General features: G+C 58.0%; 9 protein-coding genes across 18 annotated transcripts in view; 2 read left to right on the top strand and 7 right to left on the bottom strand.

The window, feature by feature from the left end:
• Positions 1-5,818: 5,818 nt before the first annotated feature.
• Positions 5,819-14,146, bottom strand: RPN1 (ribophorin I). Its single transcript, XM_080606117.1, has 10 exons — positions 13,853-14,146; positions 12,990-13,054; positions 11,150-11,456; positions 10,457-10,666; positions 9,307-9,499; positions 8,874-8,973; positions 8,466-8,604; positions 8,152-8,271; positions 7,418-7,663; positions 5,819-6,423 (listed from the first exon to the last, which is right to left on the bottom strand). Exons 1-10 carry the CDS (start codon positions 14,066-14,068, stop codon positions 6,241-6,243), a joined length of 1,779 nt encoding a protein of 592 aa, XP_080462243.1. The 5' UTR covers positions 14,069-14,146; the 3' UTR covers positions 5,819-6,240.
• Positions 14,147-25,605: 11,459 nt separating this feature from the next.
• On the top strand, positions 25,606-44,519 carry RAB7A (RAB7A, member RAS oncogene family). The gene is made up of 6 exons (XM_080606118.1): positions 25,606-25,761; positions 40,163-40,223; positions 41,104-41,230; positions 42,006-42,224; positions 42,865-42,993; positions 43,182-44,519. The coding sequence occupies exons 2-6, from the start codon at positions 40,171-40,173 to the stop codon at positions 43,275-43,277; spliced, it is 624 nt and encodes a 207-aa protein (XP_080462244.1). The 5' UTR covers positions 25,606-25,761; positions 40,163-40,170; the 3' UTR covers positions 43,278-44,519.
• Positions 44,520-52,151: 7,632 nt separating this feature from the next.
• Positions 52,152-58,139, top strand: H1-10 (H1.10 linker histone). The gene has a single exon (XM_080606143.1). It carries the CDS (start codon positions 52,278-52,280, stop codon positions 52,947-52,949), a length of 672 nt encoding a protein of 223 aa, XP_080462269.1. The 5' UTR covers positions 52,152-52,277; the 3' UTR covers positions 52,950-58,139.
• On the bottom strand, positions 56,555-58,766 carry LOC308200418 (histone H2A type 2-B; the record flags this gene model as incomplete). The annotated part of the gene is made up of 1 exon (XM_080606142.1): positions 56,555-58,766. The coding sequence occupies one exon, from the start codon at positions 58,764-58,766 to the stop codon at positions 58,386-58,388; it is 381 nt and encodes a 126-aa protein (XP_080462268.1). The 3' UTR covers positions 56,555-58,385.
• A 1,521-nt stretch (positions 58,767-60,287) lies between these two features.
• Positions 60,288-65,415, bottom strand: HMCES (5-hydroxymethylcytosine binding, ES cell specific). The gene is made up of 6 exons (XM_080606141.1): positions 65,140-65,415; positions 63,496-63,639; positions 63,209-63,328; positions 62,345-62,514; positions 61,704-61,896; positions 60,288-61,286 (listed from the first exon to the last, which is right to left on the bottom strand). Exons 1-6 carry the CDS (start codon positions 65,320-65,322, stop codon positions 61,080-61,082), a joined length of 1,017 nt encoding a protein of 338 aa, XP_080462267.1. The 5' UTR covers positions 65,323-65,415; the 3' UTR covers positions 60,288-61,079.
• A 321-nt stretch (positions 65,416-65,736) lies between these two features.
• On the bottom strand, positions 65,737-86,639 carry COPG1 (COPI coat complex subunit gamma 1). Of its 2 annotated transcripts, none has more exons than XM_080606129.1 (24): positions 86,414-86,639; positions 82,594-82,646; positions 82,357-82,437; positions 81,521-81,592; positions 80,990-81,069; positions 80,459-80,534; positions 80,230-80,322; positions 78,882-78,968; positions 78,624-78,781; positions 77,882-78,015; positions 77,043-77,110; positions 76,423-76,611; positions 75,858-75,953; positions 74,117-74,360; positions 73,657-73,732; positions 72,610-72,713; positions 72,377-72,502; positions 71,904-71,972; positions 71,388-71,530; positions 70,230-70,401; positions 69,158-69,255; positions 67,696-67,834; positions 66,622-66,720; positions 65,737-66,037 (listed from the first exon to the last, which is right to left on the bottom strand). In XM_080606129.1, exons 1-24 carry the CDS (start codon positions 86,622-86,624, stop codon positions 65,907-65,909), a joined length of 2,799 nt encoding a protein of 932 aa, XP_080462255.1. In that variant the 5' UTR covers positions 86,625-86,639; the 3' UTR covers positions 65,737-65,906. The 2 variants fall into 2 exon arrangements, with proteins under 2 accessions (XP_080462255.1, XP_080462256.1); XM_080606130.1 differs by lacking the exon at positions 86,414-86,639 and adding an exon at positions 85,247-85,391.
• Positions 86,640-86,760: 121 nt separating this feature from the next.
• Positions 86,761-88,622, bottom strand: UCN2 (urocortin 2). Its single transcript, XM_080606144.1, has 2 exons — positions 88,101-88,622; positions 86,761-87,440 (listed from the first exon to the last, which is right to left on the bottom strand). Exons 1-2 carry the CDS (start codon positions 88,101-88,103, stop codon positions 86,979-86,981), a joined length of 465 nt encoding a protein of 154 aa, XP_080462270.1. The 5' UTR covers positions 88,104-88,622; the 3' UTR covers positions 86,761-86,978.
• Positions 88,623-88,819: 197 nt separating this feature from the next.
• Positions 88,820-120,049, bottom strand: COL7A1 (collagen type VII alpha 1 chain). 8 transcript variants are annotated; one of them, XM_080606122.1, is made up of 121 exons: positions 117,498-120,049; positions 115,471-115,552; positions 115,037-115,217; positions 114,801-114,960; positions 114,627-114,720; positions 114,361-114,519; positions 114,028-114,191; positions 113,827-113,956; positions 113,575-113,694; positions 112,915-113,064; positions 112,148-112,267; positions 111,912-112,061; positions 111,695-111,811; positions 111,472-111,621; positions 111,163-111,291; positions 110,903-111,049; positions 110,662-110,787; positions 110,447-110,590; positions 110,238-110,363; positions 110,012-110,158; positions 109,805-109,933; positions 109,585-109,731; positions 109,319-109,438; positions 109,057-109,203; positions 108,842-108,978; positions 108,353-108,479; positions 108,132-108,275; positions 107,876-108,036; positions 107,739-107,780; positions 107,573-107,599; positions 107,424-107,468; positions 107,151-107,243; positions 106,845-106,916; positions 106,478-106,513; positions 106,351-106,404; positions 106,127-106,195; positions 105,930-106,043; positions 105,673-105,699; positions 105,470-105,523; positions 105,313-105,375; positions 105,164-105,223; positions 105,046-105,081; positions 104,853-104,897; positions 104,615-104,650; positions 104,468-104,512; positions 104,325-104,360; positions 104,214-104,249; positions 104,094-104,126; positions 103,862-103,933; positions 103,694-103,753; positions 103,559-103,594; positions 103,304-103,384; positions 103,125-103,160; positions 102,998-103,042; positions 102,836-102,907; positions 102,615-102,659; positions 102,472-102,498; positions 102,357-102,398; positions 102,172-102,252; positions 102,009-102,044; positions 101,878-101,913; positions 101,677-101,757; positions 101,486-101,521; positions 101,206-101,277; positions 101,008-101,052; positions 100,783-100,818; positions 100,602-100,637; positions 100,385-100,489; positions 100,231-100,266; positions 100,082-100,117; positions 99,880-99,918; positions 99,741-99,776; positions 99,509-99,640; positions 99,119-99,328; positions 99,000-99,035; positions 98,774-98,818; positions 98,534-98,605; positions 98,299-98,343; positions 97,988-98,050; positions 97,507-97,551; positions 97,347-97,382; positions 97,180-97,215; positions 96,956-96,991; positions 96,790-96,834; positions 96,547-96,579; positions 96,342-96,404; positions 96,218-96,253; positions 96,034-96,114; positions 95,860-95,928; positions 95,736-95,771; positions 95,613-95,654; positions 95,467-95,511; positions 95,318-95,362; positions 95,161-95,196; positions 95,012-95,071; positions 94,745-94,870; positions 94,552-94,623; positions 94,377-94,412; positions 94,087-94,146; positions 93,911-93,955; positions 93,794-93,829; positions 93,654-93,689; positions 93,516-93,572; positions 93,318-93,389; positions 93,145-93,216; positions 93,025-93,060; positions 92,864-92,944; positions 92,735-92,788; positions 92,503-92,556; positions 92,365-92,427; positions 92,212-92,274; positions 91,903-92,019; positions 91,550-91,627; positions 91,421-91,474; positions 91,178-91,226; positions 91,022-91,069; positions 90,671-90,760; positions 90,309-90,416; positions 90,031-90,144; positions 89,730-89,909; positions 88,820-89,637 (listed from the first exon to the last, which is right to left on the bottom strand). In XM_080606122.1, the coding sequence occupies exons 2-121, from the start codon at positions 115,541-115,543 to the stop codon at positions 89,585-89,587; spliced, it is 9,150 nt and encodes a 3,049-aa protein (XP_080462248.1). In that variant the 5' UTR covers positions 115,544-115,552; positions 117,498-120,049; the 3' UTR covers positions 88,820-89,584. The 8 variants fall into 8 exon arrangements, with proteins under 8 accessions (XP_080462248.1, XP_080462252.1, XP_080462251.1 ...); XM_080606126.1 differs by lacking the exon at positions 117,498-120,049 and adding an exon at positions 116,445-116,595 and having other exon boundaries at positions 95,161-95,179; positions 95,319-95,362; XM_080606125.1 differs by lacking the exon at positions 117,498-120,049 and adding an exon at positions 116,445-116,595 and having other exon boundaries at positions 91,034-91,069.
• An 8,063-nt stretch (positions 120,050-128,112) lies between these two features.
• Positions 128,113-134,498, bottom strand: part of UQCRC1 (ubiquinol-cytochrome c reductase core protein 1) — a 9,136-nt gene continuing 2,750 nt past the window's right edge. For both annotated transcript variants that reach the window (XM_080606139.1, XM_080606140.1), the window contains exons 5-13: positions 133,889-134,087; positions 133,154-133,233; positions 132,938-133,053; positions 132,397-132,540; positions 131,499-131,659; positions 130,403-130,488; positions 129,811-129,899; positions 129,178-129,253; positions 128,113-128,344 (exon numbers count right to left, since the gene is read on the bottom strand). In XM_080606139.1, the coding sequence (XP_080462265.1) occupies positions 128,280-128,344; positions 129,178-129,253; positions 129,811-129,899; positions 130,403-130,488; positions 131,499-131,659; positions 132,397-132,540; positions 132,938-133,053; positions 133,154-133,233; positions 133,889-134,087 (1,016 nt within the window). In that variant the 3' untranslated portion in view covers positions 128,113-128,279. The remainder of the gene's footprint in view (positions 128,345-129,177; positions 129,254-129,810; positions 129,900-130,402; positions 130,489-131,498; positions 131,660-132,396; positions 132,541-132,937; positions 133,054-133,153; positions 133,234-133,888; positions 134,088-134,498) is intronic.

A 134,498-nucleotide genomic window follows, 5' to 3' on the forward strand; every position in this document is an offset into this window, starting at 1 on the left:
GGAGGAGCAAGAGGGGAAAGAAAAAATAAAATTTAAAAAAAAAATAATAAATAGAAGAAAGGAAGATGCCGGCTGCCATCCGTCGGCGGGGCCGGCCCGCGTGGCGGCGTGGCGATGGGTCCCCCAAGCGGCGTGGCGGCGGTGGGCAGCGTGGTGGCAGGACCGGGCGGCCGCCATGGCGGCATGGCCTCCCCGGGCGCTGTCGGCCTCTAGTGGCGGCGGTGGCCGCGTGGTGTCATGGCGGTGCTGCAGGCCCCGTGGGTCCCAGCAGCACCACGGGGCCTTCTGCCTTCCCTCCTGGTGGGGCTGTCTGTTCTGGATGTGGCCTCTGGGTGCTGCCACCTCCAGAACGTCATCCTCCACCAGGACATCATCCTCCACCAGGACATCGTCCTCCACCGTGATACCATCATTCATCATCCATCACCCTCCAGAGGGACGTGGCTCACCCTGCGATGACAAGGGAGCAGGAGCGCCATGCACCTGCCTGTCCCCGTGTAGCACCCAGCAGCACCCAGGCAGGACAGGGTGCCCCAAAGCATCTGCAGTGCCCTCATGGCTGCTGCTCTGGGGCCGCCTGGTGGTGTTGGGCATCCACCGTACTGGGCAGACTGGGAGCTGGTGGTGGGAAGGCAGCGGTGACAGTGCAGGGAAATCTGTCTGTCTGCGGAGCTGCGCAGGGGCCTGTCAGAGCCACCGTGGGGCTGGGGGGCCCACAGCGCTGGCACAAGCATGGTTTCCACTGTGGGAGAGCAGAGAGAGCCCAGGAGAATATGTCCTTGGGGACCCAGAGGTGCAGAAGTGCCAGCTGTCCCTACAGCAGAGCAGTAGACGGTGTGAATTGGTGGCACTGGGGACAGTGGGGACAGCAGTGACCAGCGGGCAGCACAGGCAGCCGTGTGCCACCCCTGCCAGGCAGGCAGCCGTGCTGAGCCAGAGACCCGAAATCATGGCTGCTCGCTTTTGCTGGCAAATCTTGCATTTGTGTGGTTTCCTTTTCCTTCTCCTACGTACTCCTTTTTCCTTCTCTCTTCATGTTGTTCCCTTTCCTGTGGAGGCGAATTTCAGCCCTTCCAACCTTTGGGTTCCAAACTCTGCACAAGAGCAAAACTAATCAGGGAGTCCCAGCAGGGCTCAGCGTTAATTACCCATGAGATGCTAATCTGCTGGAGGGTCTCGAGTGCTCCTTCAGCCGAGCCGTCCTTTTCCTTCTGCTCTGCAATTCCCCTGGCAGATGCCTGCCGACTCCCCACAGCCTACCCAGGCAATTTGTGCTGAACAAGATCACGAGCTAAATTCCTAGCCCAGAAAAGCTCCTGTGCAGAGCAGCAGAGACAGAAAAAAGCCCAGCCCTGCTGCAGCCTCTGTCTGTTTTCAGAGGCAGCAGGAGAACGGGAGTTGTCTTCTCCATCAGCCAGAGCTTCTGCCTGGGATTCCCCATGCCCCCAGGTCCCAGGTTAGATGGCCTGAGTGTAGCTGAAAGAAATAAGACAGGGAATGCTCCTGCCTGGATTCCCTGGTGGCAGTGCCTTCTTGCCTGCCTGGTGCTGGCTGTGATGTTCTAGGAACCTTCCTGGCTCCAGCTCCCCACGCTTGACGTGCAGACAAGCCTGGAAAAAAATAAGGGATATCCTTGGAAAGCAGCAGCTGGAGTTCAGGTGGATCCCGAAACCAGCCAGAAATGGTGCCAGCCAGGTCAGCCTGTCCCTGGCTGGAGGCCTGCTGGACGGGCTCTGGTGGCAGAGGTGACACTGGCTGTGGCAGAGGTGGCAGTGCCGAAGGACACAGTGGTTGCAGGAGGAAAGTAAGCACAGCCTGAGCTACCTGGAGTAGAGACTGAGCTCCCCGATGGCTCTGCTGGTGGGGACGCTGTGGGGCTGCCCTGCAGCAGCTCCTTCCTGGGCTGTCCATCCTCTGTGGGCACCCTGCGACACGCGCCTGGAAGGGGACTGCTTCTCTGCTTGTGGCTGGGGTCTGAGCAGGGAAATCATTTTGAAACCTCTTTGGATGCATTTAAGGTTTTTCCAACCCAGCCACAAGAGAGATTTTGAAGTCTCTGAGATGAGGGAGAAGACAGCAGGAGCTGGACAAGCTGCCAGGACAAGTATCCTGCCAGGATCAGTCACACAGGCAGAGTGCAGGGACATCCCCTCCAGCCCCCTGGTGCCAAGGGATTTGTGTGATGACAAGCAGCACATGAGGGGCACATGATGTGCTGGAGGGGTTTGCAGGGTCACAGGGGCTGAAAGGTCCCCTGCTCATTCACAGACATGGAAGCAAAAACCAGCCTGGCTTTTCCAACCTTAATGTTTTTGATTTCTCAGCAGGACTTGGCAAGGGCTAGCCACTGGGGGGCGAGGACCCTGCGAGCCGCAGCCCTACGTGCAATGGGGCCATTGCAAACCAAATCAGCCCTTTTTCTCCTCCCCCACCCCTTCGGTCGGGGGCTACAACCTTTAAATTTGGAGGAGGTAAACAGCTGCAGCCCTAATTATCCTGTTTGCAGCCATCAGTTGCCGTTTCTCTGACTCTCCTCCAGCCCCCGAGCTCCTGGTAGGTGGTGTGTTTTTCTTCCTCCTCCTTTTATAGTGTATTCTCGAGAGTAAATTTGCAGGCATCCAGAAATTACTCTAGTTTCTAGGTCACTCTGCTGCTGAGTGCTTGTTAAAGGGGTTCCCTGATGTACGTGCTGCTGCAGGCTGTTGTCACAGGTTGTGAAAACTCAGCTGCCCCTCTAGTGGGGCTGCATGCTCTGGGGTACGGGGTGCCTCCTTACTGGGGGTCCCCCAGCAGCCATGGAGGCTGCAGGTACAGAGGAGCAGGTACAAAGCTTGGGGACCTCCTGGGAGGACGCAGCTCACCCTGGGTTGTCACAGCGTGTGTCCCATCCTATTTCATAACCCAGCTGAAAAGTGTGTTGTATTAATGGATGCATCAGTCTGGTTCACCTGGGCTGGGGTGCAGGAGCATAGGGGCAGAGTCTGCCTCCCTGGGGTCTTCTGAACACCTCACAAACCCTCACCGAGCCCCGGAGTGGGGACATCCCGGGCCACCTGCCCTCTGTCACCCTCCCCTACATGTGAGCAGCGCTGGGGCAGTGAATGGGCTCGGTTTGCACAGCGCTGGGGCAGCAGCTGCCCGAGGAGGGCAGCAGAACGGAGCTGCAGGGAGAGGAGAAAAGCATCTCCCCTTGCAGAGGCTGCTTTATTTTCAGCCCCTGGAACTGGGGCAGCTCTCCTTGGGGACCTGAGGCCTTTTATTCTGGGGCTGTCTGCGCTCATCCCTATTTATAGCTGGCATCTCTACAGCCGCAGCCTCCGTTAACAAGCGCGATCTGAAGCTGCCCAGCAGGCACGAGGGCTGAGCTGTGGCGTTGATCAAGAAATCGGGAGAGGGACGGATGGATGCGGAGGCATAACATCCCACCGTGCCCCTTTGATGCGATGGGCACAGTGAGCTCCCTGTACCCAAGGGAGATCGGGCTGCTCGGAAGCCAGGCACAGGGTGATTGGGGCAGGAAAGGCACTGCCTTCCTCCTGTAAGGGGGAAGTGGGAAATTAAGGATGCCTCTGGAATCAGTGGCGTGCTCACTCTCTTCTCCTTCCCCCGGACCTGACTGCCTCACCTCAGATGCAGCAGGCAGTCTCATCTGGCTTCAGGTGTCCCTGGCACCTCCCCAGGTCCAGCGTGTGTTTTGGTATGATGGGTGAATGGGGATTTACTTGGTTTTTAGCTGCTTGTCAGCCCCACCTCTGGCAGGCAGGATGCAAGTTTTGAGGTTCCCAACAGCAGCTGCAGGGGGGTTGGAGAGGCAGGGGATCTAGGTGAGGTGCCTGCTCGCCCATCCTGTTGTGGGGTGAGGTTTGTGGGCATGGGAGGGAGCTGGCACCGGGACAGCACGGTGGGTGCCTGCGCTCAGGCCTGCAGTAAGGCACTCCACTTCTTTGGAAGCTCTGTGGCCTGGAGCAAAGGGCTTTCCTACTGACTGTAAAAAGAGCAAAGCAGCCCAGAAGAGCATGAGTAGTGTAAGGACAGTTCTTACCCAAGATGGCAAGTGACAGGTGCTCTGGCCCCAGCCTGGGAAGATTTACTTTTTCCTTGAGAGGACCTTGAGAGCAGGCCAGGTGCCGGCTCTGGTCTGAAACACCATGCTCCTTGCTCTGGGGGCCCTGCTGGAGGTGCCACAGGGGCTCTTTGACCCCATCACTGTGACCACCACCATGGGATTGCCACCTTGGGGTGGGAACAGAGGGGTCAGGGTGCCTCAGGGGTTCTGTGGGGTCTGGATCTACTTGCTCACCCAGGGAGGATTTTCCTACTGCACCTGAACAACCTGAGGCCACAGAACTTGGGCTGAGGGTGGTGGTGGTGGTCCTAAACCCTCAACAAAAAAAAAAAAAACGATCTGCAAGGATCTGGCTGCCCAAGGTTTGATCAGCATCCGTGGATGCTTTCCAGGCTCCCAGCAATGCCAAAGCCACCTCAGGCTGAGAAGCCCTGAGCCAAACACCCTCCCTGTGCCCCTGTCCCGTGTGCCTGGGGCTCTGGGGCTGGCCCCAGCCTGGGAAAGCCCTGGGGCAGGCAGTGAGGCTCCAGGTAATTAGGGACGAGGAAGCAGGACTTCAAAGTGGGCCGGGTGCAGTCACTGTAGGGGTGGTGAGGCCGCAGGGTTCTCCTTCTCCACGCCTTGGCCCCTTCCTGCCCAACATCTTTTAATGAGGGCAGCAGGTAGGTGCTGTTTAATTGGCACCTTGAAAGCCACCTCCACCCCACAGCTCAAGGCAGGAAAGATGGAGGGACACACACCCCGTTCTGCTCTTTTCTGTCCCTTTCTGTATTGGGATTTCAAACCACTTTGGCACACGATTAAGCCATGCAATTGCAGCAGGGAAGGCCTACATTGCAGTTCATGCAGCCAGCTCAGATTGGATCAGAGGGTGTTTAACTGTGCACTGTAGCAGAGAGGCACAGGAAAAAGTTTCTTACATGACTGAAATTATCAGGGAATTGCACGTGGTTGTAAACCCTTCCTCCCACTCGGAGGTCTGAGCAGAGAAGGGCTTCAGCGATGTCTGATTTGAGAGGCAGAACCTGTTTGAAATGGCTGCAGGACCAGCTGCACCTCCAAGGCTTCTCCTGAGAAGCTTCCCTAAGCAGTGCCCTGCCTTCTAGTTAGCATGAGCGTGTTCTGCTGCAGCAGCTAGAGGCAAGAGCCTTGTTTCTGGGAGGGTGTGATGAAATCCTGGGGCTCTGAAGCAAAGCACAGGATTGATCCTCCTGCTCCTCACTGCGGAGGGAAAGCATTCTGACCGGGAAGCAGGAATGGGCTATAGCCTAATTACTTCTGGTTGCTTCAGGTCTCCTGCATTTCCCTCCTTGTTTAGTAAGTGAGGACAAGAGGATCCACTGATTGAACCTGTATTACCTAGAAGGAAAGACAGGGCTATTTGGGCAGCAGCTGCCAGGGACAACGTCAAGCAGGACAAGTTTGTACTTCGTGTGCTGTCTTCTGCTTCCTCCATCCCCTGTGCTGATAGCAGGGACTGGGGATAAGGGCGGACTGAGAGAACTGCACCGCCTACCCCTCACATAGGACTGAGGTGGTGCAGGACCTGGAAAAGCAATGTGCTTAGTGCATGATGCAAGGGGAATTCTTATGTTGGTCTAGATGAGACAGGCGCAAGGGCTGGTCCTGCTATTTGTGAATCCTACAGAATTCCTTCTAAATAAGCAAAAGACTGCAGAGGGGCAGGGACAGCCAGCTCCTCAGCCTCCCCCCCCACCCCGAGCCCAGCATAAAAAGGCGAGGCAGTGGCGGTTTTATTTCAAAGTAGAACAAAGGTGTCTTTAATTCTTTCTGGAGATGCAACATTTGGATTTGCCATGAGCGTGTCTGTGCTCAGACTAGCTGTTTGTGTGCGTTTAGTCAGGGCACATCTGTACAGGGAAAACTGAAAGCAAGAGACTATTTTATAACCAGGCTGAGTCTGACCTCTGGTCAAGAAACCCTGTTACCCAGCCAAACAGCATGACAGTGTGGTCCCTTGCACAGCAGATGTTGCTGAGCAGATAGCCTCTAGAGAACAAAATGTAAAAATAAAACATACTCGCAGGTATTTTTCACGTCAACTTTTTTCCCTAATTTTGCTGGGATGGAATTTTGGCTCAAAGTGTATCCAGTCCCAGGCTTCTCATCTCCCTTCACACTTCTCCCCTACACCCGACTGCTAAACCGGAGCGTTACAGTGCGTCAAGGATGTTGTCAATTTTGGTGACCAGATCCTGGCGCTTGTTGGAATGCATCTTCTCGTTCTCAATGTAGGTGTCCTTCTTGAGCTTGCCAGCTACCAGCCGCTCGGCTTCAACTGAGGACTTGAGAACAAGCTCCTTGACTTGGCCATCCAGCTTCTGAATCTCACTTACCTTACAGGAGTGAGAAAGGAAAGGAATATGAGAGGAGGAAAAAAAACAACAACAACAAAAAAAACCACGCATCCTTAAGTGAAGCTGCAATAGAAGAGATGATTGAGCTGGAGCAAAAGATGAAGTCAGTGCTAAATGGAAATGTCTCCAGTCCCTGAATATTGCCTCCTGAGCTGCTGCCTCTTTCTGCCATCATGTTATGAGGAACAGCTCATGAATGGATAATTAAGCAGTGCAGATAAAAGCAGCTCTGAGGACCCAGGAGCCATACTGGCAGGAAACAGATGCGATGACTGTTAAAGAGTGCTTAATGATGGATTTTAAAGGCTGTAAGCTAAATCACAACTATGACAGCTGGAAGATGTGCCCCTGCAGTTAATGTTAATGGTGTGTGAGAAGCAGCGCTATTAAAGACAGAGCTACTCCTTGAGATAACAGATTAAGATAGGTGTCTGTTGGTTGAATGGACCTTAGAGATTAAAATGTCCCATGCTTGGGGTTAGGTGGATGTTCCAAGTAAGTGTTGAAATAGAGTGGATGGAGGGAAGGACAGTGGGTGTGCTCACTCTGTCACAGCTTTCAGCATGGTGCAACAAAATACCCCGAGAAGCATCGTGTTACTAAAAATCTGTCAGCACCAAATTCACACATACAAGAAAATAAGAGATTAGGGAGAAGATTTTGGTTTGGCTGCTGTGAGTAGTAGAGTCAGAACTGATAATGTGTTGATAGTTTCTATTTTTGCCCAAGTGTCACTGGCATGAGCTCAGTAACAAGCATCAGGACTTCGTTACAAAAGCATTAACCTGTACCCATGCAGCAGGTTTTAGGGGCTGTTTAAGGAACAGCTGATCTTCACACCCTCTGGCAGGGATCAAGGTACTGAGGGGTAAGGGCCAAGATACAAGCTGCAGAAATTAAACCTTAAATTAAGTTGCCTAGAATATTTAACAGCCAAAAGCAGGAGAACTTAAAAAGAATAACAATATCTTACTTTATCACATAAGTCAGAGCCTTCTGTCTTCAGTTTAGATTGCAGAGCAGCTATTTCATTAGTCAAGGCCTTGTGCTCAGTCTCCAAAGACTTCTTACCACTGTTCAGGGTGGAGATGTCTCGTGACTGCTTGTATTTATTCACTGCTTCATCAAAATGACGGTACAGCCCAAGTCTCTTGTTCACCAGAGTAAGCACTTGCTCTGTGATGCAGGCAACCTTCATCCTAGCTTCAGCAGCTGGATCCTGGAAGAGGACAGAAGAGGAGATCAAAGCAGTCGTATCTTTGATCCGCATCAAGCCATGCCTGCAATCTGCCACACAACTATTACAGAAAGTGCACCCTTTGCAATTAAGTCGACTGACAGCGATTAGGCGAAGGGTACAAGGACTGACTAAGGCAAGCACCTTTCAGAATTCATCCTGGCCCAGCAAATAGCTTGACAAAAGGTAAGTAAAAAAACATTGCAGAAAGAGAATTGCAGATGTCCCTGTTTATCAGAGATAAATTTGTTTTTAGCTGAAGGGCAAAACTCGGATTAGCCAGAGTATACCAAGTCAAGCCCTGCATGAGTATCAGCGCACAGGTGGCATAAAAACTGGGCTCCATTTAAACGCCTAGCAGAGTACCCAATCTGCAGAAATATTCAGGGAGAGTTATTGGCATGAAAAATCTCCAACCAGCAGCTGAGTAACCTATTAACATTCCTAAAGGGTTCTTCCTCATACAGTACCTTAGTGATGGAGAAATCCAGCCTCACATAGACAATCACAGTGAAGAACAAAATGTAAAAGGCTCCAACCACCAACAGAGGTTCCTGCAGCATCAGTATTTTATTGAAGGTGTAATGAACCTAGGAGAGAAGTTCAGAACATTGAGTAGTGATCCACATTACTACAGGGGAGAAATCCTCAGGCAGCAGCAGAACTGGCTGCACGGTTCAGGAGGTTTTTATTTCTGACACCCAACACGGATGTTTTGACCATCATGATGAATACAGAAGAGGCCCAACTGGTCATGCTAACCATGCGGAGAGGCCACACTCACCACTATGTCTTGGATGTGCTGCTCTACCAGGTTGCTCTTGTGTGCCACTATAACAGGGCGTCCAAAAGTGTCCAGGTATGTGTAGTGAAGCTCGTCTGAAGCACGATTGATCTCGTAGGGGCTGTCCACATGGATATTCCTGTGGATAAAGCCAGACAGTCCTGTATGATTCTACACTTTCTGAGATGATGTAACCTAGCACTTGGCTGGCCAACTGTGGCCTCTAGCACAAGGCCAATTATGCGGTTTAAACAACACTCTAAAAGGAAGGAAAGCTGTGTTCCAAGGTCTCCTCTACATGCATAGTCATGATGTTGTTTCGCTGTCTGCAGGCCACTAGAGCAGGCAGGAGAATTGCCACCAACACAGCATCTTCTGCGGTAACAAGGCAGGAGTAATGACACTTACTTGGCACCTTCTGGCAGGACGATCTTGACAGTCAGAGAGTCCGTAACTTGCTCATCGAATACATGGTCAACAAACCTCATTTTCAGAGCATACTGATCACCTAGGAGAATGAAGACCAGAAGGTGGTTACAATTCCTCGAAGAACAAGGGCAATCTTGAAGCTCAGCTCCTAACACAAGCAAAAGCAGAATTTGGATGGATACATCGTGCAGCAGGGGGCACTAGTTCATTCAAACTGTATTTTAACCAGATGTCTACAAGAATCTGAAAGAAGCACAGAAAAGGGGGATGGATTTCCATATTCTAGAACTAACTCCTAGCAACTCTTGTTGCTAAGGTGCAGTGTACCATGGCTCTGAATACTTTACTGTACAGCAACCACCTTTAAACACAGAGAAAAAGGTTTCGCACTCCCTTCCCCTGCAACACCCACCGAGATTGTAGAGGTATTCATAGCTTGGCAGGTTATAGCCGATGATGTAGTGGGTTTTCCATCCCCCAAAAAGCGGGAAGCGGGGACGGATCTCCATCTCTACAGAGTCATCCAGGACAAGGAGGTGGCTGGTGGAGATGTTTCCGATCTCATCTCTGTAATAGACGTCCTGAGCAGCAGCCGGGAGAATGGTCTGTGTGGAGAGAAGCAACAGTCAGTGCACTGACTAGGAGTTACTTCCAATGGAACTGGCAAAAACCAGTAACAGCTGTTAAGTGTCAAGAAAACAGTGCTGCCACATGAGACAACAAAATGGCCATTCAGTTTCACTGAGTGGTGTAAAATTGTGCTATTAAAAGAGATTGGCCACAGAATTGACTGCCAGTACTAAAATCACCTGGCTTCTAAGTGAATGTGGAAAATCAGCACTTTCTCCAGCCCAGTTTCAAATATACCAGACAGCAGGGGATTTCATCTTGCCCACCAGGACAGCAATTCTCCTTTCACTCCAGCCCACTGCTCCTAGATCACTGAGCTTGCTGGCTTTACACTCAGCAAAATGAGATTTCTGTCTGGCTGCACCACGTTAGAGAATTACAACAATCAATCCTGAAGGCCTCAAGCAGCGAGGAAGGTTTTTGGTTCAGATGAAGACACAAATGCTTTTCATATCTGGCTAGTACAGCCACAGCTTTAAGTCGTGTGGAGTGCTTTGTGGGCAAGGAATGAATGGGTGAGTTTCCAACTATTACTGTTCAACATGATATGATGGAAAAGGCAACCCTGAAAATGTGAGGGTAAGGAAAAGGATGAAGGGCCCTTGTACGGTGGAAACAGGAAAGCAGAGCTGTCAATGCAGATCGAGGGGTTTAAAGAGTCCCTGAGACTAGAGAGGTGACAGCATGGAAGAACAATACATGCCCCGGTATATGCAGTTTCTTTGGTCATCAGATGCAGTAAGGCATACAACTTCCTATTTCTACCTCCAAAAGCCACTTTTGGCTTTTTGGTATGATCCTTCTCTGAAAACAACCAGAGCTTTAATATTCCTTTACTACTTGGGTATGGTAGAAGAGGACAACTGTATTTTTTTTTTTAATCTTTAAGAAAGGGGAAGCCATGGTAAAAACAAGTAATGTAAAATGCCAACCTTAAAAGACTTAACAGAAGAGATCCCACTGTCTGGCTGTCTCTGGTAGTCGTATCTGGAGAAGGGCCCTTTCAGCACTGCTCCTGTGTGCTTTAAATCAACTGTCTCTTCAACCGCAATGTTCCCCCAGTGAGACACCTCGATGACTCGGGTCATGCTGGTGATGGTCAGGAATGGACTGTTGTTTTCATAGTGCACCTTCAGAGTGTCCTAACAAGGAGAAAAGGTAACTTATTAGCCCCAAAGTAAGGAGCAACCTCCCCTCCCAACTATGGGTCTCCATGTCCCCAAGAGAAACTTCTTTGACAAACTCTGCAGAGAAGGCTGCGTGGGAAGCCTGGAGCGACCCCAGCCCAATTCACACAGGACGCTAGAGACCATGCTCCCAGGTCACATCCTGCACATCTGGCAGAGCTGTAACAGTGAGGGGGGATAGAAATGCCCTCCTTCCCCCACTGCAAATACACCTCTGGGAGAACCATGCACAAACCACCTTGGTTTGTTCTGTGGACACCAGGGAGTGGTCAGTACTTGAAGCACCTTGTCAGGGAGCATATTCCCAGTCTCAAAATGGGCTGACCCAGACTTATCTGCAGTTCTTACAGCAAAGCCTTCCCATTCTCCAGCCTCTGAGATTCAGATGTTTGCATGATGCTCACTGCAGAGCCACGACCTGTCTGTTCGGACGTTTACCTGGCTGTATGGAGGGATGTCCTTGAAGGGGCCATACTCAATCACGTCTTCTGTGCGGGAAGGGTTGCCCAGCTTGGTGTAACTCTCCACATTCCTGGAGGCCAGTTTGACCCGGGTTGTTTGGGTCTTGGTGAAGTATGGCGAGTAGAAATAGTGATTTCCTTCAAAGACCACAAACTGCTTCTCGCTTTGGGTAATGTGGGTGGGGTAGGGCTGCAGGACATGTGTGAAAACCATTTCAACAGATACACGGACCTTGGCTCCTGGTGCCAGAGGAGATGGCAGCTTCACAGAGAAGAATTTTCCACTAGAAGAGAGAACAGGTAAGTCATGTGAGATCTCCCTGAGAGTACAATCAGATCCAACCCCTGCAAAATCCCCTGTGGATGGGAACTCTGGGATTCTGTATCGCGTATACAGTGTGCGATAGCAGCCACTGTTGTATTTGCTCCTCAGAGGCCTACAGATGTCTTATCAAAGAGGGTGTGTTTATTCTGGATTGAGGAAACAGGACAAGAGGCAACACAGGGTGAACTGTGTTCAGGCACAATTACAGCCTTTGCTTCACAAAGACACCTGGGTCCCATTTTGGAAATGGAATGGTGACATACTTCCCTCCCTACTTCTGCATTTATAAAGCATGTTTCAGCAGGGTTTTTCCATTCTTCTTCCGACGACAAGAACAATCAGAATCAGAGGAAGCATGTGCAAATGTTCAGAAGACAAACCATAAACATCTTAAGCCCAAGTTCCCACAAAATCTGTTTATTCTCAGTTTTTTGCCCACAGGAGCTGAAATTAAGGTACAGCCTGAAAATAAGCATGGTTTTGGACTGAGGTACTACAGAAAACCAGTAAGAATGCACGAGATGGACCAAGGTGATGCAAGCAGAGGATGGACTTCCAAGTCATGCCTGGTGGCCCACAAGCACGATCACATGAAGAAGCCTGGCATGTCTGAGCAAGGTAACTCTGCCGTTACATTAACTCCTTAAAATTCAGCAGCATCATGCTTCCAAGCCACTTTAAAAGGACCTTTTATTTCTCAGCAATCATGGCTCATAAATACATGCCTGCCCAGTCTTACAACATGTGCACAATATCCGAAGCTTGGCAGAGCAGAGCCCCAGGCATAAAGCCAGCATCCTCTGCTCCTGCAGCAGGGACCAGGCCCATGCTGGGCACAGCATTCAGCACACTGGAACTCCCTGATATCACAGACTAAAAGCAGTGCTTTGGGGACACAGCCAAAGAGCACTTCCTCTGTCATCGTCACTGCTGATCATTTGAGGCCCCAGATGGTAGCAATAAGGAAGAGCATGACTGTAGCTATAATGCTTCTCTCACCTGATGTCCCTTAATGAAGGAACAGGACATTATTTAAGGCAGAGAGGACAAGAGATTGAGCACAGCTGAACCCCCCTGAAGGCAGCTGAGCTGCATTTACGAGAGACATTCTGGCCCTTGTAGGGCTTTCTTCTCACTTAGCAGCCTTGGGTGGCTGTGGGAAGCAGGTACATACTGCTTGTGTTTGGCTCAGTGCATAGAGCTAAAGCCATGTACATTACTTCCCAAAGAAAGAGCCTCAGAGGGAGGGGAACGACGACTACTAGGGCCTTTTGGGCTGCAGGAACTGGGCATGGCTGCTCGTGTGAAGTGTGCTCCCTGGCTTTGAAGCACCCTTGGGTGCAGCCTGAGTACAGGTTGATCTTTTCAGAAACAAGAGACTCTAAGGATCTCCAGGTATGCAGGACTACAGAATACTTCTACCCCACCCTGAGGAAGGTGGTGCAACACAGATGCATAACTCCAGGTACTGACCTCAGGGGGTGACACTCACCTTTTGCCCTTAACTTTAGTCTCTCTCACTTCCAAGGTGTTCTCCTCTTCTTCCTCACCCTTTACCTGTTCCAAAACAGATCGATCAGTGTATTGCTGTTTAAAAGAGTCAACATGACCAGGATAACCCCCACATAGCTCCTTTATACTTTTTAAGGGGATACCCCCACAGAAAGTACAAGCTGCTACAAGTGCAAGTGAGTACAAGAGAGCTTGCACGATAAATACTTTTTAATTTTTTATATAGTGCCTTCATAACTATTTTCATTAGTACGATGTGGTGAGACTGCCAGAACTGATGCTGGCGTCTTATAAACTTGTCACATCCCTTGGTCCCCAAGCCAGCGCGGTGACTGTAATTTGTGCAAACGAGCATCTTGGTTAACTGCTTTCTCTACTTCTCTCGTGTGCTTTTTATAGGGACTGAGGACTGAGAAGGCCGTGGGAACCTGATGTGGCCAGCAAGCCAAGAGGCGATCGGTGCAGCCACCTGTGGGATTGTAAGAACGCTTGTATTGAAGTCCCTCGGCGAAGAGGCTGCACAGGGCGCTCCGTGGGCACCCGCTGTGGTGAGCACCGCCCGGTACGACAGAAATGAGCCTCTCACGGCTCCCTCACCCCTCGGTAGCTCCCGGCCTAACCCCCCAGCCCTACTTGTCCCCCCTAACCCCACAAACCCTACAGTTTCAGGGCGCAGGGACGCCGGGGGAGCGGCAGGGGCGGCAGTGCCGACGTGTCCTGTGCGGGCGGCGCCGTGCCGAGCCGTGCGGTGCCGACGTGGCCCTGCGGCCCCGGGGAGCCCCCACAGTCCCCCTGAGACCCCCGTTATCCCCGGCCGCCCTCCGCCCCGCGCCCGCTGCCCACCTGCACGCCCAGGTAGGCCAGGCGGGGCTCCAGGCCGGGCTCCAGCGCCAGCAGGAAGGTGGAGGCGGCGGTGCCGGCCGCGTTGGCCAGGCTGAGCTCGGCCGAGACCTTGGCCAGGTGGGTGCTGAGGTCCAGGGTGCGCCGCGCCTCGTCCAGCTGCAGGTCGGCGGCGGCGGCCGCCAGGCAGAGCAGCAGGCGGCACAGCAGCCCCGCCATGGCCGCCACACGGCGCGGGGAGGGCACAAGATGGCGGCGCCCGCGCTGTACGGGGAGGGCACAAGATGGCGGCGCCCAGTGCGGGTGGGAGGAGGCGCGTGATGGCGGCGCCCAGCGGCGCTTGAGGACCCCCGCCGGGGTAAGGCGGCTGAAGGAGTGCCTGAGTAGAAAGGCGGGGAGGTGAGGGTGGGCTCTGGTTTTTAGCAAAAGATGTGTTTTGTCTGAGATCCAGCAGGGGAGGCTGGAAAATGGCTAAAGGCTCCAAAACCCTTTGTTCTCACCCCATGGGCACGGCCCCTAGCCCCACTGTGCCTCCTGGCAGAACTAACCAGCCACTCATTTGGATGGTTTGTCTTGCTGGCCTAGGGAGCAGATTGATGTTGCTCTGCTAGGTGAGGTTTAACACCAGTGGGTTTTAAGCTGAGTTCAAATCTTCCCCTAAAAATTATCAGAAAGAATTAAATGAAGACAGAGCAGGGTGCCACAGGCAGCCAAGGCACAGTGGCTCACCCTGAACTGACCTGGGCAGAGAGAGATGGAGAGTGGAAAATGTTAGTGGTTTAACACACGACTGAGGAAGGGGGAGCTGACACTTCACTCCCAAACATCTGAAGCAGATAAAAGCGAGGATCGGATGTTGTCTGCCACGGAGCAGGGCTGTAGTCTGCGAGCCCTGTGGGACAACAGACTTTTCATGTTTCCCTAATGTGATCCAGGGCTTGGCCTTTCTTTAATATCTTAATATGAGTCACAAAAATAATCCTCTGAGTTGGTGTGAGATTGCCAAGTATCAGAAGGGGATTTCCTACACGTTGTGAGTTTGCATCTGGAGTCAAAAAGCCCCTTGGCAAAGGCTAAATAAAATGGGGTGTTTCTTTGCGTTATGTTCAAAACAACACCATCTTCTAACTGGCCTTCCCTTTCTGCGCTCTCTGTCCTCCCGAAGTGTGGAAGTCTTCTTGACTTCAGTCTCTCCTAATTTAGGCACTAGACCTGTGAATTTGGCGGCTGGCCCTGTTAGTGTCCTAGTGCAAGTGGGTGGTTTTGTCAACATGTTTTGAATGACATCTTTCCTCAGCACAGCAGGAGTCGGTTGCAGGGATGGGTGTCCAGCTCCTCTGGCTTGTGCTTCCAGCTAGGGAAACGTTCCAGGTCCTTCTGCTCTCCAGGAAAAGCGTGCTTATCTTTGTCATCTTCTCCAAAGAGCCAGGCTTAGGGGCTGCAGGAGCTGGGTAGGCAAGTTAGGGGAGAAACAACTGTAAAACATGGATGGCTGAATCCTGGTTTTAATTTAAGTTTGGCCAGCAATGCTGCATCTGGAGGCTCCCTCTGGTTGTCTGGGTTGGTTTTGCTGTGGAAAGCTCCTCTCCTAGGAACGGCTGTCACTGTCCTTCCTCCAACCCCAGCCTCCATGTCACAGGGAGTAAATGAACTCCAGACTGCGGCTTTAATAACACACACAGCTCCAGCCTTAATTTCCCCTCTCTCCCTCAGGGAAATTTCTTCTGGCAAAGGGAGGGAAAGAAATAAATGCACATTCCCCTTGTGTCTGGAGATAATTGGGCTTCAGTTGTTACATCCAGGGCCAAAGGTTGTTCTCTGATGGATTCAGCCCAGATCCTGGATCTGAGCTCACCAGCAAATGCGACGTTTCAACATCTGACCCATCTCAGACCCTGGCGAGCTCTGAATCAGGCTGTTATATGCTAAACCCGTGTTCAGATCCATTTCTAATTGTGATAATTGAGTCATACTGAGTCTGTATAGTGTCTGTTCCAAGACTTCAGCCCTGCCATGTACTCTAAATTTATCTTTAGGTTGAAAAGCTGTCGCCTTTAGAATTCTTGCTTGTAGGACAAATTTTGCACTGCAGGCCCCTCTCGTTGCTGTCCTGCATGTGCAGTGGATGTTTAAGTTTGCAGAGAGAAGGTGTGAAATGGCATCAGGCTATGGTTACTTGTGCACGGGCTCAGTTAATGTGCTAGCAGAAGGCATCAGAGAAGCAGGCCCCTGGCTGGGTTTGCCGGTTACGGCTGTGAACAGCTCATGGGCTGCGCCGAGCAGGAAGGGAGAGGCTGGTTTTAAACATGAGAAGTCCTGCAGGGCCCTCGCCAGATGCTGCACTCTAATTGTTCCAGGCTGCAGTGCCGGCGTGGCTCCGGCATCCTTTGCCTCTCACACCCTGCCCTGACCCTGTCCTCTTGCCTTGGCTGTGGAGGCAGCATGAGGGAGGTGACCAGACCCCTCTGCCATCCACCCGTGATACCCCAGCCCCAGATGATGTGCTGCAGGGAGAGCGTGTGACCCTCAGGGACAATGAGTATTTGGGAGGGGAATACCCCCAACAGAGCTGGTGCCAGCCAAGCTGTCTGCCAGGGATGAAGGATGAGAGTGGTCTAATAAATGCCTCTGGCAGGATGAGAAATGTACCCAAGGAAAAACCCTACGCTTTTCAGTTTGTAGAGGGCTGATGCCAAACTCAGAGCTGTGTCATCTTGAAGAGCAATTTGTTCTCAAGGAGGAAAGGAGTGGAAGTTATTTTCCTGAAGGAGCATGTTTTCTGTGACCGCAGGAGCACGCTGCAGCCTGTAGCAGCAGGGAACAGGACTTATCCCAGCGTGAGCCTCATAGCAGCAGGGAGTTTACACCAGGCATGTAGGGACCATGGTATAATGGGTTGCTTTCTGAGGAACCCGGGTCAGGAGCAGATGTGAAACAGGGCTGTGCATGGGCCCAGACAGCAGAAGTCATCCTGGCACCACCTGAGCTTGAGGATGTAGTTGTAATACAGATCTGACCATGATCCTAGAAAATAAATAAATAAAACCACAGACATGTGGCTGTTGTGATGACTGGTATAAAACTTGGTGCTTTGGATTTTATTGGTGTTTCACTGTCTAATCCCGTATGTGTAAAATCAAGCCTTCTGTCTGACAGAGGGATGCAGATGGCATTTCGGTCTTGCTGCTATCGGTCCCGGGCCAGTGAGGTTTTGCATTCCCCAGCCACAAGGGTGCATGTAAGATCTGTTTGACTGATGGCAGAGTTTACTTAGCCTTGCTAAGGCCCTTGAAAAACAGCTGGAGAAAAAGAAAAAAAAAAAAGTCTTCCAGTTTCATTATTTTTACAACCTCATTTTACAGCTAGTCAGCACGCGCTGAGCCTCTGCCAAGCAAAACACGCTGTGATTCTTGGTTTGGGCTCGCCTGTGATTTCCATGGGAGCGGAGGGCCTGGAAGGGGGGCTCTGGTGCTCAACTGCTGCACTGTTCATCTGCCTTGGAAGTGTGTCCTGCCTTCTCACAGAGACAGTGCTGAAGGGTCACTGTCTGCTCGAGGGCTGTTCCTCTGGGGTTTCTTGAAGTTAGATCATGGATCTGCAGTGGAGTCTCCCGTAAATGTTTGCCTTTCTTTAAAAGTACATCTTCCTGGATTTAAAAAGAAAACCTGCATTCTTAGCCGGGTTAGAACATGAGACTCAGAGGAAAAAAAAAAATGGGGAAAACTGTCTGCACACAGCAAGTGGAGAAACCAATTGTATGAAGTGTTGGGAAGCACACAGTAAAGCCTGCCAGAGGAAAATGAGAAAGCATCTGTGAGTTTTGTACAGGGGTGAGACAAGTATGCTACAGGTGTTGTGGCAATAGTGCGGAAAAGGTTGCTGCAAGGACTCTTCATGGGCAGGAAAAGAACATTTAACTGTTTTTAAAGCTTACTGGAACTGTAACTGAAATGGCTACAAGCACTGGTGGGTTGCTAGTAGAAGAAATCTGCTACATGTGTACAGATTTTGTTACAGGATCAGAGCATGTTTTGGATAGAGGGAACTGAACTGGCTTAACTGTATCAGAAAATTAGGGTGTGATCGCAGCTGCCACTGAAGTACCTACAGGTACTGTCAGGGCCTGGGTACAGCACCACCTTCAAATCACCCATAAAATGTAATCTGGCCCTTCCACATCACAACCCAGCTCAAAAATACCTCTGGCAGGTTGGTTTCTGCGAAGCCAGAGAAGGCATAAGGAGGACAAGGGTGCGAATCTTGGCTTGAAAAGACAAATGCAGCCTTTCACAGGGACCAAGCAGGGCAGGGAATGGGCATGCTCTGAGGCCAGGGGTCGTGGCTGTGGGGTCCTGGCTGCCGTCTGCAGGCAGCAGTGCTCAAACAGAGGGGCCCTGCGGCTGCGCTGGCCACTTCTTCCCCTCATGGGCCGGGAGATAGCGCTAGTTCCCAGCCCAGAGAGGTGTCATGGAGCTGTGTGTCCCCCCCAGACCCGCAGCGTCCCCCTCCCGGCCCCACACCCCGGGGTGTCCACTCACACCCCCCAGTGTTCCCCTTCCACCACCAGGGGGCGCCCGCGAGCACGGCGCTGGCGGTGCTGGCGCGGTAGCGTAGCAGCGCCCCTTGGTGAATAGCGGGCGCTACGGCGGTGGCGCAGCGTGAGGGGGCACGGAGAGAGGAAGGGGCGAGTGGGGGGGGGGAGCTTTGGGGCTGCCGCCTCCTGCCTCCCCCTGCTGGCACCGCCGGCCCGGGCAGCTCCAGCAGGAGCGATCACGGTTATTAAAAGCGAGGGCCTGGTTCCCTTCCTGCTGAAGTGGCGTCCTGTGGTTATTCGTGAGGGGTAAAAGTCACCCCGGTCTGTAGGGTGCGCGTCACGGGGACCCGCTGCAGGGATCGATGGGTCTCAGTGCACTGTCACGGTGTCATCCCCATCCCGTCCAACGGCGCCTCTTTCTCAGCTTGTTCTTGGAAAGGAGAGCACTTGCAGGTGTATTTACCTTGGAAGCCCATCATTCACACGGAGCGTGCTGAGCGTGGCTTTTGAAGCCTCGGCTTGGCAGGGTCTGCCACAGACGGTGGGAAGCCGAGGATCCTGCTAACAGCACGAGGGGGTCATCTGCAGCTTGGCAGCTCTTGCTGCATCCTGTGTTTCCTGCAGGAGCCTTGTGTTTGCGCAGCGCTTGCTGTGAGGCAGTGCAGATTTCCCACCAGCTTCCTGAATTTTTGGCATCCGCAGTCGGGGACTTCACTGGATCGTGCCCTGCAAACGGGGGGTTGCATTTCTGCAGCAGAGGCAGCCCCGGTCCCACTGCCAGGGTGAATCCAAACCTCTGCCCCACACCTGGTTTTCGGGAACCTCAGGGCAGGTCTGTACGTGGCTGTCTGCGGTGGCCCCTTCACCGGAGACGGTCCCAGTGCCCCCTGCCAGGTGGCTGGCGGTGAGCACAGGCTGCTCCATGTGCGACCAAATGGGGAGCACTAACCCTCTGTGAGCAGCGTTGGTCTGCAGCAATGAATGCAATCGCTCTTTTCTGACTAGAAAAACATCGATGATAAGAGGAAAAAGAAACTTGAGATTAAAGACCATTCCTTGTTATTCCTTTTTTTTTTTCCTGGTGGGTCTCAGGCTCCTCACAGACAGCTCACCTTCTTATCTGCCTGCCCAGAAATGCCTGATATGTTTTTTGTGGTGTTTTTCGCTGAGTGGTAGGTACTGCTCAGGGAACTGATCTACTCAAATGAAAAGGATGCCAAGCAGGGGAGCACGCAGCCCCACACAGGTCACCCAGAAAGCGGACTGAAAGACGGCCTTCGCCTCTGCCCTGCACTCCAGCAGGCCAAGCCCAGTTCTGATGTTGGGGTGGCCCCGATGATGTCTGAAGCAATTTGGCAGAGGGCAGGAGTGCAGATCAGGCAGAGCGGATGTTCCTCAGGCTGGTGTTGAGCTGGTCACTGAAGGAGACAACCCAGAAAGATCCCGTTCATTTAAACGAAGTAAGAGGTGTTGTTTTCAATTTGCCAGAAATTCAGGCAGGGTTCCGGAGCCAGTCCTGAGCACTAGGACGGAATAATTGAAGCTTTACCTCCCACTTATAACCGTTTCAGTTTTAGGTGGTTGTGCTTTGCGGGACATACCTTCAATTTGGTGGCTCAAGGATTTGCAAACAGTGAGTCATAACTCCCTGGGATCAAAATTGCAGCTGCCGGGGCACCAGGCATTGAAAAGTGTTGTCCAAGATAAAGCAAAGCAAACCTCACTGCCCACACACACCCCTTATCCTTCAAGGCTGAGTGTCTTTGCAACACTCTTCAAAAACATGCACACAAAATTATACAGGCTTCTTGTGGTTGTCATTGATACAGAATTTACTTCTTTTAGAGCAGATAAGAGAGGATTGTGAAAATCTGTGATTTGGAAGAGCTGAGGCAGATGGATCTGAAGCTCATATGCAGCACCCTGTGCTTGCAGAGAGGGGGGCTGGATTTTGAGGAGTTGCACTAAGGGATGTGTCCGTGTCCTTCCCAGACAGAGCCCTCTGGGCCTCTGCAGACCAACCCTGTCCCTTCACATCCAGGATGGACCTGCAGGCCCTGGAGAGAGTGCATGCATCCAATTTGGCTCCTACTCATGGAGAGCTTCCCTCTCCGAGCTGCCTTTGGGATGCTTTTCAGCACTGACTCACTGCTACGGAAGAAGCGACCTGCGAGTCACCTGTACCATAAAGTATCCCAGTCACAGTGTTCACGTGGCACTGGGCTCCTGTCCTGTGACACATTCTGGGTACAACAACAGCATGACACGGCCACCTTTGCCACAAAACTGCGTGGCTGCAGAGCTCACGTGGCTGGTCCGCCCCGTCGCACAACACCCCGTGCAGAGAGGAGCAACGGGACACAACCCATGGGTCCTGCAGTGTTCCTGGCACCACCAGCCATCAGCCTGTCCTGCCCTGTGGCTTCAAACCCACTCATGTCATGGGCTGGGAGGTGTCAGGCTCACCAGACCTTCACTGTCATGGCTTCAGAGCCTAGGAATTAACAGCTCGGGGAACCTGCTGCTCTGGTAGCACGCTGCTCTGACAAAAACTCGATTCCTGAAAAAAGGTCAGCCTGAAAAGGCCTGCGCAGTTCTGTGCTGGCTGTGTGCATAGCTCTCTATTTTTATAGAAGTCTTATGGTTTAAAAAATTATTCAGAAACGTCTCTATTTAGAGGGACCCAGATCTAACAAGGTAACTGACTCACTGGCCTCAGGGAAGTTACTTCACCCCCTGGATCATCTTCTTCACTTGAGTACTGAGACCAATCATATGAAATTACCCGGCGTGCTGCCAACGCAGCTGTAAAAATTAATTAGCTGCTATTACAGCACCGGCTCTAAAAGTGGGAAGCTGCTGGTGTTGTCAGAGAACCTCTGTAGCCAGGTTGGCCAGCTGGGAGTCCCACAGGGGCCTCAAGTGATGGTCACTATTTGTGGGACAGTCTCTTGGCATAAATAGGGTATTGGCTCCTTTCTGCCTCTAGACCGAAATCCGGACGACAAAAACACCCCTTTGTTCTGTGAAACTTGAGCTTCTTGTGGGCTTTGGCTTCCACCAGTCCAGGCTCAAGGTAACTATGGTGGTGCCAAAGGGGTAAGCGCAAGGCTGCGTGGTGGCCATTTCACGTGGTGGCCATTTCACACGTGGCCCAGCAGCACGTGGTTGCTTCTCCCTGCCTGCCTTGCCGTGGCCAGTGTAGGCGCTTGTTCAAGAGCATGTCCCCTGCACTCAACGTGCTGTCCGTGACCAGAACACCTCTGCAGGAGGCTGTGACTCAAAGGGAGAACAAGGAAGAGGTTTGGACCCTCAGCTCAGGGAGTGAGCTGGCATTGAAAGTAAGGTCCCAGCATTGCCTCCCGCTGGTTTTGTGACTTGTGATGGAACAAGGGGAAGCCATGAAACGAGTCCAAAGCTGTTTCTTTTAGGTATTTGTCTCCTGTGTTTGGTATGAGAAGACATAACAGAATCTGCCTTTGTGGCACCATAGGCAGGCCCCCACCCGCTGCGTGGGTCTTGGGCTTCAACAGTTACATTTAGACTCTTTATCAGTGCTCTGTGTTTTAAGATGTTCAACCTCCAGCAGCTGCATTTCATCAGCGAGCACAGATGCTTGTAATCCCTCGTGCTATAATCAGTGTCCTGTGCACCTCAGCAGAAGCGTGGATCAGAGATCTGGCACGAGATAACGTGATTGTAGTTGCTTCCTGTGGTTGGTGTCTGGTGATCAAGTCTTGTCCAGAGCTGGTGCTTTACTTTCGTGTGTTGCTGCTGTAAGACTTAGAAATCAGCTGAGTGCAAAGGAGAAAGCGTTAGCAGATTACCAGTGGTATTTGTACTGCAGGCAGGGATTAGAGATGAGGGCAGGCAAAAGACTGCAGCTGTACTCTTACCAGTGGAAATGCATGTGTGGTCATGTAATAGCAGAAGATTTGTAGTGAACAAAATGCCCAAAGAAGCAGGGAGAATCTGGTTTAGACTGGAGTAAAGCAAAGCGTGACAAAGCTCAGAGTACAAAACCAAGATAGAGTGTTTGCTGCATCTTAGTTCCCTTTTTGCTTTTTAATTTTAGTAAGTTGTATCATTATAATGATAATTTGAGGAAGATGGTCTGGAAAGCCAAAGATGGCAAGGGACAAGCACTGCAAAGCTCTTGAGAGGACGGCTTCACACAAGGATCATGGCACAGTCAGTTTTCACTGAGCAGTTACGGCCATCGCTAAGCCAATGTGCACGTTGGGTCCCTGGACCTTTCTGCACGCCCCCCTGAAATCAGCACGCAGCAGGTGTTTTTGTACCCCTGCTATTTCTGCTCACTCTGCCATTTTACAGACTGGGAAGAGTAAGGGAGGATCCCTTTTGGTCCAGTGATGTGTAAAGAGATGGTGTAAGACACACCATGTTTTATTGTCTCTAATTGGATCAGGCAGATTAGTAAATAGAGATTAGATGTCACAAAAGGAACAAACTCAAAGCTGGACACATTCCTACTTCCTGGTTTAGCGGGATGAGTGCATGAAATATGTTAAGGTTTACACAGTGGTAAATGTCTAAAGACTGGTCACTCTAATATGATGGATCTGCTCAGCTCTGTGAAGGTCCCTCAAAGGCAGAGAACTTATTTCTTCTGAGCAACATTAGTGATTGGGAACAATTGGCATTGGAATTCAAACTGATCCATTTTTACGAGGTTTCATTGGGTTCTGATATTATCAAGTGGTCACCATTTGCTTCAGAGGCTACTGCAACTAGCTGTGCTGCTCACTCAGGTTTCACACAAGCCACGTGTTTTTCTGGTGGGGAGGTGTACATAGGTTTGTCTGTATAGCCAGGCAAAACGCAAGAGCCACTGCTCAGTACTTCTATTTGCCACTTTCTTACCACTGTCTTTTCACTTTCAGCCACAGCAAATATAATTGTCATTTGTGCCAAAATACAAGCATCCAGGCTGGATAGCAAGGACCTCTCTGCTGACATCTGTTCTCCCAAGTGCCGGGATTCATATGCTCAGGGCAGCAGGATTTTGCCTTGTCAGTCTGAGAAAATGCAGGATTCCCACAAAGGATCAGAAACTCATCATGAACAGCTATTGCATGACACAGCTGTTGGTCATGCCAAGAAAGCTAGCAAGTGACACAGGAACTCGGTGCGAGGTTATCCTCTGTGTAACAGAAGTATGTATTAGATGGTGCCAGGATTGCTCTGCGCTAGAGAAGGAAGGAGGAAATCTCACCCACAATTTGTGATTGTTTTTTTGTATTGTGCAAAAAGAAAGGAAAAATGAAACTTTTAGGAATGAGAGCAGATGAACACTTTGTAACTCAACATTAATGTCTGCTGGTAACAGCTCAGCACGTGGGTCTTTGTTACAGGAAATAAGGATGGGAAAGTGAGTGGTGGAGCTCTGTCCCACCGGCTGCTGGTGTGCCCATGAGCCCAGGGCCTGCAGTCCTGGGGCTGAGCTGAGTGAGAATCATAAAATCATTTAAGTCGAAAAAGATCTTCAAGATCATCATTCCAACCATCAACCTGACCTACTGAGTGCCGCCACTAAACCATGTCCCTAAGTGCCATATCCACACATCTGTTGACTATCTCCAGGGATGGGGACTCTGCCACTTTCCTGGGCAGCTGGTTCCAATGCTTAACCAGCCTCTCCATGAAGAAATTCTTCTTAATATCTAACCCAAACTTCCCTGGTGCAACTTGAGACTGTTTTCTCAAGTCTTAACACTTGTCACTTGAGAAAAAAGAGACCGACATCCTCCTCGCTGCAACCTCCTTTCAGATAGTTGTAGAGAACAACGAGATCTCCCGTCAGCCTTTTTTCCAGATTAAACAACCCCAATTCCCTCAGTCACTTCTCATAATTCTAGCTCCTTCACCAGCTTGCTCTTCTCTACACATACTCAAGCAACTCCGTATCCTCCTTGTAGTGAGGAGCCTAAAACCAAACACAGTATTTGAGGTGATCTCACCAGTGCTGTCAGAGAAGTTACCATCACAGAATCACTGTCCTTCTCATCCAGAGAAATTATGCACCTTTGGGAGTTTTTTTCTCCATCATTTTACTAAGCAATGCTTTTCCTCTTTGGTCTAGTCCTTGCTTTAACCAGTATTGTGTTCTGCTGCTGCTCTGTGTCTAATGGAGCACCTTAAAATCAGTCATAAACTGGATATCATAAGCTCCTGACTTGTAGGATGGATTGGTAATGGTGACACAGTCCTGCAGATGGGAAAATGAGGGTACAAAACTGGTAACGAACTTGGCAGCATTATGTGAGAGCCCACCTTCTCTTAGTCCGCATTTCCACAGCTATAACAAGCGTCTGTGTCCTGCCTCCCACTTCCCCTGCACGAAGCCAGGTCAGTGCATTCAGCTGGCAGGAACGTTTCCTACACTGCTTTAACTTTTGGCAGGTGTAGTGCCCGAGTGAGGCGGGCAGGGTCGGACAGGAGCCAGCAGCAGCACGAGGACAGGAGAGGCCGGGCTGCCCTTGGAGCTGCGCGGCTGCTGCAGGCTCACAGCCTCTGAGCGGTGGGACACCATAACTACCGCACCCACGTGCTCTGCGACGGACAGACCTCAGAAAGGACTCATTAATACTATTCAGGCTCATTAACGATATTATGAGGCGGCGTGCCATCATTTTATTGATCTCAAAGTGTTTTGCAAGTGTCACTGGGTCGGAGCTCACAGCCTGCCCAAGGCGTGCTCCCATTTTCAGGTGACAGGGAGGTCGTGGTGCTGCTCAGGCGGGCCCACATTTGGCTCACTTTTTCATTAATGCTTGGTTTTATACACCCCTTTTTTGTAAATGCTTGGTTTTATACGTCCCTTTTTCATAAATGCTTGGTTTTACATGCCCCTTTTTTGTAAATGCTTGGGTTTACACATCCCATGGCCAACCAAAGCCATGATAATGGGGTGACAGGGTGGGCACAATGCAGCACCCGGTTCCTGACGGTAAAACAGAGAGGCTGCGACCCCGTAAAACTGTGCATGGCCCCGTGTGCCCGCAGCTCCCGGTGCCGGTCCCCTCCCGGTGCCAGCCCCGAGCCGCCCCCGCCCCCGCCCCGGGCGCCCCCCTCCCGCCCTCGCCACCACAAGATGGCGGCGGCCCGCGGTCACGTGACGCGCAGCCACCACCCTCCTCCTCTCCCTTCTTCCTTCCCCCCCCCCCCGCCGCCTCACCGGGCGGCGTGCTGACGTCAGGGGCGGCGGGCGTGCCCCGTGACCGGAAGTTACCGGAGGGGGAGGCGGAAGTGAAAGCGGGGAGGCGGAGGGGCCCATTAAAGCCGAGCGAGGCGAGCGGCGGGCGGCAGCGAGGCTGAGGGCGGGCGCCGCGGCGGCTCGGGCACCACACGCACCGCGGTGAGGGGCGCCCGGGGGCACCGGGGAGGGCGGGGGGGGAGCCTCGCGGGCCTCTCCCGGTGGCTGTGGGGGGGGGGGCACCGGGGTTGTTTCGGGGGGGGGGGCGCGGCCTTTGTGCTGCCTCCGCCTGGGCCCGGCCTGTGGGGGGGAAGGGAGGATGGGGGGCAGGCGGGTGGTGTCGCTGGGAGCCGGGCCCGGCGCTTCCCCGGGAACAAAGGAACCGGGGGAGCCCCGGGGGCGGGCTCCCGGGGGCGGCGGTGCCGGGGCCTGGCGCGTTTGGGGAGGCTTCGGGGGGAGCCTCTGCTCCGGGGGGGGGTGGGAGGAACCTTGTGGGGAGGGGGGGTGCGTTGTTAGGGGGATGTCGGAGGCGTCCCGGGTGTGGGGAGAGGCCCGGGGGTGCTGGGGGCCGGCGGGTGCTGGGCTCCGGGAGGGGGGTGCTGGGGGCCGGGGGGTGCGGATCTGCCGAGGTGGGGGGGGGCACTGGGGGCCGCTTGTAGGGTGAGCGGGCAGCCCTGGGAGCGGTTAGTGGGGCAAAGCCGGCGGCTGGAAGGCTGGCAGTTATTGCGAAAGGGGCTCTCGGCGTGTGTGAAGCCTGAGTCAGGTCTGAGAGGGGATGGCAGGAGCACTTCTGGCTGCCGGTGGGTAACAAGGTGAATTCAGTGATAGGTATGTTATTAATCTCCAGGCACATGGAGGGTAATAAATATGGAAGTGCCTGATCGTAGCGTTTAAGGTAACTGTGCTTTCTTTCCTGTAAATAGTGGAATTCTTCTAGTAGTAAAACTGCTAAAAAATACTCCCTTAATCCGCAGTAAGAGAGGCAACCTCAGCATCTACATGAGTATGCGTTGCCCAGCGACTCCAAAGTCTTTGAGACAGAGCTGGAATTCTCAGTGCTGTTTCCCAGAAAACTAAAAACACCCGCTGATAAGCAGAGCTGTTGGGATGTGTATCAGCTCTGTATATGTAAACTGAAAACACATGACAGAACAAAGTCCTCCCCACTGTAAGCAATCTATCCGTTGTTTGATAACTGCTAATTTGAAGCTTTAAAGCTCCCAGCACCTGCCACCTCTGGCCTGGGCCTGGGACTCAGCTTTCTGGCGTGGGCCTTGGGCCGGGGTGAAGTTCCCTGTTTGGGGCAGTAGTACCTAGCCAGCTGGGAACAGCGCCTGGCTGGCCGTGGTTTAAAGGCTCTCTTGTGGCTGTTCTGCGTTGAGCTGTGGTGCTACCAGGAGCATATGAGAGAGGCTGCAGCCTTGCCGTGCTTCCAGCAGGGCTGGGCTGCCCGAGTGAACGTACTCTGTTCTTAGCAGCTGTATTTGAGGTTGCAGTGGGTGGAGTCATTTGAATATTTCTTGTTTAATAATCAGGGCTTCATCGCCGTACTTATTCAGGAAGAACAAGTATACTTGTCTCTCCCCCCTCCTTGTGACTTCCAACAGCTGACTGAACACATGACCTGCTCTCCGTGAGCTGTGAGCAGACCCACCATGCCTGGCCTGAGTCAAAGTAGCCCTGAACTGCTGCTCTAAGGGCTGCCCTTCCTTCTGTGTGCTGTTGGGTTAACACTCCTGGCGTAGAAGAGCTGTAAGATGGGGCTAATTTTCCCCGTTAATAGGGGAAACTTTTAACATCCAGTAGCAGTTTCTTGCTCTTAACTGATACAGCCTGAAACAGTGGTTGTATTTCATGCTGCTGCTATGTTAGACTTCCCTCTTGCCTGTGGTGTCATGCAGTGGTCCGTGTCCTGAAATACCCTACAGATAGGGTGAGACTTGTACCTTAGAATGCAAAGGGGCCAAGTTAAATGCCTAAATAACTGTTGCAGTGCCTACACTGCAGGCATCCTTGCCCTTCTGCCAAATCTGGTGGGTCAGAGGCTACTCCGAGCAGCCCAGATAGTCAAGGAAACATCCACACTGTAACCTGGAAGTGAAAACCATACCAGCTCTGCTGTAAGCTCTCTCCTGAGTTCACCTACAGAAGATAATGTTTTCCTTGCTTTGCTACCCAAAATGAGTGCCCGGGGACAGGAGGGTTATCAGGTCGAATTTCTGAGGCATCTTCTTAGAGCTCCTGCTCTGAGACTCCTGACTCGGAAGGTCACGCGAGTTACCTGGCAGAACAAATCTCAGGCAGAGCTTGTCCTTGAGGAAACATGACAATTAGTATCAAACCATCTGTGCAAAACTATTTATAGCTTTGTCTCTAACATGTATGGGATTTTGTCTGACTTCTCTGTGAAAATGAGACTAGTTTATGCAGAACTTAACATTTGGCTGTAAACAAAACTGCCTGTGCTTGATTAGGATGCGCTTCTAAATGCTTCATCCTGAGATCGGTGCCTGGCAAGCCCAGGCTTAGGAACGAAGGCTGTAGGACAGGGCACCGGGATGTTTGCATCCTCTAAACAGGCTGCTGGGTGTCTGGGATCACACACTTGCTGCTGTCCAGCCTGTTACAATAACCGGTGTTTTCAGTAGCTGAACTGATCACTTGACAGGCACAGGACTCTCACCTTGCGTACTGATGTTCCCTAATGTCTTGTGGGCTTCTCGGCTGTGACCTGAACTGCTCTGCAGCCCTTGCTGCTAGGGCCTGCTGGTGCTGAGATCCCCTGCAGAGCTGCAGGGGGCTTGGGGCTTCTTGCCTCGGTGTAAAGGGGTCCGGGCGAGAAGGAATTTCTGTGCTGAATCTGGCTGGGCGCTAGCGTGCCTGTGCCTTGTGCGCTGCGTGTCTGACAGCAATCCAGCATCCCTGATACTGAAATATTTCCTCACGCGGCATTGTTCTGATAATTGCGGTTTAATTGCTTGAGTTGGAGTTCAGTTGGCTTCCCCCTGCAGCCTTCTGAAGCGGTCTCCTGGAGCTGCTGTGTAACAGCCTGCCTTCAGACGGCTGAGTTGTGACACGGGGCTGAGGGTAACAGGCTCGTGTTCCTCGGTAGCGACCCAAACGTGGGCAGTGCATCGCAAACACGGGCTGCGCACTGCGAACTGGATCGGGCCCGGGGAACAGGCTGGGTGACAGCAGCCAGCGTTCCGGCTGTGCTTTACTGAAGGGCTTACTTCCTTTCGAATACGATTCAACTAAAACTTCCAGTCGGGCTCCCAAGGTCAGCGACTCCACTTGCGCTGCTCAGAAATAGCAGGTGGTGCAGGGATACCCCCGTATCACATGGCTGCTTGCTGGCTCGCGGCGTGCTTGTTGCTCTGGCCCTCGGCGTGCCGCTGCGTCCTGCGCTGCGCTGATGTCATTGCTGCTGCCAGCGCCGCTCTGCGAGACCGCTCCTCCTCCTGGGTGCCAGCAGCCAGCGCTCCGTGCGTGAGGGAAGCTGTGTCAACACCGCTGCTGCTAACTCATGGTTGGTGACGGGGAAAGGAGCCGGTCAGGGCCGCAGGAGTGTGTTGGCTTGCAGCTGAGCTCGCAGAGCCCTGGCTTCCTGCACTAGGAAACCTGTTCTTGAGGCCGTGGCCGTTCTCGGAGGCGGTGTGACTTCGGGAGGGGCGTGCTGTTTGAGATGGATTGAAGTGTAAACTTGCGGCGGAGTCCTGTTTGTGCAGCTTAAAGGCACTCGATGCAGTGAGTGCTTTGCTCTCCTGCCCATCTGTAACTACTTAAAATGTCAGCTTCAGGTGGCTTATTATATCTAACTGCACCCGCTTGAGTTTCAAGCAGAAATTCCTGAAGAAATGGAGTAGATCTCTTCTGCATAAAAATCTTTTCTGCAGTGCCTGGGGCTTGACGGCTGGCTCTGCCCCGCAGTGAGTCTGCACAGAACCCTTGGTCTGTGCTGGGCAGCAGCATCTTGAGCGGTAACCTGCTTCGTGCTCGCCTCCTTCAAGTGGACTGAGTCACTTGGCTCTGCAGGTATCTCCTCCTCTTGGCTCCAGACACTGATAATGGTGTCTGAACTACGATCTGGCACGGCGATAACATTGTCTCAAGCATCAGCAGCGAGACAGCTGCAACGAAGCAAGGTATCTCCAGCTCTCATCTTCCCCCTTGCGAGGGGATGCAGTTTACCAGCGCTGCACTCCGAATCACACCCTGCAGGTCCCTTCAGTGAGGCTTTTCCAGTCCTCTGTGGAGGATAAAGAAGTGGTCTGGCAAACTGTTGTTGCAGGAGCTGTGCAAGAGGCGCTAGTGTGTGTGAAGCACGAGCCTGAAACTGAGGCTCCGCAGCAGAAATTCCTTGTTAGGCCCTGACTCAGCTGTCGCGGTGAGCTGCCTGCTGCCCTCGCCGACTGGGACTGAAATACTCGTCCTTCCTGCTCTGCCAACCCTGTTAGCACAGCAAGAGGTGCGGGGCATGTGCAGGATCGGGGCTGTGCACGCTGCTCCAGGCGCAGTTCTTAGATTGCGGTGTCTGGAGGAAGGCACCTCCAGGAGCAGGCTCGGTCCTGAGAACGCAGACCTGCAGCAGCTGCTCAGGAGTAAGGCTCTGTGTTTCTCCGCATCTGCCTGGCTGGGTTTGGGTCTCCTGTGAGCTTTTTCCCTCTCTCCTACTGGGCTCCTGGTGCTGAAGGAGGGTCAATATTTGTGTGGGGTCCAGCAGCCCTTCTGAGGCCCTTCTTTGGCACTCGAAGGCCTGAACCTGTGAAGCTTCCCCTCAGTCACTTGTTTCCTGCCCAGTTTCTAGGAACTGGGGAAAACTACCAGGAGGAGTAGATAAATGAAGCTTGTTTACCACCGGCAAGGTCTCAGAGCTGTGCCTTCGTTGCAAAGGTTATCTAACACCTCCTATTTGTGTTCCTAAAACTGAAAGCACGACAGGAATGCGTAAAATCTCAGCGAGCTGGAGACAAAACTACAAGTTAATCCGAGCGCTTGAAAAATATTGTTGGCTGGAGAAGACCTAACAACTTCACTGCTCCTCGTGGGCCTGGCCAGCCCGCAGTTTTGACTTGCTCAGGCTTCCCTTCTGATGGGAAGCTTCAAACCCAGCAGCGTGCATCTCCCTGGTGTGGGAACGGTGCTGGGCTGTCCCTGTGTGTGTAGGGGCTGCTGGAACCCGTTTGGCTCTCCTGGCTAGGTGGCCGCGTGCCAGCAGCCTGGCAGCCGTGGCCGTACGGACCAGGCTGTATGGGTGCCGTGGCTCGGTTGTATAAGATGTGCCTCGCTCGCTTTGGCAGGGCTCCGCCGAGGAGCCTGCTCTGGTAGAGGCACGGCAACGTGGACCTGTGCTGGTAGAGCTGAACTGCTCTGCGTAGGCAAGGCCCTTAGTCAAGACACATGGCTTGCTGCCTGGTGTCTCCCGGCAGCCAGCAAATGTGCTCAACTCTCCTCCCACATCCTGAGATTGTCTCCCCCAGGGCAGAATAGGGGAAGTTGAGCTTGCTCTGATAAAGGGGGAGGGGAGTTAAAGCAAGCATGCCTGCTCTTGTACCAGCCCGGGCCCTGCGGAGGAGCAGTGTTGACTGGGAACTACCTGAAATCCTGGAGGGCTCACGGGGGGCTGCCTCCCCCTGGAAGGAAGGGGCACAGCAAGATCCCTGGGTGGCAGCGTACCTCGAGCCTGCAGAAGGAGGGCAGCTGAAGATCTCCGGGTGCCTGCTTTCAGCCTGTTAGGGCTCTACGTGTCTCTCCCTGCTCCTGGGAGAAAGATGCCTGCAGCACGAGGCACCTTCACCTTCTGGAGGAGCTCCAGGTGAGGTGGGCTACAGCTTCATGCCTGGAGACATCAGTTCTCGGTGAAGCTGTTGGCTGCAGCTTTTTCCCAGGGCTGTCTTCACTCAGCCCGGGGACTGCTCCTCCTGCAGCCCCTGTTCTCTGCCCGGGTGTCCTGGACCTGGTGCTGTGCTGTTGGCTCCCAAGAGGCCTGCGTGCAGTCCTGCCCTGCGCACAGCCGTAGTCTCAAAGTACCTGCTGCTTGCTGTGGAGGTGATGGAGATCATCCTCAGGCTGCTGAGGAGCAGCATGATCCACCTGGGAAGGCTGCCTTCATCGCCGGGAATGCTGCGTGCTCCCTTCCTCGGGCTCAGGGCATCCCTCACCTGCAGGAGCCTGCGTGTGCTGCTGATGGCTCAGGCTGAGCAGCAGCCTCGGCAAAGTCTTCCTGTAGCTGTCAGACCTTTGCTGCCACTCCTAACCACACGGGAGGTCTGACTGAACGTGGGGAGACATCTGCCTTGGTTCTGTAAGCAAATTGTGCTTGTTTAGCTCCCACTTTCTAACCATGTAATCAGATCAACGTGGTACCTTCGTGAGAGGAGATGCCTAAACCATCAGAGCTCAGTTTCTGTGCTTCACTCCTGGGTTGTGGAGGTGGGGGCTTGTCCTGCCTTGTCTGGCCTTTTCTAGGGCAGTGACAGCTCTGGAGCAACAAACTTCTTCGGTTCCATATCTCGCACCCAGACGCTGCGCAGGCACGGAACAGCTCCCATCTGGGAAGTGCCGGGAGGTGTAGCAGGGCCGTGAATCAGTGAGGCTTGGACCGGAGAACTTGGCTTTGAGAGCTCGGGCTTTGAGCGTGACTAATCATGTGCATCGGTGCCTCCCAGGAATGCTGCGCTCTGCCCTAGCGGAGCTGTGCCTGAGCTGGGACCCCGGCAGGGAGGGCTGACCCCTTCTCGTGCAAGCCCCGTGCTTCCTCTGCAGGCATCACTACTACCAGTGCAAGCAGCTTGGCGTCTGCCCTCCCTGTGTCATCCTGACCCTCCGGCCGAGCCGGCAGCTGATGTGTGCTCTTCTGAGGAGCTCTTGGAGCCCGTGCGCATGGCTGGGGGGAGGCCTGCAGCCTCTAGAGCTGGGCGGTGAGGGTATGTCTGCGTGTAAGTGAGCTTAAACCTTATAGCCAGTGAAAGGAGCAAAAAGCTGCTCTTGCGTTCTAGCTAGGTTTCCTATGGTTTTCCCCAAGCTGTGTCACCACCATTCTGTCTTCAGCACGGAGCTGTCGTAGCCTGTTATTTAGGATCAGGCTGCAGAGTGTGCACAGGCATCGTACCCACCGAGCAGCTAGCTCACAGGCCAGGCCAGTTGCCTTCTTGCCCCAGTGTGGTGCTCCCCCTGACACAGCCAGTGAAGGGAGCTGGGGCTGGCTGGTTCTTCAGCTTGGTCCTAGAGCAGCTGTGCTGGAGGCTGCAGCTCCACCCTCAAAATGAGGGGAATTTACTGCATCTGTAGTCTAAAAAGCTAGTTCCTGTGGGTTCCCGAAACGTGTTTTAATATTGTTTTGATCCCAGCCATGTCAGTGTGCTAGGCAGCATGTGGAGCTGTGGGCTTCCTTCACAAAGGTGAAGCTTCTGATTCTCAGGGGTAGGAAACACTGCAATGTGCCCACACCTGACAGCTTGCCATGTGATGTTTTAAACAAGGTATCAACAAATAAATTGGAGCTGAGGCTCCCAGCTCCTTAAAGAGGTAACTCCTGTCTCCCAGGACTGGCTGGGAGAGGCACCAAGTGGACAGGAGCCTGCTCCTGATGAAAGTGCAGCAGGCAGCCTAGCTGCTTCTCCTGAGCAGGGAACGAGGAGCTGTGCTTGTGCTCTTGGCCAGGCACCAGCAGGAGGGAATATGTTGGTTAGAACAGCAACACAAACGTGTGGGGAGGAAGCAGGTGGGAAGCAGCTCTGAGATGCTACTGATACAGCAGCAAGTGGAGCGTACCCTTCTGGGAAGCTGTCACAGCAATATCTCGCCAGCTGCTTTTGCTGTGGGCTTCGCTTTGGCTGCTTTGTGGTGGGTTGGTGGGGCCTGCAAGCACTGCCGGCTGCACAGGCTGTGGTAGCCCACTGGTCTTGTTCCACAGGAGCTTGTCTTCTAAAGGGCAGCCTGTTTAAAGAAGTTCTTGTGAGCCGTCTGCCTGAACGGCGAGGTGTTCCTGACTGCTGCTCGGGCACAAAGCCAGCACGTGTCCCCACTAAATGTGGGGCTTTCCTTGATGGGTTCTCTCAGCCAGCTGCGGAAGCCGAGCTCTTGGTAGACCCGTCATGGGGGCAGAGCAGGGTAATGGCCTGCCTGTGCAGCCTCAGCTTGCTGGTAAAACCTCCTGTGCTTCTGCATCGGTCCTCAGTGTGAGGCTGCCGGTGCTGCTTCTACTTACAGAGCTCCCCTTCGTGAGGAAAACACCAGCTTGGCAGCTGCCACGGGACTGAGGGGCTTGTTTCTAGCTCCTTCCTTGAAGACAGCTTGGCATCTCTTAAGCCATGGCCATATACAAGTGCCAGCCCCTGCTTGTGGCTCTCCTGTTGCTCTGGTGAGATGCTGGAGGCTGCCTGCCTGACGCCGGGGGAGGTCAGCGTGTGGAACGGCTCCTGCTGTCACCCGCAGCTCCGCGTTAGTGGACACTGCGCAATACCTGCGTGACCAAGTGGGTAGAACCAAGCTGCTGTTAAACCGTATTGACACAACTTGTTCAGCTCCTGCCTGAGGCCCCAGCGTGAGCGGAGACCCTCAAGACCGAGGGTGTCTGGGCCACTTGAGCTCTCTACAAGCCAACTGACCCTGGCCGCTGCTGGCAGCCCCGGGCTGCCTGCCTCACCTTGCCATGAGGCCTTGGGCTTTCGGTGGGGCTGAACAGGAACAAACTTAACGCCTGCTTATGGTAAGTCCCAGCAGGGCTCAGTGTGAGCATGGGGCAGCCCATCTGTGCCAGGCTGGTGTGCTTGGTCCTGTACGAGCAGGATAAACACCCAGGGAGCATCTCACGTGAGGGGATGGAGGTCTGAGCAGGCATGGCCTCCTGAGGTGCCGAACATCCCGGGGAACTTCCTGCTTCTGGGAAGAAACTGGTTCAAGCTGAGCTGGTCCTGAATCATTTTTCTAGCTTCAGCCTCCTTGAAGAAATGCAGAACCATTGGGAGGGGGAATAAAAATAACTCCTTAGTGTAGTACAGAGACTTAATGCTTCGCAGCCTCCCCCATGCGAGAAGAGAGTGAGCAGAGGTAGTGCTGCTGTGTCGGAAATGTGTGGAGCTGTTTTTCAGGACGCTTATCCTGCACCCCAGGACTAAGCTTTTTTTAAGAAGGCTTTTTTGGTACTCAGGGATGGCTCTTCCTCTGCACGGTCTGGTCAGTGTGGTGAGCCCGTGGTGGTGTCCATACCTTCATGGGGTACCGCCTTGTCCAGATTGACTTTTTTATGGTGTGGCCTTTTGCGGAAGGCCCTGTGGTGCCCTGGAGAAGGGAAAGAGTGGAACTCTGTATTTCTCAGTGCTATGAGTTTAGGCCTGCTCAATGTTCACCTACTGCTTTGCCCCTTGTCTGTGTAGTGTTAAGTGCCCCTGGCAGAGGGCACAAGGAGAGCAGTGCGGTCCAACAGCCTTGCTTTGGCTCTGCTGGTTTCTAGTGGAAGGAGCAGCGAACTTCTGATCAAATGTCCCCGTTCTTCTAGCTTCTGCTTGGGGTTGCTTTGCTTTAGCTAAGGTTGTGATTCGAACTGTTTAACAGCAAAGCTGCAATGGTACGGCCTGCTCCAGCAGCTTAGCAGCAGCTTTAAAGCCAGCGTGCAGGGAGCTGTTGTCTTCCTTCCATGGAGGTGAGTGTCCTCCCCTGCCCAAGGCTGGCTACTTCTGTGCCCCCACTGCTCCTGAGCACCTTCAGCAGAAGCAGGCCTGGGATAGGAACATCCTGTCAGGTATAACCTGAGATCTGGTGGGCCACCAGTGCAAGTTCCTGCAGTTCTTTGCCTGTACCAAGCTAATTGATACTGAGGTGCCTGCACTGTCACTTGACACATGTGAATGCCTCTAAGGAGTCCTTAACCATCCGTCTCTGCTTTGAGTTAAACCAGCTGCCTTGATAGAGCAGAAGAAAGGACAACTGTTGTGGCCTTTGAAGCAATGAGGGAAGTCTAATTAGGTTTGGCACGGACTTCCTTTGCTCTTGCATCTGAACAGTTGGTGCTGCAGAGCTTCATCGGACAGTTCTGGATTCTCCCCCCAGCTCAGCTAAGCCAGTAACATGCAGGTCGGATGTGAGGGATTCTCCTGTGCTGCTCCAGCAGGCCAGGTAATAATGTTACTGGGAGTGTGTGCTATACCAGGCTTCGTCTCCTGAGGGTCACCACGCTGCCAATGGCTTGCTTTTTTAGAGGGGCAGGCATTGAACACTGAGCAGGAGGACTTGTCTGCTGTGCTAGAGGCAGCTGTGTCATTCCTTTGGCACCAGTAAGGCCAGGAGGAAGAACGATGCTGACTGGTCTCTGCCAGGAGGCTTCTGACAGCTCCTGCGCAGGGCTGGATGGGTGTGCTGGAGGCTGCTGGGGGCAGTCATGCAGGTGACTTCCCTCCAGGAGACTGCACGGTGTAAAACAAAACTGGTGTCTCGGATCAAATCTTAGCAAGCAGGTTTTTCTTCAAGATTTCTCTGAAGAGGAAGTGTTTGTTCAGAAATGCTCCTGGGACTGGATGGGAGCCCCGTGTGAGCTCGCACACTGCCATCTTAAGGGCTTACGTGACTCTTGCAGGATGCTGCTCTAGAATAATCATACCATAAAGCAAGGCAAGCTGCACATATAGTGCAAAATAGTCTGGGACTTGGACACCACTGACTTGGCTGAGATCAAAACTGGTGATGCTTATGCTGAGCTTGCTGTGTGCAGGAGCAGGGGGAGCCCTGCACAGCCCACATCTCAGGCTGACTCAGTAACTCAGTGTTTCTGGCAGGTGTGTCTGGAGAAACTCCTCATGTGAGCTCACAGCTTCAGGTATTCAAACCTGCCTCGTCTGTTTTCCGAAGCTGTTATGCTGAGTCTCCCTTCGTCTTGCACTAGCAGTGCTCATCAGAAATGAGATCTACGTAGCTTAGAGCAGGAATGTGGGCTCTGTTTCTGGGACACAAGGCAGTAATGAGCCTGACTACTCAATGCTGTGCCATGTGAAAAGCAGCCTGTGTTCCCACGTGAGCAATCCCAAATTGCCTCTGACTCCAGGCAAGCAAATCCTTGAATGCTGAGCCTGGCCCGGGGTCGGTTGTGTGCCCTGCTGTACTGACACAGCGATGGCACCGTAACCGCGATCAGCTGAGGTAGCTCTGGGCTTTCCTGAGCTGCAGTGTGTGGAGGCGTCCTCTGGCTGGAGGATGTTGTGTTTGCGGCTGGCTTAGTATGGGCTGAAGACCCCAAATCCTTTGCGTGGTGTTACAGGAGGCTGTGGTAAGGCTTTTCTTACTAGTGGGGTGGGCTGAAGGTCCCGTGTCTTCTGATTCCAGCTCCCCAGCCTCTTTTAGAAGCACTGTGCCTGGAAACAACACTGGAGGATGTATGGTGTCCTGTCCTTGGAGTAGTTTGACCTTTTGGCTTGCTTCATCAGAAACCCCAGGTAAAATAATGGGGTTTCTTCAATCCATCTGGATCTCAGATCTTGCTGGGATGAGTCAAAGCTCTGTTTAGCACAAATAGCTGCTCTAAGGCTGGGGCTGGTGTTGGAGACCTGCTCAGCCATGCAGGCTGTGATAAGGATCAGGGAAACAGCAAAAGCAGTGCCGTAGAGAGCAACTTGACACTACTTAAAGTAGAAGGGTTTTCTTCTGTAGGAAGGCTCCAGGAGATGCGGTTTCCTCTTGTAGCGGCAAGAAGCAACTCGGTGGTGGGTCTGCTTCTACCTGTGATGAGAAGATTAATAAAAGGGTTTGGTCCTTTAGCTGACTAGGCTTGAAAAGCGTTGGGCAGGCTTAGTAGGATGGGGTGGGGAGATTGGGCACTGCGGGTCTGCAGCAGAGCCGAGCTCCTCGTGCTGTCTCATGGCCCAAAGCAGGCACCGAGCTGAGCAGCCCGGCGGTGCTGTGGCTCACATCCGTTGCATCACCTGGGGTGGAAGCTGCGAGCCTCACCTGAGGTGTTTGTCAGGCAGTAATGGCCCTTCACACTGATGGGGTGGCCGGCAAACTATGACAAGCAGGCGGTGTCAGGTCTGATTCAGCTTCCTTCCTCAGCTGAGCTGCTTCCCAGGCAATGAGACTCGACGGAGCAGCTTCCCCTCGCCTCGTAGTGGAACTTCGTGCCACGTTGGATCTGGGCACTGAGGCTCCCCTGTGACCGAGTGTTGCAATTCGGGGCCCTGCAAATCCCTCCCCGAGCACGGGAACGAATGCCAGCTTGTCTAAAGCTGCTTTGAATGCCAGCAGGCAGGGAGCTGCAGCAGCTGATGGCAAGCAATGCTGAAAACACTCGGAGGAAAAATAGAAGCAGTACGTGCTGGGTTCTGGCGCAGTCACCTCGGGGTGAGTTGTTTACCCTCTGTCTCGAGGGAAACAGGTGACTCTCACCCTGGGCTTGGACCTGTGCAGATGTTTTCCATGACGGCTCACTGTGCGTAGTATCTTGAAGTGGTTTCAGAGCTCTGCTTGCTTTTCTTACTCCATCTGGGCCAACTGTGCTGCAGGAGTCTCTGGCTTGGCTAGCACAAGTGTTGCTTGTGCTACAGGCTCTGAAAACACAGGAGGTGCTGTCTGCTTGGAGGAGTTTACATGGGCTGCTCTCCCCACTGCTATCAGTGGGATGAGCTGGAGGGGGGCTCTGGGCAAGAGCAGGAGCTGGACTAGACGCTGGGCATGTCTGGCAACCTTCAGCTGGTTATTTCGTGGCTGAGGTAGCTGGGCCCTTGAGCAATGCAGTCCTGCACAGCGTAGACAGCCTTGGAGAGGTGTTAATGCTTGGAGTAGTTGGCCCATGCAGGCGCTCTGGCATCTGTTAACCACCACCTAGAGACAGTCTGGATGGCCTGCCATTGCTGTCACTCGACAGCCTTTGGCTGTTACCTCCCGAACAGTTTCACACCCAGGCATGTCAGTGGTGCTTGAGGTGGGCGCAGTCCAACAGGGCGGAGCTGTAAGTGCCCCGCTGCCCCTAACAGCAGCAGGAGGCCTCCTGCAGCCTTCCCTGATGGGGAGGTCTGAGGTAAGGTGTGCGCCTCTACCACTCAAAGCTTGATGGTTGAGGCTTTGTGCAGCCAGATCCTTTTCTAATAGGAAGCTTCTGCAGCTTGGAGCATGTTGTTTCCCCCATCAGTGGGATGGAGCAGGCTGCAGTTCCCTCGCAGCCTAGGCTCTTGCCTGTCCCAGGAAGTGCATAGGACCAAGCTGCTCAGAAGACGCTTCTATCCGTGCTGTTGTCAAAGCAGAGGCCTCCTTAGCTGTGAAAGTCAGGAATAGCTCCGAAGAGTAGGAGTTGTGTAGTAGAATGAATGTGAGTTGGTGTGGCAGGATGAGTTTTAGGGTAGCCAAGTCCCTATTTAAGGGATTGGAACACGAAGCCTGTGTCAAAGGTCTTTGAATTCAAAGTAGCACAGCTATAATCATCTTCTGGCTCCTCTCTCTGTAGAGAGCCTGCAGAGCTCCCTAGGGGAAGCCAAGGAGAACCAGACTGGAATCTGGGATCTGATCAAGCCTGAGCAACTAAGAGAGAATGCCTTGTCCTATCCCTTCCTGTAGGTGGGGAGAAGGGCCTCATGGTAGAAGGGCATGCTGGACTGCAGTCACGCTCAGCTCCTGATAGCGAGGCTTCATTCTTGTTCTTGCTATACTAAAGCATCCAGAAGTGTTTTGGGGCCTGCTGTAGCTTCACAGATCCGAGGGAGGCCTGGGGACAAGTAACAGTGACTCTCTGGAGCTCAACTCCCCATCCTGCTAATTGGATGGACCATTAGTGGCAAGTTCAGAGCCGCTTGCCCATGAAGTGGACTGGAGTAATGGCAGGATGCGGCTCATGGTGTAACAGAGCAGCAGGCTGAATGTTAGAGGTTTGTTGCTGGTTTTACTCATCCTTCTGCTGGAGGTGGGCTGGCAGCAGTTAGCTTCGTATGCTCTGTGAAAAGCCCCGTGGTCTGGTAGCTGTGTGCCTCGTGCTTCAGCCTTTTGGCTGGCCTGTAGGTCGTGCTGTGACCGCCTCACCTGCAGCGTGTTCTGGGGACTCTGCCCTCACTGAGCACAGCTGCTGCTTTTCCAAGCTGAACCCAAAAGTTGGAGGAACCCTATTTTTTTCCTACTAGGAGACTACTGAGCAGCGTAAATAAAGCTTGAATGCGGTACACATCTCTGACATCTCTGCTGACGTCTCTCATAATAGCACGTGTAAGAATTAGCTTGTTTTGTGAGCTTACTGCCCTGCCTTCAGCAGGCCTAAGGCAGGTGGCCTCAGCCAGTGTACCCAGAGAACAGCCTGGGAATGGGGTCTGAAATGAACTTGGTACTGTGAAGGACAGGTATGTGGCTCATTTACTGGTTGTTGTTAAGTTGCTATTGCTGGCCTGACGTGGCCTTGCCAATGAAGTGGGCAAACACCTGGTTACTGCTCAAGTGAAGCCTTGAATCAAAAAGTCCAGCTTCACGAGTGCAGGGCTCTGCCAGCTGCTGGTTCCTTGCTGGGAGTCTGGCTGCCCAGCCTCCGAGCTTACTGCTTGCTGCCTTGAGGGATGATGTGCCAATGGAGTCTGATGGGATTGTTCCTCTTCCTTTCTAGTTTAAAAGATGACTTCTAGGAAGAAAGTGTTACTGAAAGTCATCATCCTTGGAGACTCCGGGTAAGTGGGGAGCCTTTAAGCCACCAATCTGCATCCTGCTGGAGCAGCGCTCTGAGCAGTGGGAGTCTGGATGTATGGTAGGAAGGTACAAGGAGAATCAGCATGGTGTTAAAATAAGCATTTAATTTTATTAGGAGGGAAAAAACAAAACTAATAAGCAATTTTGGGTGACTTCTTAAAATTTTACCTCTGTCAGAGATGAAGCTTATACTGAGCCACCTGCCTAGCTTCTGTCTGATCCAGGTAGAGCCAGCCCCTTGGAGTAAGGCTTTCCTGTTCCCTTGAGCAAGGAGGCTGTTCCTCTGGTACAGGTGATGGGTTTGCTGTGCAGGCTGTAACCAACCTGCTCCCCTGACATCAGGCTTATTTATACCTCTGTGCCCAGCAAGCTGTTGATCAGGGAGTGCTGCTCAGCCACAGAGTGCACGTGAACCCTCTAAGCTGGTTCTCAGGAGGATCTCCAGCTCTTGGCCCCTGCAGATGTGTGTGTCAGCTGTTACCGTGCTGAAACTGCCCTGTTCCTTCAGCTCCTTCTTCTGCAGAGGCCAATGCTTATTTTTGGTGGGTTTCATCATTTGGTAGGGCACCTCATCTTCCAAGGTTGCCCTCATGATATGATGCATGCTGTTTACCAGTGATCAGATTGCTGATGGGGAAGCAGGGTTTCTCAAGACCTTAATTCTTCATATCCTTATGTGGCTCCAGCATCTGTTGCTGGGAAAGCCCCTCCTTGCGGAGGTGGGTGTGTTTCCCCTGACTCCCCCTTCTGGCCAGGAGTCTGTGATGGAAGGTAAAGGGCAGAGGGATGTTTTGTTCGGAGTGATTAATGCGAGCTCTGTTGTAGAAGCAGCCTACCTAGTCTTTTTGTCTTTCTGTACAGGGTGGGAAAGACATCGCTCATGAACCAGTATGTGAACAAGAAATTCAGTAACCAGTACAAGGCTACGATAGGTGCAGACTTCCTGACAAAAGAAGTCATGGTGGATGACAGGCTAGTGACAATGCAGGTAAGGAGCGACTCCTGCTGTGAGGGGTGTCTAGACCACGCTTGTGTGGAAGCATTTGCTCCGATGTAGCCCGGGGCAGCGCAGGGGGCAGTGTACTGGGTGTGAATCCTGCTTGCACTGAACTGCTCCCGGCCATAGCTGCTGCTGGGCTTCTCTACACATCTGTACAGGGGCTCAACAAGGGAAGTCAAAGATCAGCTACTCTGTGCTCAGCTAAGGGTTTGCCAATGCCCAGTTTAAAAACTAGCATTTGTTCCTCTCAGTGTACTTTCCCTTGGTAGAAAGGTGCGCTTCCCTGGTGTTCAGCAACTGGGAAGGGCTGGGAAAGGACTCTCTAGGCCATACTCATGCCACCCTGATTCCTGTGGGTATGGTGTTAACCTGCCAGCCTGTGTATGTCTAGTGTCTGACGCTTTCATCTCTCCATGGTGAGGCTGACAGCAGGGCAGCAAAAGCCCTGTTGTAGCCAGCAGAGGAGACTTTTGGGCTGTGCGGGTACCCCAGTGCTGCAGGCAGATCCCTGTCTGCCCCAGTCCCTAGGTCCTGTTTGTCCAAACAATGATCCACTGATCAGGCTGGGCATGCAATTCCGTTAGTTATCTCTACTCTTAGAAGGGTATAATTCCTACACAAGATCCCAAACCTTTAGGTGCTCCTTTTCTTTGGAGAGGTAGGGGCTCTAGATGCCTAGTAGGGAGTCCTGAAATGAATGCCCTCGTTGTGGTCTGAGTGTCTTGGAGCAGAGCTGGCTTACCTACCCTGTCTTTTGCTGCAGATATGGGATACAGCAGGACAAGAACGGTTTCAGTCTCTGGGAGTTGCCTTCTACAGGGGAGCAGACTGCTGTGTGCTGGTGTTCGATGTCACGGCCCCTAACACGTTCAAAACCCTAGACAGCTGGAGGGATGAATTCCTCATTCAGGCCAGTCCAAGGGATCCTGAGAACTTTCCTTTTGTTGTGCTGGGAAACAAGATTGACCTAGAAAACAGACAAGTGAGTACTGTGACTTGGTAGCTTCCTCTTAAGAAATTGCTGGAGTGGGAGACCTTGTAGGAACATGTGAGAGTTACCTGAGCGGAGGGTGCATGTGTGGCTCTGCTGCTGCATGGCACTGGGGAAGAGTTTCTCCAGGTTGTTCCTGTCTACCTGGAGGGGTTCGACCCCCTGTGCATAACATGCTCCTGCCCAGCAGTAGAGAGCCTGCAGCAGTTCCCTGGGCAGATACAAGGAGAAGATCTGATTCTCCTCTGGTATTGCTGAGTAACCACCGTGGGAGCAAGTCCCTGTGCTGTGGATGCCTGAGCAGTCTGTGCCCTGTGGTCTCATCTTTCTCCTTGCCATGGGGCTCGGCATACCTGGTGGCAGGCAGCTGTCTCCTGTGCTCCAGTGGGAGCTGGGCCTGCCTATGACAGGCTCAAGCCTGTGAAAAAGCTGCTCAGCCCTTGTTCTGCTTTTAGAACTGGGGCTGTTGGGTGTGTGGAACAGCTCTGCATCAAGGCTATAGCTCTAGTGAGACCAGAACCCTTGTCCTAGCTCAGGTTGGGTGCCTGGGGGGGATCCCTGGCCTTGACCTGGAAACAAAGCCCCCTCTCCGTCAGGCTGAAGGTGGTGATGCTGCTCTCTGTCCACCCAGGTCACCACAAAACGGGCGCAAGCCTGGTGCTACAGTAAAAACAACATCCCCTACTTTGAAACCAGTGCCAAGGAGGCCATTAATGTGGAACAAGCTTTCCAGACGATTGCACGAAATGCACTTAAACAGGTAGGAAGGGGGCTGGTGGGTGCCCTCTGCTGGTGCTGGCTCTGCCTCGAGTTCAGCCAGTGCAGGCAGTTGGGGAGGGTTGGGCTCTCCCAAAGCTTTCCCCAGCTGAGAATGGCCCCGTGCATGCCAGGGGCTGTCTGTAGAGCTGCGGCACTAACTCTTCCCTTTCTTCCCTTCTCTCCTGCTAGGAAACCGAAGTGGAGCTTTACAATGAATTCCCCGAACCCATCAAACTAGACAAGAATGACCGAGTGAAGGCTTCTGCGGAGAGCTGCAGCTGCTGAGGGAAGAGGGAGGGGTTGAGCACAGTCCTTCACAAACAAATATCACACTTAGGCCTTCAAACACACAGCCCCTCTTCTGTGTTTAAAAACAAAATTAAAAAAAAATTCCATCTCCAGCTGCCAAAATCCACCCATCTCCCACGAGCATCTGAGAGTCCAGCACTTCAGAGCTCACATCCCTGCACCATCCACATCACACTTCATGGTAACAGACCTTTCTCTTAGTTTAAAATGGAAACTCTTATGTATGTTTGGAACTGAATCTGATTCCAGGTGTCCAACGGAGAGAAACTGTTTACAGGTAATCTGTGTAACAAGTTACATACATTTTTAACTGTCTTGTGTTTTCCCCTGTGAAGGCTGCAACTGGAAAGGCTGATTACCTATAGTTCATTGCAAGCTCAGCACTCAGTCCAACTAGGTTGAGTTTTGTATGTATCTCTGTTAATGCTTGTTACTTTTAACTAATCAGATCTTTTTACAGTATCCATGTATTATGTAATGCTTCTTTAGGAAAAATCTTATAGTACATGTTAATATATGCAACCAATTAAAAATGTATAAATTAGTGTAAAATTCCTGAATTACATGTTCAAGTACTGAAACACAGATTGTGTAGAAAGTGAGGAGGACACTTGTGAACTGTGGTGTGCTAGCAACACAGAGTCCAGATAGAGGCAGTATTCTGTACAGTAGAGATGAACTACATAAGCCTTCTTGTTTTGAGGCCAAGAGGCTTCATCTTCTGGAAAATCTGTCTGGCTTCCTTGTATCTAAATTCTCAGATTTGCATAACAGCATTGATATGCACACTGGATTATTGGATTTGAAATTAAATACAGCTATGAAATGACCTCATTTGTTCACCTCCCCTACTGCTTAACTCCTAACATCCTGGAGCGAATGTGAGAAGGAGCCAGAGCTGAGTTGTTCCAGTGGCTCTGTACTGTGGAAGGAGCTCCTCTCCCACCTGGGTTGTGGTAGCTGTTTCTCAATGAATTACCTGGACTACGAACCTTCCCTTTCTTCTTACTGACTGCTAATCTGGATTTTTTGGTATGGAAAAACTTGGCAATCTAGTCCCTTTCCTCTCTTCCTTTCTTCCTGGTATTTGTTCTTGCGTTTGTAGCTTGCTTAAATGGAGCCCTTCTACCTGTTTTCCAGAGGTCTACATTCTAGTACGTAGGCTGAGCTCTTCTGTAAAGAGACAAACATGATGCCAATAAACTTAACAAGAACAAACCTCCTTGTTTACTCCTGTTTCTGACTCTCTTTTTTTTCCCTGCACTAACATACTTCCTTTCCACTGTTTGGTGACCCTTTTAGCAAGCTGATGCCTGCACATCAAATGCTGTTTGTGCTTCTTCCTTACTGTGATGTCTGTGCCTTCTAGGTAGCTTCTTAATCTAGGTAGCTTCTTAAGAGTGGGGTTGGCAGATGCTGTTTCCTTGGGTGACCCTAGAAATGGGGGTAGGGCAAACACCGCTCTGCTGTTCTTGGAGCTGCTTGCAGTGGCAGGAACTGTGCTGCATCTGGTCATTCTCGTATTGGCACAGTCCCACATCCCTGTCCTGGGCATGCAAAAAACCCTTGGCAGGGTACAAAGGAGGGCAGTGGTGCTAAAGCTTCTCATGCCACAAGGTGTGAAGAGCAGCTCACTGGTACCTGCTACAGCTGGAGGGCTTCCTGCAGGAGCAGCAGGCTGCCTACAGGGGCTCTGCTCTAGCAAAGCCTCCAGTGCTGGCTGCCCTGGTGTGCTTACAGCTCACCTGAAGGCAGCACCAGCAGAGGGGACAGAAGGCTGGAGGCTGGCTCTCAGGCTGAACCATCTGCCCTGCTGTCACTGCAGGATGGCTGGAACCTCACCTTTAAAAAACAGATTGTGGGGGGGAGATGCAGCCAGCAGTTGCAATGCCTGGGCTAGCAGCAACCCCAGAGGGAGCAAAGGACCCCTCCTTGGTACAGTTTAGTCAAGCTTAGGCCTTTAATTCCCGGTGCCTGGGCATGACCCTCTGCTTGCACTCAGCAATGCCTAGCTCGCTGCTGCTGTGCCTGCAGTGAAATGGAAAACAAAGCGTAGAGAAATTAGGCCAGTTATTTCAAGAGCCTTTTAACAGTTTTTGTGCTCTGTATCCTACTTTATGGCTTCATCCTTGTACGCTTTTCTCTTGCTTGACTGGGCTTTTGCTGTCCACACCCATTTCAAACAGCTATGCTGCAGTAGCACTGTGTCCTGGTGGGGCCACTTTCCTCTCTGCATCTTTTTTGAAAGACTCTAGCTTTGTGCTCATCTCCACTGAAAGCATCGCTCTGCCTTTATTTTCCGTACAGTTCTAGCAGGGAGAAAGGCTGAGGGAGGTGGGAGCAGTACCTACGCCATGATATTTTGGGGAAAGGATTGTTAATTCTGCACGTACAGCCTGCTGCTTGGGCCTTGGGGCTTCTGGAGCCAAGGGACAGGCTGGAGCATGAGAAGGGCTGCGCGTTGCAGCTCTGGAAGAGCCCTGTACAGACACTGTGTAATCTCTATCACATCAAACAAACAGGCAGCTGTGCAGAGTAAACAGAGCTCCACACAGGTAGGTCAGCTGCAGTACTCCTAGCCACAGGATGTTATGGATGCTAAAGGGGAGGGGAGGATTTGATACGCCACCTACAGACCAACAGTTTTGGAGGTGGGAAGGTGATATGTATGCACGCAAGCGTACAGAACACAGTACAGGAGGTGAGTGGCTTGAGAAGTGGTGCCCTGAGCTTGCCCTGCTGTTAGACATGGAGAAGCTGATGCTGGCAGACATGCTCCTGCAGGATGGAGCCCTCACCGTGGTCTGAAGGAGCTCAGGGACGCAGATGCTGCTTGGACTGATCGTCCCTGCAGGGTACAGCATGTTTCGGGCGAGCCACTTCTCTGCTCAAACCCTTCTAAAGCACCAGCACAGCCTCATGGCTTTCACTCCTTCACTGACCTTTTTGCCGGATGACAGGCACAGTGATGTGTGCAGCAGAGACTTGTGCTGAGCAAATGGCAGAGGAGAACCCACCCAGGAGGAGAAGGGGGCGTCGGGCTGATGCAGGGGGGCTGGCCCTGGGCTTGCTGTTCCCCAGGGTGGGAAGGGGAGACCCGAGGAACCCCCTGCTGGGAGCGGGAGGGCACCAGCACTTCCATGCAGGAGGCACGTGCAAGACAGCGTTTCTTTTAAATTTGCTTTGAAGCGAATTCAAAATTCATTCAAGCTTTTTGAAAAATACCACCCTCCTATCCCTTCCCATCCATAGCAGCGTCAGGCAGCTGGGAGGAGCGAGGACCCTATCACCACGGGCAGCCTCCCGCTCGGCCCCGCTGCAGGGAGCGGGGGCAGCAGCTGCTGGTTGCACAGCAGGTCCTCGCCCCCAGAGCCTCGCTCCCCCTGCTGCCCTCAGGGGCAGAAATCGGGCAGAAATGCCACCACCCCCACCACTGCTACCACCAAGCGCAGTGAGCGATGTCAGCCCCCAGCACCTTCCGCTCACAGCACGGCGCGATGCCGGGGCAACGTGGAGCTCGCGGGCAGGCGGTGGGTGCCTGCGGCCCCTTTTTTCTCCCCGGGGGGCTTTGCAGAGGGCAGCTGGGCTCTGCGGGGCACCAGCTTCACAATGGCATTGGCGCTGTGTGTGTGTGGGGGGGCATCATCGGAGCAAAGAGCAGCCAACCTCCGTCCTGGGTGCGAGGCTGCCGCCCTCCCTGCCGGCACAAAGGCCAAGCTGCGATGCCAGGGTGGGAGAGCTCGGCCCGTGCCTTGGCCGGGAGCCAGCCCCGGCCCTGTGCACCTGCGGCCCCAAACGGCCGCCAGCCCCCCGTCGGCAGCCCCCCACCCGCAGCCCCCCACCCGCAGCCCCCCCGTGCCCCAACCGCAGCCCCCAGGTGCGTGGGGGGGATGTGGGCGCAGAAGCACAGAAACCCTTCTTGCAGCTGTATAGGTGTGCAGAGCTGGTTTTAGCTGAATATTTGCGTATGATTTACATTTACAAATAAATTTACACGGACTATAATGTGCGTATATATGGCTGTGCATACTTGGAGAGCGAGGGAGCTCGAGGAAGCAGGGCGTGGGCAAGCCGGCAGGTCCATGGGGCACACCTGTGTGTGTTTGGCCCGGTACACTTACACGGACACAGCCCCGGTGCCAGAGAGCACAGCGTGGTTTAGTTGTGGGCAGGCATCTATTTACTGAGCTACAGCGACACAAATACACTGAGGGGGCTGCAGGCTTACCGGTGTACACACATCCAGTGTATAGTTGTTTGGTTTTTTTTTTTTTGGTAATTACATACAAAGAGATTAAATATATATATATCAATATGGCTACCCTCATAAATTTTCTATTTGTTTTATTTATTTTTATTTCTATTTCGCTATAAAAATATTTAAATATGAATAGATACACACGTATTAGATTTATACGTACATGTGGGGGGGGGGAGTGAGAGGTAGAAAATACAGACACAGTTACATAAATAAGTAAATACTTAAAATATATGCGGAGGAGGGTATGGGGATGTTTCTGTGTGAACTCCCTCTCTCTCGCTGCACATAGAGAGAAAGTGAGAGGGAACACTGCTTGTGTGTGAGCCTTCTCTTTCTCTCTCATTATATATGTCTGCTGAGAGAGAGGGGTTAGGTTCCCTCCCCTCATCTGCAAGTCTGTGTGTACACATGCATTTACAGATAGATATATATACACATATGCTTATACACATATGCATACATATAAAAATCGAGAGAATTATGTGCATGAACAGCTATGTAGCATGTGTATATATGTTATGCATGCATATAGATACAGCAAGAGAGGAGTATGTGAGAAGACCTCAGTATGTATGTGTACATGCATAGAGACGTGTGTACAAACAGCACTATCTCTATGCATATATGCATACAGATACATCTAGGTAGCTATAGCAAATTGCATGCATGAACAGCCTCTGTGTTTATATATAAAAATATACATGTATATATGCATGTTTATGTATCTATAGCAAGACAGTATTTGTGTGAAAACAACTCTCTCCCCCCCCCATATATATATACACACAGAGAGAGAGAGAGAGAGAGAGAGAGAGAGAGAGAGAGAGAGAGAGAGAGAGAGAGAGAGAGAGAGAGAGAGAGAGAGAGAGAGAGACTAGTTACCGAGAGATACATATATGTATGCCCCCCCCCCCCGATAGTATGTGTTGCTACATGCTTGTATGGGGGGGGGGGGGGGTAACATACACGTGCACACACACACACACACAACTACATATATATAAATAAAAAGTGTATCTAGCAGATGATTCTGTATGTGGTCTGAATATAGGTGTATATACATAGTAACAGGGAGACTAATGTGTTACCAGCACTCACGCTGTGTGTGTGTGTGTGTGTGTGTGTGTGTGTGTGTATATATATATACACACACACACACACACATGCAGAGCGGGCAAGAGAAGCGTGTGTGTCTGTGTGTGAACAGCTCGCTCTTGCTATCTGTATGTGCACATACAGCCATATGGTGAAAGGCCATGCTGTGTGTGTGTGAGAACAGCGCTCACTTTCCGTGTATATGCATTGTACAGAGAAAGAGCTCTGTGTGTGTGTGTGTGCGCGCGCATGCACAGCACTAATTATATATGTTTGTAAAGTGTCAATAAAGCGATTTGTTGAGGTGTGAACAGCTCTCAGCATGTATGTGTATGTGCATACATACAGAGAGACGTGTGTGTCCAGGTGGCTGTGGCCTATTCTGTGTGTGTGTACATGTAAGTACCTCTTCATATAGCATAGCTATATAAAGTAGTGTGTATATACAACTCATTATATATGTGTATAGAGAGAGAAAGTGTGTGTATGTGTGAACAACTCCTTAGCATACATGTATATATAAGCATGCTTACATTGGGGGGGGGGGGTGCCTGTGTACATTCTCTGTGTGCACATATATAGGTGTGTATAGCTTTATTGACAGACTAGTGTGAAATTAGCAGGCATTTTCTCTATATATTTGCAGAGTGAGACAGTGAACTGTGTAAGTATGCTTCTGTGTGAACAGCCATATTCACATATACAGTGAGAGCATTGTGTTTGTGTGAACAGCTCAGCATACATGCACTCACACATACATAGCGAGAAGTGTGTGCGTCTGTGCTCAGTTCTTTCTTTATATGTGTATATATATATATATGTAAGTCTAGATGTATTTGTGTACACACAAAGAACAGTGTGTGAGACCAGCTCTCACACAGTATATATGACATATACACATATATATTTACATAGAGTGAGAGGGAATATTGTACATCTATGTGTGTGTGAGCATCTCTCCAAGGATATGGAGAGAGAGAGAGAGAGAGCGAGAGAGAGAGAGAGAGAGAGAGAGAGAGAGCGCCTTTCTCTCCCTCTGTGTGCATGTATAAATGTAGATACATCTATGTATATAGCCAGGGGCAAAGAGAGAGGGAGAGCAGGGAAGAGAAAGAATGTTGCTCACATTCTCTTTATATGGTATGTGAATATATATATATATATAAAAGGACATATATACACACAGCTCCTCCCCTTCCCCACGTATTTTTTTCAACTATGTACAAATTGATATATTTATACTCATTTGTGTCGTTTTCTATTATCCTTTTTTTTACAAACAGACCCTCACACTCTCCCCCCCATATTTTACTTACATATTTACACCCCCATATAGAGACACCTTTGTGTTCCTGTTCTCAGCCACCTCTTCGGGGCGTGAGCGTGCTCACACGGCTGCCCCAGCCGTCCATCATACGTGTGCATGCGTGTGCTCGTGTGTCTCGTGCAGGTCTCCTTGCACTCGCTGCAGGCACTCACAGCCACACGGGTGTGCGGGTGGTGTGCTGCCTTGCCTGCCTCGCACACAGGCACAAATTATATCCCCCCGCTACGATTTATTTGTACTCTATATGTAGGTACCTATAAAAAAATACACCTGGGTGTGCATGTGTATGTGTGCACGTACATATTTTTCTTAATGTACACAGAACTAGCGTGTTATAAGCGCCACACATCGCACCTCCGACCTGCACACCCCTAGTTACCCTCTGGCGGGCTGTGAGCGCCCATTTGCTCACGGTCTGTGCCCCCCCCCCCAGCCGCCCAGCCCCGCGCCCAGCACCCCGCAGGCCCCGGCCCCGCCGGAGGCTGAGCCCGGCCGCAACTCATCGCGGGGATGCTGCGGGGGGGCCGCGGGGAGGGGGCTCCGCGGCGGGCACCCGCTGGTGGCTGGGGGGGGGCGTGGGGCAGGATCCGGCCCCAGCGAGGGGCGGAGGGTGCTGGGGACACCCCCCCCCGTGATTTTTGAGCGCGGGGACCCCCCGGGGACCCCCCCCCGGGAGGGCTCCAGGCAGCGGCTGGGGGGGGGGGGGGGGACGGGGGCGGGGAGCCCCCGGGCCGGCGGCGGGGGGCCAGGGCGAGGGAAATGGCGGAGAGGAGCCGGGGGATGGGGGGGGGGGGGGGAGGAGGAAGAGGAGGGGGGGGAGGGGGGAGGAGGGGGAGGAGGAGGGGGAGGGGAGGAGGCGGTGCGGGCTCGGCGCGGCGTGCGTGGGCAGGGGGCGTGCCGCGTGTGCACATGTGTGTAAGCGCGTGGGGGGGGCGCACATGTATGTGTGTGGGGGGGGGTGGCTGTGCGTGGAGGTGCGCGCACAGCCCTGCGCGTGTGCCCCGCGTCCCGCCACACGCGGGGGGCCTCCCACGGGCACGGGGGCGCCCCCCGCGCACCCACACGCCCCCGGCCCGGCAACGTTGGCGGGCACACGGACGCCCCCCCCCCCACACACACACCCCACACAACCCCCCCCTTCGCTTCCCCAGGTGCTGGGGCGAGGGGCCCCTCCAGGACCGGCCCGCGGCTCTGCAAGGGGGCCCCATTCGCGTGTCTTCCCCCCCTTCCCCACCCCCCCACCCCCCCCCGCATCCTCGTCTCCCCGGTGGGATTTGGGGGAGTGGGGTGTGTGTATAAGGGGGGGGTCGGGTGGGGGTGTCCCTAGCACCGCTGTTGCCCCCCCAGCCCCTGCAGAGCTGCGGCCTGCAGCGAGGAGCCGCCCCCCTCTCCCCGCAGGGCGGAGGGGCTCCCGAGGCGACAACGCTGCGCCCCCCCCCCCGCCCCCCTCAATCTGAGGGTGCCCCCAGCCCCCCCCCCCCCGCTAGCCCCCAAGGTCCCGCCGCGCTGCCCCCAACCGCTCCGCTTCGGGGCGATGCCCGATGGGGGGGGGGGGGGGGGGTAACACACGATACATGAGACCCGCAGGACACCCCCCCTCCGGGGGGCCCCGTCCGGGCTGCAGCGGGGCTGGGGGGCGGTGGGGGGCGCGGCCCCCATCGTCGGGGCGGGGACCCCCGCTCTCGGCTCGGCGTCTCCGCGCTGCTGCCGGCGGCCGCGGGAGGGCGTCGCCTGTGTTAGTTCCCTCCGGAGAACCCGGGGCCAGCGCCGCCGCCGCCCCCCCCCCGCCGCCCTCCGTCGCCCCCCTCCCGCGGCGGCCCCTTTTCGGCTGCGGGCGGCGGCGGCGGCGCGGGGCGGGGGGGGCCGCGGTCGGGCTCCAGCGGCCGCCGCGCCGGGCGCCCCCCTCCTCGTTCCCTCCGCCGCGCCGGGCGCGCTCCCGAAATCGCGGCGGGGGGCGGCGGGCGGCGGGCGGCGGGGGGCGCGGGGGCGGCGGCGGGCCGGGGGGCGGCGGGGCGCGGGGCGCGGCGCGGGCGGAGCGGCGCGGGGGGGCCCGGCGGCGGCGCGGGAGCCCCGCGAAAGGGCCCCAAGAAGCACAAGTCGGGGCTGGCGGCGGACCGCGCTGTTGTTGTTCTCAACGTGGTCCGCGCCGCGCCCATATAAAGGCGGGAGGCGGCGCCAGCCCCGCCAGAGCGCGGCGGCGGCGGCGCGGAGCGGAGCGGAGACGGAGAGCAGCGCCCCTCCGCCCGGCCTCCGCCACGCCGCGCTTGCAGCTGCCCGTCCCCCCCGCGGCACCATGTCGGTGGAGCTGGAAGAAGCCGATCTGCCCCTGACCGAGGCGGAGGAGGTGCCGATCGCGGCCGAGAAGAAGGCGGCCTCCAAGAAGGCGAAGACCGCCGGTGCCGGCGGCGGCTCCTCGCTGTCGCCTTCGAAGAAGAAAAAGAACAACAAGAAGAAGAACCAGCCGGGCAAATACAGCCAGCTGGTGGTGGAGACGATCCGCAAGCTGGGCGAGCGCAATGGCTCCTCGCTGGCCAAGATCTACAACGAGGCCAAGAAGGTGGCCTGGTTCGACCAGCAGAACGGCAGGACCTACCTGAAGTACTCCATCAAGGCGCTGGTGCAGAACGACACGCTGCTCCAGGTCAAGGGCACCGGCGCCAACGGCTCCTTCAAGCTCAACAGGAAGAAGCTGGAGGGCGGCGGGGACGGGGGCGCGGGCAGCAGCGCCCACAAGTCCCACAAGAAGGCGGCGGCCTCCGCGACCCGGCGGGCGGAGAAGAAGCCCGCGGCCAAGAGCAAGAAGCCCGAGAAGAGATCCCACAAGAAAGGAACCAGCAGCACCGCGGCGGCGAAGAAGGACAAAGGCAAAGCCAAGAAGGCCGCCAAGAAGGGAGCCGCGTCCCCGGGGGGCAAGAAGGTGAAGAAGTCCGCGAAGCCCAAGGCGCTGAAGAGCAGGAAGGCATGAGAGCGGGGCGCGGGGAGCCCCGGGCGGGGGGGGGGGCGGAGGGGCCCCCCCTCCCCGCCAGGACTGGGAGCCCCACGGCACGGACTGCTCTGAGGACAGACCCCCGGGGACCCGCTTTGTGTCGCCGACTCGGCTCCGCAGCCGCCGCCGTGCGCGGTGAGCGGGGCTGCGGCTGCCCCAGCCCCCCCCTTACCCCCCCCCATCCCCGACCCTCCGGCGCCTTTCCACCCCCCCGCCCCCCAACCTCGCGGCTTCCCCCCCCCCCCCATCGCGCCCCTTTGTTTTCGGCCGTGCCCCTCCCCGCTCGACGACGGTGTCTGGTGCCCCCCCCCCTTCCCCCCCCACCCCCCGGCCCTCTTCCCGCCCGGTTCCCATAGCAGCCGCTCTGCGGCGCCCCCGCGCCACGTGGGCCGGCTCCCGCCGCCCGCGCCCCCCTCCCCGCCCCGCCCGCCGGGCGCACCGTGCCTGCTCGCGGCCATTTCGAAAAGCCACGGCGCCCCCTATTGGCTCCCGGCCCCCGGCGCCATGGCAACGGCCCGTCGGGCGCCAATTGGCTGCCGCGGCGTCTGGCGCTCTTAAAGGGCCGGGGCTCCCCTGCGGCCTCCCGCCCCTGGCGGCGGGCGGGGGAGCCCGGGGGGCCCGGCGCAGGGCCCCGCGGCTGCCGTTCAGGTCGCCTCTCCGATGGCCTTTACGTTCTTTTTTTCTTTTTTTTTTTTTTTTTTAAAGCGTTTTAGGGGTGGGTTTGGTTACGTATTTTCGGGGGTTGGGAGGTTGTTGTTTTTTTTAATTTTTTTTTTTTCTCTTTTCATTTGTCGTCGTTTCAAATAAATTGTTAAAAAAAAAAATAAAAAATAAATGGAGCTGTCGTGGGGAAGGGGAAGGGCGGGGGGGGCAAGGGGGCTCCGCAGCCGGAATCGTGCACAGGAGCAGAGCTGGGGGGGGGGGGGGCTGCAGCGAGGGGAGGGCAGGGGGGCAGCGGGGGTCTCCTGGCACGGAGGCAGGAGGAGAGCAGTCCCTGGGCTGCTGCAGCTGGCAGTGACACGGAGGAGCCCTCGGCTGCCCCGCAGCCAGCCTCAGGGTAGCAGGGGCACCTCCCTGGGCACCGCTCTGAGCCCCCTCGCTCTGAGCCCCCCCCCCAGGAGCTTGGGCTGCCTGCTGCGTGCACAGCCGCAGGCACGCGCGGCTCCAGCAGCATAGCGCATCGCACGCCCCGCGGAGCCACCCCTCGCATCAGCCGCGCCTATTTATAGCTCGCCCCAGTGAGGTTGCATAAAGCGCCGCCAGGGAGCTGGGCCATTTTGTTCCACCTCCGGCGCGCAGGGCAAGGGGCGAGCCCGCAGCTCGGGCTCTGCGGGGGGGGTGGGGGGGTGCGCAGCTCCACCAAACCCCAGCACCCCCGAGCGGGGGGGTTGCAGGACGGGTGAGGGCCCCAGCGCATCCCGCTGCAGGGGCAGCGAGGGGAGGTGGAGTCGTGCCATACCTTGTAGGGCTGCTGCGGACAAGTCCAAGGGGCCCTGCAAAGAGGGGATTGGGGGGGGGGGTGGGGGCAGCAGCTCACTGTGCCCCGGGGGGGCCACCAGGCTTCCAGGGGGGTGGGTGGCACCTCGGGCACCCCACCCTGAGGCATTCCGTGCCCACCTCCCTGCCGCTGGAAAAGGAGCAGCCTCCACCCCCCCAGGGCGCAACTGCCTGCGGAGCTGCTTTGTTGCTGTGCTCAGTGCGCAGGCAGGAGGGAAGCAAGTTTCACTCCCCGAAGACCCGACCATCAGCTACACCCAGCAAGAGCTGCCAGCAGCAGGCCTGGAAAAGAGCAGCAGTGCCCTGACTCCGGGATGCTGCAGCCTCCCCCGGGCCTGTATTTAGGGCACAGCCGCTGGGGCAGGCCAGGCACCGTCCTTCCACCCATGCAAGTCCCACCAAGCTCCAGCATCTGCCCCCAGGCCTGGTACTGTGGGGGAGCCGCCGCGCCCCGGCAGCGACCTGCAGCTGTCTGCAGGCAGGAGATGACACTGCAGGTTTTGGGGGCTCAGGGGCTGCCAGCTCTGGGACCTGGCTGGGCTCAGGCAGAAGCAGAGCCACGCTTCGGGCTGGCTCAGAGCTGGGGGCTGCGTGTGCTGGTGTGGGGGGATTCCCCCCCCCCCCCCACTTCCCTCTTGCCACAAGGGAGCAGTGGCGGTGCTGCTGCACGCAGACCGGAGCGGACGCAGAGTGGAGCAGCGGCTCCACTTCCACTGTCCCGCACCCACCCCGCCTGCAGCACGCCCACCAGGCAGCGGTGGAAGGGCCCCGCAGACCCCAGCCCTCCCCGCCCAGGAGGCAAGGGCTGACACCCACCTCGCAGGCTCGCATGATCTCTGCACAGACGAGTCCTTCATGTTTTCCGAGCTCTGCTCTGGCGCTCTGAGGCATTCAGCAGAACCAGGACCCGCAGCACCGCTCCAGGAAGCCACCAGGCCCACCTCCACCAGGCCCGTCTCCCCAGCTGCAGGCGTGAAGGGCTGTCCCGGCCATCTAAGGCCGGTGGCACAGCACCCGCGTGCTCCCGCTGCTCGGGTCTGTACGGCGCTCACATCTTCGGCACTTGAGCAACGCCTGGCCAGGCAGACAGGGCTTCCTCCGGTCGGCCACGCAGCAGTCAGGCTTGCCCTGCCACTCGCTCGTGCGGCTGGCAGAGGAAGTTCACGACCCAGCCGGAGCTCGCTGCTGAGGGCACCACGCACAGCCCAGCTCCCAGGTACAGCTGTGGGCACCACCCCACCAGCCTGGCCAAAAACCAGATGGCCGCAGGGCTGCAGTGCCGCACACGGCTCCTGCCCAACCCAGCCCCGCTCCCTGCCCTTCCCCAGGGCACCCCCAGCCGCACGTCACTGACCCGTCACTGACCCGTGCCTTTCGTTATTTGGGTTTTCACTCTGCTGGTAGGGCAGGAGGCGTATCTCCCTACAACAGCCAGCCCAGCACCACCAGTCCTGAAATACGACTTTGATGGCACAGCTCAGGTCTTGTCAGCACCCGACCCTGACAGTGCCGGGCACCGGCTGAGCCACCTGGAGCCCTTCCTGCCCGGACCCAGGCAGGGAGGGCACTGAGCAGCTCTGGCAAGCCAGGACACATCCAACAGAGAGGTGTGGGAGCAAGAATCAGCCCCATTAGCCCCAGGCCTCCAACCTCCCCATCTGGGTCAGCTTTTCCCATCTGACCACCGCAAGCCCATGCCAGCCCCACCGCCCTCTGCCTGCTGGGTCACCCCCAGGGTCCTCAAGGGCCTCTGGTGGTGAGAACACCTCCAGTACCCAGGGAAGGTCCTGGGTGCACTCCTCACTCCCAGAACCTCAGGCTTCCAGGCGTTGGCAACAGAGTAACCAGGCAATACACCACTGCCAGGGCAGGCGGAAGAGCTGAAGAAGGGCTTGACCTGCTCCCGGGCTAGGAAAAGACTTTGTAGGAGCAGAGCGCAAGCAGCACTGGTTCTAGGCCTGATCTGCTCCTTTCTGCTTAGAGACAAGCAAGCCCAGCCACCCAGCTGCCACCAGAGCCTGCTCCTGCAGACCAGCACCAGACCGAGCGGCGTTGGTGAGGTGACAGACACAGCACGTCCAACAGCATTCGACAGGGATCCAGTTTAATCAGATATCGGGTTTGCACCATTCTTTTCAGTATCACAAGTCCCGCGTTTTCTAAGAAATACAAAGCACTCTCGAGATGTACAGAACACCAGCCCTGGAGAAAACAAGAGGGAGAGAACAAGACCCTTGGATGCAGCCACGGAGACCACCACGCCAGGCAGCGCCCCGCGTGGGAAGAAGCCCCTCGTCCCCACCCCACCGCTGGCAGCGGTCCCTTTACAGAAGGAAGGGGGACCCCAGCAGGTCCGTGCTCCAGCAGGGGGGCTGCAGCCGGGTGTCCCCCCTACCCTGAGGCCAGGGGACCACAGCACAACCGAGGGACACGTCTGCACCCCCATGAGCACAACACGAACGAACACACCGCTTCCACGTCCTACAACAGAGCGTAAAACCCCTTCGTAAAACCGGCTGACAAGCATCCAGGTTCTTCTACTCTAGGTAATAATAAAGTCAGAGCCAGGCTAAGTTACATCATCCACACGATTAACAGCGGAGTCAATAGGTTGAACACATGCTACTTACAGCACAGAAATATAAGTTGCCCATTTTACTTTAAAAAAAAACAGGTTATGAACAGCCCGATTGCCCAGACACTGCTGCATGCACATGACAATCGGCCTCCACAGAGGCAGGCTGCTCCGGGCAGCGAGGAAAGCTGTCTCTGCATCAGCTATTCCTGGTGTCACGGGACAGCCAGCCTGACCCCATGCTCATACATTATCCACACAGCCATTAAATAAATACCGTACTAGCTAGGAGCGGGCTTTAATACAAATTCTAGCATTTTTTTAAAAAATAAATATTAATCCATGGAGGGTTACAGTTAACAGATAGCATCGTCACTTTATTTCTCAGAACCCCAAAATCATGTTGAACAAACAGAAAGGAGACACAGCATGTCATTTCCAGAAGTGCAACCAGGGTGCAAGGTAGCTCTCAGTGACACGAAGGGCTTCTGCAGCCGGGAGCCGCTCCGCGCCGGGAGAAGAGCGGAGCCACGGCAGAAGATGGCAGCTCCCGCTCCCCGCGGCAGGCGCCTGACCTTGCGACGCTCCGAGGGGATTTGTCACCGCACCCCCCCCGCCGGCAGGACCCACGGCACCACGGAGCCCTCGGTGCCCACCAAGCTGGGGGAGCTGCAGGAAAGTGCCTTGGCAGGGAGGGACCCCAAAATATGAGAACTCAAAATAAATAGGACCAGAGCTTCTTTACAGTAGGCAACGCACGAGCTTTACCATGAACAGAACTAAGACTAACAGTCACTTCTTGCTGATGGAGAAACTTCTCCTTTCACATTTTCCAGCCCCCTGCCCTCTCCACCGCAGTGCAGCCGGGATGGTGTCGATGGGGGTGCGCAGCGGGGGCAAGTCCCATCCTTGCACTGGGGTGAGCAGGGCCAGCCGGGGGGGCCCCGCAGAGCCCCAGGGCTGCCAGAGGCAGCTGTGGGGACCCACGTCCATCCCCACGCCAGCCAAAACAGTCCTCAGCAGCTAGCAGCAGCTCTGCACAGTGACCCGACCACACGGCTCCAGACACCACCAACGGCCACGCTCTTGTCATCTCCTCCAAAAACGCTTCTTCCAGAGGGAAGAGGGGTAGGGCGGGGGCACAAGCAGACCTCACCCATGCTCCCCCAGCACCCCACCGCAGCCCAGGACGGGGGGCTAGCAGAGGGCTGGCGGGCTGCAGCCAGGGCCGGCCGCCCAGCCGGGCTGGAGGGGCAGGAAGGGGACCCCCATCCCCACGGGGAGGGCAGGGCAGGCAGCAGCGAGGCGGGGGGGACCAGGAGCAGGGGAGGGGCGCACAGCGCTCACTTCTTGGAGCTCTGCGTCTTCTTGGGCAGCAGCACGGCCTGGATGTTGGGCAGGACGCCGCCCTGCGCGATGGTCACGCCGCCCAGCAGCTTGTTGAGCTCCTCGTCGTTGCGGATGGCGAGCTGCAGGTGCCGCGGGATGATGCGCGTCTTCTTGTTGTCGCGGGCCGCGTTGCCCGCCAGCTCCAGGATCTCGGCCGAGAGGTACTCCAGCACGGCCGCCAGGTACACCGGCGCCCCGGCGCCCACCCGCTCCGCGTAGTTCCCCTTGCGCAGCAGCCGGTGCACGCGGCCCACGGGGAACTGCAGCCCGGCCCGCGACGAGCGCGACTTGGCCTTGGCCCGCGCCTTGCCGCCGGACTTGCCGCGGCCCGACATGGCCGGCAGGCAGCGGCCGCTCAGCCGCCCAGCAGCGCCGCGCACTGACGGTCCGGGCGCCTGCGGAGAGACAAACGCCGTTAAAACGCGCCGGGCTGGGCCGTACCGAGCTGTGCCGGGCCGTACGGAGCGGTCCCGGGCCGCGCAGCGCCGTCCCCCCGCCGCCCTTACCGCTGCTGCCCGCCGCCGCCGCCGCCGCCGCTCCGCCCCGCCCGCCGCCCGCCGCCGCACTGCCCGCGCCGCCGCCGCCGCGCCGCGGATATCGCTGCCCGCCCCGCCGCCGCCGCTCCCCATTGGCTGGCGCCGCGGGCGGCGCGGCTCCCATTGGCCAACGCGCCGATCCCTGATTTGCATAGGGCTCCGCGCGCCCCGGCTCCGCGGCGGGGCCGCTCGGGGCAGCGCCCGGCGGGGTGCGGCCGCTCGGTGCCCGCGGGGAGCCCCCGGGTCGGCGGGGCCGGGTCGGAGCCCCCCCAGCGCTCCCGGCCGGTTTGTGCCCGGGGAGAGGCTGGGGCTTCTGGCGGGGTGGCGGGGTGCGGAGCCGCTGCGTGCCCCGGTGGGGCCGCTCCGCGCCCGCCGCCCCTTTTGCCTGACCCCTCTGGGTCCCCCTGGGGCAGCCCCGCCCGCAGGCCCCGTAACGCCGCCCCACTGAGCCCTCAGCAAAGGTTTTAGGTGGTGACGGCGCTGCCCGTGCTCACGGCCTGCAGGGAGCTGCCTGCACGCTCGGCTCCCCAGGGAGCACGGTGCCCCCGGGTGTGGGGACGGAGGCAGGGAGCTGCCGTCCTCCTGCTGGCGGCTCCCAGGGGCAAGAGCAGGGGAAGGTGAGCGTCCTCCTGTGCTCAGAGCATCCTCCCTGCCCGCACGGCACCTGGGAACCTGGCCTAAATTTGCAGTGAGCCGGTGACCTTTGGAAATGCCTGCCCTTTGGAAATGCCTGCTCTGGGGCTGCCTGAGCCGTCTGCTCGCCCTTGGGGAGCTGTGGGACGGGGAGAGAAACCTCCAAGGGCAGGCGCAGAGGTGACAGCCCCAGCGGTGCAGACTGATTGATTCTGCCAGGAGCTGCCAATGCAGCGACTCTCTTGCCTTGAGTCACCGTGGGAGCGACGAGGAGCCAGCCAGCAACCGGCTTTCTGGCTGGAAATCCTAATCCCAGCCCAGCTTCCCATAAGCCAGGAGACCTTCTGGGCTCAGCCGCCTCCGAGGCACGCGAGGGATTCGGGTACGGATTTGGCCCTGAGAGCCCTGTGGGCTCCCTGGCTGCCTGTCCCGGACAGACCCCTGCTAGGACCACCCCTGCTGCTCCCCAGGGACAAATCATCGAGAGCAGCCCCGAAACGGGTCCCCAGGGAATATTTTTCACTGGCAAAGAGCAGCTCCTCAGCAGCAGCATCCTGCCCGTGCCCTGGCAGCTGAGCTGCTGCTGGCTGCTGTCCCCTCGGCAGCTGGCAGGGAAACACGGTGGTGCCTGGCAAACGGAGGCAGCGGCGCTGCGGTGGGGAACGGGGGCGCAGACACGCACACATCCACCAGTCAATCCCATTTTACTGATTCCAGCACAAATTAAGAACCGCTTTCCAGCAAGGGCCCCAACACGTACGGCTTTTGGCCTGCAACATCTGCCTCTGTTTACAAAATCCCTGACCTCAAAACCAGCGGCCCCGTGCTGCTCTGCGGTGGCACTGTGGTTATCTGGGCTTTAACGAGTGACCTTTATGGGCAAGGCAGAGCGCATCCATCCACAGATCAAGAAAATCCTCTCTAAGTCTTCCAATCCCATTAACAAAATGATTGTACAAGCAACGTGACCGAGACGTTTGCCCACCCCGCTCCCTGCAGGGAAACCCAGGCAAAGTCCAGTTCCTCCAGGGAGAATTTTTAACCCGTTCCCTGAGGCCCATGGATGCCGGCTGCAGCTCTGGACAGAGCAGGATGCCTCTGGGAGAGCCTCCCGGCCTTGGGTTTCCTCTTAGCACTTATCGCACGTCTCTCTGCACTGCCGGCGCTTTTTGAGGGTGGGAGCATTAGAAAGGAAGTTTGTACAGAAGCAATATGGAATTAAATGGAAAAGAGGAATGAGTTTAACACAAAAAACAAACAAACAAAAAACCACAACAACAAACAAAAGGAAATGAGAGGAGGCAAACAGTAGCCCTTTCAGAACACACAAAGAACAGAGACAACAACCCAGGACATCAGATCAACTCCTGAGAGGCTTGGAGAATCTCAGCAGCACTCTGCGAAGCCTTCCAACAAACATTCTTCGTTCTGCTCCGGGAAATCAGGAGAGAGAGGGATGGCCAGCCATCCCAGCTGCTGCTAAGCCTTGCGTTTCTTTGCAGCCGGCTCTCCCTCCTTCCCCAGCCACTGCTGCAGGATACCCGCGCTGCTTTTCTTGGGCGAAGGGCTGGGGATGAACTGGCTCGTCCACCTGGGCAATTCATTTTCTTTCTTCTTGGGGGAGGCCTCCTGGGAGTTTTTTAACCAGCCCAGCATCACTTTGCTGCTCGCGGTGGCTTTGACCTCCTGGAGAGACAAAAGACAGCAGGAGAGGAGTGAGATGCCCAGCGAGGGCCGGGAAGGATGCGCGCACAGCAGCCAACTCAGAGCTGGTCCAGAGCGGGATGCGGGTGCTGGAGCGAGGGCAGCCAGCATGTCTGCAGGAGGCTCCCGGGGCTGCTGTGAACAAGCTTGTCCCAAGCCCCGTTTCACACAGAATTCACCTCATTTGGCAGAGAGACCCTGGCACAGGGCGACACGGTTTATTTCTGGAAGCGGAGGGAAGGGAATCCGTTCGGGGCTGCTGCTCTCCAGCATCCCACACGTGCCCGTGTGGTGGCTGCAGCCCCTTGGGGAGCCTGGCAGCACCGTCCCTGCACGGGGACACCCCCGGACACCATCTCCCCCCCGGCAGGTCCTGGCCGAGCCCACCCCAACGCTCACCTTCTTGGCTCCCAGCTCGATAGGTGCAAGGCACTCGGGCGTGTCGTTGCGCACGCTGTTGACAAAGGTGGAGACGGGATGGAAAACGATGTTCTCCGTGGGCTGGATGAGTTTAACCGCCTCCTGGGTGGGCACTTCAGCGAAGTCCAGCCATTTCCTGATGGCCTCTTCTCCGTCCAGGATGGCCGGCATCCTAGGCACAAGGAGAGGACCGGGCGGTCACGGCACTGGCGAGGCCAGCCGAGCACCAGCACTGGTGCGGCAGAGCAGGGCATCAAAAGCAAGATTCGTGAGCAAGCACGGAGCTGGCAGCGTGGCACGGCGCTGCCTTTCAGAAGCCACATGGGGAAAAATCATCTGTGGGATGCTCGAGGCAGAGCATGCATGCATTGCCCAGGTGGAGAGGCAAAGGGGGAGATCGGCGGGTCCTGGCCAGCCCGAGAGCAACTCGACTCCAACTGTTCCTCGCCAGGGTGCTGAGATGGGGATTTATGGAAAGGGCGCGAGGCAGTGACCTGAAACGAGCTGGTAATGTTGTAACGTTTGGCTCTGAGGGCATCAGGAGGAGGCAGGGCTCCCTGCCCACGTTAGCAGAGGGGTGTTTAAAGGCAGCCCCTGACCCCGCCGTGCGTCTCACTTGCCTGTGGTGGATGAAGCTCAGGTCCTTCGAGGCGTCCACGGTGATGATGGTGTAGGTGTACAGCGCTTCTCCTCCCGCCGGCGGCTCCCAGCAGTCGAAAATCCCAGCCATGGTGAGCAGCCTCGAGCCCTTCCATTCCTCGTCTCCATCTTCCCCATCTTCTCCCTCGGCCTGGAGGAGAGACACGGCCCCATCATTTCCACCCCACACCAGCTCCTGGGCAGCCAAAGCACCGCAGCCCTGCGAGTCGTTGCCCTGCCATCTCGTTCCTGATCCAAACTAACCAGGGGCTCCCCGGGCAGGACAGTTATCGGAGCTTCACCTTCCCAAATTCAAGCCTTCCTCCCCCTCTCTGCATCCCGGCCACCAGCCCGGCCGAAGGAAAAGAGGCAGTGAAACTCGCGGCCGAGTCCCCTGGGAAACACATCACCCGCCCATGCAAATAGGGGAGCAGCCAGTGTGACGGGGGGACGCCGCGGGACCGGGTACGGCCACGGGACTGCAGAATCAGCGACCCCGCAGAGCGGGACCCCACGAAGCCTTCTGCAGCTCCGAGCCCTGCTTGGAAATGCCCTGGGCAGCCCGTGGCAGGGCTGAGCTTCCCCTCGGGACAGAGACCTCAGCGTCAGGGTGGTTGTCCCCAAGCGGTCAGGGCTCACATCTCTGCAGGGCTGCCGCGATTCGGGGGGACCAGCAGCGAAATGCCCTCCAAAGGGAATTCCCATCTGCACTTCCCAGTTTCGTCCCCTGCAACACCCCGTGTGCCTCGCCAGGTAAATAAGGGCTTCTCATTCATATCCCCAGGCCGCTCAGAGGGAGCAGGGGGGCAGAGCTCAGCGCTCAAGCACCAAGAGAGGCTCAGTACCAGGTTGTCCTTGGTCTGGGGGAAGTAAATGAAGTAGGGCTGCTTGCCCCCGCTGCACTGCTGCCACTCGTAGAAGCCATCCGCCAGCACCACGCAGCGCTTGCCCTTGAGGAGAGGGCCCTGGGGGAGAGAAATCACAAGAGAGACATAAACCACAGCCCCGGGCAGCATGAGAGGGGGGACGGGCACTGCTGCGACCACCGTCCCCCTGTGCAGCGCAGGGTGCACGTCGGAGGATCGTCCCCGTGGGATCGGTAACGGCAGGGGGGGAGCAGCGGCTCACCCACCTTGTAGGAGAACTTGCTCAGCATGGTGTCGCTGCGGCAGTTGGAGGTTTTAAACTGCATTTTGGAGGGGTCGTCCTCTTTGAACCAGGAGGGAACCAGGCCCCACCGCATGTCCATGAGGACCCGCTCAGAGGAGTCTGCATCCTTACAAACAAACAGAGAGACGCCTTGTGTCAGCGTGCCCACAAATGACAACATTTTTGGTGATGTTCACTCTAAGAATTCGTATGTACCACGTATCTATCCAGAGTAACAAATGCAGGTTTTCTGCAGCAGCGAGAGCCCAGCGATAGGAGCACTCCGTCCCTTCTGTGTTTAACAAACATCAGGCCGGCGCTGAGGTTCTCTAAACTTCCCTATTTAAAGAGCGCGTCCCAAAGGGCCTGAATCTCACCTTCATTTTAATAACGTGATTTCTGCTGACCCGGTTCACTTTCACTCTTTGCATATTGTCTCAGTTTGGACAATGGAAACGGCTCGGTGGCTTTCACTTCTCCCCCAGCTCGCTCTCGCTTTCTGCCCGCGGCCACCAGCCCCCGCAGGAGGGCAGCAGGGGCGAGCGAAGCCCCGGGGCACGACTGTGCCCTAAGAGCTACGGGGTGGTGCGGGGCGTTTATAGGAGTATTACAGGACCTGCATTACGTTATTATATTTATATTTTATTATTATATTTTTATTATTATATTTATAGGACCCCTATATATATATAGGATATATATAATATATATATTTATATATATATCATATATATATGTAAATATATTTATAGGGCCCCCCCTTCTGCTCTGGGAACTCAACAGCTGCTGCAGAGGAGATGCAGGACCCCTGAGGCAGGAAAGCAGGGTGCAAAGAGTGCTTTATGGTGTAAAAGCAATACTTGCGATTTCTCCAAGGAAGCCCTGGATGAACCCAGCACATTCCCGGTTTGGGGCTGCTGCAGCCGCCCCGGTGGCCGGGCAGGAGGAGCGGCAGGAGGGGTGTTTCAGCCCAGCGCCCCCGGCCTTGCCCCGCTGAACGCCGGAGAGCAGCAGGTCGGTGGGCACCCGCCCGTGCAAAACCCAGCGAGATGCACCAGCAGTTTCACCGCGCAGGCCGTTGGGACGGGCTGTTGAGGCTTTAATTAGCCGGCTAACGGTCAGCACAGGTGTGGGGGCATTGTACAGCCCTGACTCCGAGAGGTTTTTTTTCCTCTGCTCTCCCCTACGAAGCGAGGCGGCCACTCGGCAGCGCTATGAAATGAAAGCAAGTCTCGGCACAGCACAACCAAAGCCACGGGGCGACTTCAGAGAAGCCGGGACAAAATCCCACAGAGGCGAGTTACTCGCACACAAACTTGCTCTAAAAAAACATCACGCCGGCAGCGACCCCCCACCCTCCCTAGGAGCAGGTAAACATTGCCGAGAAATCTGCAATTAGCCACTTCAACGTCCGGGCGGAACAAGAAGCAAACCAAGCGGCTACCACCCAGCCCAGCACCCCGGGGAGCGGCACCCAGACCCCCCCGGCACCCCCCGGCCGCAGGGACCGGGCGCTGCACGCAGCACCCCCCGCACCCCCCGCAGGGGCAGGATGCGGCCGGGCGCCCCCAGCCCCATTCCCACCCCCCCGCAGAAAGGCGAAGCCTGGCTCCCGGCCGGGGGCTACCTGCTGGAGGTGCTTGCGGGACAGCAGCACGGGGCCGCTGGACTGCGGGCCCTTGTTGTAGGAGGGCCGGTACCGCTCCTCCCGCACCCACTCGGGCTGCCGCCGCCTGCCCCGCCGGTCCCGGTAGGCGCAGGCCCGGCGGAGGAGGTCGGCGCCCAGCGAGCAGGCGGTGCGGCCGCACATCCCGCCGAGACGGCACGGCACGGCCCGGCCCGGACCGGGAAAGTCCGGGCCTGCCCCCTGCTCCGCCCCGAGGACGGCCGGGGCCGGCCCCGCCGCCGGGGAGGAGGCGAAGGGAGGCCCCGCCCGGAGCCGGCCCCCCCCGGGCCTTACCGGCGGCTCGGAACCACAGCAAGGGGGCAGGGGAAGGGGCAGCACCGGTGCCGCCTCCTCTGCAGCTGGCGGAGGGGTTGGAGGCGCTGGGAGGGGTGATAGAGAGGGCCGGGAGAGGTTTTGGTGGAGAAAAGGGAGGTGCAGACAAGCTGGGTCTGGCAACCGCCCCTGAAAGGCTCCAGCGCAGGGACAAAGGAGACCTTAAAAAAAAAAGGTCCGCTTAAAAAAAAAACAACAGCTGCTTAATAAAAATAAAACCAGACCTTAAAAACAGCATTATTTTTAATAGACAGAACCCTACATCCAGCTCCTAGGTGTAGTTAAGGGGACACAAAAGCTGCTGTAGTGAACACGATCCCTATTCTGCTGGCAGAGGGGAAGAAGCAGTGCCCTGCTGGGGGCTGGGAGGCGGGGGGCAGCAGTGCAGGAGGCAGTTATCCGACAGAGGCCATGATCACGTCCACTGGGAGCTCCTCTCCACTGCGGGCAGTGACCTGCATCGTCACTGTGTCCGTCAGGACGAGACGAGACCGTACCAAGAGGTCATGGCCACCCCGAAACACACCTGGAAGGCAAGGCAGAAGGAAGGAGTGAGTAGTCCGCAGGCTGCGCTCCCCAGCACGCTGAAAGCCCCAAAATGAAGGCTGATGCTTGGTGGATGTAGGCCAGCAAATCCCCAGGGGGCCAGAGGAGACCCCGAGTGGCAAGTGTCGCATTCACTACACTGTACCTGGGACTCTGCCCTGTAAAACCTCATGAAAGTTTATTTTAAACTCTAGCTGAGAAGAGAGCCAGGCACCTGTTCAGCAACCAGTCACCCACCTTCAACCTCCAGCACACATTGACGTTGCTGGGCAAGGGTACTGTACTTTTCCCCTCAGCCTCACTCCAAACCAGAATGCCAGCTCACCAAGACAGCAACTTCCACCCAGCTGAGCTTGATCCTAACATCCCCCCACCCTAGCACCCTCCTGATTCCAGTACCAGTTGCCCTGCACTTTCAGGGACGGAAACCACAGCAGAGACAAGCCTCTAAATCCTGCCCTGAGCACAACAGGTTCCATCACGACCTCCTGTTCCGATTTTCAGTCGGTTCTGTGCAACCTCCCAGGGCTGCTGCTTGAGCGGAGACCTCAGCCCACAGCTCACCTGCCAGGTACAACGTGTGGGAGTTCTTGTTATCTGGCACCTTATCCGATCGTTCACAGGGCTGCATCCCCAGGAACTTCACAATATTACTAACTGCCTCTATTAAAAAAAAAAAAGTAAAACAGATTCCATGTCATGAGTGTCTAGACAAGGACACAAAGAGAACACCAAAAGGCGATAAAAGCCCTGCTTTAATGTTGTAGTTCATGTCCTTGTCCTGAGGCATTGGCCAGCGTTGTGCTTTAAAAGGCCATCAGGAAGGCAAAAGCAAGCCACACAAGCAAAAACAACAACACAAAAAGCCGCCACCACACGGCAGTTCTGTTATCTGATGCAGCAAAGGCACCACTGCAACCGAAACAAGAGAATGAATGAGTCAGGAAATGGAGTGCAGCTGGCTGCACGCTTACTGCACAGCCCTGACAGCAAGCTTGCTTCCCTGGAGATGGATGCAGAAGGGAGACAACATCTGACAGGAATTACAGGTCTTTAAGAGGAATTTGAGAAGGCCTCGGGGAGGGTACTTCAAGCCCAAGGTGCTGTGCAAGGAAACAGGACAGGGCTACAGACAAAGGACACCTTTCTAAGTCATCAGAAGGACCGTGTTGTTACAGGCTACTCGGGAACAATAAATCTTTAATAAATGGTGAAAGAAGAGGGCTTATACTATAAGCCTGCCCGCCAACCTCGTATCTTCTGCTTTTTGCATCTTTTTTTCTTGGTCTTGAGTCCCAAGGTCAGAGCAGCTCTTCCTTTCACAGAGGGAAAGTGGGAGCTCACAGGTTAACTGATCTGTTTGGGAGGGTACAGTGCAAGTGTTCTCTTGCCTCCCACAATCCAGCCCGGTCTCCACAGGGCCCAGAATACTCATTTGTTTGTTGAAGCCTGAACTATCTTGTTATCACAATAACTGCAGGCCCACATTTAACAGCTGTGGTGGAATTACTTGTGAAGGGTTTTGCCCTATTTGCCTTTCTGTGAGAGATGTAATACGAACCAGACTGCATCTCCACTCTGTGCCTGCTGAAGGGAGAGAGATGTTAAGAGCCCTGCTGGGTTCAGACACCACCTTACCTTCAAGGGTTTTAATAGCAGATAAAGTAAAGGTTTCCTCCTTTTCAAACTCATCACCCACTTCATCCCACGCTGCTCCAAAGTTTGGCTTCAGAACTCGCTGGATGTGATCAGCCACTGTTACCTCGAGGTCTTCAAGCTGATGATAAGAAGAGGCTCAAGTGAAACATATTTGTTACTCACCCTGCTCTCTCTAGAGAGAGTTTTAGACAGGATTCCGTGAGATCTGGTGAATGTAGGAGGCAGCCTCCGCTTCTGCTCATGAGAATGTCAGAGCAAGCCCTGCCCCTTCTAGTTTGCTCAAGCAAACAGTTGGTTGAGCAACTGCTTGGCCTGGGAAAGCCACGTCATGCCATTCCAGGGTTTACAGAGCAGGCTTCCATTCCGAGCACAGTCCTTGGCCTGACAAGGATCAAAGCACTAGGCAAACATCCAAAACAGAGGGCAAAACGAAACTAATAAATAGTTGTTGGTGCTCACTCAGATGTACCATTTGCCCCAAGCTTGTATTTTGCCTTTCTAGCTTGTTTTGCAGCTGGTAAAGTATAGTGAGACGCTGTCAGATGCTTGCTGTCACCTAATACCACGTGCCAGGTTAGCTGAACTGCTGCTGCGATGTCTTTGTGAGGCGGGAAGGACAAACCTAGTTCTGAGTATGTATCTAGGAGCAGGCAGTGCCAGAACTGGCTAGACACCAGCCTGCACTCATTTCAGCAATTGCTGCTGAGTATAGTTGAAACAGATGGAAGAGTTTGTTTAAATATCACTTAAATGCCTTGGTGACTGGTGGGAAGCAAGCAGAGGGGTCACCCTCGTGTGTTCCTTTGGAAAAAACCCTCCCCACTCCTGGGAGGACGCCGTGTCCTCAGTGATTCACTGCACAGCAGTGCCTCTAATCAGATTCGCAGCAGTGACAGGCAACGCATAGAGAACAGCTTCTGGAGCTAACAGGACAGGCTGAGGTTGTGTCACAACATCGCTTTGTCTCTGGAGGGTGAGCACCACCCTCTGAGAGGCAGTCCCAGTTTCTGATCAAGCATAAGCTGAGCTTCTTCCTGTGTGGTAAAACAGCCAACAGAGGTGTTTTCACAGCATCAGTGCTTTCATCGGTCTCGGTGCTGGGGAGAGAAAAGCCCAACCTTCCCCAGAGGAAGAGCACAGCTGGAAATCTCCCTGCATCAGGCAAGCCACCGGGCAATTAACGGTGCAACCACAGAGAACAACTTGCAGAGAGCAAGAGATGGCCAGCAGCCCAGCTGAGACAGACAACGTCTCCAAACCCGCATCTCACACCTTGGGACAGATGCCACAGAGGCAACGAGACCCTCCTCTTCTTGTCATTCTGTCCACAGCAGCGCCAGTGGTTACATCGCTGCTTGCATGGCACGTTAGTGGGCACAGATCACAAAGTCCCCCAAAACAACTGCAGCTTCCATGACGGGGTACATGCCCAGCTCCTTACCACATACTCATCCTCGTAACCCTCGTCGTCCGCCTCACCCGTGTTGGGATCACAGTCCTTGACAGTGAACTTCATCATGCAGCTGAACGTACAGGCCACTGGAGATGGGGGAGGCAAAGGCAAAGCTCACGTTACCACCAGATCTGCGTTCCTCTGGCACAGACTGGGGCCGGGGAGCTTGGGGCAGCTGGGTTTTCCTCCTCACAGCCAGCAGCACAGGCTTAGCACACGACCCAGAGAGCACTCTGACTGCTTCTTTCTCTCAAGGACAAAGTATTTCTTTGTAAGTCTAACAGTGATAAATACAGGCTCCTGATAGCTGTACAAAACCATAATCCTCAGATCAAACACTGTTACTGATGAACCTCAACTTGCGTTGGGAATATTAACTAAACATGTCCCACCAGCATCTTGCAAAGGGGGCAAGATCCTTTATCTAGGGATCAGCTCATGCACATCGGAAACGAAACCAGCTTGCACCGTAACACAGCAGATGATTAATACCACACGGCTGGGAGAGGAAATGGCAACTCATCTCTGAAGACAGGCACTGCTGGATGAAGGGCAGCCACACACAGGTGAGCAGCCTCAACACAAAGCAGCAAGACCAGAGTGCAGGTAGAGCCTGGTTCGTGTTCAGTTTGAAGAGGCATCACTGAAGTTCTGGCCATTTGTCTGAAATATTCTTTTGCTACCCGGTGTCTGGGCACTCGTAGCTCTTCACAGACAGGCAGACAACCACCCACCTCCCCACATACTAACGCAAAGAACAGGCAGGCTAAAGGACGTGCCAGGGTGCCCGGGAGATAACTCAGCAGATCTGAATGCTCAGCTGCCAGTTCCCACAGCCCGACTCGACAATGCCACAGCACGAGGGAACAAGGAGAGGAGAAGGGAGGCCTGACAGCCCTCAAACAGCGAGGAGAAGTCATGCTCAGCATCACTCAGGGCTGCACCCACACACAGGCTAAAAATATCTGGCTAGGATGCAAGGTAGAATGTCTGTGGGCGTGAGCAATACGGTATGCTTCGTTTGGGGGATATCAGGAAAAATAGAGGACAAACTGTTTACCTGCTGTCGGATCCTCTTCAGACAGTGCCACCAGCGTGTAGCAGGTACCCGGCTGGTTGTACACCAGGCTTTTGGCAGGGACGTAGCCAATGACCTCATAGCCCTCCGTTGGCTCCATCTGCACCGTGACATTCTCCAGGATCTGATCGTTCAGGGTGTTCGTGCAGTCAAACTAAACGGGAGGGGAGAACAAAGCCAGCTTGAAGCTCTCAGCTATAATAGCAGGTTCACTGTAGGCATAGCTGGAGCATGGTGTCAGCTTGTGAACTCCTGCCTCTATCTCAGCAACCAATCTGGCTATCAGTAGGGCTCACGTTTCAGTTTAGTCACAGAGGAACTGGCATATAAATGCTTTAGGGGAGAAGCTAAAAACCTTCAGGGTACTCCAATGCTCAAGCATTTTTTATTTTTTATTTTTTTAAAAGAAAATGACACTTATACCAGCACAAAATTATCCAGTGTGTGACCTCTGCAACCCAGGCAGGAACACAAATCCAATGAGGGCAGGGGTGTATCAGCTTCTGCTTGTTTCAGTTCACCAATCAGCGTGGAACTTTCTCTCTAAATGTACTTTGTCCTTCCTCCCAGGAAGATAATTCCCAGGTTAACTCTTTGCTGTAAGGCAATATTACTACTCTATTCCCTACATCTCCTCACATACAGCACCAGGGTGGCACAGGCAAAGCCAAGACTCACAGAAACAAGCACCTGTACTGCAAAGGCTGAAACAAAACGCAGGGGGTGGGAGCTCTCTACCACCATGTGTCTTTCTCTGGTAATGTTTTCAGCCTTTCAGATATGGTAAGCTTCACCCTCCTATGTCCAAAGCACATGCTTAGGTCCCTGAGGAAAGAATACAGCTCCTCTTGCCAAGTACTCAATGAGAACAGCCCCACCTAGTGCCTGTCCGATTGTTATTTTGACCATACATGTGTGCATTGCTGAACCAAAACTACAAACACTCCCTAAATTTTTTTCCAGGGCTCTGCTGCCCTGGGTGAGAAACTAAGGACTCATTCCAGTGAATGCTCTGAACAAAGATAACCCTGAGGTATTTATTCTGTTTTGTTTTTATTTGTTTTGGGCTTTTTTTTTTTTAAACTGGTCATGAGCTTATTTCCCAATCCTCTTTTGGCACCGCATGCCATAGCTACCCACCTGGAACACCATGTGGCTGACAAACGTGTGCTTGGTGCAACGAACCACATACTCTGTCTCCAGCTCCGTCAGGGCAACAGGCTCTGGGGAAGACTTGAAGAGCGGGCCCAGTCCCCGAAACTCTGGGATTGCCCCCAGTTGCTCTGAAACAGAGGACACGAACCATTGCCTTCCCCAACCCACAGAAAAGCGTTAGTAGTTTCAAAGCCCTCAGTTAAACAGCCAGAAGCTGCTGCAGCAAGGAACCATTCACCAAACACCCGTAAGCATTCACTAGGGACTTCTAAAATTAAAAGCAGAGTCAGCTGCCATTTGCCCACATCTACTGCAAGCTGGACAGAAGAGGACTACAAGCATCCCCACAACCTAGGGGTCAACACCTGACTTACAGCTGGGTGCCTGTGTCACTCCCCAAGAGGAGGTGGGAGAAGTTAGAGGGGCTAGGCAGGCTCAGCAAGAAGTAGCTATATGGTTCTTACACACAGGCGTGCAGGAGAGGCCTTGCCATCAGTTTACCTTGGAATATTTCTTGCCGTGTTGCTGCCACCTTCTCTGGCTGTTTGACTACAGCAACAGGGACGTTTTCTGCAAGGGAAAACAAAAAAAAACCACAAACAAGATGTGAAGGTGAATAGTAATAAGTAACTAAACCAGAAAATAAATCAATATCTGGAGAGAGATTTGACTAAGGAAAGGAAGGCAGCTCATTTCTCATCTTGCTATGGATTAGAGACCTGTATTTAGCTTCCTAAATACCTTTTGTAATCCTCACCAGAGCTACGGCAGTTCCAACTATTACTATTATTAGCAGCTGGACTAACTAGGAGTTGAAATACTAATGTGGGAGCAACTAAATTTGCTGGCCTTAGTCTTTACAGAAGATAAAATTCCACAAAATGTAAATAGGATGGATCTCAGCAACTCCCAGCAAGCCCGATGTGGACTACTGACCAAGGGCTTGGGCCAGCACTCAGGGGACTGTGCCTTACCTGCCCTTTGCTCAACAATAGGAGCTGTCGCCAAAGGAACGGACTTCAGATCAAAGGGTTTTTCAGAGGGCTCCAGGGTGTACTGATGCAGAGCCCTCTCCAGGCCAGGGATGGACACTGTTAAACCTGGGGACAGAAGGGACAGGTCACTGAAACCAGAGCTAACACCAGCTCTTTGTGGAATGTTAAACCAGGAAGTAAGTGCAGGCTTGTTTGAGGACTTCTTGTATTACCGTTCAGGATGTAGCCAGCATTGAGGGCTTTCTGCTTTTGCTCCAGAACATTCAGGTAGAACGTGGCTCTGTCTCTCACTTCGTTGTCATCATCCATCACACACCTGAGAAGAAAGCAGAAAACTTGCTTCAGCACAAGGCAGCAGAGTCCACATGAATGAAACCAGGTGACTAACCACCTTACAGGGCCAGAAAGAACATGCTATAGGGACAAGTAGCCTACTAGCAATTGTATCAGACAAGCAATCATCCACCACACTGTGCAGTGCTGAATGCCGTTGGTGATCCCATCACAGGATCCCAGGTACCTGCTGCACCTCCTCAGACCCACAGACAGAAGAGTAGACAAGCATGCGGATGCTGACAAACTCTTTCAAGCCAACAGGAATGTTCACCTAGGATGCTGAGAAACCCTTGAGGTACAACTCACGGTACCCCACGCTCCTGACAATAATGTTAGCATAACCAATGCCATTTTTGGCAAGTAAATGCTCATTATTTGTACGTGAGCTGGTCACGTGTCAGCTTCCCTTTTCCCCCTCCTCACCAGCCCTGAAGACCCTGGGTGCCAGGCCAACTTTCTCCCTCCCCACCAGCCTCGAATGTTGCAGGCACCAGGCCAACCCGGACGTGGTGGCTGTCACAGAACAAGGAAGTGTAACTGCACTTGGAACACTGCCTATACGGTCAAGCAGCTGAAAGTTTAAGTGGGACTTGGATGGGAACTGCTGCTGGATGGCAAAACCTGTGATTCCCCAGTGATCAGGGGTGCCTCTACCCTAAGCAACTGGTATTCCTTCAAGCATATTCCAAGTCTAGATTATTATTATCTTGTGCGCCAAGAATTAAGATTTGACTTGACCTGCAGAGGGTTCAGGTGACTAGAAAAAATACTAAACCATGATAACACTGATCGTAAAATCCTGTGCTACTATAATCTTTATTATTTCAGAGAGTTCTAATTATAACTACAACTTCATAGCATCCTCATTCTGAGCAGGATCCCTAAAGAACCTGTTTGTCCCCGTAACATCGGGTGACACTCACCTTTTCAGTAACACCAAGATACTGGGTAACATCTCCTCATTCTGGGCTCCAAATTTGGCCAGAGCACTTACAGCACCTATAGCGCAAGTCAAAAAAACAGAATTAGCAAACAAGGAAATCAGCTGAAGTTTCTACCGTTTCCTGGCTGTGTTCAAATGTCACATCAGAGACGCTAGCCCCAGTATAAAGCATTGCTGTAACTAGAGAGAGAGGCAGATGTATCATAGTGAAGTGCCTGCAAATCTCCTCTGTCTAGTTCCATGAAGTCACCGCATCCCCCCCTCCATTTCTCAGCTGCAGGCCAACTCTTCCATCAATATGACTGCAGGGTCTTTGCTGTGTAAAAATATCCACTCAGGACTACAGCAAATCACAATCCTCAAAAGCAGAGGTGTTCATGCACTATATTTCCTTGACATTCTGTCATAGGCCAGACAGCTTTTCCAGGTCTGTCTCTTACCTGCCCGGACTTCTTCATGCTCCAGGACAACCCTGTTGTAGATGAAGCGAATGTATTTAGAAGGGTTATTGGTTTTGGGCCCTTCCTGGCCCAAGAGATGGAGGATACGAGTAGCCAGCACGGTGAATTCGCAGTCCTCGATGAATTCGCAGAGGTGAGACAGGCCTGTCTCTTTGCTCTCCGAGTTCTCCTCAATAATGCTGATGATGCAGTCCACAATGGCTCGCTTGTACTCAAAGCCGCCCTAGGGAGCAAAGGGAACGGCTCAGCTGGAAAGCTCAAAGCACGTTAGACACTCTGAATTAGCCAGGCAGGAAAAAAATTCCTTTGAAAAGGTCACTCACACCCAATGCTTTTAATCTGTGTTTGAAAGGAGAAGGGCAGTAACGCTGCCCACCTCTTCTGACCCTCTTTAGTCCCAGAGGACCAGCTAATATTCAAGCTCGCCTGCCAGCATCCTTCAGAATGGCTGCAGTTAAGAGAAAAACAGATCGTAGAGAGGGAAACGGAATCCATCAGCCTGAAGGGTTTATATCTCCTTCAAAATTCTCTGCTGCTAGAATTAGCGCATAAAAAACAGCCTTGTGGGAGGAGGAGAAAAATTCAACCCTCTCCCCTTTAGCACCAGACATCTGAGGATGAATCACAAGAGAAATATATTAAGGATCATATCTGCCACAGCAGGACCCAGTAAATGGCCCTATTAGTGTGGGAAGACAGGCAATCAATACCTCCCCAGGCACACCCTATAACCTGACATGCCATTAACACTCAGTTATCTTCAGACATTATTTACTCGTGTCCTCGATACACACCATGGGATTAAACTGCACATTATCCTCTGCCAATTATATGCACAGTTCTAGGCATTTGGGGGATCTTTCTGTAGCTACTTTAGATTTAAAAAAAAAGTAAAACAGAATGGTTTGAACTACAAAACCACATTCGAAATGATGCCATCCACCCACAGAAAATCTGGGAAAGTAGAACAGTCCATTTTTCACAGGAGCAGAGCAAGGGGCTCTGGTTTGTTCCCAAACAAGAGGCTGTAATTGGCAGAAGGTGACGTTAGAGCAAGCAGCGGTGCCAGCTGCATTGCATGCGTTAGCTCATTTAGAAATGAGCTTCAGCAAACCTCTGTAAAGCTGTCTTTCTGCAATTGTCTGACTGAATGCAGTGAGTGGTTATAGGTACTCGTGATCCCTTCACTGTCACAGCTCAGAGAACAGAACAAAAGCGGTCCTGTGTCATCAATAAATAAGGTGTTACATAATCTTTTGGTACAGGACAAAACTTCTTGGAATTTGCTGTCAAAGTATAAAAGAAGGCTGGTTCAAATGTGAAACACACATGGCCTGCCAACAGATCTGCTGTTGCCTGCATTTGCTTTGAGTTAGTAAACCCCCAGAAAAATTAAAGAATGGGAACCACATTGAAAATATGCTAGGATGTGTACACTGTCATGCACAGCTGGTCATTTCTGTCAGACTGCAAGCCTTTTAGGACAGGTAGAGAATCTTACTGCACAGAATGATCAGTGAAAACTTAACTCTCGCAGAGGCCACCGTGCAGTCCTGCAGTTCATGCATATGGTGGTGGTAAAATTCCTGTTAAGTTCACAATTAATAAAAACCTTCTGTCTGACATGTACTAAGCTGTACTTGCATTATTATGCATTTGGGAGTCCCTAGATCTCTGACAATACAAAAAAGAAGCACAAAGCAGTTGCTTGCAAACTTACCTCTTCCCGAAGCATAGTGAAAAGAAAGTTCATGAGGACGGCGTGTTTGCGAGGGTACTTCTGACACAGCGCGTTGATGGCCTGCACTACTACAACCTAGAGCAAAGAGGGGCAAGTCAAAAAGAGGACTGTCAAGCTGAGCAGAAAAAAGAAAGATTGAAATTTGTCAATTTGGTGCTGTTCCCTGGCCTGGAAGCTACAATTTTGCCTCTAGTTATCCAATAAAGGCAGTTCCAGGAGGATATAAACTTAGGAATTAGACAAGAAGATTGGTCTTTAATGTGCTGGTCAGCCCCTAGCAAAAGCCCATGTCCACTGGGGGGGCAAGAAAGAGATTTAATACTCAAAGGGCTTCTCCCCAGACTTTGGAGCTGGGTACTGAATGACTGACGCCTGGCTTGGGCTGATAGCCTCAGATTCTTTCTCTTCCCAGCAAAAATGCTGCAGCCCAGGTGCTGGAAGGGGCTCCATCCAAGGTTTCAAAGCGCACACACAAACATGGACAAAGACCAAGGGCAACCTTCAGGAACCTGTGTACCACCTCCTCATACACACACATCCTTACTTTGAACTCATCTGAGATTTCTGACATGAAAGAGGAGATCTGCTTCATGAGCCGGTCAATGCTGCTCTCACTGCCGGTTTTCAGCAGCGTGGTGATGGCCAGGGTGGCTATGCTGCGGTTGGAGTCTGTCACGAGGTTCTCCAGGTCTAGGTTACAGGCAGTCACAGCGGATGGGTGTTTCATGGCCACCTGGAAAGGAAGGAGAAAAGTGGAAGGTCACTGAATACATGCAAAAAGCCCAGCTGGCAAAAAACAAACCTTGTCAAGGTCAAGGGAAAAGCTGGAGCAAAGACCATCAGGGAGCAGTCCAGTTAGCATCAAGGTTTGATCTACGTTTTTACAAGGAGCTCCTTCACCCTAGGAAGCTCAAAAGGGCCAGGAATAACACAAGACCAGTGGCACACTCTCACAGACTTGTGAACAGGGTCGTTTTTTTTCCTTCTGTAAAGTGCTCCTTGAGGCTTTATTCCACTCATAAGCTATGACAAGAAAGGCTGTATCCCAGGGTAGAAGTTACTTACACAAAAATCATAGCCCAATCTGACCTCCCTTCTCTATTAAAGTCTGCACCTCCCTGTGCATGAGAAATGATTACAGCTCCAAAGAGACTCTGCTCCTACCTTGTTGAGGGTACGGACGGCTGCGTATCTCAGCGCTGCCTTCGGGGAGCTGCAAAACAGCTGCAAAACTGCAAGGTGGGGAAACCAACAAAGGCAGACATTTAGAAAATCTATGATGGGAAGCATTTCATACCTAAAACATGAGATTAAACGAAGAAACAGCTGCAAGCAGAAGATAACTAGAAGCATACTTAAGAAGCAACCCTGAATTTACCAGCTTCCTTTCTTTCTCCCTCCCTGTTGTTCCCTTCACCACATGTTCCTGCTGACATCCAGCCCCCACCCATCTCCCTCTTTTTACCATGATGCTGCTATCCTTTGCTCCTCTGGGAAACCAATTTCACCATTTTATCATCTTTCCTGTTGAGTCAATTTGAACTGCTGCTTTCTGTTTCTTTGCAAACCCTGTTCCTTTCCTAGGGCTTGCCCATGAAAGACACCCTCCCTACATGCCCACGGTCCCAGCTCAGGAGAACCTCTGGACTGGGCTGAGCTGAGCTGGGAAGGCAGGTCCCCAACACCTTGGATTTTTACACAGTTACACTCAATCTAAAGCTGGAAGATTTAGCAGTTAGAATCCAGCCCTGTTTCACAGAAAAAAAAAAAGAAAAACAACAACAAAAAAACCCCAAACCTTCAGTAACCCACACCTGAACAGTTCAGGCAAATACCTTTACAGTAGCAAAGCTATTCGTACACACCACAGGCTTTCACTACCAGCATAAAACAACCAGGAGCATGGCAGCTTTACAAGCCTGAAACTACATAAGGGCCTTTCCAGCAGGCATCACCACACCAACCCATAACTCCCTCGCTATTGCTGTGAGCACCGCATTTACCTGAGACAGCCGGTGCCAGCTCCTTGGCAGTGCAGTTGGGCAGGTTAACGATGGCAGAAGCAGCTTCGTAGACCACCATCTCATGCTTGTTTCTTAGGCAGCTCTCGATGAAGTCGAACAGGGGGCTATCACGGCTGAGGGACAAAAACCACAAGAATGAATTAAAACAAGGGTGCTAACAGAAACAAAGAGTCCTGCAGCAAAACTGGACAGGTACCATTGCCTCTGGGAAGGTAAAAACAGACACAACCCCCCCCTCCCATCTTCATATTTTGCAGTAGTCATTACATTGTACTTCCAGCATGTTTGGCTGCCACCTGAGACAACAGCCTTTGCTTTACAGGCTAACAGGAATCTCCCTTAACTCAGTTACTCAGAGCTCACTGTACACACCAGAGATCTTATCCCCCAGGAAGCCCCAGCGCACACATGCTAGCCACGGTTACAGAAGACAACATGAAAGAGATTATCTCGATAAAGAACAGATACACAAAACAGGAAAGAGAAGCAAGTATTTGATGTGCAAGCACATACACAGACAAGACTTGCAGAAGCGATCCCATAACAGGAAAGCACCCTGTCATTTATTCTGCTGCCTTTTAACCATCAGTAAGTTAGAAGTCACACACTGCTCTTCAAAAACAGAAATAATTGCTCTCATCAGATGAAAAGTTAGCCCACAAGAGGAGATGGAAGCAGGACCTGAGGAAATTCTTCCAGCAGGGCAAAAGAGGCCCCTCACCTGCCAGCCTCCTCCTCCAGCAGCTTGCTGGCTACTCGAATCATCATGCAGTAGGCAAACGGCGACTTGAGGCCATGGCGCGTGAACTTGCTGAGCATCTTGTTGACCGCCAGGCGATCATTCTTCCGCACGTGGTAGAGCAAGCCCAGAGCATGATACTGTGCAGGGAAACAGACTGTCACAAACCCACGTTGGGCTCTTCACTCCCCTCTGTGGCCTGGAGATAGCTGGCTGAGCACCAGCAGGTGGGTTTCCTACCTGCACCATGATGTTGTCACTGGAAGCTGCCTCCTGAGCCTCGTTCACCCAGCGTTTTACCACATCGTAACTGGTCTTCAGCAGGTGCTGGGTAGAGACAAAGTCACAGACAGCCCATGAGAGAAGGATGGAGGAAGCTTTGGGAATAACAGCTCATATTAAGAAAAAACAAGCCTTCCCCATGAGGGCGCTGGAGGCAGCAATTTATAAAGAGCAGAGGACTAGGATGCAGAGACCTGCCCATGTCAGCTGTGGCCTCAAGAGGTTAAACACCTCCTGCAAAGTCAGCACCAGTTCCTCACTTCACAAAGGAAGGGGATAGCAACAATGAAACCCCAGCCTGCAGAAACACTCCTGGATTGTATGCAGAGGACAAAGGAAACAGTTTGACAAGAAATAACACTGTGATGCTTGCACCATGGTCAGAGTTGGAGTGGCCATGTACCACAAAGACACACAAACCCTTCCAATCTTGCCTGCAGATCTTACATCTCTTAACAAGAACTCAACAGACCAAAGCTCCTCAGGCTACATTTAGCACCTTCGTTAACAGGAAGAAGAGCATGCGCGCTATCATGAGTGTTGGACCACCAGCATTTTTGCCACAGTGCCTACACAAATATCGTGCAGCCCCCGCAGTTCTGCAATAGTCAGGGACAGCTTCCCTATCCAGGTTACTACCACAGAAATGCCATCGGATTCTCACACCCACATCCCATTTTAAACCTTGAAGTTCCTAAATCTGCAGGTTGGTGTTAAATAGGACACTTGAGAGCATCACAGAGACATTTGCACTTATAAGCTGGTCATTAATTCCCCTCTCAAAGATGCACCCAGCCACAAATCCACTTAATTAACTGGAGAGATCCAAAGACTTGTGGCCATGGTATTGCTTTTCCTAAGTGCAGCATGGGTAGCCCTTGGGCAAGCTTCCCCCCTCTGCACACTTTGGTGCAGACAGCAGCCGCCCTGCTTGCTGCTCTGTGCAGTGCGTGCACGCAGCACCTCTCATCCTGCATCGCCTGTACCAACACACCGACAGCCTGGGCTCCTAGGAGGCACTGCCAGCCACATCAAACTGGTGATAATTTTTTTTCCCTGAAGACAGGGAGAAAGGGTGGGCTGTTTTCTAATGGAGCGCTAAGTCTTTGGGATTAAATTACTCTGACACTGAATCGTATTGCACCGCATAAAAGTAGTTCTCTCTTTCCTCCCCTCTTTTTCTCCCTCATGTATCCTCTACCAAAGGATAGCTCCCATGTGAAACTCCCAAGATGTGCAGTCCCACCACAGACCACCACTTCCCAGTTAGACTGTCCCTCAGGCCCACCCCACAGGGAGTACCTACCAGGGAGGACACCAGAGCAGAGCTGGATACACTTGGCACTTTGTCAACAATCGCCTGCTTCATGTAACGCTCGATGGCCTGCAACATGGTGCTCTGCAGGGAGAGGGAAACAACAGCTGATACAGAAAAGCTGTCAGGAGCGTGAAAGAGGAGACGCAAAGGCATGGGAAGCAGGGTGAAAGGTGGGGTGAAGGGCCTAGGGCAGCCCCAAAAGAAAAGCTGCACTTACATCGGTGATTTGACAGAGCGCTCTCACTGCAGGGCCTCGATAATTGTCATCCTTCCCGGTCATGTCTTTGGTTAAGCTGGTTGGAAACAGGAAGTTCTCAATGCTGCACTCCTGAGCCAGCAGCTCTTAGGTGCAAGCACAGTGCCCACAGAGCAGCAGGCAGACAGGACCACAGCCGAAAACCAAGCAGGCAAGTGCAGGACCCAAGCAAGTCCCATCAGAGTGGGAAGGCAGGAGGAAAAGATCCTCTTGCAACAGGGGAGAAGAATTGCAGCACTGCCACATCTTTTAACCAAAAGTGACAAAACAAATACCCAAGTGTACGGGATATGGGGACACAGCACATTTCAAATACATCACCAGTAGTTCAGTGTCTGTATTTTAATAGCCTCTTTTAAAGGAGATTTGTTTCCTCACCAAGAGCATTCCTTGTCTTCACATTGCTTGGGGACTACAGTTATCTCAAAGAGGCTGAAAGGGCATTACTGGAGAATGCATGAATGTAAGAGTGGGAAAACCAAAGCGACTGACCTGCTAGTAACAATGATTACATCTTCTGCAATAGAAGACATCTCTTTGATAGTCAGGTAACACATCCTGCGAAGAGTTGGCTAGCAAGGGAAGAGGGAAGACACATCAGTTGAGGGAATCCCAGGTAGAAGGGATCTCAGTTTTTCCTCCTTCCATGACTTTATCACAAAGATCAATAACCTGATAGTTTCAGAGAGCCACAGCGCCTGAGCAAAAAAGGTGTACAAAACTCATATTCATTAACAAAACATCCCTTCCTTTTCTAAACCCCTCAACCTTGGGATGAAGCGACAGGGCTATTCTCTGTTCCTGAGGGAATACTTGAGTTAAGCTGCTACAAGGGAAGGGCTATGAAGCTGACCTGTTTCTAAACTTTCATCCTATTCTTCTCACTTAGATCATGTAGCGGAAAATGCATCCAGGCAAGATGGAAAAGTTGATTCCATAAAAAGACACCTCAAGGCTGAAAAAGACACTGTTGACAACTTGTCCTACCAGATATACACAGCAGAAATCAGCGAGCAGACTTACATCGTTGGACTGAAACAGCTTTGTCATGGCAAAGAAGGATTCGGTGGCTTCCATGACACCAAGGTGCTCCCCCTAGATGGAAGGAAGGAAATCCCAGTTACCACAACCAGAGTCGGGTCTGCTGTAGGTACAAGACTCAGCCTCACACGCATTAGGAAAACAGGCACGACGTGGCTGGAAGCACGGCAGGTCTCTCCCTTGCCAGTGTATTTCAACAGAGTAACATGCTGCCTGAGAAATCCCCCAGCCATGGCTGGAATCGGCTTAGTTGTTGATCCAGATGACAGCATGGTTTATTACGTTACCAAAAAATGACTTGTGACAATACAGCTTCCTTACGGGGGAGAATTGGGTTGGATTTCCATGGCTTATGTAAGGAAAGCTTATGTCATACTCTCCATAGGCACCACAGCTAGGCAGAGCCAGCTAGTTACTACATATAAGATACAGAGGCCCTGGGGCAGGGAAACCCCACGAGATCAGTAAATGCCTTTACAAAGTTGATCCTTAGAGCACGCAGATTTTAAATTCTGAAGGCTAAGAACAGGATTCAAAACCACCTTTGGCACCACAGCGTTGTAAGCTAACAGCTCCCAAGTAATAATAAATCATAGGTATCAGCCTCTCTGTATTTCCTCATTCCTGCCCTCTATAGCCCACAGAACTTCTTAGACAAGAAAGTGAGCAGGAACTTGGCAGCACAGCAGCTTTGCTTACTAAAAATTTGTACTGGATATGCATTAGAATTGTTCTATACATTAGAAATATTCAGAAAAGTTTAGTTAGAGAAAACCTAATAAACAAAAGTGCTTGTCAGCTCATTTTTTCTCCCTTACCTGGTTTATGAGATACAGAATCTTGGTGAGGATGTGAGCACATTTTCGCGGGTTTATGGGAGTCTCATTAAACACCCGTGCCTGGAAACAAAGCACAGACAAAGATGCTGATACCAACACCCCCCAACAAACCTGCAACAAACCCCCACTTCCTTGCTAAAGTTCTGCAACGACCTGCTTAAGAGAGGAAGAGACTCTACCCAGAAAGGGCGACACAAAGGAGAGCTAAGGGTTTACCTCTTGCAAGACTGCACTCTTCTCCAGGTGCTGGAACGGGTTGGAACCCCCACCTGCAAAATAAAGATAACAAGAGTCTTTACAGGAACAGCGCTATGGGAAAGCTACTTTCTAAACACGCCTATAGCTTAATAATAGGCAGAGCACTTGGGGGTAATTTTTGCATGAATACCAAGCAATCAGCACTCCCTCTTTTAAGCAGCATTGATGGAATGACTTTAGAGCAATTAGGGAAGGCAGAGCAGACAGGACAATCTTTGATTTATCACCCCAAGGAGTAACCAGCCACGAGCTGAGGCAGACTGACTAGCTGCAAAGTAACTGCGCTCCACCACTATCCCCAAAGACCTATCTCCAACTGCAGGGCTGGGATCTTGTGCCAGTGAGAGCATCACCAAGGCAGGCCTAGAAACAAAAGCTCAGAGAGTTGCAGACAAGAGAAGACACCGCTTGCCAGGCTGGCGAGTCAGGAGTGCTTTACCCCTGTTATAAAGCAATGAGGAATCCACCAGTAATGCATTCTTTGTCACTAATTAAGAGAACAAGACAGCAGACAAGAGAGTCTGGACACAGAATAACTTTCATTGTTCCACTTAATAGAATAAATTATATTAAATAAAGAAAAAACTCACCAATTAAGGACGAAATAATCAGAGGGAAAAGCACTATTATTCTGCATGGTCCCTATTAACTCGCCTCCTGCTAAGCATCTGCGAGCTGCAGCTTCTCAAAAGCTGCCAGTTATTGATGACCAGGTTTTAATTAGTACCTATGCTCAGCCTGACCTGGGACAGCACCGAGCCACTTGCAGTGCTGCTCCTCCATTTAACAAGCCTGACCGGGAGAGCACAGCCCCAGGTCCAGCTCCGGTCTGACCTGTGCTTGAAGCATCACGCGCTGCTGCCAGGAGCCTTTGCAAAAGTCTTACATTTAAAAGGCAAATGCATCTGCACCCTGGCTCCTTTCAGGTTCAGTAACTGCCCTCCTCTGGCTCGGGATAAAATTTGCAAATGCAGCAGGTGGCTGAACGAAGCATGGGCACTTAGGCGGCATTGGGAAGAGATGAAAACGAGGGGAAAGGAATAAAAACAATGTTTCTAGTACCAGTTTCTTAGATATTTGAAGAAAATGGTTGGAAAAAACCTTCCTAGCAGCCCAATATGCCTACAGCCTTGAATCTGCCATCAGCAGAGTATCACCTCTGCAAATCTCATAGCACTAGGCATCTTGAAATACATTGCACAGCATGTCTTGATCTTCACAGCTTGCTGCGTCAAAGCGCTCTTCTGATCAGAGAAGGAGAAACAGACAGTGAAGGCAGAGGCAGCATCTCCAGAACGCTCCCAGCATTAGATGACTAACAACAATTTGTACTGATTTGCAGAGAAATAATCACTGACCAAGCAAGGGTCTTACAGCAGTTACATGCCCAAAATAACATCTCTGAGTGCATTGCTGAGAGTCAATGGAAGCAGCTCATCCAAAGCTACCTAAATCATCCACGAAAGGCAGAGAAACAGGACCCAAGCAAGCAGACGCTCATCTCAACTAAAAGACTGTCCCATTAGCCATGCCATGGAATAGACAAGAAATAGACAGGCAAGGCCCATGAATTCAGGGATGAAACACTCCATGGAAGACCAGCAATTACAAGGGTTACATGTGGGACACATCGAGAACCCAGCAGAGAAAAGCAGGTGCAGGAAGGGCTGGGTGCCTTCATTCAACACAGAAACAAGGGATCAGAATTAAACGCAACAGTGAAGGAGAAGCATTGGGATGTGCGCAAGCAGCGAAGGCAGTAAGGAGAGAGAGCTCTGTGAGCTTTTGGTACGAACACAACCAACACGAGTCGGCCCCACGCTACAAGGAACTGCCTCTCCTGCCAGCCCCGGCCACAGGCACCACCTGGAGACCTGTGGCAGGTGCAAAGGGAGAACAACCCCACAAAATCCCCCACGAGGGGCTCCCCCCGTGAAGCTCCCTGCTCATCGGAGATCGTGGCAGGCTCTGGACGAGGCCGACGGAGGCGATCGCCCCCTTGTATTCTGCTGGACGTGGCGCTCGGGGACAGGGCTCGGTGGGCGACGGTGCTCGGACCGGGCGATGCCAGGGATCTCGCCAGCCCTACCGATTCCGGGATCAGCGCAGCGCAAATCGAGAAGCGAGCACACCAGCGGGTCACAGCCCCGGAGCCCCGCGGGGACCGGCTGCAGGTCCACCGGGGGCAGCCCGGGGAGGGCCGGAGGGCTGCGAGGAGGCACGGCCGGGAACAGCACCGAGCCCTCGGGGGGGGGCACCACCACCACCGGGGGACCCACCACCACCACCACCACCGCCGCCGCCGCCACCACCACCGGGGTGACCCCACCGCCACCGCCACCGCCACGGCCCCGCCGTTACCCTCCGCGCCCGCCGCCCGGCCCCGGCGCCCGGTCAGCGCGGCGGCCCCCGGGGAGCGGCCTGCAGGCTCCGGACACGCGGCGGGCCCCAGGGCGATCTCTGCGGGGGGAGCAGGCGGCGGGGGGGGGGGGGGGGGGGGGGGGGGGCGGTCAGGGCGGCGCCGGGACTCGCCTCACGGAGCCCGCACCGGCACCGGGAGCGGCACCGGGGCTTCCCCTCCCGCCCCCCGGCGCCCCGCCCGTCCCCTCACCCGACTCCTCGTCCTTCTTGTCGAACTTCTTCAGCATGGCGCCGCCCGCCGCACCCCGCTCCCGGTGCCTCTCCCGGTCCCGGTGCCCGTCCCGGTGCCCGCCCCGCCCCTTCCTGCCAGCCTGTCACCGCCGCCGTCACCCGCCGCACTGCGCAGGCGCGGCCGCCCCCCCACCCCCCGACGTGGCTGCTACCGGGAGCTGCCCCGGGTGGGGCGGGGCTAACGGGGAGGGGCGGGGCGGGGCGAGGGGGGAGAGGTGGGAGTGATTGGCGTGAGGGGGGCGGGACCCGGCGGGGAGGGAGAGGCGTGATTGGTGGGGACGGGGAGGGGGGCGGGGCTTGGGGGGTCCGGGGCTGGGGCTGGGGCTGGAGGGGCGTCGGGACTGGGGGCACTGGGGTGGGGATGGGGGGGGGGCACTGGGGTGGAGGGGGGGCACTGGGATGTGTATGGGACCCTTGGTGGGGCTGGGGGCACCGGGATGGAGGGGCACCCCGAGATGAGGGTCACTGGGATGGACGGGGCATACTGGGACTGGGGGCATACTGGGGTGGAGGGGGCATACTGGGACAGGGGGCACTGGGATGGGGGGCACTGGGATATGTTTGGGACACGTGGTGGGGCTGGGGGCACTGGGATGGAGGGGGGCACCCCAGGACCGGGGACACTGGGATGGAGGGGGCACACCGGGAGAGGGGGTACTGGGATGCAGGGGGGCATCCTGGGAATGGAGGGGGGCATACTGGGAGCAGGGCACAGTGGGCCTGGGGAGGGCACCGGGCTGGGAGACACCGGGACTGGGTGGGGGGGGGGACACACAGAGGAGAGGCCGCACGGGGGAGATGCTGGGGCTGGGGGCACTGGGATGGGGGCAGCAGGGACAGCGTGGCACTGGGCGGCAGCAGCAGGGACAGCGGGGCGGGGGGACCAGTGCCGAGCCCCCCCTGGGTCCAGCCCTGTCACCGGGACATCCCCGTGAGCAGGGCTGCAGGGCACCCCTCACCCCCATGCCCACCACCGCTCCCCCTCGCCGGCTGCCCAAGCAGCGTCCTCACCACGCCGTGCGGGGCCACGCTCACCTCCCCGTCCCCAAAACCGTCCTGGGGCCACGCTGACCTCCCCCTCCCCAAATCCTGCCCCCCCCCCACCAGCCGGGCTGCCCCCGCTCACCGTGGGCCAGGTACTCCTCGAAGAGCATGGCCGCGTCCGCCGCGAGCTCCAGCGGCCCCGCGAGGCCTTCCCCTGGCCCCGGCCGCCCGTGCGAGCCCGCGGCCCTGTACTTTGCACGGGGCGGCCGCCCTCCGCCCGCGTCCCGGCTTATCTGGGCCCGCGAGGCGGTGGCTGCGCAGGGAGCCGGGGCGGCGCTCCTGCCACCTTCCATCGCACGCTCGGGGGGGTTTGGGGAGGATTTTATGGGATAGAAAAGCATTGTAGGTGTACAGACAGAAGGTACGTGGAAAACCCGTGTGTCCCTGGTGCGGATGTGTCCTTTTGGGGCACGCCAGGACATGGGGACGAGGAGGCCACCTCGCCCGGCGTGGGGGTGCCAGCCCCGACTGCTCCTTTCCCCGATTTTGGGGCCATTAACACACCCCCTCCGTGGCTGCTGCTTGCTCACCGCCAGCCCCCGGGCAGCACGCCCCGGGGATGAGTTTGCTCTGAGGTCGGGGCTGGGGCCGGTGCCGGCACGGGGACGGCCACCGGTGCCGCGGGTGCTCTCTGGGAGGCTGGGCCGTCACCTCCTGCGCCCGATGCGGGCCATCAGCTCGGCGTTGGCGGCCGCCTTGGCTTGCAGCTCCTTCTCCCTGGCCAGGTCGAGCAGGATTTTCAGGATGTGCGTGGGGACGTCGAGGGACAGGGACACCTTTTTCGCCGCGCTGCTCTTTTTTACCGGCGCGTGCCCGCCGGCCCCGGGGCTCGCCAGCCAGGGGAAGGCTTTTCTCATGGACTCCTCTAGCAGCAGGGTGGCTTGGTCCGGCTCGGAGCCTTCCACGGAGTTGTGGTCGCTTCTTTTGGGGAGACCCTGCAGCAGCCCCTTGGTGCCCATGTTTTCCCAGGCGGCCGGCTCGCCCCCGTCCCAGGGGAAGCGTGCCGGTGCGTCGGGCACCGCCGGGTCCCACGGGAGGCTCAGCCCCTGCCCGGTGCTCACCCAGGGCAGCAGCAGGACGGGCAGCAGCACCCTGCGGCACAGCGCAGCCTGCGGGGAGCACAGAGCCCGCGCTCAGCATCACCCCCCAGGACGTGTCCCTGTCCCCCCTGCTGCCCCCATCCAGATGCCCCCGTCCCCTCCCTTTCGGCCCCCCCCCAGCCCTTTGCCACCCAGGGCCGGGCGGTGGCAGGGGACACCCAGGGACAGCGGCGTCTCCTCCCGCAGCCGCTCCCCGTCCCGCAACACCTGCCCTTTGGCCGGGGACGCGTGACGTGGGCAGCGGGGCTCACGCCACCGCCACCTCCTCACACGCTGTCCCCAGTGGGTGCCACCCCCGCGGGGGGTGCCCAGCTATCTGGGGCAGAAGCTGCCCGGCCGGATGGGACATGAAGCAATTTGGCTAAAATAAGCAGCGGGGTGACGAGGGCGCGAGCGCGGCCACGTGCGCCGCATCCTCAGCATCCTCCTCTGCCCGGGACCCCGCGCTCCTCCCAGGGCTGGCTAGAAAAAAAGCTGGAAGGAGGACAACAAAAAGCATCCAGCCTCCTGCAACTCATCTCCTGGGTGAAACCCTTTGGAAAGCACCGGAGCAGGCAGCCGGAGGCAGCTGGATTGTCTGGAAAGAGGGTGGCGAAAAGCATCCAAGCCCCCGTGACCCATTTCCCAGGTAAATTCCCCCGAAAGCAGCACCGTGGGGTGCAGCCTCACCATTTCCAGCGGGTCCTCGTCCCCCTGAGGCTCTCGGGGTGCAGGGGTGGCAGCTGGGGGTTTGCCCCGGTCCCCGCCGAGCCCCGGCTCTTATCCTGCCCCAGCTCCACCTCCCGCCCCCCCGGCGACACGCGGCGGGGGATGTTATTAATACATTTTGCCTAATCACAGATGAAATCACCCCGGACCGGGAGTGGGTGGTTGCCCCCCTCGCGACACGAGGGCTGGGTTTGGAGGGGATTCCAGGGGCTTGGTGCGGCTCAGGCATAATTAGCTCACGTCAGACACGCGAGGGGATGTTTCTCCAGCTAACCGAGCCCTCCCGTGGGCTGAGCCTGATGTCGGAGGGAGGCTCCGGGGGCACCCAAGGGTGCTGAGGCTGGGGCTGGCCGTGGCACGGAGCCAGCACAGCAGGGCTGCCCGCCCAGGGTTCTCCCCCTGCCCCCTGCCCACAGGCTGGCGGAGAGAGGAAATAACGGGGGCTCTGTTCCTTCTCCCGGAGACGGGGCAGGAACTCAGCCCCCGGCTGGTCAGAGCAGCCAAAATTAGACGGAGGCACTGATTCACCCCACACATCGCGCAGAACCGCAGCCCCACGTGCCCGCGTGCGTCAGCCACGGGCAGGGAGCGGGCACCGGGGTCCCCGGGGTGGGGACAGCCCCTTGGGGGGGTGACACGGGCTGCGAGGGGAGAGGCGACGCACTAAGAAGCAGGGCGCCTTTCCGTGAGCACACCTTTACTGTCCCGCCGTGATACACATATACATTCGCTGTATACAGATATACACAGAGCAGCAGCACGCGGAGGAGCCCGCGTCGCCTTCCCAAAGCCTTCGGGGGCGCGCAGGCGGGCAGGAACCTCCTCTAACATAGCACCATCCTCAGGGTTTCCCTGACGGCTCCCGGGTTGGGGGCAGGCGTGGCGCTGGCAGGGTGCTGCCAAGCCAGCGCACCCGCCCAAGGGGAACCAGGTCCTGGGCGAGGTGAAATTTATTCAAATGGAGCGGGTGGCTGGGGCGGGCAGGGGGTTGTGCAGGGAGGCACCGCCTCGGCCGGGGACGGAGCAGGAGGCAGTTCCTGGAGGGGCAAGGGGGAGACGAGGGGAGCCTTCGACCTCGGGGATGAGGGTGATGGAGGCGGGGAGGGGGCCCAGCCATGCCCAGTCCCAGCTCCAGGCAGCCCAAGAGGGGACACGGGGCCAGGAGCTGTCCCAGTGGCAGCAAATAAGTTAAAACCCAAACCAGCAGCAGCCTGAGAAGGCTTGGGTTTGGAGGGGGGGGGGCGAAAGGCTTGCGAAGGGGCCGATCTCCAATTTGATAAAGATTTCACCTTAGTGGGCGACAAAACGAAAGGTGAAGGGAAGAACCCATGAGCAACAAAAAAGAGACGTTAGAAATAGCACCAGGTTCCTGCGGGGGGCCGGGGCAGCCCAGCTCCATCCCGAGCAGCAGCCGGGCAGCCCTGGACGAGGGGACGCTGCCCGCCCTACGCCTCCGGCCGCCCGCCCGCAGCGCTGCCGGCGCTGCCCCGGGGGGCACCTGCGGAGAGAGGCGAGGTGGCGTCAGAGCATCGTCCCTGCTCCATGTTAGCACAGCCTGTGCTGTGCCGTGCCGTGCCGTGCCGTGCCTACCTGCCCCCGTCTGCTGCCCGCAGCGCAGCTCGCACTCCCGGCGGCTGCCGAAGCGGTTGGTGTTGCCCCCGCAGCCGCTGTAGACGAAGGGCCGGCACTCGGCGGCTCTTTGGCTGTAGTACCAGCGCAGCGTGTAGCGCTCGCAGCCCCCCTCGTCCAGGGGCTGCCCGCAGGGCGAGGCTGCGGGGACACGGGGCGGCGGTGAGGGCGCACGGGGTGCAGCGGCGCTGGAGGCACGGGGCAGCCCCGCACCGCGGCACCTCCGGCCCAGCTGCTCTCCCTGTGGGCAGCGGGAGCTCACCGTCAGCGGCAGGCTGCTCCGAGCTGTCTGCCTCGTAGTCCTCCTCCTCTTCATCGGCGTAGGTGCTGTCGTACTCCAGGTCGTTGGTGTCCATGAGGACGTGCCTGTCCTGCCCTGCAGGCAGCACCCGCCGTGAGCAGCCCCCGTCACCCCCCCACCCTGCCCTTCGCAGCCCGGTGGGGATTTGGGCACCCCCAGGTACTGGTGAGCAAAGGGCTGGGCACCCGCAGAGCAGGCGTAAAAGGGACAGTGACAAAAAGCAGAGGGATGGCACTAACCCTCCTCCTCCTCCTCCTCCTCCTCGGCGTGTGACAGCTTCAGCACAGGGACGAGGTGAGCGCTGGGAGCAGGGAGCGGCTGGGTGGGGGGGTACTGGGAAAATAGACCTGGGGGGGAAGACAGCACGGGCATCAGTGGGATGCGAGGGGACCCTGGGGCACTTTTCTGCTGCTCCCCAAGGGAAACCCTCCCCTTGAGGGTGCAGAGCAGCCCAGCACCTCCCGGGCACTGCTGCAGCCCAGGGATGGGGTGCTGGGGGCACCGCATCCCCCAGAGGCTCGGAGGTCCCTGCTGCCAGCCCCGGGCACAGCAGGGATGCCACACGGCTCCTCTTGGGAGCGGGTTCCAGGCTCTCCATCACCTGTTTGGCCGCGTTCCCTCTCCTGGCGGACACTTCTTCCTCCTCCGTGGGCAGCGTGAAGGATGCTCCTGGCCTGGCTCCCCCAGCCTCCTTGGAGACAAAGCCCCCAGCTCTTCCCGTGCCCCCCCGCAGCCCCCGTGCCCCATCCCACCCATCACTGTGCCCCCATCCCCAGCCAGCTCGCCTGTCCCGGCTCTGGCTCCCAACACCACAGCAAGGACCAAGGGGTTCCAAGGGGTCCCAGGGGGTCCCAGGGGGTCCCAGTGGCCTCCAGACCCCCCCAAAATGGTGGCCTATCTGGGAGCGCAGCCAAGAGGGTCAGGGGCACAGGGAAAGGGACGGGGACACAACCTGAGTGCTCACGGGAATCCAGGCGCCGCGGGAGCTGCCCTCCGCACGCTGTGGGACAGACGGGGCAGGGGTTAGGGGCTGGGGGGGTCAGGGTCTGCGGGGATTAGGGGCTGTGGGGACAGACCCCCAGCCCCGGGGCAGGCAGGGGATGCTCACCGCAGTGCTGGCTCATCTCCTGCCTGACGTAGGCCCGGATCTCCTCCTCCTGCCGACGAGCAGGGGGGGAAACGATGTGTGTCACAAGGGAAATTGGGATTAGAGATGCGGAAAACTTTCCCCCGGGCTCACGTGCTGAGCAGAGCCCGGAGGTGGGGCATGCTCCTCCATCATCATCAGTGGGACAGATGCGGTGCCCTTCCCAGCCCGTCACCCCCGTGCCGGGGTCCCCCAGCCCCTTACCGTCATGCCCGGCTCCCCCTTCTCCCCGCGGAGCCCCTCAGCACCAGGACTGCCCTAGGGACAAGCAGAGCAGAGGTGGGAGCCGCCCCCGGGGCTCCCCGGGGCAGGGCCGGGTGCCCGCTCACCCACCTGCTCTCCTCGCTCGCCGGGGATGCCGGGCACGCCGCGAGCCCCCATCACCGCCTGCCCGGGGGGGCCTCTCTCCCCCTGCAAAGGACACGGGCTCAGGGTCTGGCCGGTGGCTCCCCTGCGAGCCCCGGAGTCTCCCTGCCCTCCCCGGTGCCCTGGGTCCAGCCCAGCCCCAGGAGAAGGGTCCCAAACCTCCCCTCTCCTGTCCCCTCCCTGGGCAGGGGGACACAAGGGAGGTCCCCAAAGCCATGGAGCTGGCAGGGCAGGTACGGAGCTGGGACACGGCTCCTGATGCCGCCGCCTCCTTGGTCTCTCCGGGGACAGGTCCTGCCCCCACCGCAGCATGGACTCACCTTCTGGCCCTGCATGCCCTCGGGACCTCGTGGGCCAATGCTGCCTGGGGGGCCAGGGGGGCCGGGAGCCCCGTCACTGCCCCGGGGGCCGGGGGCACCGATAACGCCTGGAGCACCCTGCGGGACAGCAGAGGGATGGGCTGGAGACGTCCCAGAGCAGGCACCGGGGCCATGCTCTGTCCCCACAGCTGGGGTGTCCCCAAAGCACCGGCTTTTGGGAGCATCAGGCTCCGATGCCCCACGGAGCAAGGCTTGATGCTGGTGAAGCCAAAGCGGTGCGATGGATACGTCCCCTCCCAGCCCGCTCACCCGGTCTCCTTTCTCCCCCTGGTCTCCTTTGGCTCCCTGCTGCCCGTCGAATCCCCGGTCGCCCTGGGGAGAGGAAGGCGCAGGCAGTGGGGGATGGAGGGGAGCAGCCCCAGGACCATCCCCAAGGTCCCAGCATGGTTCTCCCTGCCCTACCTTGGGTCCCATGAGTCCCTCCTTCCCGGGGACCCCCGGCACTCCTGACAGCCCCAGCTCTCCCTGCGGGATGAAGCAGACATCGGTGAGCCCCCGCTGTGCATCCGCACCCCATCCCAGTGCCACCCTGGCGCTTACCGGCTCGCCTTTCCTCCCCGGCAGTCCCGAGCGCCCCGGCAGCCCCGGCTCTCCCTACAGCAGGCAGGAGAGAGGCAGGACGGGCGTCAGTCCTCGCCCTCGGGGCTCACCCCGAGCAGGGGACCCTCACCGGGGTCCCTGTGACGCCTCTGTGGGGCTGAGGTCCGGGCTCAGCCATCCCCGGTGGCTGAGGGACGGACGGAGGGGCTCCGCAGCGTGGGCACCCGCTCACCTTCTCGCCCTTGTCCCCGTCGAGGCCGCAGGCGCCTTTCATGCCGCGGTCACCCTGTGGGGACGGGGGGAGTCAGCGCCCTGCCCGGCCTGCACGGGTGCTGGCCGTCGTGCAGCGGGGATGACCCACCTTGGGGCCACGCATGCCCAGGTACCCCACGTCTCCTTTCTCTCCCCGGGCTCCAGCGATGCCATCCCGGCCGGGCTGGCCCTGCGGGAAGCGCACAGCGTGATGGGGACCCATCCTGCCCCATCGCAGCGTGGCGGCAGCACCGAGACGTGTCTCCTCACCGGCTCTCCCGGCTCCCCTGGCACGCCGACTTCTCCCTGGCGAAGGCAAAGGAAGGGCTCAGGCCAGGGGACGGTGACCCCAGCACCCCCAGCACCCCCAGTGGGGGCCCAGCCCCTTACCTTCTGCCCGCCGGGGCCGCGTGCCCCGGGGAAGCCCGTGGAGCCCTTCTCGCCCTGCTCGCCCCTCGCCCCCTGCAAGCAGAAACGTGGGGCACGGGGACGCCGACGTGCCTGGGTCCCTCCAGCCCTGCGTGTCCCCCAGCCCTCCAGTCCCCCGTCCCCCAGCCCCATACCTTCTCTCCGGGCATGCCCTGCTCGCCCTTGTCCCCCTTGTCCCCTTCTGAGCCCTTCAGGCCACGCTCTCCCTGCAGAGGGGGAAGCGGAGGGATGGGGTCAGGGAGATGCACGTTGGGATGGGGGGAGCCAGCTCCCCAGGGCAGGACCGTGGGGACAACGCGCCCCCCGGCAGCGAGGAGCCCCCCATCTCTTACCGGCTCCCCCTTGCTGCCCCGCGCCCCGGCGGGCCCCTCCACCACGACGCTATCACCCTGTGAGAGATTTGGGTTGAGCAGGGTGGGGGCACGGCACCGCTGTGCCCCCCCGCCACCACCCCAGCCCCAGGGTCTCACCTTGTCTCCCTTGGGCCCCATGGCCCCGACGTCTCCCTGCGGGGACGGGACGGTGAGATGTGGAGATGGGAGGGGGCAGCACCTCCCTGGGGAGGCGTCCCCCCCTCCCAGTCCCTCAGCCCCCGGGGGGGGTCCCTTACCTTGTCCCCGCGCTCCCCTCGGGCCCCAGGCAAGCCCTGCAGGACAGAGGAGAGGGCTGGTTGGGGGGGGGGACACACACACACAGCTGGGGGGGGCAGCGAGCTTTGGGTACGTACCGTCGGCCCGCGATCGCCTGCCAGCCCCGGGCGCCCGTCTTCACCCTGCGAGGAGGAGAAAAGGGGATGTGAGGGAAGGGGTCTGGGATGGGGGCACCCCCAGCGGCACCCCGTGCCTGAGGTGGGGACATGGGGGGGCTGGTGGTGGGATGGGGGGGGTCTGTGGTGGTGCCTACCCGCGGTCCTGGGTCGCCACGCTCGCCTCTGGCTCCTGGCAGCCCGGCCCCGGGGTCACCCTGCAGGGGGAAAGCAAGATCTTGTCCCCGTCCCAGCTGCCCATGGCCCCAGCTGTGCTGTGTCCCCCCCCCGCCACGCCAGGGGACATCCTGTGACCCCCCCGTACTGCCCCAAGAGCCTGGCACAGGGCAGGTGCCCACGTGCCATCGTCCAGAGCGGGCTCAGCACCACTCGAGGCGGGGGCTGCAGCCCCACATCCCCCGTGCTATAGGGCCGTCCCCAGACTCACCTTGTCACCCTTCTGGCCAGAGGCCCCAGGTGTGCCCTAAAAGAGAGGAGAGGGTGAGCGAGCCACGGGAAGGTGGTGCCAGGGCCCCGTCACCCCGCCTGGGCCAGGATGGGACCAGGGACGGATCCTGCCCCCGCCCTGGGGGCACCACAGTACCGGAGCCCCCCGTACTCACCGCTGGCCCCGGGGGTCCCAGGGGTCCTGGTGGTCCTGCGGCGCCGTCCCTCCCGGGAAAGCCGATCAGCCCCTGGTGGGGACACGGTGCTGAGCGGGCAGGGACCGGGGCAGGGACTGGGGCTGCTGAGACCCCGCTGGGGCTGCCCGAGGCCGCCCCGTCAGCGAGGCCAGGTGCTGGCCGCTGCCGTTACCCGCTCTCCCGGGGGACCTGGCGCGCCAGGCTGCCCGCTGTCCCCTCTCAGGCCCGGCTGTCCCGGTGCCCCGGCGATGCCCGCTAAGCCCGGGGGTCCTGGGGGTCCTGGCAAGCCGATGTCACCCTGCAGCGGGGAGAAAAGAGACGTGGCCCAGGGAAATGGGAACGTGCTTCTGCCTTGTCCGGCTGGGCCAGGATGGCATCGGGCACCTGGGGCATGGCGAGAGCCGGGGGACACAGGGACAGGGACAAGGGAAGGGGCTACCTTCAAGCCCGGAGGCCCGTCCTGTCCTGGTGGTCCCCGCACACCGACGCCGGGAGAGCCCTGCGTGATGGGGCAGAGAGCACGGGGACGGTCACCCCTGGGGGGCACGGGGTGCCCGGGCAGCGTGTCCCCGCGGCAGGGACACTTACCTTCTCCCCCTTGGCTCCGGACGCCCCCTTGGCTCCCTGCAAGGACACGGAGCCGTCAGGGAGGGCTGGGTTTTGCGGGGTGGCTGGGGCATGGGGTAAGGGGGGGCTCCCCTTGGGAGGTGACGGTGCTGCCCTCCCCCCAGTGCCCCCTACTCACATCTTCCCCGGGGTCTCCCGGCTCTCCGGATCCTCCGGGCTCCCCCTGACAGGGGGACACAAGCAGACAGCAGGGGGGTGTGACTAGGGGGGGGCAGCGGAGGTGACCGGACCCCCACGGCCCCCTCCGTGCCTGGGGCAACTCCTCACCTTCTCTCCCTTGGGGCCGGGCAAGCCCCGGGCACCCTTGGATCCCTGGGGAGGGGGAGAGAGGCATTAGGGATGGGAGAGCAGCACCGGGGGGGGCTGCAGCACCCCGGGGGGGCACAGTGCAGAGGTTGAGGGCACCAACTCACCGGCTCGCCCAGCAGCACTCCCTCCAGCAGCGCTGGCTCGCCCTGCAGCGACACGAGGCTCAGCACCCTGCGGACCCCTGCCCGCTGCGGGGTGGGGGCCCCCCACGTACCCCAGCTCCTTACCTTCTCGCCCTTGGCACCGGGGGGGCCGGTGATGGCCTGGGGCGCAGGGGAGAGAGGCGTCAGGTTAGGAGGGCTCTGCTGCGTCCCGGCGAGCAGGGGAGGCTGCGGGGAGCCCTGCACTTACCTGCCCCGGGGCTCCGGTGTCCCCTGGCTCCCCTTTGGGGCCGGCAGGGCCCGAAGGTCCCGGCACACCCTGGCACAAAGCACGCAGCTCTCAGCCGCGGCCGCCAAAGCTCCGCAGCCCGTGCTGAGCCCCTCAGCCCCGGAGCGATGGCACCGGGCTGACCGGCCTCGTTACCATCTTCCCTGGCATCCCCGGCTCGCCGTCCTTCCCCGACACGCCGTCCCGGCCCGGCACGCCCGGCTTGCCGCTCTCCCCCTGCGGATGGCACAGCAGGGATGGGGCTGTGCGCACCCCGCAGCCCCCCAGCCCCTGGGGGCCGGCATCCCCGCGGGACGACGGGTGGGGAAGGCACGCTCACCACTTGTCCTGGCAGCCCGGGGGCACCCTGCGGACCCTGTAATGGGGGCACGACCAAAAATTAAGCCAGGACCCAGGCACAGGGACGGGAAGCTCTCAAGGGATGGGTGCCTGCGGATACCTACCACCAGGCCGGGGGGGCCAGGGGGGCCAGGCAGTCCCATGCTGCCCTGGGGACCGGGCAAGCCCTGCAATGGAAAAAGCGGGGTCAGAGAGGAGATGCCACCCTGGCACATCTCTCTGGGACAGCCGGGACATCAGCTGTCCCCTGGGAAGGGCTGTGGGTTTGGGGACCAGGCTGGCGCTGGTGGGGAGGGAGTGGAGGCTCACCCGGATGCTGGCACCATGCTCCCCCGGGTCACCCTGTGGAGACAGCACCTGCATCGGTCCCCGTGCCCCGACGCCCCTGCCACCGCAGCCGCACCGCGTCCCCACGTCCCCTGAACCCCCCAGGGGCTGGCTCCAGCAGGGGACCAGCCCCACATTTTTCCCCACGGCCCCCAGTGCCAGCAGGGCACCGTGCTTTCTTCTGCAGGGTCAAATGTGGTGGTGGTGGTGATGATGATGATGTACCTTCATCCCGGCTGGGCCCTGCGTCCCTGGGGGGCCAGCGGTGCCCTGCAGGGAACAAGGTGACATTATGTCCTCGTGGTGCCTGCTGGTGGCACGGCTCCTCGGGACGAGGAGGGGGCAGCAGGACAGCGCGGTCCCAGCACGGGGACACGGGGGGTGTCCTTACCGGAGGTCCTGGTGGCCCCGGCTCTCCCTGGTTGCCCTGGGGGGGAGGAAGAGATGCGGTCAGCGGATCCCCGGTGCACGGTGGCTCTGGGCACCCACACCAAGCAGGGACAAGCCCGGCCAGATCCCACCAGGATGCGCTGTGCCAAGCGCCCACGGAGCAAGAGCCAGGGGGACGGTGACATGCAGGGGGACGGTGACATGCAGGGGGGGGCGGACACCTACCGGGCGTCCCAGCACGCCGGGGAAGCCTGGCAAGCCCTGCAAAGAAGCATGTCAGAGCCAGGGGGTAAGCGGGACCCCGGCACCTCCGAGCGGCCCCGCTTGCCCCAGAAGCTCCCCAGGGGATGAGCACGGTGCCACTGCGCAGTACCCGGCTGCGGGGTACTTACTGGGGGGCCGGGGGGCCCTCTAAAGCCCTGCGGGCCCTGTGGGGGAGGGAAGGAGGCAAACAACATGTGAATGCTCCCGCTGGGGCTGGTGGCAGCTGCTGTGGGACCACGGGACCTTCCCACCCCTCCCAGAACACATCCCCCCCGCATCCCCACTCACCGGCTTCCCCTCGGGGCCAGCCAGACCCCTCTCTCCTGGAAGGCCCTGGAAGAAGAGGTGGAGACAGTGGGGTGGAGATGGGGCCACGGGGATGGTGGAGATGGAATGGAGATGGAGACGGGAATGGAGATGGAGACGGGAACGGAGATGGAGACGGGAACGGAGATGGAGACGGGAACGGAGATGGAGACGGGAACGGAGATGGGGGATGGGGAAGATGGAAATGGAGGTGGAGACCATGGGGATGAGGAGGATGGGGATGATGGAGTTGGGGGTGGAGACCATGAGCATGAGGATGAGGATGGGGATGAAGACCATGGGGATGATGGGGATGGGAATGGAGACTGTGGGGATGATGGGGATGGGAATGATGGAGGCAGGGATGAAGACCATGGGGATGAGGACCATGGGGATGAGGACGAGGACCATGGGGATGGAGACCATGGGGATGATGGGGACTGAGGTCCAGTGCCATACTCACCGGGGAGCCATCCCTGCCCTTCTCGCCAGGCTCTCCTCGCTCGCCCCGCGGCCCGCCTTCGCCCTGCCGTGGGGAGAGGCGCGGGGTTGTGGGACCTGCGCTGCAGGCAGGGCCGTCCCCGTCCCCGTCCCCCCGCCTGGCCCCACATCCCTCTTGCACCCAGAAAGGGGCGTCCCCAGCTGCGCCCCTGCCCGGGGCTTCGCTGGCAGCACACGGAGAGGGGAGAGCAGAGAGCTGGTGCCGAGCCCGGAAAGGGAGCGCAGGAGGAAGAGAGAAGCGGAGGAGCCACGGGAGACTTACTACACGCAGACCTTATCTCCTTTGGGTCCTCGCTCGCCCTCGGCACCCGGCTCACCCTGCAGGGAGGAGGAGGAGGAGGAGGAAGAGGGGATGTTGCCAGCCTCACGTGCTGCAGCTGGGATGCCCACCCGCTGTCCCCTGCCCCGGCCCAGCTCGTCGCAGCTGTGGGGTTGTCACATCGTTCCCAAACAGCTCCAGGGGGGCTGGCTCCGTTGTCGCCCTGCTCCTTTCTCCCCGGGCACTCACCTTCGCTCCCTTGGGTCCGGGGGGGCCGCGCTCCCCTGGGAAGCCCATCAGGCTGCCCTCCATCACATCTGCCTGCGGGCACAGCGCCGTCAGGGCCGGCACCCAGGGGACCCCCGGGAGGTCCCCCAGTGGCACAGCCCTCCCTGAGCCCCTGTGCCGGGGGGCCAGACGTGGACGCCCACCACAGAGGCACCAACTGGCACCTCTTGGAGAGGGTCCCCGGCAGCATCCGTCACCTACCTTGGGCCCTGGGGGGCCTGGGGGGCCTGGCAAGCCATCTCTGCCCTAGCCATAAGGAAAATAGGGGGAGCATCAAAGGGACAGCGGAGGAAAAGGGGGCAGAGCCAGCCCTTGCGTGGCTGACCCAGGCCCCCATGGGGCAGCCCTGTGCCCCCCGGGGATCTCCCCATCACAGCACCGGGGGACAGAGGGGGGACACTGGGACGCTGTCCCGGTTTGGGCTCACCTGCTCACCCCGGTCACCCTTCTCACCCCGGTCGCCCTGGGGAAAGGAGGCAGTGGGAGGTCACGGAGCTGTCCCCAAGCACGGGGGCCAGGTCCCCCAGCCCGCACCCCCTCACTCACCTTCTCGCCGGGCCGCCCGGCCTCCCCCAGCTCCCCGGCCCGGCCCGGCACCCCCGGGATGCCCGGTTTGCCAGGCTCCCCCGGCTGCCCGGGCGGCCCCTCGGGGCCCCGATCGCCCACAGCCCGGCCTGCAGGGCCCTGGGGGCCGGGGGCGCCTTGGTCCCCTTTGTCACCTTTGGGTCCTCGCTCACCGGGGAAGCCTAAGGAGCCCTGCAAGAAAAAAAAACACGCAGGGCTGCCAGAGCCAGGACCGTGCCAGGCTGTGGGGTGGGCACCCCAAGATGCACAGATCAGAGCTAGACGGGAAGGGGGACACGGGGCTGTGAATTTGGGCACAGCAGGGGGGTGGGAAGGTGCCCACAGGAGCCCCCGGATCCCAGCAGCTCTCACCTCCCGTCCTGGGGGGCCCCTCTCTCCTGGCTCCCCCCGGCTGCCCTTCTGCCCCCGCAGCCGTTCGGACACGGGCAGAAACGAGTCCGAGCTCCCGTCGTAGGCACCCGTGAGCTCCTTAAGGGATGAGACCTGGGAGGGAGGAAAGAGGCACGGCTCAGGGGGTCGTGCTCCCCAGTCACGGCGCCATCCCCAGCCCCGCCAAGCGCAGGGCAGCTCCCAGCCTGCCCACCTTGATGCCGAGGGCTTCCAGGCTACGCTCGACGTTCTGCAACAGAAGGACATTAAACAGGGAGCTGGCGTCGTGCCGCTGCCACCGCTGGGGCTCTGGGGGCTCCTCCAGCCCCGTGGGGTGGTGGTGGGGAACTCACCACTGCAGTCCCGGGGTCACCGCGGATGCCAGGTCGTCCCTATATTTAGGGTGAGAGGGAATGAGATGTACGGCGGGCAAGGGGAGCAGGCTGGTGCTGCCCTCAGTAGGTTTCAGAGTTAACATCCACGAGGTGCTGCCTAGGCAGGGCTGCGGTTCTCTGGGGTGCTCCCAGCTTCCTGGGCTCAGTGCTGGGTACTCACCGGCTCCCCTCGCGGTCCAGGCTCCCCTGGGTCCCCCTGAAATACAGCAGAGGTGTCGGGGGGAGCAGGGGCCCCAAAGGACTCGTCCCTTGGGGCGTGGTCCCCCCCAGAGCTTTGCCATGGAGGGCTGGGGTCAGGAACACACCTACCTTGGGTCCAGCAACCCCGCGGAGGCCCGGTGACCCCTAGAAGACACAGAGGGGACACGATGGCACCCACGGACACGGGGCAGTGCCCCAAGGGAGCCGTGGGGCAGGGGTCCTGCTGGCCCCAGGTGGCACCGAGGGCTTGGGGACTACAAACCTGGCCTGGGGGGCCGACCTGCCCAGGGATGCCGGGGAGGCCAGGGGGGCCGGGGGGCCCGGGCACGCCGCTGTCCCCCTGCTCGCCCTTGGCACCGCTGCGGCCCTGCCAGGAGAGCGGTGTCACCCCGGGACACGGGTGCCCAGGCACTGTCCCCAGCGGGGACACCCCACCGCCACGCGGGGCAGCGGGGGAGCCCCAGCTCGGAGGTACTCACGTCTCTGCCAGGAGCCCCGGCATCGCCTTTATCGCCCTGGCATCGGGAAGGGAAAAAAAATAAAAAATAAAAAAAGAGAAAAAGAAGAAAAGGACTCAGAAGGTTGCGTCCCCAGCCCCAGAGCCCAGGGAATGGGGTGCCCACTGTGGGCACGGGGACGGCCCAGGGCTCTGCTCCTCACCTTCCTCCCGTCCTCTCCTGGTGTCCCGTCTTCTCCCTGCAGATGGAGGCTGTGAACCAGTGCCAGACCCCAGTGCCCGACCCCAGTGCCCCTGCCATGGGCACTGGGTGGCACAGGGCTGGGGCCCTTCGCCCCACACCCCCCTCACCCTCGTGTCTGATTGGGGTTTCCAGCCCTCGGGGTCCCCGGGGGTGCCCCGAAGCCAAGCCCCGCTCCCCTACTCACGTTCTTGCCGTTGAGGCCAGGCTTGCCATCGTCACCGGGTTTGCCCTGGTGGGAAGCAGAGGCGGTGAGGGACCCCCCCCCCGAACAGGGAGCCAGGGGGGAGCCAGGGGGGTTCCAGGCAGACAGAACCAGCTGGGAGCAGCCACAGAGGGCACGGGGCAGGGCACGTCCCCGCGGCGCAGGGCGTTTGGTACTCACGGGGAGGCCGGGCGGCCCCAGGGGTCCCACGGCGCCAGGCGGGCCCTGCTCCCCACGCAGCCCCGGCAGCCCCTGCGGGGAGAGGAGACAGGGGGAGGCCTCTGCAGCCGAATTTGGGAGGAGGGAGCAGGGCCGGGGACGGCGGCGCTGTACCCGGGCTGGGGACGGTCCCGCTGTGCGGCCCCAGAACAGGGAGCACAGGGCAGGACCGCAGTGCCTTGTGAGGGCGATGTCCCCAGCAGGAGCACAACCCCAACCCGCGCTCCCAGGAGGTACTTACATCCCGGCCGGGGTCCCCCTGCTTCCCTGGGTCCCCCTGCGGACAAGAAGGATGTGAGGGAGAGCCCTTTGCCACAAGCATCTCCATCCCGAAGCAGAGGACGTGCAGTGGGACGGTTCCTCTGCTCCACCACCTCCTCCAGCCCCTGCAGCCCCCACTCCCGGTGCCCCCCCCCCCAGCTCCACGCTCACCCTCAGCCCGGGGGGCCCTGGGGGCCCAGGTTTCCCTTCCAGCCCGTTGCGGCCGTCCAGCCCCGGTGGGCCACGCTCTCCCTGTAAGGAGAAAAAAGAAAAAAAAGACTCAGGATGCTTTCTCCAGCCTGAGAGCCTGGGCAGGGAGGTGCCACCACAGGCAGGGACGGGGGTGTCACAGGGCAGCCCCCAGCCCCTCACCTTCTCTCCTGGCAAGCCTCGGTCCCCAGGGTCACCCTGTGGGGTGGGAAGAGGAGGGAGTAAGCCCCTTGTCACCCCCAACAGGGGGCTGAGTAGGGCACGGACCCCGCCGTGGGGAAGGGGGCACTCACCCGTGTGCCAGGGGGGCCGCGGGGGCCCTCGATGCCCTGCAAGAGAGAAGCTGCTCAGGTGGGGCAGGGGGAGCCCCAGTGCCCACCTTTCACCCTCCAGCTCTCCAGAGCACTGCTCGCCTCAGTGCCCCATCGCCCCCCGCACCGGGCTCCCCGCACGTACCCTCTCTCCCGGCAGGCCGGGGGGGCCGGTGTCACCCCTGGCACCCTTCGCTCCGTCCTCGCCGGGGTCCCCGGGGTCCCCCTGGGGGGGAAGGCACGGCAGTCAGAGAGCACTGCCTGGGGCCAGCACAGAAGGCACAGGTCCCACAGCACGATGCCGAGCGCCAGGTGCGGGCTGTTGGTTACCTTCTCGCCCTTCTCCCCTGCTCCTCCGAGCCCCGCATCCACCTGCGGGGCAGAGAGGGGCCATCAGAGCGGGCATTGACCCGCCGATGGGGAAAGGGGTTTGGGCGGATCTTACTGTTCGTCCCGGGGGTCCAGGAGGCCCCTGTGAGAAGGGAGAGAGGAGGGGGTCAGCGGGACCTGCTGCATCCCAGGAGGGGACAGCAGGGCTGGTGGGGGACAGGCGGGTGGCTGCGTGCCGCCGGGGGGAGCGTCACTCACCGGCTCGCCACGGTCACCCTTGTTCCCTGGTGCTCCTGGGGCGCCCTGCAGGAGAGGGGATGGGCAGGGAGGGGATGAGGGTGCCCCCATGGGATGAGGGTACCCCCACGGGGAGGGGACAAGGGTACCCATGGGGAAGGGACAAGGGTACCCAGGTGGGGACGGGACAGGGGGTACCCCCATGGAGAGGATGCCACGGGCACGCCCACGGTGGTACTCACGTTTCTGCCTTCGGGACCCGGGTCCCCGAGGTCGCCCTTCTCCCCGGGGGGGCCGCGGTACCCGGGCAGCCCCTGGTTCGGGGGGCAGAGGGGGGCAGACGTCAGCCTGAGCCACCCAGGTGTCTCGCCCAGCCCCGGTCTCCCCGCCAGCCCGGCACTTACCCGCGGGCCCCTGTCTCCGGGTTTGCCAGGCAGGCCTGCTTCGCCCTGTGGGACAGATGAGGTGAGTGGGGTAGGGGGCAGAGGGGGGGCAGAGGGGGGGCAGTGCTCTGGCAGGGCCCTCACTCACCGGGGTGCCTTCGTCACCTTTCTCTCCACGCTCGCCCTGAGGCACAGGTCAGCAGCAGCGGCCGGGGGACAAAAGGACAAGTCACCAACATCCCCATGTGCTGTCCCCCGCTAGCCCACCCCAAATCGGGGCCACGGCATCCCCCCCCCAATGTCCCCCCGGCCCCCAGCCCCACGTACCTCCTTGCCACGCAGCCCCGTCTGCCCTGGTGTGCCCGCTCGGCCCGGCTCGCCCTTCTCGCCCGGCTCCCCCGGGTCCCCCTAGGTTGGGGATGCAAGTGGGGAGTGGGTCAGGGTGCCACGGAGGGGGGGGAAAGGGGGAAAAGGGGCTCAGCACAGCACCCTCTGCTCCCCCAGGCACTACCCCTCCAGCGCCTGACGGATGGACAGACAGACAGACAGACGGAGGGGCGATGCCTCCTGCAACGCCCTTACCTTGGGGCCGCTCCTGCCAGCAAGGCCAGGGATGCCCTGGGGGTCGCAGAAGGACAGCACGTGTTACGGGGGGCTGGGGTGGGTGTCGGGGTCAGAACCCCCCAGCCCCAGCCCCGCGGGCTCACCCGGACTCACCCGATCGCCCTGCTCGCCTTTGGGGCCGGCCGGGCCCGGGATGCTCAGACCAGGGTCACCCTAAACACAAAGGGGAGCAGCTTGGAGCAACGGGACTGGCACCATGCGACAGCAAGGGGGTGCCCGGGGGGGCTGCGTGCCCCCATGCCCAGCCCCGGCAGTACTCACACGGGCACCTCTCTCTCCCACATCGCCCTTGGGGCCAGGAGCCCCTTCTGGTCCTGGGAAGCCTCTGTCACCCTGCAGCAGATGAAGTGCCACCATCAGCCCCGCCAGACCTCCCCTTTCCCCACCGTGTAGCTGGGGAGCAGCACGGGCGTCCCCATGGTGCTGACATCCAGCCCTGCCGTGCCCCGGGGACACCAACAAGGGGCAGGGACAGGGACAGGGACAGGGCTACCTTCTCTCCTCTGGCACTGGCCACGCTGGTTGCCTGGGGGAGAAGCGTTGGGACAGTGCTGGGCGCTGCCGCAGCTCCCTGTCCCAGGGATGGGGCGAGGTGCCGGGCAGCACCGCTTACCGGCTGGCCGGGCTCGCCGGGCGCTCCTGGATCACCCTGGGGAAACACGGGCGTGAGTGCTGGCCCCCTCCCCACGGCCCACAGCCCCTTGGCACCCTGCTTCTCCCTCACCTTCTCGCCCCGTGGTCCGGCTGGTCCCGGAGCTCCCTGGTGAGGAGAGGAGACCTCAGGGGGCTGGCGGTGCCCGGGGACACGCACCCAGGGCACGGCCACCCCGCTGTCCTCAGGGCGGCATCGCCACCGCCCATGCTCACCTCTCTGCCCGATGGCCCCGGCCGTCCTGGGGCTCCCACTTCGCCCTGGAGGAAGAGAGAAAGACGAAGAGGAAGGTGCCAGGGACTGCATCTCCTAGGGAGGGCAGGCGTCGCCCCAGCATGGCCACGGCCCCCCAGCCCGCCTACCTTCTCGCCCTCAGGACCCGGCGCGCCACGGTCCCCCTGCGGAGCGAAGCAGAGGAGCGTCTCAGGCAGCCTTCCTCCCGCCCCACACGCTGCCCCAGGCCCCACGGATGAGGCAGGGAGCAGTGCTGATCCCCAAATCCCACCCGAGACTCCTGGCGGTCACCCAGGGCCACAGCCTCCCCAGTGCCACGGGGACCCCAGAGGTCACCGAAGCAGGCAGCCCCCGTCCCCACCTCACCTTCTCGCCCATCTCTCCCAGCTCGCCTGGCGCCCCGCGGTCTCCCTGGCACAGAAGATGGGGTTGGGGGCTGGCAGGACCCACAGGGGGTGGCACGGGTCCCCACACAGCCCCCGGGCCCCTTTTCTCCCCCCAGAGGGGCTGGGGGATGCGGGTGCACCGCGGGAGCGCCCTTCGGTCTCGTACCACTCACCTTCCTGCCCTGCTCCCCCGGCAGTCCCCGCGGCCCCTGCAGAGGAGGGCAGAGAAGATGTCACCTCCCGTGGGGGGAGGATGTCACCTCCCACCTTCCTTTGTCCTGGGACACTCACCCGGTCCCCTGGGTCCCCTGGGCGGCCGGGTGGCCCTGGCAAACCGTCCTCACCGTCACCCTGGGGGGCAGGAAAGCCGGCAGCACACCGTGAGATGGGGACGTGTGTCCCCGCCGCAGAGCCGGGGGGGGGGCCCACCACCCCCTTACCTTCTCGCCCTTGGGTCCAGGGGTGCCAGCAGGCCCCCGCGGGCCGGGGTCCCCAGGCAGACCCTACAAGAGAGCAGCGAGGGGACAGCTCAGCCCCTGGGGGCACCCGGCTGCCTGCGGCCCCGCTCCCCTTCGCTGGCCCAGGGGCCGGACTCACCGGGGGGCCTGGCTCCCCTCGGGGCGCTGCCCCATCCACAAGTCCGGGGGGGCCCTGCAGAGACAGGGGTGAGCCTGGTGAGCCTGGCGTGACAGCCCCACGGCTCAGCCCCTCCCAGGGAGGCTGAAGGGCCCTGGGACATCTTCACCCCCATTGAGGCACCGAGGGGGGCTGAGGAGCCAGGGGCACGTGGAGCCACTTACCCTCTCCCCTCGGTCACCCTTCTCCCCCTGCAAGGGTAAAAGCAAGAGGGTAAGGGTGGGTCTGGGCTCTCCTCATGCCTCACCCCACCCCCAAATGATGGGGCAATGGCTCACAAGGGGCATGGATGATGGAGGGGGGCACGGAGAGCGAACACGGCAAGGAAGGAGCCGCGCAGCACCGGGAGCATCACGTTAGGGGAGCAGCTTCAAGCTGCCGGCTGTCCCTCTGTCCCCATGCAGCACTGGGGGGCACGTACCTTTACAAAGTCTCCCGGAGGTCCCGGTGGCCCCATGGGCCCCGTGGGACCCAGAGGGCCTGGATCTCCAAAGGGCCCCCGTGGGCCAGGGCTGCCGGGGGGGCCAGGGTTGCCCTGGAGGAGAGAGATGCTCCATCAGCTGGGGGGGCACGGGGTGCGGGTGGAAACCCCCTCAGCATCCACACCCCCATCCATACCGGCGTGCCCGGCTCCCCTTTCCGTCCGGGCAGACCCTGTCCTCCATCCACAATCACCCTGGGCTCTCCCTGAATGAGGGGAAAAATATAAAATAAAATAAATCGGCGTCCCCACGGATCCCACCATGTCCCTGGGGCAGGACAACCTGGGGTCTCCCCAGCACCACGCCCAAGGAGGTGCAGGTGGTGAGATGTCCCCCCACAGCCCCGTGCCCCTCACCTACCGGCTCGCCTTTTTCCCCCTTGAGGCCAGGAAGCCCCGTCGGTCCCCGCGGCCCCTGGGGATAAAAGGTGGGAGTGAGCAGGGGTTCGTGGGGGGCGCGGGGTTGGGGAGGATGGGGCCATACTCACAGGATCCCCCCGGGGGCCGGGGATGCCCTGGGTGCCCTGGAAAACAACAGCTCAGGAGGTGAAAGCACATCCCTGCCGGGATGGGGAGAGGGGATGGGGTGGGATGGGATGGGGATGGGGATGGGATGGGGACGGGGGCTCCAGCCAAGGCAGGACGGTCAGTACCTGCCCAGTACTCCTGGCCTGGGGGACACGCACTGGGGACAGCGGTGACCCCACCAGCCAAGGAGACACCCTGGTGCCAGGAAGGGGTGAGCAGAGAGCTTGGAGCAAGCAGGAGAGGCTGGGTGATGGACAGAGCCATCAGTCAGGGCTGGATCGGTGCCGGGTCACCCACGGGGACACCCACGGGGACACCCACACTCACCGGCTGCCCGGGGGACCCGGGGTTCCCGGGGCGGCCAGGGCTTCCTGGCCCCCCATCAGCTCCAGGGAATCCCTGCAGGGGAGAGAAGTGTCACAGCAGCGCCACAGGTGTCCCCAGCAGCGCTGGCCCCAGTGCCACCTTCCTTCGGCACACCGAGCTGGGGTGTGATGGAGCAGTGGGGCTCCCCCCAGCTCCCTCCTCACCAGGTGAATTTTGGGAGAGAGGATGGAGGGGCAGAAAGAGGCCCCCGGGGGCCAGGTCCCTGTGCCTGAGGACCCCGGGCTGTGCGGGTAGGGGGTTACTCACTCTGTCCCCCTTCTTTCCTGGCTGCTCGACGCTCTCTCCTGGTGGACCCCGTGGTCCTACAGGTCCTGGGGGGCCAGGCAGCCCGTGGCGGCCCTGGGATAGCAGAGAGGACAGGCTTGGTGGCAGGTGGTGGCCAAGGGACGCTTGTCCCCTCCACTGCTGCGGCAAGGGCTGTGCCTATCCCTGCCCTGGCACCCACCCGCCGGCAGGACAGGGGGACACGGGGGCTGTGATGTCCCCCACCTCCCCCCGCACCCCCAAGCAGGACATTACCGGCTCTCCGGGAGGGCCCGGCTGCCCCGTACGCCCTTGTGGCCCCTGTGGAGACAAAGCCAGTGATCAGCATCCGCTGCGGGCTGTCACAAGCAGGATTTGGGTCACAAAGACCCCCCAGCTACAGGGGGGTACCCCAAAACACTTACCGCCTCTCCAGGGTCCCCTTTATCGCCCTGCAAGGGGACAGAGTAAAGGGGTGAGGGGCTGCACCCCTCTGCCAGCCCCACGCTCAGCCCCACACTGTGCCGATGCTGTGGGCACGACGAGGAGTCCCCGGTGCCCGCTCAGCCCCCACAGCACGGGGACGCTCACCTTGGGGCACTGCACGGCGCAGGGCTTCGGCTCCGGCTCGGGCTGGTGAGACAAGGGGAGGACACGTCAACCTGGGGAGGAAAAGCCCTGCACCCTCCCCATGGCGGCTGCTCCCCCCAGGCGGCCCGGCCCCTCACCCTGGTGGAGATGATGGTGCAGAGGTCGTCGGTGAGCTCTCCCTCCAGCTCCTGCAGCGCGCCGCGGCTGGGGAAGACGAAGCGCGGGTCCTCGGCCGTCACCATGCGCCGCAGCTGCTCCCGGTCTGCCCCCTCCAAGCCCACCGCCAGCACCCGCACCCCTGCGCCAGCAGCACCCTCAGCACCTGAGCTGGAGCACCCGGGGGGGCCCCAACCCGTGGGGATCCCATCCTGCAGGGACCCCGTCCCCCCTCACCCGCAGCCTTGATGTCCCTGGCCGCAGCGATGGCATCGTCCCCAGAGGGGCCGTCGGCCAGGACCACCAGCACCGCCGGCACGCCGGGCCGGCGCCCCGCGCCGGGGCTCAGCAGGTAGGTCCTGGCGAAGGTGATGGCTGCTCCTGGGGAGGGAAAAAGGACGAGGGGGTGTTAACAAGGTCCCGCGGGCCGCTGCCCCAGCCCCAGCTCGTCCCCTCACCGATGGCGTTGCCGCTGGGCTCCTCGTAGCGCATGGTGCGGATCTGCTCCAGCACGGCGGGCAGGTCGCTGGAGCGGTTGAGGAGCAGCCAGGGCAGGCTGCGGTAGCTGTAGGTGGCCAGGCCCACCTGCGGGGTGTGGGAACCACAGAACGGCTCGGGTTGGGACCCTAAAGACCCCCCCGGCTCCAACCCCCTGCCATGGGCACGGCACCTCCCACCAGCCCAGGCTGCCCCCAGCCCCCTCCAGCCTGGCCTGGGGCACCTCCAGGGATGGGGCACCCCCAGCTCCTCTGTGCCGGTGCCTCACTACCCTCTGAGCGAAGAATTTCCTCCTAACATCTAAACTCCTGGTTAAAACCATTCCCCCTTGTCCTATCATCATCTGTCCGAGTAAATAGCCGCTCTCCACCTTTTTTATAAGCCCCCTTTCAGTATCAAAAGGGACAGGGGTGGCACCACCGCCCCCCACCACCACGGCAGCCCCGTACCTGGGTGCCATCGGGGCCCAGGCGTCCCAGGGCAGTGACGGTGTTGGAGAGGAGACTGCGCACGGCGTCGGCGCCGGAGGAGCTGTCACGGGTGCCGTGCACCAGGAAGACGATGTCACCTCGGGCGTCCCTGCAGACTGCCAGAGGAAGGGGTGAGGCAGCCACCAGCACAGGGCCATCACCGCCCCGCATCGTCCCCCGGCACCCGGCGGTACCTGGGCGCTCGCTGACGGAGGTCTCGGCCCCCGGCGCACTGCCGAGGAGCGGGCGGATGGTGAAGGTGTAGCGCTGGCCCAGGCGCAGCCCGGAGACCTGCTGGGAGCTGGCGGTGCCCGGCAGTGCCCGCTGTGCCTCGCCGCCGGCTGCCACCCATGGAGAGTCAGCAGGGATGGGGATGGGGACAGCAAGCCTGCCCTGGGGACAGCAAGCCCCCCCTGGGGACAGCAAGCCTCCCCCCAAGCCACGTGCCCGCCTCACCTGCAGGAGGGCTCCAGGACAGGACGTACCCAGAGGCACTGGGGACAGGGGTCCAGGCGAGCGTCACGGAGTCTCTCCGCACGTCGGTCACCCGCAGGCTGGTGACACGGCCGGGGGCAGCTGCCGAGGGAGAGAATGGGGTGTCCCGGCCCCATGGGGTAGCCCCCGTCCCTCTCCCGACCTCCCACCCACCACCCTTCTCCATCCTGAGACTGGGTCCCCGTGGTGGAGGGGCGATGCTCCCTCGGCCCCACGCAGCCCCTTACCGGTGACGGCGGTGACGGTGACGGGCGAGCTCTCCCGGCCGCCCACCACGCTGGTGATGCTGACATGGTAGCGCCGACCGGGCTCCAGCCCCCCCAGGTCGTAGGAGCTGGAGGCGGCCGGGAGCTGCTGGCTGCGCTGGGGCCCTCCTGCATGGGGACAGAGAGATGAGGGGCCGGGGGACGGCGTGGCCGTGCAGGACGGGGACAACGCCGCACTCACCCTCGGCCGGGCGCCAGGTCAGCCGGTACCCGGTGCTGCCGGCCACCGGCACCCAGGCCAGGCGCAGGCGCTGCTCCGAGGCCTCCGTCACCTGGAATCCGCTGATGGGGGGCACCGGGGCTGCCTCCGCTGCAGGGAGAGGGGCAGGCATTAGGGCAGGGTTTAGGGCACCCTGCCAGAGTGCTGTCCCCGTCCCCCGGAGCTCACGGGTGGTGACGATGATGGAGACGGGATTGCCCTCCCGGTTGCCGACGAGCGCCGTGACCTTCACGGTGTAGGAGACGCCTCCCTCCAGGTCGGGGATGTCGAAGGAGCTGATGTGGCCGGGAACCCGCTGGCTGCTCTCCGAGCCCCCTGCCGAGGACCACGAGTCAGCCCCGGACCCTGCCACCATCAGAGCCTGTCCCCATCCCCTGTCTCCGTCCCACGGTACCGTCCCTGCGGCTCCACACCACGCGGTACGCGGTGGCTCCCGGCACGCCGACCCAGGTGACATGGGCAACGTTGCTCCTGGACGACTGCACCTCCAGCCGGGACACTGTCCCCACCTGCTCGGGCGCTGTGTGACAAGGGGAAGGCCACTGTCACTTGTGCCCACGGCAAATGGCACAGCTGCCATCAGCAAGCAAGGGGCTGCCTCACCTGTCCGCCCCGTGGTGGTGACAGGGGGACCCTCACGGCCATCGACGATGGCAGAGACACCGACGGCATAGACGGTCCCAGCTCGCAGCCCCTCGATGGTGAAGGTGGTGGGGTCGGCAGGGAGGAAGCGGGATTGCTCCTGGCCTAGGAGAGACAGCCGGGGTGGGGAGGGCTCCCACAGCATCACCACCCCACCCCGCAGCCCCCACACTCACCGTCACTGGCCCGCCACGTCAGCCGGTAGCCCCCGGCGCCCGGCAGCCCCCTCCAGGTGACCTGCAGCTGGCTGGGACCGGCCTCCGTCACCCGCAGCTCGGAGATGCTGCCCACCGCCGGGTACTCTGCAGTGCCCGATGGCACCGGGGCATCAGCACGGGGCCACCCCCAAGGGCCCCATGGCCACCCTGGTGCTCAATGGGGACAGCACAGCGGGGGGAGCAGGCAGCGTGGACTTACTGACGCGGATGTTGAGCGTGCCGGCGCTGCCCTCCCGGCCACCCACGAGGGCTGAGACACGCACCAGGTAGGTGACACCTTCCCGGAGGTCACCCAGCTCCAGCGCCGTCTGGCCGCCTGGGACACGCCTCGTCCTCTCCGTGCCATCTGCCGGGAGCAGGGCGGCCGCAGGAGCCTCAGCACCGGCCGAGGTCCCCAGTGCTGTCACCCCAGTGGTGCCCCCCGAGCGGTGCCCCCCCATCCCCATCCCGCCAGCTCACCCTGGGCGTTGCGCACCGTCACTTTGTACTCGGTGGCGCCGGGGACGCCGGTCCAGCCCAGCCGTACCCTCCTGCCCATGTCCTCGAGGAGCCGCAGGTCCGTCACGGCGCCCACGGGCACCTCCACGCCTGCAAGGGGACACGGTGAGCTGGAGCCAGGTGGCATTGCTGTCACCCTGTCCTCGGCCCGGGCTGGGACTGGTGATATGGGAGTCGTGTGGCTCTGGTCCCAGCTTGAGCATGCCACGAGTGATATCTCAGTCCCAGGGCACTGCTAATGAGGCTGGGGACAGCCCCAGGGCCACTCACCCGTCTGGAAGGTGGTGACAGGGGTGGCCACCTCCCCGCCATCGTAGAGCGTGTAGAGGGTGATGCGGTACTCGGTGCCCGGCTGCAGCCCCGTCAGCTGGTAGCTGCTGACGCTGCTGGGCAGCGACACCGTCCTGGGGGGCTCCGGTCCTGCGGGGATGGCAGTGTCACCGTGGGCTGCCAGCCCCGGGTCACATCGGGGACCGGGCGCCCCGAGCCCAACCTGTGGCTCTCTTCCACTCCAGGCGGTAGCCGCGGGCCTCGCGGAGGGCAACCCAGAGCACCTGGATGGCCGTGGGGCCCAGGATGTTGGTCCGCAGCGTCTGCTCCGCACTGGCCTCTGCAAACAGACCCGGTGGGCTGTGTCACCCTGTCCCCTTGTCCCTGCCCCGGGACGAGCCAGAAGCCAGCGGCGAGCAGGGGCCGAGCCCACCACGTACCCGTTCTCTGCCGGACGGAGGCCGCGGGCCCCTCCAGCTGCCCGAAGAGCGGGGCCACTGTCACCACGTAGTCCGTGCCGGGCTGCAGCCCCCCCAGCACGTGCGACGTCTGCCTGGCGTCCAGCTCCACCTTGCGCCGGTCCTGCCCTGCTGGAGGAGAAGGAGCGCCGGTGCCACCACCGCCCTCCCGTCCCTCTCCCTCCCTCGGGGACACCGGGGTTGGGGCCGGCACCTACCTGCGAGGGCAGCCCAGGAGAGGCGGTAGCCGGTGGCACCGGTGACGGGCTGCCAGGCCAGCAGCATGCTCTGCGCCGACACGTTGTGCACGGCCACGTGCTGCACGCCCGCCGGGCGCTCTGCGGGCAGGATGCGGCCGTCGTACCCACGGGTGGTGCCACCGAGCACCACTTTCCTCGCAAAACCGCCCGGTTTGGGGCGGCGCAGAGCGCTGCGCCCCCAGGTGCCGCACCGCCCCGCAGAGCTCCCCTCCCGAGCAGGCGGTGCCGGGCCCCCAGCGCCTTGCTTTTAGGGCCTGGAATGCTTTCTGCGGGTTAAGGCTGGCTGGGGCGGCTGAAGGGGTTGGGTTGCCAAAGTTGGAGGCTTTCAAAAGGTGTTTCCCCAGGGCCTCATCCCCAGCCCTGCCCGGAGATGCTTTCACCACCCTCTTCCCTTGTGGAAACCGCGGTTTCTTCCCAGAAAGCTCAGGACTTGAATTAAACAAGAAACTATGGGGGTTTTCATCCCCATTTTTACGTCACTTGGGGGAAAGCTCCTGTGGAGACACCTCCAGAAAGCTGCGAAGGAGCTGAAGGGGTGCGCCAGGAGCTGAAGGGGCTCAGAGCATCACCCCGCAGCCACCAGCCGTGCTCACCCCTCACCACAGAGGCAGCGACAGGCCAGGGAGGAGCCCTATCCACCCCCGGGGGCCCCCGAGGGGACCTGAGGAGCTGTCCCCGCTGCCCCCCGCCACTGCCGCGCCTGGGGACGGGCGCACGGTGCTTACGTGTCCGCGCAGTGAGGGTGGCCGTGGCCGCGGGCTGCTGCGCGTGGCGTGCCCGCAGCGTCACCACGTACTCGGTGTCGGGGCGCAGGTTGCTGAGGGTGGCTGACAGCGCGCCGGCCCCCAGGCTCCTCTCCTCGCCCTGGGCTGCTCCTGCAGGGGGACACAGAGGGGTATGAGCAGGGGCAGGGACACGGCCCGTGGCGGGCCCGGCAGGGAAGGGGTGTCTGCGGGCCGGCTCCTCGCCCTGGGGATGCCAGGCAGTGCCAGGGGTGGGGAGCACAGGGCGAGGCTGGGACGGGGGCCAGGCACGGGCACTGCAGCACCTGGGGGCAGGGAGGGCCCGCCAGGTGCAGCGGCACGGCTGGGGTGGGGGTCCGCCGCCCGCCCCCCACATGCGCCCGTGGGTCACGAGCGCCCAGATGCGTGCCCTGAGCCCTTCGGGGTGAGGGCCCTGCCTGGAGCTTCGGGGTGCGGGAGCCCCCACCCAGCCCCTGTGCGCCTGCGATCCCGCACACCCCGCAGCTGGGGCACGAGCACCGCCCGAACGCACGCGTGTGCACGCCCGTGTGCTCGCCGCAGTCCTGGCACACGCCCCAACCGCTCACCCAAGGGGGTCCGGGTGGCACCGTCCCCTCGTGGGGGGAGGACCTGTCCCCTCACCTTGCGCGGTGTAGCTGAGGACGTAGCCCTGCGGTGGCTCGGGGCTGGGCTGCCAGGCCAGGCGCAGGAAGGACGCTCCGGCCTCCACCACGCGGAAATCCAGCACGCCGGCACGGCTCTCTGGGGACGCGCGGGGGCGGGGATGAGCCCCCATGGATGGCAGGCACCCAGCGCCTGCCTGGGCCCCACCGTGCCTCCCGGTGGGTGCTCAGGGGTACCCACGGGTACTCAGGGGAATTAAGGGGTACTCACGGGTGCGCGCCCGGCCCGACACCGACTTGCCGACGCTGTTGGCGTACTGGGCGATGACGGTGACCAGGTACTCCGTCCCCACGCGCAGCCCCCGCAGCACAGCGCTGGTCTCCCGGGGGCCCAGGCTCACCTGGGCAGGGGCAGAGTCACCCCGAGGCCAGGCAGGGGACCCTGGGGACCCCAAGCCAGCGCGGGGCTCACCTCCTGCCTCTCGGCCACGACGGGCTGCCCCAGCCCCGTCAGCGGGACGTGCTGCACCCTGTAGCCGGTGACGGGGCCGCTGGCTGGGGTCCAGCGGATGCGCAGAAGGTCAGGGCCTCGCTCCAGGATCTCCAGGTTGGAGGGGCCAGCGTGGCCTGGTCCGTCTGTGGGGGACAAGTCCCCGGGGGCGGCGAGGTCCCCAGGGGGGACCGACCCACAAGGGATGGGGATGAGGGTTTTATCACAGCACCACGGCAGCTGCACTCAGAGCGGTAGCGAGCTCTGCCAGCAGCCCCATCCCAAACGGAGGAGGACGCGGGGGGGGTCCCGTACCCAGGGTGCGCAGGGTGCCCCCGGAGCTCGTGCACACCCGGCGCGTCATCAGCGGCACCAGTGTGCCCAGCAGCTTGAAGTCACCGACGTAGTAGAAGAAGAAGTCGGTGGGTACCGAGGCCACGCGGACCAGCTCCTTCTCGTCGGCGTTCTTGATCCCTGGGGGGGTCGGGGGCAGCGGGTGAGGGCGGAAACCCCAGCCCCCACTGGGAGACCCCCTCACCCGGTGGTCGGGGCAGCAGCTGGCACGATGGGGACTCGCTCACCCACGGCGAAGACCTTGATGCCCTGGCTCTTCAGCTTCACGGCCGACTGCTCAGCATCATCCTGGGACTTGCCGTCCGTGATGAGGATGCAGATCTGCAGGGCCAGGGGAGAGCCATGAGACTCAGCCCAGGCCCGTGCACCCCCTGGGACATCCCAAATGACCCCCCGTGTACCTTTGGGACCGCGGGCCGCACATGCGTGGGACCGAAGAAGTTGTCAGAGATGTAGCGAAGGCCAGCACCGGTCCGTGTGTTGCCACCCTTGTAGCTCAGCTGCTGGATGGCCCTCCGGACACCCATGCCGTTGGCGTGCTGGGAGAAGGTGAATTCCACCCTGGGGGGCACAGGGGGACAGGTCACCCCCCAGCCCTGCGGTCCCCCAGCCCCACACCGTGTCCCACATGGCTCACCGCGGCTCGTCGCTGTACTGCACCACGGCGAAGCGCACTGCCTTCTCGCCCACGGCGTGCACGAAGGGTGCCACCAGGTCCTCCATGAAGGCGCGGACGGCACGGAAGTTGTTCCTGCCGATGCTGGATGAGCCGTCCACCAGGAAGGCGATGTCGGCCTCCAGCACGTCCTCGCACACCACTGCGGGACAGCACCGGTGCTCAGGGCACCTGCCCCCTCCGCACGGCTGGAGCGTGGCTGCCACCCCGGGTACCCCACGGCATGGGACCCCTGGACCTGTCCCCCATCCCTGTGCTCACATCACACCAGTGCCCCTTCCACAGCACTCCCCGTGCCCAAGCTCTAGGGCTTGGGGTGCTGCAGGGCCCTCAGGGAGGAGAAGCTGGGCCCCTTCTGCCCCTCTGCAGCCTGGTGCCCAGCGCTCAGCACCCACCTTGGCTCCTCTTCTGTGCCACGACAGCCGGGGGGCCCAGGAGCACGGCGAGGAGCAGGAGCCGGCCGCTCATCGTGGGAGCCTGCGGGACAGCGGGGACAGGGTGCTGCCGCCACTGCCCCCCGCCTCTGGGCACGGCGGTGCTGGGCGGGTGGGGCAGAAGCAATAAAAAGAAGTAAAATGCAATAAATGACAAACACGGAGAGCTGCAGAGCTGCCTGCTGCAGGATGCGGGCAGGATGAGCAGGCAGCGGATGGGAAAGCTGATCCGTGGGGAAAACCACGTTAGGGAGCAGCCCCGCGTGGGAGCGCACAGCCACGTGCACGCCCAGCGCCTGGCCCCGCTCCAGCCCTCCCCGTGCCACCCATCTGGGCCCGGCCGTGGCCCCGCTCGCTGCCCGGTGCCCAGGACCAGCAGGATGGTGCCCAGACCAGGCGGGAGGCTGCCAGGCAGGGTGCAGGGTGCGCTCGGGCTCTTGCCTCCACAGGCCCGTCCCGCTGCCTCCTGCCGCGCGCCTTCCCAGCCTCGCCGTGCCTCGGTGCCGCTCGCCCCGCTGCTCCTGCCCGCCGGCACCCCGCACCCTGCCTGCGGCGGGGTGGCACAAGCGGGGTGCTCGACCCCGGGAACGGCAGTGCTGGGACGTGGGGTGCCCACGAGCACCCACACCCCGCTGCTTCCTGCGCTCCCAGCTGGGCATGGAGACGTTAGGGGTGCTGGGGTGCACAGCACCGACCCCGCACCGGGGCACTGCACCCAGCCTGGCCCCGTGGGCCACCACCACGACCCGTCCGAGCGCAGGAGGCACGAGGAAGGCGAGGACCCTCGGATGCCCAAGCCCCCCGCGCACCTCTCCGCGGGGCCAGCGTGGGAACCCCGGCAGCGGGGGGCAGAGCCCGTCCTCCGCGGCCCCCCCGGCACCCCCCCGGTGTCCCCCCCGCCCTCAGCACCCAGCCTGCGGGCTGCGAGCCCCCACCTCCTCCCGGGGGCGCCGTGCCGAGCCGCTCCGTGCCGCTCCGTGCCGCTCCGTGCCGAGCCGAGCGCAGGCGGCCCCCGGCGCTCCCGCCCCCTTTAATCGGGGCGGCCCGGAGCTCGGTGCCGCCGCCGGGGGGGGGCAACGGAGGGGGAGCCACGGCCCCCGCCCCGTCCCGCCTACCCCCCAAAAATAGGGCTTTTCCCACCCGCTCCCTTGGGAGGGCGGGGGCGCAGGGGGAATTTGGGGAGGAAGGCGGCTTTTTTTTTTCTCGTTTTCCACCCCAAAATGCCCTGGGATCGGGGAAGGAGCAATGGGAACAGGCCCCCGCCGCCGCGCCCGACCCCCCCGCAGCCGGGCCGGGAGGGGTGAGCCCCCCCCCCCCCCCCCCCCCCCGAAGGTTTTTTTTCTGGGTTTCAGCAGCCCCAGTGCGGAGCTGGAGGGGCTCAAAGCCGTTTCCTCCCAGCATCTCCATCCCGGCTGGTCCCAGGGTGGTGGGGACAGCTGTGGGACAGCTGCTGGGGGGCACCGGCCCCGGGAAGCACCCTGGCAGAGGGCAGGGTTGTGGCAGCCTGGGCACAGCTCTCCTGGAAGGGCCTTGGCCAGGACCTTACCAGCCACAGGAGATCTGTGCCACAGCCCGTGGTCATCCCGGGGGGCTCAAACGCCTGCCCTGGAGCCAGCCGCGGGGTCCCTCCTGCCCCACATCTCCTGGTGCGAAGGGCAGAGGATGCTGGCGGCCGAGAGCTGCCCCAAGGCTGCTGGAGAGCCCCCAGCAGGGCATCTGCAGCTGGTGGGAGGGGGCAAAGCGAGAGGATGCCCAGCAAGGTGGGCAGGCTGGGGGACCTGGCTCTGGGGGACCCTGGTACCCCACAGTGCTCCAGCCTCACCTCCTGCCCACCGCAGGACCACGCATTAGGGTTTGGGCTCAGGTCCTGCCCTGATGGATGCCCTTCATGAGACCCCAGCTTCCCGTTGGTGCCTGTTCCTACCCAGGCGTACCCAGGCCGATGGGCACCCCGTGCCCCGTGCAACCTCCCCCAATGCCGCACGTACCTGTGCCCTCGCTGCCCCACTTGGGGACAGCGGCCCAGGGGCCCCCCTCTGACTGCAGGGGGGCAGCGGGCAGCTCCAGGGGCATCTTCCTGCGGGTGGCGAGGGGGTCCCCGGGGCCGCCTCGCAGCTGGGGGCCCGGGACAGGGCCACCTGCCACCCAGCGAGGATGCTCCAGGGCCGGCTGCAGGCAACTTTCCCAGGCACAGGCTGTTCCCAAGCAGGGGAGGAGCGGCGATGCCCCCTCTCCTCTTAAAGGCGCAGCAAGCAGCGCATCCCCTCCTCTTCATCAGCCATCCCCTCGTTGGGCCCCAGCCCCGGCCCCAAAACCTGGCCAAACTGCTCCAAAGACCACCGTGGCTGCAGGTTTCCCCCTGCCCGGCCCACGCCCGTGGGTCCAGCCGCAGGTCCGGCATCCCCTGGTCAAGACCGTCCCCAAACCCTCCTCCCGCCAGAGCTCACTTAATGAAGGCAGGGCGGCCTGTCCCAATTAGACAAGGGGCTTCGTTAAACAGGGAGCCGAGGGGGCTGCCAAGGGCTCCGCGGCTGGCCCCGGGCCCGGCGCTGGCGGAGCAGCGGGCACGGGCGGCTCGGGGTCGCCCTGGCACACGGGGTGATGCTCGGAGGCTGCCCCAACCCCGGCAGCGTGGCCGGCACCGGTGCAGGGTGGCCAGCAAGCCCTGCTGGCACGGGGACCAACTCACCAGCAGCATCCCCTGTGTGTTAACACAGGAGGGGGACACGCAGGGGACCCCAAAATCAGGGCGTCCCTACCTGCAACACAAGGGGCTGGCGGCGCGCCCCGCATACCAGGGCTGGGGAAGGAATCTGCCTCCGTGGAGGGGCAGCACCAGGTGCGAGTGACTCACGCTGCTCGGGCTGCCGAGGGGTGCGCGAGCCCCTTTCCCCCCCCCAGGACCCTGCTGCAGGCAGCCCCTGCACCCTGCACCCACCAGCCCCACGCAGCTTTCTGCTCCCTGCCTCCTTCCAGCCTTCGTCCCCACAGCCCCCGGCCTGGCCTGCGCCCCACAGCCCCGCTGGGATCATCCTAGAAGGCTGCTGGTCCTTTCCCAAACCACGCAGGCTCGCAGCCAGCGCTTGCTCCTGCAGCCCACGCCCGGGGTTCCCCATCTCGCAGCTGGGCTGGCCCCAAAGGGGAGCACGTGGATCCCCCTCCGCTTGCGTTGATCAAAATGTGCAAGGCTGACCCTAATTCTAACCCCGATTCCAACCCAAATTCCAATTCTAATTCTAACCCTAATTCCAACCCTAATTCCAATTCTAATTCTAACCCTAATTCCAACCCTAATTCCAATTCTAATTCTAACCCTAATTCCAACCCTATTCCTAATCCCAGCCCCTCGCCCCTGCCCGCCGGGCACCGGTCTGAGAGCAGACACACGGAAAGCACCGGAGCGGAGCCTGCCCTGCCCCGCGCATGCCAGGCAGGCAGCCTCACCGCCGCGTGGTGGGAAGCGAGAGCAGATCTCTTTTCTGCAGCCCCAGGTGAAGTTTCAGCCCCAGGATTAGTGACTCACGCGGCACAGCTGGATGGGGCCGTGCAGGCTCGGGGCGCGGAGCCAGCTGCGCCCCTCTGCCCACCCCATCCACGGCCCTGTGTTCACACGCTGCAGGATTTGGGGCTTTTGGCTCCAGGACGAGGCTGAACCGGGGCTGTGGCTGCTCGGGGCTCGGCTACCAGTGGCCGAGGCTGGGTGCACGGGGCTGGGAGAGCTGCGGCCCCCCAGCAGGGTGCTGGGGGCTTCGTGAGCAGGGGCCACGGGGGCTGCGGGGCTGGCGCCGAGCGGGGAAGCAGCGCGGGGAGGAGGAGCTGGCCGGGCCGCAGGGGAAGGCGCCCGTGGCGGGGCTGGTTGGGACACGCTCCAGGAATGTCTCCCAGCACCGGCCCCCCCAGCAAACCCCGGGCACAGCTCTTCCATGCCCGAGGGGGCATCTCGGCGCACCCCGCCTGGTGTTGCCGCTCAGGTGGCAGACGGAGAGCCCCCTCCCTGCCCGGCGGCTGCGGGATGAGGGATGCACCCGTTTGTGGGGTCATGGGCACCCCGGGGGCAGCACTGGGATGTGGGTGAAGGGCAACGGAGACGTGGCCCCGTTTAGGTCCCCGTATGCCCGTGTCAGGGCTCCCCAGGGCTGCAGCAGAGGGGACGCCTGTCCCTGCCCATAAACTGTTGTGTCTGGAGGCTGCAGCCCAGATGCTGCCGCACACCAACCTCTCACGGAGCTGCGCTGGACCACGGCCAGCCCCCGCCGCCGACGTGGACGGGGCTCACGGAGGGAGCGGTGACAGCGCGGGGATGTGACCCCCCCCGTGGCTGAGTCAGGAGGGATAAAGCAGCCCCGGTCGGGCTGACCGCAGAGGCGTGGGCTGTGCCGGCCCTCCGGGACAGCGAGGGAGGGGAAGCCAAGCAGCGATGGGAGCCTGCGATGGTCCCGCTGAGCACCAGCGGTGCTTTGCAACGGGTGCTGGGAAGGGAGGGTGACAGTGGGGACAAGAGCAGTGGGCGCTGGCAACCATCTGTGTGCGGGGCAGCTGCCGCACGGGGCAGGAGGGTCCCAGTGTCACAAGCTGTCACCAGCTGCTTCCCGCAGGGGTCTCGGGGGGGTGCCGGCAGCCGTGGGGACGCCCGGAGAGGCTGCTGGGGCTGGGGGGGGGCACAGGGAGGGTGGGAGCAGGCAGGGGCTGAAGTGTCCCAGGAGGGGACGTGCCCACGCTGCAGGGAGCGACCACCTACGCAGCCTGGCTCGTCCCAGAGGAATCCAGCTTGGGGCACAGGCTGCTCCCCTCCGCTCCCGGCCCCGCAGCCCCCACCCGCAGCAGGGAGCGGGCTCTGCAAAGTAACCCGACTTGTTCACAGGGATGGGGATGTGGGGCAGGGGGGGACCGCAGGGACTGGCTGCAGCAAAGCTCCCCCAGCACCTCTGCACGGAGCCGGTGCTGCCTCTCCCCGAGCTGACAGGGCCGTGGGGCGCACGTCCCCAGCCAGCCTGGCACACCTCGCTACGTGCAGCCCCAGAACGAAACCTCAGACTTCTCCGCAGCAGCAAATTGCCTGCCCTGGGGGCACTCCAGTACAGCTGGGACTGCCAAGCCCTTGCTGGGTGCTTGCAAGCACCCACTGGGGTGATTTTGTGCACGATAAGGGACATGGGGACCCATCCGCGGTGCTGGAGCTGGCAAAGCAGAGCACTTTTTTCTCCCAGCTGCCTGCAGAAGGAGAAGGAGAGCGGGGGGGGGGGGGCGAGCCGCCAGCCCCCGGCACACGCAGGGCATGCAGGAGCGCGGCCGCGATGCACTGAGCGTGACTCGACACGCCGGGCGGCTGGGACAGGCCGTGCCCGCCGGCACCGGGCTCCCGCGCACGCCAGCACCGCCCTGCCCCGTGCCGACGGTCCCCAGGGCACCGTCACCGGCAGCGGGACACGGGGCAGAAGGACGGCACTGCTGCGGGCCGCACGGAGCCAGGCTGGGTCTCCTGCAGCACCCCTGTGTCCTGTTACAGCAGCGCGTGGCCGTGGCTGCTCCATCCCTCCTCCTCCAAGCCCTGCAGCGGGGAGCAGCCAGTGCCCAGCTATTCCCCCCCATCAGGACCCAGAAAACAGCTCTCCCCACCCCAAAGGTGGCCGTGGGACCCCACAGACCTGGGAGGGAGGAGAAGACCCCTGCCACATGGCTGCTCGCTGGGCATGGGGATGAGCGGTGGGAAGACGGCTGTGCCCCGGGTGCTGCCAGCCGAGCAGCAAGCAGCAGCTCCTCGAGGAGGGGCTGCATGGTTTCACGTGGCTCTGAGTGTTTGTCCTTCCTTCAAACAACAGCAGAGGCCTGAGGCGCTTACTGCTGGGGACCTGCTCTGGAAACACACAAGAGCTCGTCCAAACGCCGCTCTCCTGCATGTCCTTCCCTCTGGGATAATCCTGCTCTAATTTCCCCGTTTTCCAGTCTGGGATGCAGATCTAAGTGCTGGGAGGACGGGGTAGTTGCTCAACGCTTCCTCTCTGTGTCTATTAAAATGTTTCACAATCTGCACCAACACCCCACGCCCCTCTAAAATACGGATTTCTGGCAACGCTCATAAAAGAGCCCCCGTCCCCCTCTGCCCAGGGCTTGGCTGCTCCTTGCACAAGGGCCCCCCCCGTGCAGCATCACCGGTGGGAGACGTGAGGGGGGACACCACAGCCCGGCGGGCAGGCACTGGCACGCGTTTGGGTGGAGAGGGGCCCAGAAAGGGGCACGCACCGCTGGAGAGCCCAGGGCAGAGACTTTTGTGAAGGAGACATCTCCAAGCACGCCTTGGGTGAAGGCACTTTTACCAAGCTCCTTTACCCGCACGGTGCCGTTGTGCCTTCCCGTACCAGTCACACCAGTTACCGGCACCGGACCCCAGCAGCAAGCCCGTCTGCTGCAAACGCCGTGCTTCCCGCAGCAGCCGAGGGAAGGATGGTGCAGGTTTGGCCGCGGCCCTGCTGGGGTCAGAGGACGGGGGCTGGGGGAATGGGAGCAGCCCTGCCTGCGGGGCCGCCGCTCGGGCGCAGGGGGACTGCTCTCCGGAGGGATCTGTGCAGCTCACGAGACCAGACTTGTCCTCGGCGCTCTCCCCCGAGAGGCTGTGCCATTGCTCCTTCGGCTCTTTGGCTGGGTGCCCGACTCCAGAAGAAAAGAAGAAAAAGGACAAAACATCCGCCCTGCCCCGCCGGGGCGAATCGCTGTCTGTCACCATGGGAACTCCTCCCCTGCGCGGACCCATCCGAGATGACTTCACATCTCCGCGAGCAGGAGGCTGCGTCACCGGCATGGCACGGGGCCGCCGGCCACGCGGCTCACGCAAGGACCTCCACGGCCAGCTCCGTCACCCTCCTGCGGAGGACACGGACAAGGTCTGCACCCGAGCAGGTCGACCCCAGAGGAACAACCCAGGGCTGTCAGAGCTCCAGCTGGTTGCAGAAAGCTTTCCTCCAGCACCTCGGCGTCCCTCCTCCTGTCCATCCTGCGCCCTGGATCCCCACCAGCTTCAGGAGCCACCAGCCCGGGACCCTCAGCCCCCCCCGTCCTCCTCGGCAAACCAAGCCAAGTTCACCTGGGAGCCACAGCCGCGCGTGCGGGGCGGTGACAGGAGATATTTGTGTTCCCATGTCACGGGGGCTCCGGCCAAGCGCGGCACATCTGGAAGGTCTGTAAACAGGGGAAGCAGGAGAGCCGCAGCGGAGCGCAGCTGGGCACAGAGGGACCTTCAGCCTCGCGGCAGCCAGCGCAGGGACAGGGGGTGGAAGTGCAGAGCTGCCACGTGGAGCCCAGGCACAGGACACGCACGGGGCTGGAGCACGCCTCCTCTTCCTGGAAGTCTCCTCGGCACGCCAAGGTGCTCCTCCATGCCAGGCGAGCCGAGGCAGCAGCTCTCTGTGGGGACACAGCTGCTGGGCTCTGCCTGCCGCTCCAGTTCCCCGAGTCGCTGCTGCCTGTCCCTGGCCACTTCCCTGCCCCACGGCACAGCCAGCTTTCCTGCTCCGTCCCTGCTGCCCTCCCAGTGCCAGCCCTCGTTCAGGCTGGGCCCTCGCTTCCCCCAGCCTCCCCCGAGGAGGCCTGGCTGTACTTCCCCTGTCCATGGGGAATCATCGTCTCACAGCTCCTTGTACCTGGAAACTTGTTCCAGCCCTGATGGGTAAAAGATTCAAAGTCCACATCTTGATGGCTACGAGTAGCGCTCAAGAGCTACGCAATCTAGATGGAGAGGTGACAATTTTAGCATACATAAATCTGTGCACCGTGAAGTAGTACACAGAGGTCAGAACGTCAGTTTTCTGAGGCTGAATATACATCAAATCCTAAGTCTCAAAGCAGCACAGATGTTAATTCCCTAGGTGAATCTTCGTTATTCAAATAATGCAGGAAAAAATACCCCCCTCCAGCCAACCCCCCAAAAGTATCAATTCACTCTTAACCTAAAGGTAGCAAATAAAGGGTAGGCAGCACATTTCCTTCACAGCTTTATCCCAGTGCCTGCTCCGAACACATCAGTCGGAAATAGCGCCCAGCACTGTATTACAAACACATCGCCCACCTGAATCACCGTGCTGAGGGCAGGGCACCCAGAGCAGCTCCGTTTGCCTATCACGCTTTGAATGTCGCCATCCCTCTGGACAAAGCAGTGCCCGGACAAGCCAAAGGCTCCACGTCCCACTGGAGGCTCCTGGAGAAACCAGGAGCAGCGCTCGAGTGCTCGGGCTCCTGTTCCAGTGTCTTAATTACACGATTAGCCTCGCTCAAATCAGGTCATGTGGCGTTCGCTCCAACTTCCTTTGCTGTCCTTGTGTGGTCTGTGCTATGTAATTCTCATGCCAGAATAGTGTACGGAGCCCTAAATAATCCAGGAGCACGCGAGAGGCTCAGCGAGCACGCAGGAGGCTCATGCGGGTGATTCAGCGCATCCAGAAAACACGCAGGGGAAAGGAGACACATGGAAAAGTGAGAACCACTCATCCTCTTTGGGTGGCGTGTGGGGTAAGGCAGCTTTTAATGAGGATGCCCAGCGCTCAGTCTCGTCCCCTTCCACACAGGCTGTGGAAGAAAGAGCGGAGACAATGAGGACCGGTGCCGTCACTGTGCCCCACTCAATCTCATACCCGTCTGGGACGGCTGTCGCTGGCAGTCAGGCCTGGATGGGCCCTTTGTCCGCTTCTTTTCCGAGCGATGAATGCACTAAGGCTTTAGATGAGCCGTTTCCATACTGGATTTCTGGATACGCATCCAGATACTGCTGCCTCCTGGCGTGCACAGGCCCCACGTCGCACAGAGGGGCGAGGAGAAGCGCAGGAGGCCTGGGCAGGCCAAGCCTCAGAGCCTGCCAGGCACCAGGCACCACCCTCACACCAGTAACACTGAGCCCCACTGTGGTGACACTTCTTCATCAGGAAAACTAAGCCTTCCTCTGAGCAAAACACATCACACAGAGGATATTTTGGGGAGCAGATCCCCGGTCGCAGCCACGCCACTGCCTCGGTTCCATCCCTGCACCAAGGGGTTCAAGCAGGACGCGGATGCGGCCACACAAAGCACCAGCAGAGCCGCACTTCTACCCCGTCCTGCAAACCCCGCTCACCTACTGCGCCCCCAGCGATTCTCCACTGGCCCCAACAGGAGAGCTGGTAGGGAACCAGGCCCGGAGGGCTGAGGGCTCTCCTCCCAGAAGCTTGCTGGCACCGACGGGAGGCATGGCTCCAAGTCATGTTTGTGTGAAAGCCTCTCCGCAGCTCCCTGGTCCCCTGAGGACAAGCTTGGCTCAGCACCTATGATTAGTATCAACTGTACTTTCCAGGTGGGGGGGGGGGGGTAATTAGTTCAGGTGAGGCAACTACCGACAGTTGGCTGCTGCGGCCCGGCTCTTGGCAGGCGCCCGGCTCCCAAACGAGCAGCTCACATATCAAAGGGGCTGCCTGCTCCACGGGCAGACCCACCCTGAGCATCTGCCCCGGCCCCGCAACCCGGTGCTGGGGGCATCGAGAGCTCTTCCTGCGGAGACCCCGAGCACAAGTCTCTAATGAGCGCTCCCCGCTTTCGCTGCTGGATTTTATGCTCCTGGAAGAGCTCCGCGTGGTAGAAAGTCGCTGAAGTACTGCGCGGGTGGCTTTACGGAGCCGTGGACGAGGGTGCACAGCAACGCACAGCATCCTCCTTTCCGAGGCTTCCTCTCCTCCAGCCAGGAGAGGGGGAGCCAAGGTGTCAGGGAGGGAAAACGATTGCCTAGAGGTAGGCAGAGGGGGTAAGCTTCAAAGAGGGAACTTCACACAGAAAGGATGAGACAGTTAACGCTGTGCGAAAGGGGAGGGAGCAAAGGCCAATTCGTACACCAAACTAAGTTTATCGGCGCAGCCTAATGGGATCCCAACTAACCTTCCAAGGGAAGTAGCAAAATAAAACACTTAAGCCATTGAAAACTAGACTGGTCAAAGAGCCCCGCTGAACAATTCTGCATTGTCTGGGCAGCTAGGAAACAGATTTATTAGGTCACCCAGGCCATCTCCAGTTTCAGTGAAATTGCCCTGTTCTAGGGATGGTTCCAACTCCCTCCTTTGGCACTGCCACTGCCCTTTGCTGGGCAGAGGCAACCACAGGAAGGGGAGGGGAGAGCTCCAGCAAAGGATCTCACTTTTTCAAGGTTCAGGAAAATCATTTAGGTAAGACACTTCCTTCGTGCCAGACGTTTCCCAGTTTGGATTCCCTTGGACCGAGGCTGCTCTGATGGAGGAACAAAACCACACACCTACAGCTCAAACAGCAAGAGACCTGCCAACTAGATTAGAGCTTCGCTTCCTCCAGCACTAAGTGGCTCGGCTGCCAAATACCTGACGACTCTGCACGAACTTTATGCTTCCCAAGCCCCTCACTAAGGCTCAGCGTGAGGGTAACTTTGCCAAGCACTAATACTCCAGACTCCTGAACGGGTTTCCCCTCCTCACCTCCTAGATCCCCGGTCTGGCTGCTTGCAAAGGCTGTTTACCAGGGAAAATATCACCTGTGTGGCACCACAAACCTCGCGCTTCTTGAAGTTGGTGCGACGCCCGTGTTTCTGGAAGCGCAGACTTCCACAGCACCCAAACACAACAGGCACTGCAAGGCAAAGTGCCACGGGAGCTGCAGCCAGAAGATGCCAACAAACGCGAGGGCACGGCACTGCTCAGCCAGCAACCCCCAGCAGCTAGCGGACACCCAACAGCACCCAACGCTTCTCACCAGGGCACTGCTCCTAGTCTACGTCAGCCCAGATCCTCAGATTTTTGCATGGATAAGAGCATCTAAGAAAATACCTTCTGGTGCTGCATAACCCAGCCACCCTTGCAGAAGCGTGTCCTCTGGGTGTTAGTCCTCGCTGAAGCGCCAGGAGCACATTGCCCTGTGCAGCCTGCCCCTTTGTGCACAGAAACACAGCACTCTGGAAAGCGACGGTTGCAGAGGGGGCTGAATCTGTTCCTCAGTACAAAGTAGTTCAGGAGGGGCTGGGGAATTATACAAGAACGACCAAGATACCTGCAGAGAAAACTTGTAGGAAATGCTGAAGCAAGGATGCACGCCTTCCTTTCCTTGTATTTCCCACCACCTTTAAAGTGCCCTGGAAGCTCACCGAGGAGTAAAAGTGTATCTAGCAATGGAAGACAGGATTACAGTCTAATTGCGATCACAAAACCAAGACAGAACCATTTACTGGTTCCACGAGGCTTAAGGCGTAAATGAGCTTGTTTAGTTTTTCAGCCCTCAGCGCACTTACAACGAGCCAGAGCTTGCGACGATAGTTAAATCCAAATTGCATCAAGAACATTTAACAGTTTCAAACTTGCCTAGTATACGCAATGAGTTCAGACACACTGACTCTCTCATCAAGAATCCAGATTCAGCACAAATGATTTAGTACACTGGATTAGTCTCAAGTGCAGTGACTAACTCTTAGAAACTTTTACACTATTTTTAAATCCCACTTGTCAGGACAGCACCTGGAAATTAAAAGAGAATCCCTGTGAGATTTGTTCCAAAGATGAGAATTAGAGGAGCACCTCGCAGCGTCCCGGTGTAGCTGTGACAGACTAGTGCCACCTGGCGGGAAGCTTTTCTCTGAAATCCTTGCTCTGTTTCATCCTGTCTGCATTCTGTTCCACGTTCCAGCTTCCCAGAGGCAGGGCACGGGAGCACCCACCAGAACGCCACCAGACAAAGCAGAAAGGGCTGCAGAGCTCTTTCAAGCGCTCAGAGATTATCTTCCAGGTATAGGACAAGTCACTCTACACTTCAGCCAACAGCTTCTAAGCTATTGCACTGGTGGGACTGACTGAGTGGACGGAGGCTCATCTCTCACCTGCAGGAGGAACGGGCAGACAAACACCAACCAGCTCCACAGCAGTCCCTGCTTGTCACTGAGCTGCCGTTCAGCTACCCAAGAAACTGAAGATGAGAGGTACCATGTCCCAGTACAGGCTTCGGAAAGGTGTCTGTCTAGCACCAGGACGCTGCGAGGAGCCGGAGCTGACTCTGCTAGATAGCTGCCTCAGTTGCACCGAGGCAGTATCAGGCGAGGCCAGGCGGATCACCATCAATTTAAAGAGGTGATGGGAGCCCAGCTGGCCAGTTTTACCTGACAGTGATCAAGGAGAGACATTACACAAGCTGTCCTTTCGGGAGTTTACCGGCACACCCCAGGGAACAGGAAGATGGCAACCTTTCTGTAGATGCATTCTGATCCCCTTGACAAGGGGTAGGGAGAGCACAGAAGTCCTCTCAGATAAGGGCCCTTCGTTCTCAGGTCTGCACAAACAGGAATGCCACAACCCCAGCCCGACCATGCTGCCACTCCACAGAAGGGCACAGAGGAATTGGCCAGAGCTACCTCAGCAGTCTCGTACCAAGGAAGAGAGTTCCTTCAACCAGCCTAAAGCAAGGGCCTTGGCCTGGCAGGACAGAGCCAGCTCAGGACAGAGGGAAGGGTGCAGACAGACAGGGTTCTAGCACGAGCCCTGACAAACCAAGACTTCCTGGTCCATTACCTCACCAGTTTGACAAAATTAACAATGCTCACACACACGGCCCAGCAAGACATGGTCTACACCCAGCAGAGCCAACTCCACATAGGATATGTTTATTTTTTTATTATACATTTAATACCGAGAAGACAGCCATTTTGATGGGACTCCTCCTTGCCCCGGTACACAAGACATTCAGAGTCAGACAACGCCGGGAGCCTTGTCATGGTCCACAGCTTCGTTATGTCCATCCAGCAGGTACACGTCCTAGAAACGGACCCAGTACATGCCACTGCGGATACGGTTGTAATCCAAGAGCTGTTCAATGGGACCTGAGTGAGCAGAACAAGTTAATCACTGGAGTTGTAGTTAAAATCACTGTGTGATTTTGCATGACTCTGAAGCAGATGGTGGCAGAGCAGACTGCGCTCACAATCCAGAGCAGCTACGCACAAAAACAGGCAACTTCAGCTCAAACCTAAATCAGGGAAACTGGCAGATGCCATCTCCTGACATAAAAATCCTTACTGGTTTCCTCAGAGTAGGTTCACATACAGGGAGCCACCAAGTCACACAGATTTTGACTAATTCATTCCATCGGGAGATGGTTTCAAAAAACCCTTTCCCCTTTCCACTGCTTCCCTTTGCACTGCTCCACTTTGAAGGCCCAGACGAAACAGCTGCACGGAGATGGGGAATCCACAACACACAGGAAGGAGAAGGCAGCGGAGCGGAGCTGAGCTGCTCAGGCAGGTTTCCCGAGAGGAATTTGTCCTTGGCCAGACAGACATGCCAGAGCAGCACAAGAGAATCGGGCCCCTTCACTTCCCTTACATAAACCACCGTGACCCCAGGGTAAGGACACCTGGCAGATACCTCCGGGCCCACGCCCAGCTGTGGGACTCCCAGTCTTAGTCACAGCTCCACAGCGAGCAGGGGTGGGAGGACAGCCAGCAGCTCACTGCCACTGCGCCTCCATCACCTGCACCTTTGATCTCCTGGCAGACGTGCCTTGGCACACCTCATGTTCAGATGTAGGAGGGTAACAGCAAAGAACCAGAGCGGTTAAGAGGCCAGAACAGACATGTAAGAAGTGCCTGTACCTCGCTTCCGCTCAGCTCTTGACCACCTCTTTTTTTTTGGGCTATCGTGCCTGGTCACTTACCAACTGCTGCAAGCGCAGGGCATTTGTCATAGATGTATTTACTGCAGACCTCCCTCACCATTCTTGCATCAACAGCCTAATGAGTAACAAACAAGCAATTAACAACTTACATTTCTCAAAGCTGGAAGTTACTATTGCCATGACATATCAAGATCATTAAAAACACGCTGTCAGACTCTTGGGAGGTATCTGTACCAACAGTCTAGCCCTTGTCTGCAAGGATGGCTCATGTTCTACACAGCGCGTTCCTCTGAGGGTACAGAAGATGTGGCAGTCCAAAACCTGAAGCCTTCCAAGGGATACAATGGCTGCAGAATTACACAGACTAGATGGTGCAAACAGAATTATACAAACTAGATTACTGCTTCACATCTAGGGAAGCTGTCAGAGGGACTAGTTGTGCTGTTTAACACAGCTGTATGCACTGTTCCTGGTATGGGCTGGACCCAGCCACAGGGACACGATACACCAGCCAGCTATTCTAATGTACTCCTATCAGCGAGACGACTGCCTGGGCTCCAGGCAGCTTGTCTAAGGGACAAGTAAACCTTGCACTGCTGTGGTAAATTAAGGCCGGAAACCAGCAACGCCAAGTGTGCTCAGGACACCCACGCAGAACAAACGGATACCTACAGAAATCCTGGCATCCCATTCCTCCAGAGGGATACGGCGTCCATAGTTTAGGAGATGGCTTCCAATAGTTTCACACACCGGAGTAGTACCTAGATGTTGAAGATATCACGCTGTCAGCAAAGCAGAAACATTTCTCAAATTTTACAGACTGATCATGAGTCAAAGCAGACAGAAGCGACTCTAGCCGTTAACCAGGTTCTAACAAAGTCTCGGTCATCGTTACTATACCAAGCAGCTCCAACAGAAACTAAGCAATACAGACATTCTCCCTGGTCTCCGAAGTGTTACTGCAAAAGCAGACCATCTGGCAGATCTCAAATTCTAAGTTTACCAAGCAGCATGCAAATGATTATTCACTCGCAGCAAGAAAATGACCAGAAGTTTAGAGTCAGACCTAGCCTGGAGCACAACAGGCTGTGATCAGCTACTTTGATAACGTGGGAGAAAGAACAAAGAGCAGGGGAAAGGGAATTTTGCACAGCATTTACTAGTAGTACCATAACACCTAGCAGAGCTCCTGCTTCCCACTAGAGACATCAGTGGTTAACCCTCTGAAAGCTGCACAGTGGTCAATCCATAAACCAGAACATACCATCCAGTTGAGCTACCATGGCATTTCGGAGATAGTTCTTGGCTCTCTTCACCTCTGACTCTGTGGTGCTAGTGCACAGATGCATCCTGCAGAAGAGACGGGATGACCATCAAAGCTGTTAAAGATGTCTGTGTACTCAAACAGGAAAAGCATTCCTCCCTTTCCCAAGCCTCTGCAGAAATAAGCTACTAACACCACTCGTCTTGCAGGCCTGAGATTCATTCCTGGCCACTGCAGAGCAGCTAAGAACTGGGGAAGCAATGAACAGCAGGAGGCAAGAGAAAGAACTCAAGCTCACAGGTGGGGAACGTCAGCCAGCAGTCACGTGCTGAGCTACACTCACAGAGGACTAAACAGCTCTGATGCTGACTCTGGATTGCCCACCAGGCACAGCAGCAAGCTATCTCAGGAGAAGAAAGGCGTGTCAGCTATTCCCAAACACAGCAAGCTGCTATGGAAACTGACGCTGAAAGAATGAGGCAGTTCTAAAGAGCCTGTTTGGACTCCAGCTGCTAAATCCCTTTCTCCCCTGCCAACTGCAACGTCTCTGGGGCAAGGGCTAGCTCCATCTGCTCCATACGCAGCACGGCTCGTCTCGGCTCTGAATCTCAGATGTAGCCCTGAACCACCACTGGGATGTGTGAGCATAAAGCCGGACCAGCAGAAGGCCCCTGAACGCTGGCATGGCTCCAGCAGCACGGCACACATCGGTCACAACACAGCCGTTTGGAAGGCAGGGACTCTGCCGGCTTCCCTCAGACTTAACAGGACAATGGAGCTGCATCTGTTAGGCACCCAGGGGAGCCTCGTCTCTAAGGAATGGTCTCACTTGGATATAAAGAACCAAAGCCTCAGTGTTAATATGTGGAAGCCATGAGCCAAAGACCTGAAGAACCCTAAGGGATCAAACTAGCTCCTCACAAGTCACATCCTGAGGATTACAGAAAGCACTGACAGGATCACTCAACCAGAATGCGAGTTACCGAGACATTCACACAGACACAGCACTCTGAGGACCTAACATGACCTCCACCAGCTCAATCTCCTACAGGAAAACCAGATCTTAAACAGAAATGCTTGCCAAAGTTGTACTTACCACTCGCCCTGAGCACAAAACATCATATCATCTACGGACAGAGGATCAGAAACAAAATGGAAACCGAAGAGGCCAGTATCAGAGTAGGAAGTGTTGAATGTCTGGAAACTGTGGCAGAGTTTATGCTCCACTGCAAGCGCAGCTAGCCTGCTGGACAGATGCTGTAAATAAGGAGATACCATCAGCCGCTTCAATCTGACAGCTTCCTCAGAGCTCACATTCTTTCCAGCTGAGCTGCTTTCACAAAGACCGCAGACATGACGGAGTGTAACGCTTTTCAAAGGAGAGCTTAATTTAGGCCCCTCAGGTGGTCAACAGATGAGGGTAACAGTTGGAAAAGTCACACACAATGGCCTAAGAGTCCATAGAGCAAAATCATTTCCCTTCCCAGCAGCAGATGAGGAGCTGGTATACATAGCAGCGTAGGAGTGGGAGAACATGGCAAGTACAAGGCCTCTCAGCAGGGGTTAGCACAGTTATGCAGACAAAACAAGTTATAGACAAGAACAGATGTAACAGTGGGTTTTAAACAAGTTCCAACTGCTTTACAGTTGCAAGGCATGCTTGCACCATGAGAATACAGACTTCTCTGCCCTGCTTCCATCACCATCCCCACTGACTGGTCAGCTCACAAAGGCAGGAAAAGCTGCTGAGAATTCATCACCTGAATTTCTTCCGAACTTAGCAGAGAAGGCTCAACTCATCTCCCAGCATTGCATCTCAAGAACTGTCCTGGACCAGCCTCGACTATACTCCTGTCCTATTTTCCAGGTTCCTATCACTCCATGGTTGGAAGCTAACCACAACAGCCTCCCACAAAGCACCTTCCCCAGGGTCTCCACAGTATTTCACAGTAAAAGGCTCCAGGCTCTCTCTGTCACATCCCCAGGTCTCTCACCTTGCCACCTCCAAACGTGCGGTCGTAGCACCCGATGATGGCATTAGCCACGTGGAGGACAACGTTGTCCGGATCAGCCCATCCGGGCCCCTCCACAGCAAGAGCAACGTGGGCAACGGGCAGACCATCGTCTCTGGCACGGATCTGTAACGTCACCAAGGAGCAGGGGAGAACTGAATGAGCACTGGTTTGGTCTGCAGGCTGCTGCAATGCCAGGTTGGGAAATTGGAGGGCTTGATATTATCCCAGTGAAAATCATCTGACATCACTGCACACAACCCAGTTGCTCCAATACAAGTTTTACAACAGATGATGTAAGCAATAGCTTCACATTCTTAGCGTGATTTTTGTTTCTATCTAAAACCCAACACGTTGTGACAACAAGCCTAAAGAACAGAACGTGAGGGCACTACTGAGATACTGCATCATCAGCTTCTGAGATAAACGAACAGATTTTTCTCCTCGGAGACACCTATAGCTGGTTTCACATCCATTCAACAGTTTGGCAACATCGGCTTGTTAGGGACCAGAACAACTTTACCTCACTCCCTGTGAAACGACAGCGCGGCAGAACAGGCACAGCATCCTCCTTGTACGCAAAGGGCACCCCGCTGAAGTGTTGCCTAGCTGCATCCACCAGCTCTTTGTGGGAAATACCTGGCAACAATGAGAGAAGTGTACAGTTTTAAACAGCTCCATTAAAAAAAAAAACAAACAACAAACAGGCTTCCCAGCACCACAAGGATCTAGGTCTTACCTCCAGCAGCTGCCAGGACCATACGAGGTGCCTTGAAGTGAGTTTCAACATATGAAGCTAGATCCGCCCGAGTCAGATGCCTAGAAAACACACGGAGAGACCTAATACATCAGCTTCTCAGCGCTGGAGGGACGAGAGGCTTAGTTCGCAGCGCAGAGACAGCAGTGACGTTGATTTTATTTGTTATAGGGTATCAGTACTTTTTAGAAGTATAACTGTACTGCCTGTTTTCAGCTACACTGCCTGGTTTCCCTGTACTCTAATCCCACAGCACAGAGAATGGAAACAGGCGGTCAAAAGGGAAAGTTAAGGACAGAGTTCCAACTGACTAGAGAGTATCAACCTGTGGCCACTGGGCTACCGATACCCAAACAGGTGCATATGCTCAAGGCCACTGCTTTAATGAGCACTCCCAGCTCTTAATCTCTCTAAAGTAAGGGGAAAGGTTCATCCAGGCCCTACCAGCATCAGATCTTGCCTGAAGATGAATTCTACAGAAGAACGTGTGCAGCATTACACATCCACCAGCACCAAGGGAGAAAACACAGTCAGGACAAAATGAGTAGCCCACAGGCACAGACCTCTGTGTACAACACCATTTGTTCCTTGCACACCCCCTGGACTGGTTTCCTTGTGTGGCCAACACTACTGATGAAGCTACATCACCACTGAGAAGCAGAAGTAACGCCAGGACAGGACCCACAAGCTGTGCAGTGCATCCAGTCTATTGCTCACTTGATGTTCTCCGTGGTCCCCTCGACGGTGTGGGCCAGGGGAGTGCCCTGGAAAGCAGTGGCATGAAGGTAATCAAAGGTAACATCCGTCAGGTTGCTGTCGATTTCTTTCATCTCCTGCAGGATGACGCCACGTTCCTTCTCAATCTGAGACTCCTCCAGCGCACAGTTCTGCACAATGTCAGCCAGAAGCTCCACCACTGCAACACATTCACTGCGTTAGCAATCCTGCTGCCTGACTGCTACCCGGTGCAGAAAGGAGAAAAGGCAGGCAGGCAGCAGGGACACACAAAGGGGGGAAAGAAACCATGCTGGGGTGGGGCCACTGTGTAACAGTCAGGAGTACTATCCGTTCCCACAGCATCAGAGAAGGAAAAACATCCCTGTTTTAGCATGAAAACATCTCCAAGTCAGCTTGTCAAGTGCCACTACCAGCACAAAGCAAGTAACAAACACGGAAGCTGTAGCACATCAGAAACAAGGTACTGTTGCAGAAACAAGTTGAGCTCTTGCAGAGGGCTGGTGACAGCTATGGTGTGGTCCTCATCTACAGTGGAATTACACTAGCTCTGACTCAAATCACCACCTCTGGACAGAGCTGATGCAAACAG

This window comes from Anser brachyrhynchus (assembly GCF_964034855.1).
Source record: "Anser brachyrhynchus genome assembly, chromosome: 10".
NCBI lineage: Eukaryota > Metazoa > Chordata > Aves > Anseriformes > Anatidae > Anser > Anser brachyrhynchus.

Coding starts and splice junctions, on each gene's coding strand:
- RPN1 (XM_080606117.1), bottom strand. CDS start 14,068: ATGGCGGGGCTGCTGTGCCGCCTGCTGCTCTGCCTGGCGGCCGCCGCC. Junction 8,272..8,465: donor AGCACATCCAAGACATAGTG/GTGAGTGTGGCC, acceptor CTTCTCTCCTAG/GTTCATTACACCTTCAATAA. Junction 6,424..7,417: donor GCTCTGACTTATGTGATAAA/GTAAGATATTGT, acceptor CACTCCTGTAAG/GTAAGTGAGATTCAGAAGCT.
- RAB7A (XM_080606118.1), top strand. CDS start 40,171: ATGACTTCTAGGAAGAAAGTGTTACTGAAAGTCATCATCCTTGGAGAC. Junction 41,231..42,005: donor ACAGGCTAGTGACAATGCAG/GTAAGGAGCGAC, acceptor CTTTTGCTGCAG/ATATGGGATACAGCAGGACA. Junction 42,994..43,181: donor CACGAAATGCACTTAAACAG/GTAGGAAGGGGG, acceptor CTCTCCTGCTAG/GAAACCGAAGTGGAGCTTTA.
- H1-10 (XM_080606143.1), top strand. CDS start 52,278: ATGTCGGTGGAGCTGGAAGAAGCCGATCTGCCCCTGACCGAGGCGGAG.
- HMCES (XM_080606141.1), bottom strand. CDS start 65,322: ATGTGCGGCCGCACCGCCTGCTCGCTGGGCGCCGACCTCCTCCGCCGG. Junction 63,640..65,139: donor CCCGCAAGCACCTCCAGCAG/GTAGCCCCCGGC, acceptor TTTGTTTGTAAG/GATGCAGACTCCTCTGAGCG. Junction 61,897..62,344: donor CTGAGCTTCATCCACCACAG/GCAAGTGAGACG, acceptor CCTTGTGCCTAG/GATGCCGGCCATCCTGGACG.
- COPG1 (XM_080606129.1), bottom strand. CDS start 86,624: ATGGAAGGTGGCAGGAGCGCCGCCCCGGCTCCCTGCGCAGCCACCGCC. Junction 78,969..80,229: donor CTGCTCTGGTGTCCTCCCTG/GTAGGTACTCCC, acceptor GTCTCTACCCAG/CACCTGCTGAAGACCAGTTA. Junction 67,835..69,157: donor GTTACGAGGATGAGTATGTG/GTAAGGAGCTGG, acceptor TCTTATCATCAG/CTTGAAGACCTCGAGGTAAC.
- COL7A1 (XM_080606122.1), bottom strand. CDS start 115,543: ATGAGCGGCCGGCTCCTGCTCCTCGCCGTGCTCCTGGGCCCCCCGGCT. Junction 113,065..113,574: donor CCTCAGCTACACCGCGCAAG/GTGAGGGGACAG, acceptor GTCCCCCTGCAG/GAGCAGCCCAGGGCGAGGAG. Junction 99,641..99,740: donor TGGAAGCCCTCGGCATCAAG/GTGGGCAGGCTG, acceptor CCTCCCTCCCAG/GTCTCATCCCTTAAGGAGCT.